This window comes from Zingiber officinale, chromosome 1A (assembly GCF_018446385.1).
Source record: "Zingiber officinale cultivar Zhangliang chromosome 1A, Zo_v1.1, whole genome shotgun sequence".
NCBI lineage: Eukaryota > Viridiplantae > Streptophyta > Magnoliopsida > Zingiberales > Zingiberaceae > Zingiber > Zingiber officinale.
Genome location: NC_055987.1, coordinates 142,111,059 through 142,255,237, shown reverse-complemented (window position 1 = coordinate 142,255,237; position 144,179 = coordinate 142,111,059). Strand labels below are relative to the sequence as shown.

Below are 144,179 nucleotides of genomic sequence, written 5' to 3'. Positions count from 1 at the left end.
TAAATTTAAAAATTAATTTCAAAATTAATTTCAAAATTTTAATTTTAAACTTAAAAATTAATTTCAAAATTTTAATTTTAAATTTAAAAATTAATTTCAAAATTTTAATTTTAAACTTAAAAATTAATTTCAAAATTTTAATTTTAAAACTTAAAAATTAATTTCAAAATTTTAATTTTAAACTTAAAAATTAATTTCAAAATTTTAATTTTAAACTTAAAAATTACTTTCAAAATTTTTAATTTAAAAATTAATTTCAAAATTTTAATTTTAAAACTTAAAAATTATTTTCAAAATTTTAATTTTAAACTTAAAAATTACTTTCAAAATTTTTAATTTAAAAATTAATTTCAAAATTTTAATTTTAAAACTTAAAAATTAATTTCAAAATTTTAAACTTAAAAATTAATTTCAAGATTTTAATTTCAAACTTAAAACTTAATTTCAAAATATTCAAAAAAAAAAAAGGCGCCCCTGGTATTCACTTCCGGGGTGCCCGGAAGGGAATCCGGGCGCCCCGCCTAAAATCAACTCCAGGCGCCTGGAATGGCTCTAGGCGCCCGGAATGGCTCCAGGCGCCCGGAGCTCCCTATAAATAAGGGGCAGCAGGCGCCCCCAACCCTTGCCCCACAAAAACTTCACTTTTGCCAAGGTTCACTCCGAACCTTAATGCGAGAGTATTTTAAATCAAATTTTTCTTACGATGAAGACGCTGCTGCGATTCAACCGAGGTCGTCAGATCTATATTTATCGATGGCTCCTCGGTAAAACTTCTTCCCCTCTCTAAAAATTTATTAGAATTTGTCCTCTCATTTTTTCTTAGAATATTTTCTTATATATACAGTAAGAAACGAACAAATATTGGTGCTGGACCCTCTAATGCTAGCACTGACCCTAGGTTTCCCACAGATGAACTAAGGATTAAGTTTGAGTCAACTGTTTATAAGGCCATTAGGACTACCTGCACAGATAGATCGTTCTTTCTAGGTTCATGTCCCTCCGTTATAGAGGTTATAAACCACTGTAACTTAAAGAACCTTGTCGAATGTACCAGTCCAGTAAACATAAGTCTGTGTGCTGAATTTTGCAATAACCTAGTGAAAGTAGATGATCTCACCTATACCACTAGGGCAGCGGGTACTGATATCACATTTTCCCCTACGACTATCCGAGAGTTTTTAGAGTTACGTCCATCTACTTGTTCTTTTTTGTGCTATCCTCCCAGGGATCTACCATTCGGAGATCCCTACTCACATATTACTCTCGATACGATTTATTCGTATTTTTTGGGGGAGAGCGAGATCTCACTGTGACCCAGTTTAGGTCGGTAGAACTTCGAGTCCAGGACTACGCTCTTTATAGGGTCTTAGTCCTTTGCATTTTACCACTGACTACTCGGGACATCGCTGTGATGCGCCTATTCCATTCATTTTTACTCTATGCCCTGAGTCATAGGTTAGATATTGACATCAACTTACATATCTTCTCCACCATTATCTACTCGGCTGGATACGTGACTGATAGACGAGTCCACATGCCATTCTGTCACATTCTGACAGCCTATATGTCCTCGTTGCACATTGATGTCACTAGAGGAGACATTGCCTATATGACCGAGTTCGATGTTATAGCAGCTCGGAACTTCTCCCTAGCTGGTATCCACGTAGATAGGGATGACGGGACTATGTCTTGGCGGAGGGGGGCACAGCACCAGCCCGATCCAGACACACAGGTGGACGAGTTCATGCTTGCACTGTTTCTAGAGGAAGCCGCACAGGCTCCACCACCGCCCCCAGCTCGAGCACCACGTCACGTTCCCCGTACTCTAGCCGACCGTATGACCGGACTAGAGAGAGCTATGGCGAGTCTCCAGCAGGAGAACTCTGATTTTCATCGGGACATACGGCGAGAGGTTGCCGAGTTACGAGCTGCTGGGGAGACCCGACACACTGAGCTGATGGCGCTTCTCCGATCCTTGGGATCTGGACCACCCCCTTCATCATCTCAGTAGCTCTAGTTATGACTCACTTCTGTAGCTACACTACCTGTAAAATACCTTGGATCTATCTAGTGATATTTCAGACTTGCATTGATTATGTTCTATCTTGGTAGCCTAGGAATTTTGAATTTCAAAAATATTTTCAAAAATGGTTCTCTCAAATTATAAGTTAAACTTGTGTGTTTTCAAAACTTTCCATTTTTAGATTTCAAAAACAGTTTTGGCCTTAAACTAGTTTTGAATCCTTAGAAAGTATGTACCCATAGGACTAGTTTTTGAGCATCTCACCAACACCTTAGGTTTACCTTGCTTGTGTTTGACAAACATAGAAAGGGGTGAGATGCATAGGCCAACTGTCTGAACTTAAGATACTTATTTTAGTGCATCGGCATAAGTCTGGACGATAAATACAAATCAGACATTAATCAGATTAAGTTCATCAGTCAAGTTAAACACTGACTGCTTATAATCAACTTAATCTGACTAACCAAGTGAAAGTCACTATCTTCTGATAGTTAGTTAGTACCTAATTGGTTAGACAGCTGTTTAATTTTAAGTGTCAAGTTCAGGGGGAGAAATTAATTAAAATTTTGTATATTTTTATACATCTATTTTTAAAACTAACTTATTTTTTGAACACTAGTTTTCAAAAAGTTAAAATTAACTGAGTGTTTGAAAAGTTAGAAGTTCAAAAATCTCACCAAATTTTTAAACTTGATTTTAAAGTTGAGACTCATTACAAACTTAAACTTATTCAGTTTTGTAACATATGCTTGAAAATTAAATTTTCCAAAACTTAGCTTTTTAGCCTTAACAAATTTATTTTGGCTAAAACTTTACTTGTTTTTGAAAATTTTTTTTGCTTTGTTTTGAAAATATTTTTTGCTTTGTTTTGAAAAATCAAATTTGAAAACTAGATTAACGTTAAACTTGATTAACTTTAAACGTATACTTTTTTAATTCAACTTAAATTCCCCAAGTCAACTTGACTATCTTTTTAACTTGGTTTTAAAATTGTACTTTTATCAGTATCTTTGAATTTTGAATCAAACTTAAATTAGCTGTTTCTTAACAGTAACTCTACACTATGCTTGTTTACCCTTGCCTATTTTTGCTGAATGCCAAAGGGGGAGGGTTAGGTGGTTAAGTTAGCTAAACCAAATTCGCTAAACAAAATTGAAAACACTAAAACTAACTTTAAAAACCATGTACCTGTTTTATTTATTTTTTTGCGTCTTTTCACTAACTTAACCAGGTTGTCATTCCATCAAAAAGGGGGAGATTGTTGGTGCGGGTAGCACTAACGGTCTAACCTAGGTTTTGATGAATGACAAATAGGTCAAGTTAGTTTTGTTGTTGTATGACACTTTGATCGAGTGTGCAGGAGAAGTCCAGACAGGTCGACGGGCTGACCGGATGTCTGGCACGAAGTCCAGCTAGGTCGACGGGCTGACCGGATAGCTGGTGAGAAGTCCAAGCGGGTCGATGGGCTGACCGGACGCTTGGCAAGAAGTCCAGCTAGGTCGACGGGCTGACCGGATAGCTGGCGAAAGGTCCAGACGGGTCGAAGGGCTGACCGGACGTCTGGCAGGTAAGTAAGGTAAGTCCAGGGGAGTGACTGCGAGGACGCATTCCCGGGAAGGGAACATTAGGCGTCGATCCGGCTTAGATCCATTTCGGAAATCTAAGTCGAGATCGTGACTAGATTCCGGTCTCGGAAGTCATACTTTTTCTGTTAATTCATACTTTATAAATTGTGCTAACAATCTGTGTTGCAGGGTATATTTTGCCTCGGACTAACCTTGTTTTGCAGGAGAAGGAATCTCTGGAAAAAGGTGGTTCGGGCGCCCGGAGGCAACTTTTATCCTCTGCGTCGCCTCACCACGTGGAGCATCCTGACTGAACTTGCCACGTCGCACCAGGGCGCCCGGAAGGGATCCAGGCGCCCGGAGTAGCATATAAAAGAAGCCCCAGGGGTGGAGCTTCAAACACAACTGAGAACTCTTCGACTGCTTGCCCTGCTGCTCTACGCTCCTGCGACGCTAACAAAGCTCCGACAAAGTGCTCCTTCTTCTTTGGTTAATTTCCTTGTCGGTATCACTTTGTTTCATTAGCATTTCTTGTACTCTTTCTGTAATCATATTCGAATTGCTAGTGATTGCCCAATGAAAGTGGTCAAGGACCACGGGCCTTCGAGTAGGAGTCGTCACAGGCTCCGAACGAAGTAAAATCAATTGTGTTCATTTACTTTTCCGCTGTGTACTTTACACTCGAGTTTTCGAATCGATATTCACCCCCCCTCTATCGAACGATCACGGTCCTACAATTTGTAGTAATCTATAATGGTTAAAAGAGAGATTTTATTTTGTTAAAATCTTTCCTTTTTTGTAGTTATCTACAATGATTAAAATAAATATTTTAATTTTGTTAAAAACTTTCCTTTTATAGCCATCCTCATGGTTTTGAAAGAGAGTTTTAAAATTTTAAAATCTTTCCTTTTATAGCTATCTACAAAGGATTAAAGAGAGATTTTAATTTTGTTAAAATCTTTCCTTATTTGTAGTTATCTATAATGTTTAAAAGAGAGATTTTAATTTTTGATAAAACTTTCCTTTTTTGTAACCATGATTTAAAAAGAGAAGTTTTAATTAATCTTTTTTTTTTTGTAGTTGTCTACATGTTTTAAAAGAGAGAGATTAATTTCAAAACTTTCCTTTATTGTCATGTACAATAGGAAATTTAGAAAAACTTTCATTTTTTACCTTGACCAAGGATTATAAAAGAGAAGGAGAGGGCGCCTCATGAAAGAACGCAACCCTATTCTCTCCTCTCTTTTCCTTGGTGTGGCCGACCCCTTCCTCCCTCTCTCTTCCTTAGGCTGGCGGCACACCTTCCTTCTTCTCTTGTTTTCTTCTTTCTAAAGTCGGCATCCATATTCCTTGGTGGCCGAAACATGAAGGAAAATGGAGAAGACTCTATATAGGTGGCCAGTTACTAGAAGGAGAAGAAGAAGAAGAAGAAAGAAAGAAAGTTTCCTATTTTGGCATCCCTTGGTGGCTCAAGAGTCTTGGAGGAAAAGGAGCTTGGGTGGATTTCATCTTGGTAGATCGTCGCCCACACGACGTCCAAGAGGAGGAGAGGAATACAACAGAAGATCAAGAGGTCTATAAGCTACAAAGAAATGTATAACTAGTTATTTGTTTCCGTATCATAACTAGTTCATGTTCTTTGTATAGATCTTAAAAAACCAAACACAAGAGGCTATCAACTTTATGCTATCATTTTTGTTATCGATTTTGTGTTTCGATTTCATGTTTCGATATTGTGCTTCTATTGAGGTCTCTGTAGTTAAACCTAGTTTACTGTAATAAGTTAAATATCTGATTTTTTTGAAAGACTTTATCTAGGAAATGGTGGATGATCTCATATCCAAGACGACCTAGTGCCTCGCCATGTTTAACCTGGAAGCCGATTTTTGAAATAGATATTTGATTAACTTCTGTAATATGGTTTAACTTAGAAAGATCACATCGGTAAAACTTGGAGTAAAAATGTTAAGTATCTTTTCCAATCCAAGTTTAACTTATAAAGGACAATTTGGATTAATAATGTTAAGCATTGTTTGCAATCCAAATTGAACTTCAGTAGAGCACATGAGTAGTTAGGAAAAATTTTATGCTTGTATAAAATTTTTGTACAGGGGAACTAGAGCGGTATTCTGAGTAGCAACCAACAGGGGGAGTCGAGCCCTAGCATCGATTTTCGCTTGCAATCAACCCACTACCGGATAAGCCTCCTCCCCGATTTCGCCGAACCCCCCTCCTCCTCTTCTTTGTGATTCGTCACCGCCCTCTTGCCGTCTCGATCCATCGTCGATCGCCATCGTGCTTCGCCTCTCCATCACCCTCTGTGGATTTTCTCTGATCTTGCCGCACCGCCTGACCGTGGGTTGTCGCTACCCGATCGTCGGAGTCCGAAGCCTTAGCCGTTCTTACGTCATCTCTGCCCAACACCGATAGACATCGCTTGATGTCGTGCCACTGTTGATCAGTGTCGCTGTTGTCGGGAGAAGGAGCATTGACAACGGGTTTAGGCCAACCTTTTCCCTTTGCTTGTGGAGTCGAACAGAGTGGTGGATCTTGCATCAGAGGGGTCCATGATCTCTTCCTCTTCATTGATCAGGATAGGGGTAAGTCATGATTCGATCTCATCTTTTGTTATGATGTGATGAATGGTTGTTGACTGAATATTTCGAACAATATCCTTTCCGGCTTGACTAGTACTGTTTTAACGATAAGAAACCTAAAGATCAATGGAAGGTAGGGTTCTTGTTTAAGGTTTGTGGGTTTGGATTTGGAGCTAATACTTAGATGTGGATGTGTTGATTTTGATGTAAGATGCTTGATTTGGGGATGATGAATGTAAAAGGCAGCGACTTCACTTGGTCTCGGTCACCGTCTTCGACAGTGAGTTGCTTCGATCGTGAGTAGTGCATTGGATTTGAAGGTAAGATCTGATTAGTGTGTAATTATCACAGTGTTATTCCATTTTTGTTTCAGATTGGTTATTTGATTACAGAGTTGGTTAGGTTGTGCCTAGTGTTTAATTTATGATGGATTAATGGATTAGCAAAAGTAGGTGATTGTGGTTTGATATCGTTATGTAGTGGATTGGTAATTAAGAGATGGATTTGTTATTAGATTAAATGATGTGTTGATTTGGGGGGGTTTTAGAGATGTATCATGCATAAACCTAATCTAATTAGGTTGTAGTGTGGTAATGGTTAGTTGGGGGATTAATCCATAACTATGTTTGATTTGAGTTACTCTAATTAGGAGGGAGAGTTATTTAGTTATTTACTTCCTATGCAATTAGTTAAATACACTATATGATCGCAGGACTTAGGTTCGGGACGAGCCTCTTGACGTGGGATTACTTGACACGATCTAGGTATAAAGGCAGGTATTTCTTTCTTGGCTTCTATTAGTTCTTTTGAACTTAGAGCATGGTTATTACTGAATGATTAGGTTGTTTTACCTTAGATTGTTTACGATTGCTGCTTTCCTGCTTGATACTTATGCTTGATCTTTGAGGTAAAATAGTTATATTCTATACAATCTTGTTTCTTGATACCTGAACTCTGTTGTATATACACATATAGAGTATGTATCATAGGGATGTCTGGCTAATTTGGGTTAATATGCTGATTATGCATATCTTTATTGATTGTACACATGATTGGTATGTGTTGTAGGAGTCGTATGATTGACTGTCCATTTGCATATAGTGTGTGTACACCTATCCAATGTAGTTGTGATGAGTTTCTTATGGATTATACATTTGTGGTTATGGGCATATGTGTTTTGTATGACTATCGGAGGATTCTGGTTGATTATATCTATGTGGTTATGTGTATGTGTCTGATTGTGATATTGGAGGTATTATGTTGATTATACCTACGTTATAGAGTGCGTACGTGTATGGTTGGTATGAGCCTGGTGTGCTACTTGATGTACTTTGTTGTTTAGTAGACACCAGTTGAATTTACCTATACATATAGGTGTTAGATGGATTTTTATACTATAGGTGTTTATATGGATTGGGGCTGTAGCATTGATGATGATCGTGTCAATATCATGATTATTTATCATATTCATCATTCATTGTATGCTGACGACTATTATCTCCCTTGTGGTGTGAGACAGTCGTCAATCATTTATAGCTGCCCATTCGACCACTGTGGGAGAGTGGTAGCTAGGAGTGGAGCTAGTCCTATTCTACTCACTAGGTCGCTTAGTGTTCTGTCAGCCTCGACCACTCTAGAGTAGTGGGTCTGGAGGGTTCAGTAGTTAGAGGGCTAGTGAGGTGAGTAGTCAGGGACCCTGATGCTATGCAGTTAGATAACTACTTAGCGAACTGTTCGCCTCGGCCGCTCTATAGCGGTGCATGTACTGGAGGCTTGTATGGTTTGTCATGGACCCAAGCCTTTCGGCCATACAGGGGTCGTGGTGTCTGGAGAGGTGGCGAGGGTGACCATGCGACATGCATGTGCATTTGCATACGATGCGCGGTGCATCTGTGAAGTTATATTTGCATACATGTCTAGTAGATACTAGTTGCATGTGATTGTGATGTGTTGCACTTGTTTGAGATATGATTGTTGCATATGGTTGTCATGCTTCAAACATGTCATTTATTATACATGTATATGCTGTTGTATATATTGCACAGGTGTTACGAGCAGATCTATTACTGAACCAATGAGTTTATTGATCATTGTACCATGTGTCAGTTACAGATTGGGTATGTGTTTATCATTATGTCAGTTGAGGTTTGTGCAGTTGGTATGTCAGTTATGATTATGTATGGTTATTATGTCGATTATGTTAGATGGATTGATTATGTCAGTATGATCATGTTCATTATTCTCTATTGAGACTGTATACTTTGATTTCCATGTTTATTTTATATACACCATGCACTATCTTGTCTATTACCCGCTGAGTGGCCCATACTCACCACCCCATTTGTATCTTTATGTTTTCAGGTAGCAGATAGATGATTGTGGAGTTGCTTGGAGTATCCTATCTACCGGTCCTACGTCACATCAGAAGATAATTTTGTCTCACTCTTGTTTATCTTATATATATATTCGTTATTATATTGGTGTTTAGCCATGTGGCTATTTTATCATTTTTGGTGTTGTATTTGTGTTTAAGTCGTGTCGGCATGCATTGTATCTATTTGGTTTATGTGGACTTTTCTTTTATTTTTCACTGTGTTTTTAGTGTAGTCGTGTGGGTTGTTTAATAGATATAATTGCGTGGTTGTGATTGTTTTGTTCCAGCCGAGTGAGCTGAGTATATAACTGCGTGGTTGTGTATATTCCAACTGTGTGGGCTGATGTATATATTTTGTGTATGTATTTATGATTCATATTGTCATAGTTACAGGGGAGATGCTGTCCGTTTGTTGGGCAGGGACTCTTTTGGGGCGTGACACACTTGACTCTTCATTGTAACCTTGACCTCTTGCCTTTAAGCCTACTTCCTTTGGCTCTCGCCTCTCGAATGCATTCAAGCTCGCGGCTCGTCCCCAATGTCATCCTTTGCGTATGCCTCGAAGTTGCTTTCCTCAACCTTTGTCCTTGCTGCCTTGTCCACGCTCCCTCAGATGCTCTATCCTTCACCGGACCTGAAGCCATCAAGCTGAGTCATATGTGTATCCTGCAAACCTGCACCACTCAAATACACATATCAAATACAAGGGTGAACCTAACATAAACCCTTTGTCCAAACACCAAAACACATGGTTGCACAGACCATTAGAATTACTTCAACATTTTCCACTTGCCTAACCGCAGCTAGGACTTTCCATCATCTAGGGTTACCGCCCCTAGGACCTATGGTGATCACCTCCTAGTGTTTTCCACCTGCCTAGAATCCACTAGGATTTTTGCCTAAGACAACTTAGGATTTTCCTGCAAGCTCAGTCAACCTTATTAGATCATAAGACAATTTAACTTTGGACCTTTTGATATAATCAAAATTCAGATTCAATCATCTAATACTTTCTGTATTAACAAAAATGATATCATTTAAGTTGTTTGTCCGTCTGCCCCACAGTTGTTTGTCCTAAGAGGGGACTTCAATAAATGCACTAATACATAAATATGAGATAGAAATAACACTACACTATTTTAACCCATATACTAAAGTCCTAGACCAGATGATGTGGGAATAGTGCAACACCATTTTTCTATTTTTTTTTAAAACGATTATATTATATAATTAATAAAATTAAATATAATATATATTATTAAATATCATAAATAAAAATTAATTTATAATTATTATTTTCTCAATCTCATTACTTATAGTAATATTAATGATTTATTATAAATTTAAATTAAATATATTTAATGACATATTTTAATTTTATTAGGCATATTTATAAAGATTTAATTTATTAAAAAATTTATTTTTAATTTATTTAATATATTTTAATTATAATTATAGTTATAAATTATATTACTAATTTCATAAAAAATATAATGAAATATTAAAAATTTTGATATGCATAAATGTAAAATATATAACCCATTACACCGACATATAAAATAAAAATAGTAATGATACTAAATCAAAATATTACTAATAAAAACTTAAAAAACATGAATAACATTAAACCTAATAAAAAACTACAAATAAAGATAATACTAAAAAAACACACATAACTTAAAATTACTTCAATAATATTATAGCATATTAAGGAAAATCACTCCCCATTCTGTTAAAATAATTATGAAGTTGGCCGAAAACATTCACAAGATTCTAATATTCTTGATCTTTACCTTGATATTGATTGAGTTGTGATCCTTCTCCTTGTATTGAAGATGATTGAGATCCTTCTCCTTGATATGTAACCGGATGAAATCCTTGGACTTGTGTTCTCTTTTGTATAATTCTAATTTACTCATTACAAATATATTCATGCATCATCAGTTCAATTTAAATTTTTGAACAAAATTTTAATTTCTTCCTTTTAAATTATAGTATATCATTTTTGTAGCAGCAATAACACTTGCATTCATTGCCTCTACCAGTTAAACATTAATATTAATTACCTTTGCGATTTGTTCATTATTTTTTTTCTTTATTTTTGCTTTCTTCACCCTAGGAGGTCATTTATTAGAAGTAGTACCGCTATCTAAATTAGTGATATTAAGATCAAAAGCAGACACAAGAAGATGAAGGCGTATAAAATTCTTCCTCTAAGAATTGTTGTTCAGATGAACCAACATTAGCATTTTGTCGTCACGATTTCATGCATGTAGTATTCATATTGTTAGTGCCAAATTTTTTAATATCTTTAAGAATATTTCAGACATGGTCAAATTTGAAACCCTTTGTATATTTCGGGTCTTCTGCTAACAATATACTTACTCGAGTTAACTGCAAGAAAACAATTGAATATCAGTTATGAAGTCAATGCTATTAACGAACTTAGACTTTGATTATAAAATTTAGATAGTCTAAAATAAATATGAGTATAGAAACTTATAATATCTTGTTTACATGCTCCACTAGGATTCAAATGTTTGATTTGTCGTATGCAACCTTTCATTTTGGATACTACACTAAGCATTCTTTTTTGCAAAGATCTTGGTGGTCAACTATAATGCATAAAATTCGGATCTGCATGATACTCTTTCTCAATTCTTGCCTAGAATTGATCCTTTGATTGGTTGATTCCTATGATTAGATTTTGTGAAATATGAAGATAAACATGACATAAGTGTTTATCTTCTTCAAATGAGTCTAAAGTTTGTTGGGAACTTGAACTCATTTTATTAGAAGAGAATACTCTCACAAAAATTGTTGACATAAAATGTGTCATACCAATATCTGGTAAGTCATTATATAGGGAAAAAATGTGAATATAAAATTATATAAATTTTGATCTAACGGTAGATATAAGAATAAAAATCATTTAACGATTTAGATTTGTGCATTATAATGTCACGTTAGCTACATAACATTGCCCATATGTTATAATCACCACATCATGTCACCTTCTCAACTTGTCCTGATGTTGTCATTGTTGTTTCATGTTATCTGTGTAATTTTATCAAAATGTGTTCATTGTAGGTCATGTTATCTACATATAAAAAAATGTGTGTTCAGTGCCAGATCATGTCACCTGCCCAACTTGTCCCGATGCCATCATTGTCGTGTCACGTTATCTGTGTAATTTTGTTCAAATGTGTTCATTATTAGGTCATATCATCTATATAAAAAAAATATGTATTTAGTGTCATGTCACGTCACCTGCCCAACTTGCCTGGACACATCACCTACCCAACTTACCCCGATGTTGTCATTATTGTGTCACATCATTTGTGTAATTTTATTTAAATGTATTCATTGTTAGGTCGCGCCATCTATGTTAGGACTAAATAATTTAGATATCTCCACAATAGTATGTTATTATCCACATTGGGCCTAAGCCCTCATACTTTTATTTTTAGGCTCTACCCAAAAGGCATCATACCAATGGAGATATCTTTCCCTTATAAGTTCATGATCTTTTTCATGTATTTTCAATGTGGGATTTTGTTTGCAATCATTGCAACCCAAACCCCCTCAAACATATTCACTTGATGTTATCTGATCCTTTATCCACCAGGACTTTTCTGCCCCTTGATCTAACTGACTTACCCACTCTGTCCAACCCAAACCCCCTCAAACCTATTCACTTGATGTTATCTGATCCTTTATCCACCAGGACTTTTCTGCCCCTTGATCTAACTGACTTACCCACTCTGTCCACCCGACATACTAGGACTTTCTTACCTAAACAGCAACTAGGATTTCCTTACCTAGCCGCAATTAGGATTTCTCTGCTTGGTGTCTAGTCATCTTGACTCAGACATGGAAGCCTACATTTCCTTCGTTATATGTCAATATTCCACCCACATAGCTCAATTAGACTATGACTCCTGTACACAGTCAGCGATTAGTCCTTCTGGCAGTCTGGGTTCTGATACCAATTGTTATGACCAAAAGAATTTAGATATATCTATAATGGTATGATATTGTCGACTTTGGGCGTAAGCCCTCATGATTTTATTTTTAAGCTCCACCCAAAAGGTCTCATACTAATAGAGATATCTTTCCATTATAAGTTCATGATCATTTTCATGTATTTTTAATGTGGGACTTTATTTACAACCATTGCAACCCAATAATCTACATATAAAAAAATGTGTGTTTAGTGTCAGGTCACGTCATATGCCCAACTTACCATGATGTTATCATTGTTGTATCATGTCATCTGTATAATTTTATCTAAATGTGTTCATTGTTAAGTCACATCATTTGTAAAAAAAAGTGTATTCAGTATCTGGTCACGTTTGAAGAATCGAAAAGAATTTAGATATCTCCATAATGATATGATATTGTCCATTTTAGGCCTAAGCTCTCATGGTTTTGCTCTTGGACATTACCCAAAAGGTCTCATGCCAATGAAGATATTTTTTTCTTATAAACTCATGATCTTTTCCATGTGTTTTCAATATGAGACTATGTTTGCAACCTTGCAACCCCAACAATCTCCCCTCAAACAAAGGACCACAGGATCCCCCTCAAGCATCAGGTTACTCTTGACCTGGTCAAGGCCTCCCCTCGAGCATCGGGTCACTCTTGACCTGCTCAGGGTCTCCCCTCAAGCATCAGGTCACTAACCTACTTAGGGCCTCCCCTTCTTTGTTCAAGGTTTCACCCACATGGTTTGATCTTGGATCATGGCTCTGGCTCGTGCTTCTTCCGGTGGTTAGTCTAATGAAGAGTGACTCACTCTGATACCAATTGAAGAATAAAAAAGAATTTAGATATCTCTATAATGGTATGATATTATCCACTTTGGGCCTAAGCTCTCATAGTTTTTCTCTTGGGCTTTACCCAAAAGACCCCATGTCAATGGAGATATCTTTTTCTTATAAACCCATGATCTTTCCTATGTATTTTCAATGTGGGACTATATTTGCAACCTTCCAACCCCAACAATGACACTTGTCCAACTTGCCTCGATGTTGTCATTATTGTGTCACGTCATCTGTGTAATTTTATCCAAATGTGTTTGTTAAATCATGTCATCTGCACACAAAAAAATATGTGTTCAATGTCAGGTCACATCATTTGCCCAACTTGCCTCGATGTTGTCATTATTGTGTCATGTGTGGAATTTTATCCAAATGTGTTTGTTAAATCATATCATCTATACATAAAAAAATATGTGTTCAGTGTTAAGTCATGTCACCTGCCCAACTTGCCCCAATCTTATCATTATTGTGTCACGTTATCGGTATAATTTTGTCCAAATATATTCATTGTTAGGTCTCGTCATATGTATAAAATGAAAAAGTATAGATATAACACACATTATAAATACATACCCCATAAACAATATATACCTCATTCATTCAATTATCTTAGAAAATGGATAACAACAATGAAGGTTCATCAAATTTGTCATCTTCAAGCTCTGATGATGATTATTGGACCGCGTTGGCCGGCTAGAAGGGGGGTTGAATAGCCCTACAAATACAAAAAGAGATCCTTCTAAAACTTTCAACAAAACACTTGCATAAATAAAGTAAACAAATAAAACAGGAAAGAAGAGGCAAAGGGGTTTTACTTGGTTACGACCGGGGAGATTGTTAATCTAAGGAAGTTGAAGCGCACTAACTATCTCCTTCAGGTGGAGAAACCTCTTACAACATTTAAGTACAGAAAATAAAGAAGTTAAACTACAAATGAAGCGCACAAGTGTTGGAAATGCTAATTGCTTGTCTGATTTGAGCTTCTTGGACCAAGGCTATATTTATAGCATTGGTCAGGGCGCCTGGAAGGGTTCCAGGGGCCTAGGAGGGGATAAAACTTTATCCCTACTTGTGTAGATCACGTTGACTGCGATCTAGATAATCATCCAGGTCCGGGCGCCCCGAACAAGGAAAGTCAACAAAGTTTACTTTTTCTGGTTCGGGCCCTCTACTCCGGTTCAGCTCGCCTTGGTTCAGGTCTTCCGCTCCGGCTCCGCTTGCTTGGGTGATCTCGGCCATCCGGAATAGGGCTCACCTAAACCCAACTTCCGGCCTTCTCGAGCAGCCTTCTGCTATGGCTTCTCGTCCCTCGGAAACGTCGCGTGCTTCCTTCTCGTCCGCCAGCGTACTCATCTGCAGCTCTTTGTCCCTCGAACACACTGAGCCCATCGGCTCTCTCTCGTGCCGACCTTCTCGCTAGTTGCCTCTCTTGCTCCCTGAGCAATCTTCCATTCCGGCTTCTCGTCCCTCAGAACCAGCGCACGCTTCCTTCTCGTCTGTTGGGGTACTCTTCCGCGGCACCTCGTCCCTCGAACACACCGAGTCCGTCGGCTCTCTCCCCATGCATCCTTCTCGCTAGTCACGTCTTCCGCTCGACTTCCTGTACTCCTAAGTTCCTGCACACTTAAACACAGGGTTAAAACACCACAAGACCTAACTTAACTTGTTGATCATATCAAAATAACCTTGGGGATCTAACAATCTCTCCCTTTTTTATGTGAACAATCCAAGTTAAGCTAGGGTAACTAGCATAAATTAAAAGTAATTAAATTTTGCAATGAAAGTGCAAAAAGATAACAATTTTAATTTTGATACTACTTCCCCCTAGACTTAATATTACCTTCTGCCCCTTTGATCACATAAAAAATGGGGTTCCAAGAAAAAATCTAAGGGTTAATCCTTTGAAATAAGCAAAGTATATTTATATGAAATATTTTGAAAGATAGAAACCAAAAGAATTTTTCGATAGCTTAAATAAAAGAGCATGCATTTTCAAGATTTATCACAAATTACATTTTAGATAAGCAAATAAAAAAAATAAATTTTAAAAAATCCTTCGTAAGGATAACTCAAATGAAATTTTCATGGTTTAACAATTTGCAAAAAGAATAATAGGTTATTATTATTATTATTATTATTATTATTATTATTATTATTATTAAGTTATTACCATTTTTTAAATATCATTATGATATCTAAATTTCCATTTTAGTCTATCATAATTTCTCAAATAACAAATTTTCAAATTTGAAGCAGAAAATATTAAGCATGCAGAAAATTATATTCTTTCCTTTATCATGTTATTTTCTATTGTTAGTTTATCGAGATTCTTTAATTGACAAGTTATTGCTTGAGTTTCTTTTAACTCACTATTCTTAGTAAATAATTTTTTTAGATTTTAATTCGTAAAATTCTTTCGACAAGATAATTTCTAATTTACAAAAATCTTTCGACAATGTTTCTAACTTGTAAAAATCTTCCAACAATGTTTTGATTGACTTAATTAATTGGTCAGGAGGTGAAGACCATACCTGACTTACCTTGTCGGCTTTTGATTCTTCCCCTGTAGAGTTGTTTTCTTCTGAAGACTCTCCCCCTTCATTGATGCTCATCTGGGATGAGCTTTCAGTGTCCTCGGGATGGAGTTCGGCTGTTAGGGTTGTTCCGATAGTTTCCTCGATCTCGGACTCTTCAGACGGTGACTTGGTGTCCATCAAGGAGTTGGATTTGACCTCAACTGGTTCTTCGTAGAGCTTTAAGAACTTTTCCCAAAGTTTTTTACACTTTTGTATTTTCCGACCCTGTCAAGATCCTTGGCAGGTAGTGCGCTCAAAAGACTGGACTTGGCCTTACCATTTGCCATAACCTCATTACTTGCTCGTCAGTCTACTGATGCTCCTCAAGTTCTTCTCCTTCTTTGCTTATGGGCATTTCAAAACCATATTTCATTGTTAGTAACATATTAAAATCGGTTTTAAAATAAACCTGCATTCGTCGCTTCCAAAACGCGAACTCCCCCTCGAACGTTGGTGGGTAGATGTTCATTCTGGCCATCTCATTGTTTCAGTCGGCGGTTAGTCCTTCTGAGGCATCCTCACTCTGATATCACTTGTTGGACCACGTTGGCTGGCTAGAAGGGGGGTTGAATAGCCCTACAAATACAAAAATAGACCATTCTCGAACTTTCAATAGAACACTTGCATAAATAAAGTAAACAAATAAAACAGGAAAAAAGAGGCAAAGGGGGTTTACTTGGTTACAACCGGGGAGGTTGTTAATCCAAGAAAGTTGAAGCACACTAACTATCTCCTTCAGACAGAGAAGCCTCTTACAATATTTAAGCACATAAAATAAAGAAGCTAAACTACAAATGAAGTGCACAAGTGTTGGAAATGCTAATTTCTTGTCTGATTTGAGCTTCTTAGACCAAGGCTATATTTATAGCCTTGGTCGGGGCTCCTGGAAGGATTCCAGGCGCCTGGGAGGGTTCTAGGTACCTGGAAGGGGATAAAACTTTATCCCTACTCGCGTAGATCGCGTTGACAGCGATCTGGATAATCATCAAGGTCTGAGCCCCCGAAATGATTCCGGACGCCCGGACCAGGAAAGTCAATAGAGTTGACCTTTTCTGGTCTGGGCCCTCTGCTCCGGTTCAGCTCACCTCGGTCCGGATCTTCCGCTCCAGCTCCACTTGCTTGGGTGATCTCGGCCATCTGGAATAGGGCTCACCCGAACCCAACTTCCGGCCTTTTCGAGCAGCCTTCTGCTCTGGCTTCTCGTCCCTCGAAAACGTCGTGTGCTTCCTTCTCGTCCGCCAGTGTACTCATCAGCAGTTCTTCGTCCCTCGGACGCACAGAGCCCGTCGGCTCTCTCCCGTGTCGACCTTCTCGCTAGTTGTGTCTCTTGCTCCCCGAGTAATCTTCCGCTCTAGCTTCTCGTCCCTCGGAACCAGCGCACGCTTCCTTCTCATCCGCTGGGTACTCTTCCATGGCACCTCGTCCCTCGGATGCACCAAGGTCGTCAGCTCTCTCCCCGTGCCGTCCTTCTCACTAGTCATATTTTCCGCTCGACTTCCTATGCTCCTAAGTTCTTACACACTTAGACACAGAGTTAAAACACTACAAGACCTAACTTAACTTGTTGATCACATCAAAACAACCTTGGGAATCCAACAATGATAACTATGCGGAAATGTTTAGTGCAAGGCAATAACTGGTCGCTCAAGTGATTTCTACCAACAATCAAATTATCTTGAATTATATCAATGAAGAAAATGTAACGACCACCCTTCTTACTATACTATACTACTCTCTAAGATGACCGTTACTTAACTATTAACTCTACTTAACCGGTGTGATCGAAACCACGAGTAATCCCTACCGAAAATTTTTGACAGAGTCTCCCCTGTATCGGTGACCATAAACATCAATACATACACAGTATACACAACCACAGGCGGCTGAAACATATATCAAACAACTCACACAGTAAATAATCCAAAATAAAAGATAACTATACCAGAAATCATCACATAAGATCACAATTCATCTACTATGTCCTAATAACATCAAGATAACATATACCATCCCGAATACTTCTAACATAGCAAAAGGAAAAGAAAACTAAAAGAAACTCCTTTCTAGTCCCAAGGCTTCCATAGTTCAGGCATCGCACATCCACCACACATCTCCTTGTCGCTTTCCTTCTGACTATAGCTTCCCTTTACCTTTATCTGCAGTAGGAGGAAAATAAATCTATAAGCGAAACGCTTAGTAAGTACTAATCTATCTCACAAAAACTCGAAAGTGCATACGATGCAAAGGATGCTAAAACTGAAGTGCTAAAAAGAAAAGGCTAAACATGCTCATCTAATAGCAAAGCACTAAAATAAACTGCATACTCATGATATACAAGAATAAATCTGCATGCTGGAAATAAAGCTAATCATGCTCAAATAATTCATAAGGAAAGCATATGAAAACTAATACTGTATGCTTAGCATTATAAGAGCTAAACTTTACTGGTTCTAAACATAGGTGACACTTGTTTCATTTACTTATAGCTTTATACTTGAAATTAAGATTTAACTTTCTTTTTCTCTTTCTTGGGCCCAGGCTTAGTACCATCTTATGCGCACTCTCTAATAGAGACTGAGGTAGCGAGCCTCCAGTCCTATGAGGGTAAAGACCTCGGTCTTACCAGGGCCAAGACCTCGGAATTTGTCACCTGGATTTGTTTAACGACAACCTCGGAAGTCGGGTACTAGCCTCTTACTTTAATTTACTTGTTATCTTTTCTAACTAAACCTTGGTCTTTTTTCTTACTTGTAGTTACCCATAATCCTCAAAAGGTTTAATAGGGCACATAATTATTCCACTAAAATACATGGCTATTCATCTTATTAAAATAGCAAAAACAGCTAACTATATGCTTCAGATTAAAGAGCTATTAAAAGCTAACTAGCACATATATGTATATGTATCAAAACAAGAAACTAAATTATAATTCAATACTGCTCATGCTATTCGAATACTGCAAGTGTATCTAACAAGTAGAAAATTACAACTGACTGAGCATGCTATAAAAATAAAGCAAGCAAATCAAACTACAAGATAAGCTTAATAGCTGTTCATGTTTAAGAAATTTAAGAAACTAACACTACATACTTTAAATGAAGGTTGTTCTTGCCTTTCTGAGTAGCAAGGAAAATGCTAAACCCATTCTAACTAAATAAAGAGCTGTTTTTGCCCTTCTGAGTAGCAAGGAAAATGCTAAACTCTTTCTAACTAAATAAAATGGTTGTGCTTGCCCTTTGAGTAGCAAGAAAAATGCTAAACTCATTCTAACTAAACAAAAGGAAAACAAGTCTGAACTCTCTAAGCATGCTGCAATAAACATAAATCAAGGAAAGCAAATCTGAACTCTCTAAGCATGCTATAAAATAGAGCAAAGCTGTGAAATTCTAAAACTGAATTACATGTTGAAATGCAAAGGAAACTAAGCAACTGAAATACAAGGAAAAAGCAACTGAAATGCAAGGAAACCAAACACTGGAATGCTAGATAACATAGCAAAATAAGCTAACTCCGAATCCTTATAACAAGGCTGTTCTTGTTCATGGAGGTAGCAAGCAAAAACCAGAACTGCATACTAATAATCAAGGGTTGTTTATGCCCATTTGCACGGCCCAAAGGAAGACAAACTTGCTGAAATTTATGGGCAGCAGATAGACATACAAGAATACAACATTTAAGTGCTAAAGGCATGCTTAAAACATAACTACGTGCTAGAATTAGGGGGTTGTTCGGATTATCACAATTGAAGCATGTCAATAACAAAACTCGAAATTCTCAAATCAATAGGTAGGGTTGTTCGGCTTAACAATCAGAGCAAGGAAAGAAAACTCGCATGCTTGAACCTTACCATTCATGTTCTTCTTTGAAACTCACAGCAGCAAAGAATGTACAGGTTAATTCGAATCAAAGAAGGAAACTAAAACCTAAATCAAATATGTCCTTCATGCCTAAAATGAACTAATTCTTCTCTTCTTTCTTTAGGGTTCACGGCAGCAAACAAAAAAAAAAAAGGATTCTTCACAGCAAAACTCAAGAAAACAAGATTCGGAGCAACTCCTACCACAGGTGAGTAGTACTTACCTACTGTTCTTGGACTTACAACCGAAGGAAGGGCTGCTAGGGTTCGGAGGGATGAAGATCTCGGCCCCTTCTTGTGCTCGTGCGCTCACCTTGCCGAGAGGAGCTCGGATATGTGAAGAATCCGCGGAGGAGGGAGCTCGCCGGCCGCCGGAGTGAAACCCTAAGCATGCTTCTTCGTTTCCGCCGCGAGAGGAGAAGAATCATGTGGCGTCGCGTGTGAGGAGAAGAAAGGATCGGGGAATTAGGTTTTTGGAGAAAACCTTTCCTTCTTTTTATAACTAGTGGCTATTTTCGGTTCCTAAGACCCCTTATAATATTTCACTCCTCTATTTGTTCACAAAAGACCCGCGGCTCACTTGGTTGCCTCACTTTGCTTAAGGCTTATGACTTGTCTGAGTTCAACAGGTCGAACCTTGGCTGGAGCTCTTTATTTTTGCAACTTCTTTCTCTTGGTAAAAATACCAAACGACTTTCAAAAATTACGTAAAAATACTTTAAAAATTTCTAAAAATCTCTAGAATATTTTAAAAGCATTTCTAAATATTTTAAAGGACTTTTAGAACTTGAAATAGGGAAAGTTGGGTCGTTACAGAAAATAACCAAAGCATGCATCAAGACTCAATTCCTAGTCATAACGTGATCAATCGTAATCGTGAAGCTGCTGATCGTAATCTATTCAATGATTATTTCACCGAAAATGCAATGTATAATGATGTAATGTTTTAAATAAAATTTTGAATGGGATGGAATTTGTTTATGAGTATTTGTGATGATGTTAGTAATCATGACAACTATTTTATATAGAGAAGAGATAGGCTTGGAAGACTTGGTTTGTCAGGCTTACAAAAAATAACAGTTGCATTTCAAATATTGATGTATAGTGACTATCAGATGCTACTGATGAGTACATTAAAATAGGGGAATTGACTTCCATTAAAAGTGTTAGACGATTTTGTCGTGCTATTATTAAAGTTTAGAGGGCAATACCTTCGATCTCCAAATGCTCACAACGCTACTAGGCGACTCCAGATTGGTGAGCAACAAGGTTTTCTAGGTATGTTAGGTAGCCCAAATTGCATGCACTAGAGATGGAAAAACTATCCAATAACATGGGCAGGGCAATATTCTGGTCATAGTGAAAAGCCAATAATTATTCTCAAAACTATAGTTGATTATGATCTGTGGATTTGCATGCGTATTTTAGGTTGGCCGGATCGAACAATGATATTAATGTACTTGACTGGTCTCATGTTTTTTCAAATCTTACTGAAGGTATTACTATTTTTGCTCATTATGTCATTTAAGTAAAAGAGTACAATATGAGTTATTATTTTACTGATGGTATATACCCAAAATAGTTAACACTTGTTCAAATGATTTATGATTCATGAGGTTGAAAGAATAAATTATTTGCAATGAAGTAAGAAGTGTGTAGAAAGGATGTTGTGCGAGCATTTGGCGTGCTCGAATCATGCTTTGAAATTATTGCAGGACCTACATGTTTTTGGCAGAAAAATAATTTATATGATATAATGACATTATATATTATTATGCATAATATGATAATTGAAAATGAATGTGATTTAAATACACCAATCGTGAACACTTCAAGGTGAGGTGCCAACTCTGGATGTTGAGCCAGTAGTAGATGATAGTACTCGATGTGAAGAGTTTCTAGCTCGATATAGATAAATCAAAGACAAAGAAGCTCATATTGCCCTTTAAAATGCATTAATCGAGCATTTATGGGAACAATATAGTAATTCTGAAAGTTAAAGTCCCATAATATTATATTTTCAATTAAGTGTCATTGTTTATTTTAAATAAAAATTAGTAAAATATTTTATCCTAATTGTGTGTGATTTTATAATATTTTTAAAATATATTTATGCCTGAACAATTATGTAATAAAAATTATATTTTTATAGATATTAGTTGGATGCATAATTTTTTTTAAAAATAAACCTATCAAATATCAATGAAGTATTAATTTTAAATATAATAATTATCATATAGAAATACTAATAAATTAAAATATATATTGATAACTAAATTATGAATAAGAAAAAAATAGAATATTCTAATGAATATTTCTTTTTGGTGTGAGTGGATTGAAGCTGAAATAGTATTTGGTGCTAAAATTACACTATTTTAGTATAAAAACTACACCAAATATGGTATTTCTGGTTGAAGATAATCTAAGTCTTTTGTTTCGCTTGCCTTGAATTGTTTATCTAGCATGATGGTGTTAGAATTTGAGGGATGTCCTAAGACAATCGTCTTATGATTTTTTCTATTTATTTGATAAGTATATATTTATTATTTGAGTGTATATTATATGTTTGATTCTTTTAAACTCATTTACTGAATGTCCATAATATAATTCATAGCATAAGAGAATTTGTGATTGGATCACAACTAGTGATTATCTCTACATGTTCAATTATGAATATATTAAAATTTCCCTAATCGTCAAATTGATGCATTCGGACATCATCAATTCTGTAAGACTAGCACGGATTATACTCTTTGGTTCGGTCAAACAACTGCTTTCTCACTAGCTGGAGACATTGGGATGCCAAGAGTTAAACATGGATGCTGGTTATGGTAACTAGTTCATTGGAATGACTCACCATAAGACTTCATATGGTTCTCTACATATATATAGATATGCCTGTGAAGTTCTTATTATAGCACGAGTGCAAGTTTCCTTCGACTTGAGGTATACAAGTCATCTTGGTTATGGAGACTTATACTTTGACATCTTAAGTAAGCATTTCATTGAGGTGTAGACCCGGGATAATTGGATATAAGTTGAAGTGCCCAAAGGTGTTTGGATAGCCCACAGAGGATTCACCACTCCTCGCGAGGAGACGTATACCCTATGGCCACTCGTTAGGATTATTACTCAAAGTCTTTGGCTAAAACATCACATGTTAAGAGTGTGAGACTCTTATACACATGTACGAGTAATTTTAATCCGTAAAACGAGAAAGTATTATTTGGGCTAGGTGTGACATAGTCAACCTAGTGGGGTCAAGACACATAGATCATATCCTGAACCAAGTGGGTATAAGACGAGTGAAAGGAATGAGGTATGCCTCATTGTAGTTGCTGAAGGGTTTAGAATTAATTCTAAGATCAACTATGATTTTTCGACTAATTGGGGATCATGATGTACTACTAGGTGTCACTCATGATCATTCTATAATTAAGTAGTTAATTATGGATGATAAAGATAAACCGGGAACCTATTGGGTCACACGCACTAACGAGTCTCTAAAAGACGTAAAACAAGTTAAAGAATATGATTCTTAGATCAAGAGATAAATATTTGGTTGGACCATACATAAGACAAATATGAAAATATTTGTCGCAATGGAAGCGTGGATGAGCCACATCTCTTATAGAAGAGTTAGACCATATTTGGTTTAATCATGAATTAGTTATGAACCAACTTGGTTTAATTGTGAACCAAACCAAGGGGTTAATGAGCTAATTTTTGGTTAAGGGATAATGACTTGGATTTGGGTTTTCTATTTCAACTTATTAATGAGGACTATATATTGATATGGTTGAGAGAAGATTATACACATAAGATCATTAATTGGCTTGTAAGGTTTTTAGAAAACTTTAACCTAATTTCTCTTCTCCTCTCCCTCTCCCCTCTCTCTTTGCCGCCGCCAACAAGGGGAAGCCCTTCCCCATGTTGTTGTGACCACCACAAGGAAGAAATCTCTTCCTTGTGTGCTTCTCTTCCTCTTCCTCTTCCTCTTAATCCCTCTTCTTCGCTCGTGGCTAGTAATTTCCGAAGGAGAGGCTTGTACTTAAGGAGTTGTTATGAGGAGCTCGGCGTGGATACGAATATAGGCGAGATTCAACAATGTCGCTACGGTTGATGCCCTTCTCATTACAGGTCATATGTAAAGTACACCTAGCGTAAATTTACTTTCCGTAAACATTTAATTATGCGAGCATGTTTGACATGTTATATCCTTGTATGCGTGTGGTGTGTGTGATATAATAATTTAGGAATTATTTTTGTTTTATTTTCCACTACGCATGTTTATGAAATATGTTTTAGCACACACCTCATCAGGCATATCCCAACAGGTGGCACCAGTGAGACTCCTCAAGCCACATGCTAGGCCTCTTCAGGCTTTGGAGTTCTATAAATTACCCACAGAAGTCGCACCTAAACAATTGAAATATAATAAATAAATGAATCAAAAAAACTTGCTTGCTTGCTTGCAGAACCAGCATGAGAACTTGCCAGATTATAGAAATTTAAGCATGTCATCTTTTCTTAATTTTGATTACTGCAAGTACCCTGGGTTAATTTTGATATGGTCAATTGAGTTAGGTTTAGCGGTTTTGATGTCTTGTGTTTGAGTGTGCAGGAACTTAGGAACACAAGAAGTTAAGCGAAAGATGCAATGGATGAGAATGATGGCACGAGAAGCGAGTCAACAGACTTCATGCATCCAAGGAATGAGTAACTGTGGAAGAGTAAACTAGTGGATAAGAAGGACTTGGATGACACTTTCGAGGGAAGAGAAGCCAGGAGGAAGCTTACTATCGAAGTTGAGTTTGGGTGAGCTCAACTCCAGATGAATGGAGCATCACCCAAGCAGTTAGAGCTGTTCATTCTCGAATGAATATTGCTCGAGGAGCCTCGGATGAACAATTTCTGAGGTGTCTCAAGCTGTGGAAGAGGATAAGTTGCGGAGCCAATCCGAGGCACCTCAGATGAATAGTGTTGAGGTGCCTCTGATCAACCGAGGTGCCTCTGATCAACCGAGGTGCCTCCAATGAAGCAAAGTCATTGTTTGTCTGTTGTAACGTGGATAAAACTTTATCCACTTAGAGGTACCCTGGATGGCTTTAGAGGCCCCTCCAAGTCACATCAGCATAGTGATAGCTTTTCCCAGGAGGCTATAAATAACCCCTAAAGCTAAGAATTATAAAAACAATCACTGTAACAACTTTTTTGTTCTTCTTGAGCTTTTAAAGTCTGTAAGAGTCTACTCTACTTTCAACAAAGGAGTATTTTTAGTGGATCGTTAAATTGTCTTGGATTAATAACTATCTAGATTGTAATCAAGTAAATCTTTAAGTCTCTTAATTAGTTGTATATGTTTTTATTTGTGTTTAATTAATATTGTGTATTGCTAAGTTCAAAATTAAAAGAATTTCTCTAACATTTTTACAGGGATATTCACCCTCCTCTAGTGACCGCCAATGATCTTACAATTGGTATCAAAGTCAGCCCACTTTAGAAGGACTAATCGCCAGCTAAAGCAAGAAGACGATGGCCGGATCGGGCATTCATCCGCCAAAGTTTGAGGGGGAGTTCACACTATAGAAGCGCCAAATGGAGGTATACTTTAAAATCAATTTTTACATTTTACTAATAATAAAATATTATTTTAAAGTACCCATAAAAAGGAGTAAAATGACTTCATAGCTAACAATAAAGTAGAGTTTTATCTGCTCAGCATACTACCACCCCAAGAAGTCAACCATATCGGCGCTTACGACTCCGCTAAAGAGCTATTGGAGAAATTCATGGAACTACATGAAGGAACCTTCGATGCAAAACTCGCAAGACGGGACCTACTCATGATCCAACTCAGTAACCTCCAGATGAAAAAGGAAGAAATTGTAGCCCATTTACATGCAAGGATTAAGAGTCAATCACCCGACTCACGAACCTCAGAGAAACGATAACGAATCAGGATTCGCAAAGATATGCTTTAAATGTTTTTCCAAGAACACCCGAATGGACGTCTATAGTAGACTCCTACTACATCTCCAAGGACCTCAAGGTAAGTAGTTTAGAAATTTTATTTTCCACTTTTGAATTACACCAGATGAGATGTGCAGGTTTAAGAAATAAAGAATAGAAGTCAATTCAAAACCTAGCACTTAAAGCCAAGAAGATCAAGTCAGAGTCAGAATTATTACTCAACGAAAACGAAGAAAGTTATATGGTAAGAAAATTTTTAAAGTTCTTTAAGTCTGACAATTTTGATAAGAAACATACCAATAACATTCTTCGAGGAAAGAGGAAAATCATATGCTACAACTGCCAAAAAGAAGGGTGCATCAAGAACAATTGTCCAAAATTGAAAAGAAAGGAGAAAGAAAAGGACAAATGGCCAAGACGATCAAAGCACAATAATCTAAAAGCTACGTGGAATAAGTCATCATCAAAACCCAAGATTGAGGCATATGCTAGACTTGCACTAATGACAAGTCATTAATAAGAAGACAAGGAAAGCTCATCCGAGATGAGCAACGATAAAGGAGGAGCGTCAAACTATGAGTTCGACACGATAAGTGAGGTATGTAACCCTCCCTCTGATCAATTATACGAAGGTATTAAAATGCTATCTAGATCACTTTGCAAAACTAGGACTAAATATATAAATGAAAAGAAGAAATTTGCATGTCTATTAGAAAATTTCAATAAACTAAAGATTGAAAATATAAAATTAAAAGATTAGGTAGAAATAATAAAAAAAGAGTTCTGCAGGCAGAAATTCAAACTTTATTTATAATTTAAATTTTAAAAATAATAAAGGGCTTAATTGCTATTTTAAAAAATTATAGTGGATAAATTACAAAAGTACTAAAAAATAATATTTTTAGAAAATAGATAAATCTAGTAGGTAGAAAGTTATTTTAGATTCTAAAATTCATCTTGACATGTTAAAATTTTTTTATCTAGTTTACTAGAAATTTAAATTGTTTTATTTTTTAATTAATTATTTCATAAACTTTTTATTCAAATTTTTGTTTAATTTTTTTATGAAAAATAAAGATATTATCGGTTAATAAAAAAATTTAATTTTTTTTATCATTATATTATTTTTATGATTCTTTAACAAAATAAATTTTTAAATCTAAAAATATTTTAAAATTTGATTTTTTTTTAAAATTTAATTTTTCTATGGATAAATTGTATATTTTATATGTTCAAAAAAATTAGCAAGATTTTTTGAAATCAAATATATTTTTAATCGTTAAATTTTCACAATACATATTTTTGTTCCAAAATATTTATTTTGGTTATGAAAGAAAATAATATTTTCGTGATTTTTTTTCTAATCCGAATGTTTACGTGTAACATTGATAAAAAATTTCAAAATTTTTCACAATTTAAAAAAAATAAATTATTTTTTTGGTAAAAAAGAATATTTATTTCTTTAAAATATTTTCTGTGAAAATTTATTTTGGTAAAATACAAAAATTTAGATACTTTGCATAAAAACCCTAAAAAACTTTCTCATAATTTCTACTACTTCTTTTTATTTTTTTTCTTTTTATTTGATCAAAGAGAGAAACAGTAGAGGTTAAGTTAAGGGGTAGGGATCGTCTGATTCGCAAATTGCGGACCAAGGGATGATCCATTGCATAAGGACCATTGATTTGGATGAACCCCACCTTTAAATAGGTGGGGTCCATCTAAATCAATGGTCTAAAAAAGTGGACCATCCCTTGGTCCGCAATTGGCGGACCAGAAGATCCGTGCTCTAAGTTAAGGGGGAAATTACAAATTTTGTGTTGTATATTTTATTACAAATCTATTTCTTGTATTATATTACAATATTTATGTTCAATTTTTAAACATAACTTATTTTATTATTTATTTAACCCTAATCTTAATTTGAGTTGATGTACATCAAAAAAGGAGAGATTGTAAATATCCCAGGTTAGTTTTGATGTGGTTAACCGAGTTAAGTTAGGTTCTGCGGTTTTGATACTTGTGTATGAGTGTGCAAAAACTTAGGAAGACAAGAAGTCAAGCGGAAGATGTAACGAACGAGAAGGATGATACAGGAAACGAGTCGATGTGCTCAGTGCATCTGAGGGACGAAAAGCTGCAGAAGAATATACCGATGGACGAGAAGAACGCACTCAGTGCTTCTTAGGGACAAGAAGACGAGAGGAAGCTTGTTCAAGTAAAAGATCGAAGTTGGGTTAGGATGATCTCAACTCTGAACGAATAGAATATCACACAAGCAGTCAAAGTTGTTCATTCTCGAATAAACAGTGCTCGAGGTGTTGGTGTAGGGAGCACCAGACTATCAAACCTGAGTTTTAATAATGGCAAAGGGTTCAAAAGTTAAATGTTTTGTGATCTAACAAATGTGACAGAACTTACAGGAAAGTTCTAAGTGTTCTTAGGTAAAAATCTTAGTGGATTCTAGACAGGTGGAATCCCTAAGGGAAGGTAACCCTAGGTCGTAGGAGGTGGTAATCCTAGATTATGAAAAGTCCTAGCTGCGGTTAGGCAACGAAGTCCTGGTCCGAGGGACTGGACGAAGTCTTGGCGAATCGAGGACTTTGGGCAAAATCTTAGAACCGAGGACTCTAGGTGAAAATCCTAGGGGTCGCGGATACCAGGTGGAGCGGACGTTCGGTATGAAGTCCTAAAGTCTCGGATGCTAAGCAAGAGTCCAGATGGTCTGGAGGACTGGTATGGCAAAAGATAAACTCTCTTGAAAGGAGTATATGAGGATGCATTCCCCAAAAAGAGAACAGCAGGCATCGGTCCGACCTAGAGTTTCAGCGAAACTCAAAGTCAGGATTGAACAGTTCGAAGGCTGTCAAAACTTATCTTTACATGTTATTTGCTTATTATTCTAACTCTGTTTTGCAAGAAACTAACAATTTTGCAGGTTTGGATTTTGTCCTATTTGGTCGATTGAACGTCCGGATCGATCAATCGAACCCTAGAGATCAGATCATCTTGCGGCTAAGTTTTGACCAAGGATTGGTCGACCGAACCTTGGGTTCAGTTGACCGAACAGTGGATAAGCAGTGATTTGATAGGACCAGGTAAGTCGACCGAACGATGAGATTGGTCGACCGAACGAAGGTTTTATCCGAAGCGGCACCATCTAGATGGGAAGCTGGGCAGATGCAGAAGATTCGATCGACTGATCAGGGTGGATCAGTCGACTGACCAGTGTCAAGTCAGAGACTGATCCCGAGATCAGTGGATTTGGATCAGGTCTAGCTCGGCTATAAAATGGGGTTCGACTAGCAGCTTCGGGTACAGAGATTCACACTTCATTCTTCGTAATCTTTCTCCTGCATGCTGCTCTAACGACGATCCTACGACTCCGACAACCGAGAGCACAACCCTCAAGATCCTTAAAGTTGTCGGTATAACTTTCAATTGTAGTACTTAAATTATAAATCTATTACACTCTTCTTTGTAAAGAATTTTCGATACTATAGTGATTGCCCAACGTAAGCGATCAATGATCGCAGGACTTGGAGAAAGAGTCGTCACAGGCTCCGAATCAAGTAAACCAAAAGTGTTAGCATTGCTTTCTCTTTTCTTCTACTTATTTTCCATTGTGTTTTACTCTAAAGTTCTTAAACGAACGAGAAATAGCATGAGTGTTATTCACCCCCCTCTAGCATGTCTCGATCCTACAATTAGTATCAGAGTTAGGTTGCTCTGAATTGGTGAAACCACCAATCGAACATGAGGTTCCTTTTTGAAATAAAAAAAAATTGTATATCATTTTTATCTAAAAGACATCTTTACGTCTTTCATTTTTCCCCTCCAAATTTTTTAAAAGAATTCATTTTCATTTTTTCACTATTAGTCAGAATTGGTGAAATATCACATTTAACAAAATTTGTGATAATATTTTATTATTATTATTTTATATTTTTTTAAAATTAGTGAAACATTCTTATTTTATTTTTCTCCAGCACTACTAATCTAAAATCAAGTCTTGGGACATTTGTCATTTTTTATTGTATGTACGATTTTTCTAAATGGCCCACTAAGAAGGCTACAACACTGCTCGTCCACCTCTCTTCTCCGGCGAGGATTTCGGCTACTAAAAGAGCCGAATGGCTTACCACCTCAAAACACAGGTGGAAATGTGGATAATTATCTAGATGAGATTCACATTTCCCACAGAAAACGGAGTACTCATCCCCTATGACAAGTGGGATGCACAAACAAAAAGGAAGATCAAGGCTGATGCAAAAGCGACATGTATCGTCCAATGTGGCCTAACCAAAGAAGAGTTGAACCGGGTTGCCCCCTTTAACAGCGCCAAGGAGTTATGGGAGAAATTGATCAAACTACAAGAGATCACCTCTGATGCAAAAGTAAGTATACGTGACTTAATATTGAATAAGTTATATAACATTAAAATGTAGGAAGGTGAGTCGGTGAGCCAGTTACACGCTCGCATCCAAGATCTTCTAAACGACCTCCACGCGATTAGATAAAAAGTAGAGAGTCATGACGTCATCAGGTACGCACTAAATGTTTTTCCAAGGAATACCTTGTGGACATTGATGGTAGATGCTTATAAAGTATCCAAGGATCTTTCTGTTTGTGCGGTTAGCACTAATGGTTTAACTTAGTTTTGATGAATGACAAAGTAGGTTAAGTTAGTTTCATATTGATCTAACACTTATATGAAGTGTCTAGGAGAAGCCCAGACGGATTGATGGGCTGACCTGACGTCTGGCACGAAGTCCAGCTAGGTCGACGAGCCGATCGGATAGCTGGTATAAAGTCCAGACGGGTCGACGGGTTGACCAGACATTTGACACGAAGTCCAGCTAGGTTAAAGGATCGATCGGATAGCTGGCACGAAGTCTAGACGGGTCGAAGAGCTGACCGGTCATCTGGCAGGTAAATTGAGGTAAGTCACTAGAGGGGAGTGACTGTGAGGATGCATTCCCGGGAAGGGAACTTAGGCGCCGATCCAACTTAGAACCATTTCAGAACTCTAAGTTGAGATCTTGACTAGATTCTGGTCTCGAGGAGACGAAATCTAATTACTATTCTGTTTGATTATAAACTGTGCTAACACTCTGTTTTACAGGATATATAGTTTACATTTGCCTCGGACTAACGTTTTCTTGCAGGAAGGATATTGCTGGAAAACAAGGGTCCTGGCGCCAGGAGGCAAATTTTATCTTCAAAAGTGAGTCACCACGTGGAGCTTCAAGGTTGGCTGGGCTACGTCACACTCCAGGCGCCCGAAAGGGATCCGGGCATCCCGAGCCTCCTATATAAGGAGGGTGAAGCCTTGGAGCAAAGAACAACGAACAACAAGATTTTCCAACAATTGCTCTGTCGTGCTACGCTCCTGCAATGCTACGAAGCTCCTCCGACAACACACATCTTTCTTTTTTTATTCCTTATTGTTGTCAGTAAATTTTTTATGCAATTGTACTTTCATCTGTAATATTTTGAATTGCTAGTGGATTATCCAACGAAAGCACTCAACGAGTGCGGGCCTTGGAGTAGGAGTCGATCAAGGCTCTGAACCAAGTACATTGCTTTTGTGTTAGCATTGTTGTTTTCGTGTTTATTCCGCTGCGCACTCTCGATAAATTTTTTTAATCGCTATTCACCCCCCTCGCCCTTTAGCGAATTCACTATCTAACAAGTGGTATCAGAGCATGTACCGCTCTGAATTGGTGCAAACACCAATCAAGAAAGAGGTCCTTTTTAAAATTAAAATATATATCATTTGGGTTTAAAAAAATATCCTTACGCCTTTCATTTTTTCCTTCCAAAATCGTTTTTGAAAACTTCATTGTCATCTTTTCACCATTGGTTGATATTAGCAAAATATCGCATTTTCAAAAAAAAATTGTAATAATATTTTTTAATATTTTATTATTAAAAAAAATATTATTTTTTCCTTTCCACGCATATTTCATTATCTCCCACTCTGTTTACTCCAAGACAAAGTCTTGGAAATTGTCTCTTGTCTATTTTTTTACATATACCAATGTCTATTCAAGAAGGGCAGAGCATCTACGAACCACCACCATACAATCAAGAATATTTCAACTACTGGAGGGAAAGAATGGAATGTTTCTTAGGAAGTCAAGATTTTGATTATTGGCTGATATTGAGAAAACCTTCTCGGGACTCAGAACTAAACAAAAATATAAGTAAAATTATTTGTGATATTTTACCTAACAATGTTTTATACAAACTAGAAAAGTACAAGAATGCACATGAGCTTTGGATCCAATTGATCAAGCTTCACGAGGAGCTGATGGAACTAGAAGATCAAGTCAAAATCAAATCTGGACTCGAATCAAATCTAATCGAAAAGCCTACTGAATTAGGGGTTGCGCTTGATGTTAGTAATATTTACCAAAATACCCCTGCTAGTAGTAGTTCAAAAAATGTGCATGTTAATATTTCTAAAAATATACGTGAAAATAGTATATTTGATAATACATGCAAAAATACCCCTAGAATATTATCTGATAAAACAAATATAATTAGTTTAGAAAATTCAGAAAATCTAAAAATAATTAATAGCCCTAAAAATTCAAATGATAACCAAATCAATTTGAATGACTCGATATCTAAGAAAAATTCAATTAATAATATTAAAAATATTATTGTATACAAAAATTTAAATAAATTAACAAATTCAGAAAAGTTAAATATTAAAAATTCAAATTTAAACTTAAATAAATCTGAAAATTCAAATGATAATGATGACAAGGTGATCTAGATAAAATTAATAAATTTCTTAATAAATTATTTAATAATCTAGACAATATCAATCTAGAAAATTCTATCCAAACCCAAGATAATTTAATTAACAAAAAACAAATTTTAAAGACAAGACTAATCTAATAAATTCAATTAATCATATCAACTTAAAATGTAAAGAAAATATAAGCATAAAATTAAACACTTTAATAAAATCAAAACTAAATTTAACAAACTTAAATGTTAAAGATAACATGTTAAACAAAGATAGTCTAGAAAATTCAAAATTAACAATTAATAAAAGGTTAAAAAATAAACCTTTAAAGAAATATAATTCAAACAATTCAATTAATTCAAAATTTAAAATCAATAAAAACGTAAACATTAAATATACTCTTTTAAAGAATGACAATTTGACCAATTCAATTAATTCAAAATTAAAAACTTAAATTTAAAGCTACAAATTAAACGTTAAATCTTAACCAAAACTAAAACCTAAATCGGATCAATAATTTAGGAGAGGCTCCAGAATAACTGACACCTCCAAAACAAACCTACCCGATAGGGTAACCAAAACCAACCTACTCGGCAGGGTAATAAAGACTAGTTCAAAGGGATAATTGTTTAACTTGACCTTCGGTACTGGTGAAGTTTTGGATGATAGTAGGTTAGGGAAGCTTAGTCTATGCATGTTTAGGAAGATATGACTATAACCTGGTGCATTTGACTAAGTGGAACTAACTGAAGCTACCCCTTATGGATCCTAACTAGTTAGACCAAGGTTTTGTACTAAGTTTAGTGGATATGACTATTTGAAAAACCTCGAAGGCATGGTTACACTAATGATGTCCAAGTGATTCACCATAGCCCAGAAATTTATCCAAACAATTTCTATTTGTTGAGCACAAAGCTAAACCTGAATCTAACACAAAGTTAAACCCAACCCTAAAATTGAACTTAACTTCATCTCACAAAAATTATAGGTTTCCCTAATTAAAAACATAGATCGGGTGAGATTGTTGGTGCAACCTTAGGTCAAGGTTGACCCGACTCGAGGTGACTTGACTCGAGTTGTATTTTGATGTTTGACTTGGGAAGATTGTCGGTGCAACCTTAGGTCAAGGTTGACCTAGTTGAGTTGCATGTTGATGTTTGACACTCGTGAGAGAGTTCTATTCTTGATACGGGACAAGAATAGATGTTTGGGAGGTTGTTGGTGCAACCGTAGGTCAAGGTTGACCTGGTTGACCTGATTCGGGAAAAGTCCAAGCAGGGAGCTTGGTACTGGAAAAGTCCAAGTATGGAGACTTGGCACTGGAAAAGTCCAAGTAGGGAGCTTGGCACGCGAAAAGTCCAAGTATGGAGACTTGGCACGGGAAAAGTGCACGGAGAAGTCCTGGTGAGTGAAGCCAGGCAGTGGGAAAGTCCTAACTGGGAGATTAGGCAGTTGGAAAGTCCTGGTGAGTGAAGCCAGGCAGTCGGGAAATCCTGGTGAATGAATTCAGGTGAAAATCCTAGTGAGTGAAGCTAGGTGAAGGTGAAAGTCCTGGTGAGTGAAGCCAGGCATTCGGGAAAATCCTGGTGAGTGAAGCCAGGTGAAAATCCTAGTGAGTGAAGCTAGGTGAATGAGAAAGTCCTAACTGGGATGTTAGGCAGTTGGAAAGTCCTGGTGAGTGAAGCCAGGCAGTTGTGGAAATCCTGGTGAGTGAAGCCGGGTGAAAACCCTAGAGAGTGAAGCTAGGTGAAAGTCCTGGTGAGTGAAGCCGGGCAAGGGAAAATCCAGATGGATCAAGGATGATCGGACATCTGGTGTTGAGAGGATCAAGTAGGTCAAGGGAGTGACCGGATACTTGACACGAAAAGGAAGTCCAAGTGGGTCAAAGGGATTGACCGGACACTTGGTGAGGAGTCTTAGCAGGTCAAGGGAGTGACCGGATGCTAAGCATGATGTACCAACAGGTCAAGGTTGACCGGATGTTGGTGTGGAAGCCTTAGGTTTAGGGCTGAAGAGTTTGGATCGGGCTGCAGACCGATCCAATGATACATGGCTCATCTGATCGGTCTGGTGACCGATCAGTGACCGATCAATATGCTATCGATGGTTATCTGATCGGCCGGAGACAGATCAGTGGCAAACTAGCAAGAAGCCTGATCGGTCTACGGACCGATCAGGAAGGTTTCTGATCGGTCCGTGGACCGATCAGAGGTTTCGATTGGTCCATGGACCGATCGGGACGAACAAGCGAGCTTTTTCTGATCGGTCTACGCACCGATCAGGATGTTACTGATCGGTCCACGCATCGATCAGGGTTCTAGCTGCGACGCAACGGCCAGTTTCTTCATTGTTTTTCTTCTTCGCAGTATAAAGGGTCGAGGGCCGCCGAAAATCTCTCTCTTCGCTACGGCGTCATGTGCTTGAGCTTTGTTGAGCTCCTCCTTGTCGAAGCTTCGTGTGAGCTTCATTCCACGACTGGATCAGCTGCTGCTGAGTTGCTTGTTGCATCTGTCCGTGAAGTTGCTACTTCATCCGGGACCCCAGTCGACGAGAAGGCAAGCTACTGTGTTTACATTCCTGTTGTATTTTGTTCTTGCTATTCTCTTGTACTCTTAGCTTGCTGTTGCAAGTGATTGTGGCGAGGTTTCTCCACCCACAAGGAGTTTGATTTAGTCGGTTTTCCGGGGACTCATCCACCGACGGATTGATAGGCTTCGTCCACCTTACGGACACGCCGAGGAGTAGGAGTTTCATCTCCGAACCTCGTTACATCCTTGCGTAGAGGTTTGACTTCTTCTCCTGTTTTCTTTCTGCATTTAGTTTCCGCTGCGCTAACCCTAGTTTGTAGAAAGAAACGCGAGCAATTGGGGTTGGCTATTCACACCCCCCTCTCTAGCCATACGACCGTCGATCCTAACAAGTGGTATCAGAGCCAGGTCGCTCTTCGCCGGATTAACACCCGAGGGAGCACAAGCTAGAGATGGATCAACTCGGAGAAGACATCACCATTCCACCCTTCTACGATCGCGACGACTTCGCGTATTGGAAGGTAAGGATGAAGTATTTCCTTATGACTAACATTGAAAATTGGAGTTGTGTACAATTAGGTTTCACTCCTCCGATGGATAAAGAAGGAAAACCTCTTGAGAAGAAGAAGTGGACGAAGGAGCAAATCCACCAATCCACAATCAACGACGAGGTAATGAAAATATTTGAATTCTCATTACCTAACGATATATTGTGTAGGATAGGTGGATACAACAATGCCAAGGAGTTGTGGAACAACTTGGCTAAGTTCCATAAGGGGAACTCCACTTCAAGCCATGAAGAGGAGTCAAGTGAGCCAAGTAGCTCACATCATGAAGAAGAGGAATTAGAAGTTAAGGGCTACTCAACATCTAAGGAAGAAGAGGAGGAGAGTTCTTCTTCAAGAATGGAGCAAGAGGAAGAAGCTTCTACCTCCAGAAGGGATGAAGAAGAAAGTCTTCATCCATCCTCAACCCTAGGTAACTCAAGCATTTCAATTTCAAATAAATTGCATATATTATGCTTTGAGTGTAGGGAATTTGGACATTACAAGAGTAAATGTCCAAAGAGGGTTAGGAAGACTCCACCGGCGCCAAAGATCAAGGAAGCCGGAGTCCCGATACGCAAGAGCAAGGAGCACGTGATGTGCTTCCAATGCAAGCGAAGGGGACATTATCGGAGCCAATGTCCGAGAGGGAGGCAATCTCACAAGGACAAGAGATCGAGCACATGTATAGGGGGAGCTAGGGCAAACCCTAAGGTAATCTCTAAGGCACACTCTTGTAATTCTAGTAGGATGCATGCTAGTAGCCTTATTGCTATTGTCAAGGATGATAAGCATGTTAATTATAGAAATCGATACACATGCTTAGGTGCCAAACAAGTGAGCCTAGATAAGGATAACACTAGGAAAGCCAACCCTAAAATTAACCCATCTAAGGCTAAGGAAAATCTAGGTAGAAATCCCAAATCATCTAGACATATGCCTAGAAATACCTCAAAGAAAAATGATAAATTAAAGTTTGAGGTATTAGAGAAAGAAAATCAAGTCTTGAGGTCAAGACTTGACTCTCTAGAAAAGGCTCTTAAGGACTTGACTCTAGGGTTTAAGGGTCAAAAACCAATGTCCAAGGACAAGAAAGGTTTGGGTCACAAACCTAAGTCCCAAGTGGTCAAGCCCACTTACCACAATGTTCCATTCGATTATGGAACAAAACCTAGGGCTAGGAAGACCACCACCAAGGTCACAAAGGGAGTCACCCCTAGAGTTGATCTTGATGAGTCTCAAATGACCAAGGCTTCAAAGCCTAAGAGGGTCATTAGGAGGGTTGCTAGGGAAGTTATCCCTAGTGAATATTTAGTGAACCCAATGAGCTCAAATAGGTATTGGGTTCCTAGGAGCATCTTCTCTACCCCATAAATGGGTTAGAGAGTGTCAACTCCAATAAGAAGGGTAGTTAACCCAACTTTGAGGAAATTGACACTCAAGGAGCATTTTCAAGGTTTTGTGAACCTTTGAAAATGAAAAAGAATTATTATTTACTCCTTGAAGAGTAAATTGTGCCATATTTGAAAAATATCGATTTTAATCTTATTTGGCACAATTTAAGAAAACCTAGAGAAATACCATAATTGGGATTTTAGTTTTCTCTTAGGGATATATGGGCAATCTAGGGTTAGATTTTAAGTTAGCTAAGGTTAAGGATACTTAGATAGGGAATTTAGGTATTTTATTTGTGCTAACTTGCCATGATTGGTTGCCATATGCCATGCCATGACATCATATTTATTTTATTATCATTTGAAATGTCATGATAATGCTTAGGCTAGTTTATATGTCATGCTTTATTCAAGTTTTTAAACTTTATGCCATGACATCATGACATTGGCACATGTTTTTACTTATGATATCATTATATGCCATGTCATCATCTCTTGCATTATAATCAATGAAATTGATTTGAGGACAAACATATAATTTGATATTGAGATCAAATTGGTGTTTAGAAAATGCATGAGAACTTAGCCTAAGTTGACCTTAATCCATATCTCACATCAAATTGACTTGAATGTGGTTTGATACACCTTAGATGTGTGTGAGATATTAGGATCATGAGTTAGGATCAAGGTGCATAGTCCTTGTACCTAGATGACCATAATTCAAGAAATTAAGGATCATAGGGAAAGCTTGTGTACAAGTCATGTACATCTAGCCCTAAGATTATGGTCCTAAATTCAAATGGTTTTAAAAGCATTTTAAAATTGATTTGAAAAACCTTGATGAAGCTTTCCTAGTGATAGCATTCATCATTGAACATTGTGATACAAAGTTGAGTTAAACTTGAACTATTTCAAAGTTTTTGAACTTTGTATCAAGATTTGAAAATGGAAGTTATTTTCATAGAAAACTATTTTTCCATGATAGTGTATGATATGAGGAATGTATCATCAAAGTTTCGTAATTTTTGGAATTTTCTGTAATTTTCTGTGAGTTTCTGAACTCCTCCCGGAGAGAAAATCAGAAATCTCTGATTTCAGAGGCTGGATCGGTCACCGGACCGATCCAGGGAAGGATGGATCGGTCTGGGGACCGATCCAGAGGGGTCCTGATCGGTCCGGTGACCGATCAGGGCGTGCCGAATTTCTGATCTTTCAGCTGTTGTCTGAAATTTCAGTTATGGAAGTGGTGTTTTTGGATTTCTAAAGGTTTGGAACTCTCAAAGACATTGTTGGTGCAATGGTCAAGGGGGAGTTGACCTTTAGGGGGAGTCTTAACTAATTGTCAAGGGGGAGTTGACTTTTAGGGAGAGTTTTTACTCCTTAAGACTTTTGAGGATTAGTGATATGGGATTATCACTAAGTTGATTGTTAAGTTTAGTATCAAGGGGGAAAGTAAGAGTTTCAATGAAAGGTATGGGACTTTCATTAGGAAGAAACTCTTGACCTTGATACTCTCCTTTTTCTTTTTGATGTGTGTCAAAAAGGGAAGAAACTCTTGACCTTAAGACTTGATTGTTAAGTTTAGTATCAAGGGGGAAAGTAAGAGTTTCAATGAAAGGTATGGGACTTTCATTAGGAAGAAACTCTTGACCTTGATACTCTCCTTTTTCTTTTTGATGTGTTTCAATGAAAGCTAGGGGAAGAATGTCAAGGAATGTTCGAGGAAGAACATTGGAATTCTTTTTGATGTATGTCAAAAAGGGGGAGAATTATTGGAGAACCCAAGTTAGGTTATCGGGTTAACCTAAGGGGAGAATGTCCAGAGAATGTTCAAGGAAAGAACATTGGACATTGGAAGATGGTTGGAAAACCTAAGTTAGGTTATCGGGTTAACCTAACTTGATTATGGGTTTTGTCAAACATCAAAAAGGGGGAGATTGTTGGTGCAACCTTAGGTCAAGGTTGACCTGGTTGACCCGACTCGAGGTGACTTGACTCGAGTTGTATTTTGATGTTTGACTTGGGAAGATTGTCGGTGCAACCTTAGGTCAAGGTTGACCTAGTTGAGTTGCATGTTGATGTTTGACACTCGTGAGAGAGTTCTATTCTTGATATGGGACAAGAATAGATGTTTGGGAGGTTGTTGGTGCAACCGTAGGTCAAGGTTGACCTGGTTGACCTGATTCGGGAAAAGTCCAAGCAGGGAGCTTGGTACTGGAAAAGTCCAAGTATGGAGACTTGGCACTGGAAAAGTCCAAGCAGGGAGCTTGGCACGCGAAAAGTCCAAGTATGGAGACTTGGCACGGGAAAAGTGCACGGAGAAGTCCTGGTGAGTGAAGCCAGGCAGTGGGAAAGTCCTAACAGGGAGATTAGGCAGTTGGAAAGTCCTGGTGAGTGAAGGCAGGCAGTCGGGAAATCCTGGTGAATGAATCCAGGTGAAAATCCTAGTGAGTGAAGCTAGGTGAAGGTGAAAGTCCTGGTGAGTGAAGCCAGGTGAAGCCAGGTGAAAATCCTAGTGAGTGAAGCTAGGTGAATGAGAAAGTCCTAACTGGGATGTTAGGCAGTTGGAAAGTCCTGGTGAGTGAAGCCAGGCAGTTGTGGAAATCCTGGTGAGTGAAGCCAGGTGAAAACCCTAGAGTGTGAAGCTAGGTGAAAGTCCTGGTGAGTGAAGCCGGGCAAGGGAAAATCCAGATGGATCAAGGATGATCGGACATCTGGTGTTGAGAGGATCAAGTAGGTCAAGGGAGTGACCGGATACTTGACACGAAAAGGAAGTCCAAGTGGGTCAAAGGGATTGACCGGACACTTGGTGAGGAGTCTTAGCAGGTCAAGGGAGTGACCGGATGCTAAGCATGATGTACCAATAGGTCAAGGTTGACCGGATGTTGGTGTGGAAGCCTTAGGTTTAGGGCTGAAGAGTTTGGATCGGGCTGCAGACCGATCCAATGATACATGGCTCATCTGATCGGTCTGGTGACCGATCAGTGACCGATCAGTATGCTACTGATGGTTATCTGATCGGTCTGGAGACCGATCAGAAGAAGATCAGTGGCAAACTAGCAAGAAGCCTGATCGGTCTACGGACCGATCAGAAGGTTTCCTGATCGGTCTGTGGACCGATCAGGGATGGAAAAGAAGCGAAGGCTTCTTTCCTGATCGGTCTGCAGACCGATCAGGATGTTGCCTGATCGGTCCACAGACCGATCAGGGTTCTAGCCGTTGCGACGCAACGGCTAGTTTCTTCGCTGTTTCGCTGTTTCTTCTTCGCAGGTATAAAGGGGTCGAGGGCTGCTGCTGAAAATCTCTCTCTTCTTCTGCTACGAAGTGCTGTTGTGCTTGAGCTTTGTTGAGCTCCTCCTTGTCGAAGCTTCGTGTGAGCTTCATTCCACGACTGGATCAGCTGCTGCTGAGTTGCTTGTTGCATCTGTCCGTGAAGTTGCTACTTCATCCGGGACCCCAGTCGACGAGAAGGCAAGCTACTGTGTTTACATTCCTGTTGTATTTTGTTCTTGCTATTCTCTTGTACTCTTAGCTTGCTGTTGCAAGTGATTGTGGCGAGGTTTCTCCACCCACAAGGAGTTTGATTTAGCCGGTTTTTCGGGGACTCATCCACCGACGGATTAATAGGCTTCGTCCACCTTACGGACACGCCGAGGAGTAGGAGTTTCATCTCCGAATCTCGTTACATCCTTGCGTAGAGGTTTGACTTCTTCTCCTGTTTTCTTTCTGCATTTAGTTTCCGCTGCGCTAACCCTAGTTTGTAGAAAGAAACGCGAGCAATTGGGGTCGGCTATTCACACCCCCCTCTCTAGCCGTACGACCGTCGATCCTAACAGAGATGACTAAAGTCTTCCCATCAAAACGAATCAAACTAAATCTAACTAAAATTAAGTTAAATCTAATTAAAGTTAAAGTAAATTTAATTAAAATTAAATTAAATTAAAATTAAAATTAAAATTAAAATTAAATTAAAATAAATTAAATTAAAATCAAATCAAATTAAAATTAAATTTTAAAAAACAATTTAAGTTAAAAATATGTTTTTTAAATATATATATAAAATAAAAAACTTTTTAAAAAACATTTTAAAAATTCTTTTAAAAATTATTTAATATTTTAAAAATTCTTTTAAAAATCATTTAAAAATATTTTAAAAATCCTTTTAATTTTTTTAAAAAAGTTATTTTAAAATCATTTAAAAATATTTTAAAAATCCTTTTAAAAATTCTTTTAAAAATTATTTAAAAATCATTTTAAATTTTTTTAAATTATTATTTAAAAATATTTTAAAAATCATTTAAAAATTCTTTAAAAATATTTTTAAAATACTTTTAAAAATTCTTTAAAATATTTTAAAAATTATTTAAAAATATTTTAAAAATCCTTTTAAAAAATTCTTTTAAAAATATTTTTAAAATCATTTTAAAAATTCTTTTAAAAATCATTTAAAAATATTTTAAAATCCTTTTAAAAATTATTTAAAAATTTTTTAAAAATCATTTTAAAAATTCTTTTAAAAATTATTTAAAATATTTTAAAAATCATTTTAAGAATTCTTTTAAAAATGATTTAAAAAATTCTTTTATAAATTATTTAAAAATAATTTAAAAATCCTTTTAAAAATATTTAAAAATATTTTTGAAATCCTTTTTTAAAAAATATATTTTTTAAAAAATTTATTTTAAAAATTTTTTAAAAAAAATTAAAAAAAAACTTTTAAAAAACTTTAAAATTGTTTTAAAAATTATTTTAAAAACCTTTAAAAATTGTTTTAAAAACTTTGAAAAATTATTTCCATTTTTTTTAAAAATGCTTTTAAAAAAAACTTTTAAAAATAATTTTAAAATACTTTAAAAAAACCTTAAAAAAAAACTTTCTTAAAAACTTTAAAAAAAAAAAAGTAAATTAAAATTTAAAATTTAAATCCTAAATTAACTTAAAAATGAAACATGAAACTTAAATTAACTTAAAATAAATATTTAAAACTTAAATTTGAATTTAAAATTAAGGCTTAATTTATAATTTAAAATTGAACTTGAAACTTGAACTTTATCTTGAAATTTAAAACTCCATTTAAAATTAAACTAGATTAAACTAATTTAATACTTAAATTTTAACAAATAATTAAAATGTGATTAAATAATTAATAAGTAAATAATTAAAATAAGAACTTCAAAGATTAACTGTACTATGATGTATGATGTAGTTAATTAGCCTTACATTAAAAAGTTAATTAAAAGTTAATTTAACTCAATCAATCTTAATTTCAACATTAATCAACATCTTAACTTTACTCTAATTAAATCATATTTAAAGATTAACTTAAATTAAACCTTAATATTATTTAACTTTGTTTAATAACTTTAATAAATTAATATTAATTCTAAACTTAGCTAATCCTAATTCAACGTAACTTAAGTAAATAACAACAAATAATAAATAAATAAATTGCAACTAATATTTTCAATCAATTAATATAAAATAAATTAATACCAAATTCAATCAAATAAGTCAAGTAAAATAAAAGTTAATTCATAAACCATTGAAAAAGATTAACTATTATTGAGTTAGTAACAAATTACTTACTTAGAATAATTAATTATTGATTAATTTCAATAATCTTATTTTAATCAACCAATTATACCAAATATAGAAATACTTATGTAAAAAATATACTTTATAAATATAAGTGTTACTAACCTTAAATCCCCTAAACACTTAGGTAGAAAAATGTGTTAAGATTTTGAACGTTAACATACCCAAACCTTAGTGTTAACTTAAGGGAGAGAGATAAATTAAGGGAGAGTAATAAATTATGGGAGTATCAAGTTCAGGGGCAGGATTAACTACTTTTATACTTATTTTGAAATTAGCTTTTGAAAAATATTTCCTTAAAAATATTTTAAAAACTAGGTTTTTTTGGAAATAGATTTTACTTAGTTTTGAAAATTGAATTTTACAAACTTAATGTTGAAAATTAATTTTATCCACTAAGTTAAAATTTGGATTTTTGCAAACTTAGCTTTATTAATCTCACTTTTGCGAAGATGATATATTTGAAAATTATGTTTAAAAGGTGTTTTAAATTTGTAAAGCTTATTTCAAAAATTAGGTTAATTTTGCAAATTGTATCTTTAAAAAATTATTCTAAAATTTACAAAGTTATCTTTCTAAAGGTATCTTTCTAAGTTAACTACGTTTTAAAACTTATTTGAAAATTATGTTTAAAAGGTGTTTTAAATTTGAAAAGCTTATTTAGAAAATTAGGTTAATTTTGCAAATTGTATCTTTAAAAAATTACTCTAAAATTTACAAAGTTACCTTTCTAAAAGTATCTGTCTAAGTTAACTACGTTTTAAAACTTAGCTATTTTTTGAAAAGCTAAAAGCTAAAGTAAAATGCTTTATGTTTTCTACCTTAGACTCCCCCAAGTCAATCTGACTTTAATTCTTTGACTTTTTTTACTTCCCTTATTTTTTTGTATTAATTTTTTTATGAATGTCAAAGGGAGAGGGTTAGGTGACTTAAGTTAGTTAAAAACAAATAAAAAGAATCAACGAAATATCAAACAAGACTAACTTAAAAACCTTATCATTGCTTGTTCACTTGCATATTTTTACTTACTTAATCCGAGTTGTCATTATATCAAAAAAGTGAAGATTGTTGGTGCGGTTAGCACTAACGGTTTAACTCAGTTTTGATGAATGACAAAATAGGTTAAGTTAGTTTCATATTGATCTAACACTTCTACGAAGTGTCTAGTAGAAGACCAGACAGGTTGACGGGCTGGCCTGACGTCTGATATGAAGTCCAGTTAGGTCGATGGGTCGACCGAATAGCTGACATGAAGTTCAGATGGGTTGACGGGCTGACCAGACGTTGGGCATAAAGTCCAGCTAGGTCAAAGGGCCGACCGGATAGTTGGCATGAAGTCCAGACGGATCGAAGGACTGACCGGACGTCTGGCAGGTAAGTTGAGGTAAGTCACTAGAGGGGAGTGACTGTGAGGACGCGTTCTCGGGAAGGGAACTTAAGTGTCGATCCAACTTAGAACCATTTCGGAACTCTAAGTTGAAATCTTGACTAGATTCCGGTCTCGAGGAGACGGAATCTAATTACTATTCTGTTTGATTATAAATTGTGCTAACACTCTATTTTGTAGGATATATAGTTTACATTTGCCTCAGACTAACGTTTTCTTGCAGGAAGGAGATTGCTGTAAAACAAGGGTCTGGGAGCCCGGAGGTAAATTTTATCTTCAAACGTGTGTCACCACGTGGAGCTTCAAGGTTGGCTGGGCTACGTCATACTCCAGGCGCCTAGAAGGGATCCGGGTGCCCCGAGCCTCCTATATAAGGAGGGTGAAACCTTGGAGCAAAGAACAACGAACAATAAGATCTTCCAACGATTGCTTTGCCGTGCTACGCTCCTGCGACGCTGCGAAACTCCTCCGACAACGCGCATCTTTCTTTTTTTTTATTTCTTATTGTGTCGGTAAATTTTTTATGCAATTGTACTTTCATCTGTAATATTTCAAATTGCTAGTGGATTACCCAACGAAAGCACTCAACGAGTGCGGGCCTTGGAGTAGGAGTCGACCAAGGCTCCGAACCAAGTAAAGTGCTTTTGTGTTAGCATTGTTGTTTTCGTGTTTATTCCACTGCGCACTCTCAATAAATTTTTTTAATCACTATTCACCCCCCTCTAGCGAATTCATGATCCAACAGTTTCTTCAATTAGACTAGACAAGCTATTTTCAGAATTTGAATTGCACGAACATACTAATGCACATTCGGTCAAAAAAGGTATTGCTTTGGTTACAGGTACGAGCAGAACATGAAAACAAAAAATCAAGCGCTAAACTGAACCTGAGCCTGAAGATGAATCAAACTCAGAAGACGACGATAAAATTACCGTCGAGCTCATGAACTGGTATGAAAAATGTACAAAAAAAGGTGACTCAATCAAACACGAAGGCCAAGTCCGAAGTTAATTGCTATGGCTCAAACAAGAAAGCACATATCAAGCCTGAATGTCCAAACCAGAAGCAAAGAAGAAGGAAGATCTTAAAAGACACGTGGTTTGAATCCTTAGAAGACTCCGACAAAGAACACGAGGAAGCAAGCTTCCTTGCTCTACCTGTACAAGCTTACATTGCCGAAACCATCCGAGTCTGAAACTAGAGTTGAATCAGAAACCGAGTCCATTTATGAAGGACCAAACAATACTATAGGTTCCCCGATTACTGGTGCTCAAGTAGATGATCTACATAATTTAATTTCATATTTATTAAGGAAGTTGGTCAAATCCAATATCAAGTTACTCTAAAAGAAGATAACAACCCTTAAGGAAGTGATTAACTTAAGTTCTTTGACTGAGCAAGCTCAAGATGGAACCTCAACACAAGTCTAACAACTTGAGGAAGAGAATTCTAATTTAAAAACTTAAGTCAAAGAACTCAAGGACACGTTGGAATGATTCTCCTTCGGTTCCAAGAATCTTGATATGATTCTTGGAAAACAAAAGCTATATACAACCGAATCGAACTTGGGTACAAGGCTAGACATCGATTCAAATCTTACTTGTCTTTAGTGAATCGATCAACTAACAACCTAGTCCAAGCATAGGTCCCCAAGTCTAACCTGACTAATCAAGTTGGACTTGATCAATATTGGAACCCCAGGAATCAAATTCACTACCTTAATAGACCTTATCGAGACTACGATCCATGGGAGCCAATAGAATGAACATAGTCTCGATCCATGGGAGCCAATAGAATGAACATCTTTATAAATAAACTTGATTGATGCTTAATTTACTATTTTTTTTCCTAATGCATGTTTAGATTAGGATAAATAAGGATTTATGCTTGATCAACACTTGTTTAGTTAGACCAAGGATTCTCAGAAAGAAAATTAAATATTTAATTTCTTTAAAAATTTTTGTTTAGAAGTAGTTGTTGTTCCAATATCCAAGAAGTTCTAGTGTCCCGCCATAACCTATAAGTCAATTATTAAAATGAATATTTAAGACTAACTGTTAAACTTTAATTTAACTCATATGTACATCAATCCTTAGATTTGAATCTAAATTGAAGATAAAATTAATCATCTTACAAAATAGATAAGATTACTTGATTGACAATCTAGAAAATTGTGAGATGAATTTAGGTTTTAATTAGTTAATTAAACCTTAAACCTAACTTAATATTTAAATCAAAGCAAATATAAATCTCAAAATTCAAATTCAAATTCAAATTTAATTATTTAAAATTTTAAATTTAAATTTTCTCATTCAAACTTAAATTATTAAATTTAAATTTAATTATTCAAAATTAAAATTTTAAATTAAAATTTTATTATTCAAACTTAAATTATCAAAATTAAATTTAAATATTTAAACTTAAAATTTTAAATTTAAATTTAATTATTTAAACTTAAATCATTAAAGTCAAATTTAATTTCACAAGCGATGGCACGTATTTCAAATCTCACTAAAGGACGACGTCATGCTTCCGGGTGGTTGTAGAAAGGACATAGAAATCACAAGCGATGGCACGCATTTCAAATCTCACTAAAGAAAAAGCTATCCAATAAATATCTAATTCATTTTTTAATTATTATTATTATTAATCATACATGATGCCATTGAACAAGACCGCGTTGGACTGGTGGAAAGTCCTTGGGTTGCCTGCTGATTATTCTTTTTCGTTTAGTGGTTAATGATTAAAGTAAAAGAAAGTCGAGATTGGAGATTTGGAATTGGGGGAAAGAGGAAGGCGACGATGGCATCCGAAGCAGCACCGGGGCAGCTTCCTAAGATCGATTTGTCCGGGATTGGCCTGGCGGATAGAGGATCACCCTCCTGGACCGCCGTCCGGAACCAGGTGATGCACGCCATGGTCACCGTTGGCTGCTTTGAGGCCGTGTACGACCGCGTCTCTCCTCATCTCCGCGACTCCCTCCTCCGCATGGTCTCCCAGGAGCTGTTCCCGCTGCCTCGCGAGGTCAAAATCAAGAATAGCTCTGCCAGGGTCTACGGCGGTTACATAGGTCAGATCCCGGGGCACGCCTACGAGAGCCTGGCCATCACGTTCACGTGCGCCAACGACGCCGCCAGCGTCGACAACTTCTTCAGCCTACTCTGGCCCGATGGCAACCCTCGTTTCAGGTATGTAATCTACTAACTCCTTTGATGTCTCCGATCGACCGATTAGTTTGGTAAATTGTTGCTTGCCTCGCAGCGAGACGACCCTCTCATTCGTGACTAAGCTGGTGGAACTGGAGGAGATGGTGAGGGGGATGGTGTGGGAGGGCTTGGGAGTGGCGAAGTACCAAGTGGAGCCATCGGAGTCCACTTTGTATTATATGATTCGTTTCGCCAAGTACGGGGAGGAAAAGGAAGGGGCGGAGGAAAATGGGGAGGAGGTTAAGCTGGCGGGATATGAGTCTCACCGGGACACGAACGCGTTCTCGGTGGTGTGTCAGTTGAACGAGGTGGATGCATTGGAGGTGGAGATTGGAGACAACGAAGAGGAATGGGTCTCAGCGAAGCCTACCTCACCGGCTTCCTTTTTCGTCTTAGCTGGCAATGCCATCCGGGTATCTTCTTCCTCTTCTCTGTTTTTCTTTTTTTCCTTTGGTTTCTTTGTTTAATTATTTCGTTGAAAAACTCAATCATGGAAAAATTGAAATGTTGTTGTTTACATTCACTTGAGCAATTTTATTTTAGAATTTGCTGCCACCCAAAGTCCATGAACGAGCATAATCTTCCTCATGTCTTGGCCATTTGCACTAATAGCTAGTAGCCATCTGTAATTTATCTCCTCTGTGTTGACCTAGGGACGGGTTGGCGGGGGCGCTGGGGGCGAGCGAATCGCCTTTTGCCACATGAATGAGCATGTCCTCCCGTACCTTGACCATTTGTACTAATAGCTAGTAGTCATTCATAATTTGTCTCTTCCGTATTAGTCTAGAGACGGATTGACAGAGACGCTGAGGGCGAGCAAATCATCTTTTACCATATGAATAAGAGAAGACTGTCCTGGGTACTTTTTAATTTATCCATACAAAATTTTTATGAAACTAGATTCGTCATCTTAAGATTAATTAGTTTGAAAGACTAAATACTTGTACCAACAACAAATTATCAGAGAAATCAAGGCGGAATTGGATTATACAGGTGCTCTGTTCATTCTATTCCCGGAGCTGCTTCTTTTCCATATGTTTGATTGTCTGTATTTGAAATAAATAATATCTCTAGCTCCGTAATTGTTCATCATTAAATTACACTCTAAACTACCACCACTATGTTGTGCACATTGAGTTGGCAATGAGCATTATCTCTGATCATGCCTGAGATTGTTGACGAACAAACTACCGGTGAATTGACATTGAGGTTCACCAAGTCGTCAATCTCTAAGGATAGTAAGGACTTGTGACGAGATCTGCTAGAGCTTGGAAAGAAGACATAAGGAGAGAATGACAGCCAAGGATGTTCCGTATCGGCCTCTTCACCACTTAAGTAAGTCTATGATAAGGAAAAATGGAAAAAAAAGATAGAGATGGGTACCTCCCTCTTGAGCTAGCAAGAGTGAGCGACCTTTTATAGAGTTGTAGTTGTACTTTCACAGTCTTCACGTGTTCTATGATTCATGCTTATGTTACCCATATTTTTTTAAATAAATAGCTACACTTCCAAGTCTTCCGGGCTAAATGCTATGTTTCACATGTTCTTCGAAGAAAAATAATTACGTTGTTCGTATCTTTAGTGAGGAATGACTCAATACCTTACCTGTCAGAAGTTGGATATTCGAGTCAGGTATGCGTTGGCAGTATGTTTTTGAGGTCACGTCTATTAATGTGATGTGGTCGAATCGTTATCCCAATTGTAATGATTACTGAGATTTGATTTATGAGCTTGATCGAACGGTTGAAAATCCATCCCATCATTTTGATTGCAGAGATTCAATGGTCAGAGTCGGGAGAGTGAAGGTATATTAGGTCCAAAAGAGATTTCGTTGCTTTCATCGAGTAATCCTTGCTTATGCGGCCGCCGCTTTTGTCTTCTTCGTCTTTGAGTGCTTCACGTCTAACCTTTCGATAAGTGACTATTCTTTGCCTTCACCCTCCACTTTGATCAACTATTGATTTCTAGCCCTAGGTTTCAACTTCTATTGCTCTGTATCGTACCTTTCGATGACTACAGAGTCATCTTCCATTACTTAGTATAGATCCATTAGATCTAATAAGGATGTTTTATAAGATGTCTGCCAACCACTGCATAGTCATTCCAAACAATAATGACGCTCTCGCTCACCCTTCACTCGGTTTTGTGACATTCTTTTGGGGTTACTTATTAAACGGGCTTCTCTTCTACATCTTAATTTTTTTTTTCTGCAGGGTCGTAGTATTTTCATATTCTTTTATCTCAACTTGGTCCAAACTCTTTTCGAATCCACACTAACATAGCCACCCTCTTTCGACTATACTGAATCCCCTTAACTTCCCGAGTCTTTCATTATTTTTTCTACCTAAAAAAAATAGAAGACGAAGTATTCTTCTTTTCCTCTAGAACTACGTTCAACTAAAGAAACTCCCTTCCTCTCACAAGGGATGGAAACTTGATTTTTCTTCATGAAGCCTCCAAGTCCCATGTCTTGGCCTACTCGATAGCAACTTAAGTTACCTACAACTCCTTCCTTGAAGAATTACCATTTAGAGTCGAGTGATTTTGTTCCATCCCAGAAATTCGATAGTAATTTGCTACTCGAGTAGGAGTTACTTCACAAATTTGGGTTGAACCTTATCCTGATTCCTCTCAAAGCTCTATTCGGTAAGACTTTTCACCTTCATAGGTTTTAATATCTAACTGAAGACTTGTCGACTCATGCAGTTGATGCCATGCTGAAGGCCTTTGTTAACAAAGTGGTGAAGATGACAGAAGTTGAATTAGAGGCGAGGGTTGTGACGATCATCAATTTGATCGTGGATGCAATTATGCCCGAGGAGAGGACATTACCTGCCCCTACCTTGGCTCCAACAAAGATCTTCCAAATGATAGCTACAAAATCGGTCCCTTTGGGCAAGTGGAGGATGCCCTTAAGAATAAGGAGGAAGAGGCGTTGTTCACTAATGACTCAAACTAGCCCGACCTCCCCATTGGTGGTCCTGACCCGAATTTCACCTATTGAGTCGGGAGGCTTCCAGTTCAGGCCAGTTCTTCACATCCACATTCGGGCTAAATTTCCCAGTTCGTCAAAATGATACTCCGGCATAGTCCCCTTACCTCAATGCAGGCAAAGACCCTGTCCTGACTACTTCATAGGCGCCCCAGGGATAAAAGGTTCCTAAAGAGTGCAAGATTGAGCTCACTCTCTTCAATCCTATAACAGGGGCATGGTCTGAAGCGAAGGAGGCAGTTGATAACCTATCCATTAAGGCCTTGGCTGATGCAATCGTGCTGGATGGAACCATGCATTTAGCTAAACTGGTATCATCGACCAATGATTTCCAGAGTTCTAGCAAAATCATCGAGCCATGCATGTCAAACTCAGTATGCAGAAACTTAGGAGAACATACAAGTAATGGCTAAGGATCATCAGAGACGGCAGAAGACACAAGCGAGCAAGAAGAATCACCGACTGACTTGGTGCATCCGAGGTATGAGAAGCTACAGAAGAGTACTCCGACGGAGTGCGAAGGACGTAAGGACGCAAGGGACAAGAAATCGGGAGGAATACTATTTGAGAAGAACAAAATCAAGTTGGGAACAACTAGAGAAGAAAATGGTCAACCCTTGACTATTCTAGGCACCTGGAACATTTTTAGGCGCTTGGACTCTAGGTACCTGGATATATTTCAGGAGCTTGGATTTAGTAGCCACGTCAGGACAGTATCCACGCCAACAGAATCTAAGCGCTTGGATCCATTTTAGGTGCTCAGAATGCCCAAAGTCATCTAGAGCCGTTGAGCAAACCTTTGCCTAGTGGATTGAGTTCAACGAGTCCAAGCGCCTAGAGTCCATCCATAAAGTGTCATGTCACCAAACATCACATCGACCACAAAGGCTATAAAAGGAGGATTGATATTTGAAGTTTATAACAACACACTTATTTAACTCTCTATATTCAGTTATTTACTTTTGTCAAGTGCTCAATTACTGTAAGGGGTTCCTCCACCTCCGACTTATGTTAGAATAAGGATATTTTCGTAGTGCTCTTCATAGTTTTGGACTAAAAACCTGAAGGTTGTAACCAAGTAATTTTTCGTGCCACTTTCTTTTATGTTGTGTTTATTTTACCATTAATGTGTGTGTCCTTGATGAATCATTAGCAAGAGAAAAAGATCAGTTTTAATTTAAAGGTCGCAATTTACCCCTCCCCTCTAGTGATCCAAACTGCTTTTGCCACACCAACAATTGATATCAAATTCAGACCGCTCAGAAGGACTAATTGCTGACTAAGCAACTAGATTGGGAGGAATGATTGGATCAAACATCCATCCATCTAAGTTCGAAGGAGAGTTCACAATATGGAAAAAGAAAATGAAGGGATTTTTTAAAACATATTTTGATATTATGCTTTGAATAAAATTTGGTTTTGAAGTACCTAGGAACAATGATGGTGAAGAAATTGAGGAACAAAGATGGATCAAAAAGCAACGAGACGAGTTCACAGGAATTGGTAAGTCTAAATCTCACCCGCTGAGCAAATTATCTGCATAGGAACTCAATCTGATTGGCGCCTACAACTCTGCCAAAGATCTTTGGGAGAAGTTCATGGAACTCTATGAAGAAACCTTGGAAGAAAAATTGGCAAAGCAAGATTTGCTTAGAAATCAAGTCAACAACCTTCGACTAGAAAAGAATGAGAAGGTAGCGTAATTACATGCAAAGTTAAAAGAGATCCTCACCTACATCAGCAACTTTGGAGAAGTAAATACAAATCGAGACATGCTCAGATCTGCACTCAATGCATTTCCAAAAACTCAAGAATGGGTATCAATAGTAGACTCCTACTATATTTCAAAAAATCTCTAGGTATGTAGTTTAGAAGAATTCTTTTCAACTATGGAATTACACGAATCTAGATGTGTAGCTATGAAAGAAACAGGAACGGCGAACCACGACATCGCTCTACAAGCCAAGAAGGGCAACTCGGAATCAGTCACATCTTTGGGCATCAATGAAGAAGCTTATCTGGTAAGGAAGATGAAGAAGATTTTTAAATATAACAAATTTGATTAGAAACAATCTTCAAGATTGTCAAGAAGGAAAGAGAAAAGGAAGGTAAGATGCTTCAATTGTGATGAATAAGATCACATCAAAGACAATTGCTCCAAACTCAAGAAGAACAAAGGAAAAGGTAAGGAAAAGAAGCCTACACAAGACAAATACAAGAATCTAAAAGCAACTTGGAATAACTCCTTAGAAGATTCGGAGTTAGAATAAATAGCGGGGCTTGCAATGATGGTGACTCATCAGAATGAAGGGTACAACTCATTTGGAGAGAGCAATAGTGTAGGGGGAACCTCAACCGACAAATTTAGAATGATAAGTGAGGTACGTAATCTATTCTCAGATCAACTTTTATGAGACAATAAAAATATTTTTTAGTTCCTTATGCAAAGTTAGAAATAAGTGCATAAAATTGAAAAATGTCAAATTAGACATAGAAAATAAGTTGGACAATTCTTGCACAAAAGGAGATTTTAAAAACCTTAAAAATAAAAATACAAAATTAAGGAAACAAGTAGAAACCCTTAAAACAAATTTAGAAAAGAACCAAAAGAATAAAATTTGAAAAAGAGGGACTAAAACTTAATTTTCAAATGCTAGTTGCCAATAAGAAAAGTATCAAAATATTGGATCTTGCAGAAATATTTGATAAATCTAGTAGGTAAGAGTTTATTATACGTACCTAAAACTATTTTAATCATTTAGGAAATTTTTTGATCAACTAAGGAAATTTTAATTCTTAAATATGGCTGATTTGATATACACGAATTAATTAATTTTTTTAGATAAATTGTACGAAATTTTTTATGACAATTATTTTTCTATAAAAATATGACATGTTTCCTAACATTATTTAAAATTTTAGAATTTTTGGACATGTTAATTTTTTTTAATAATTGTTCAAAGAAAATATTAAAAATTGAGAAAAAAATCAATTAAAATAAATTTTTAGTGAAAAGTATTTTTCTATGATAGAAAATATTTTGGACTACAACTGGTAAAAAATTTAGATTTTTTTTGACAATTAAATATTTTTTAATATGATCGGAGGTATAAAAAGTTAGAAGGAAAAATACATAACTCTAGGGAGAGTTTTTAATATTTATTGACTTGCTACTTTGAAAATATATATTGTATTTTATTTATTTTTTTCTCTAAGCTAATCTATGTTGATTTACAATAAAAATAGAGAGATTGTAAGCCCCAAGTAGTTTAGCCATATTTCTAATGCGAGTTTAAACACATATTAAGTTTAAGTTCGACCTTATGGATATAATATGTATGTCTAAGTGTGCAGAGAGTTAGGAGGACATATAAGGACCCAATGACTAAGGATCATCGAAGATGGCAGAAGATGCATGCAAGCAAGAAGGAAAATACTGGAAAGGAGCCGACAGACTTGATGCATCTGAGATATGAGGAGTTACAAAAGTGTACTTCAGTGGAGCATGTAGGACATAAGGTTGCATCCGTGGGACGAGAAGCTGGGAAGAAGACTATTCGAGAAGAATGGAATCAAGTTGGAGACGACTAGATAAGAAAATGGTCAACTCTACAAGTTGACCATTCTAGCACCTAGAGCGTTTCCAAGCGCTCGGACTCTAGGCGTCTAAATCTATTCTAAGCGCTTGGATTGAGTGGTCACATCAACAGGCGTCGTTACCAAAATAGATTAGGACGATGTCTACCTTAGCAGAATTTAAGCGTCGGGATCCCTTCTAGACACCTGGTATGCCTGAAGTTATCCAGATCCATTGAGCGGTCCGTTGCTAAGTGGATTGAGTTCGACAAGTCTAGATGCCTGGAAAGTTCCACGTCAGCAAACACTCACATCGGTCATGAAGGTTATAAAAGGAGGGTTGATGTTCAAAGTTTATAATCAGCACACTCATTTAACTTTGTATTTAGTTCTTTACTTTCGCTAGTGCTCAATTGCTGTAAGGGATTTCTCCGCCTTCGACTTGTGTTCAAAGAAGGAGATTTTCGTAGTGCTCTTCATAGTCTCGGACTATCAACCTGAGAGTTGTAACCAAGTAATTCTTCGTGCTTCTTCTCTTTTATGTTGTGCTTATTTTACTATTAATATGTGTGTCCTAGTTGAATCATTAGCAAGAGAAAAAAATCAGTTTTAATTTGCAGGTCACAATTCACTCCTCTTCTTTAATGAGACAAGCAGCTTCCGCCACACCAACACTCTCCTCAGCGCAAATGGAGATTGATCAAGGATATCAGTAGCCACCCTGACAGCAGAGAAACGCATGGCGCATTTTGACTTGGACAAGGTGAAGAGGGAGGTAGAGGCTTTGGAAGTCCAAAATAAAAAACTGAAGTTAGGGAGGAGGAAATGGAGAAAGGCTCTGGACAAGTTAAAGGTTGAGTTTGAAGCACACAAAATTGAGTTGGATGCAGCTAAGGCTGAGTTGAAGGTGAGCAAAACCAAATTTAGGCTTCTAAAGGTGGAACTGGGAGCCACGAGCCGAAACAGAGGCAAACAAACTTGTGGTTGAGGCTTGGTAGACTGAGTTACAGTCCACCCGAGCTGAGGTGGAGGCGACTAAAGCTGAATTGGAGGCCTTGGGATCCTCAAAGTTGGAGGCTCAAAGGGGTAGTTAAAGAATAAAGAGGTGGAACTTTAGGAGAATCAAGCCGGGGAGGGTGAGTGCTAAGAGATCAAGAAGAAGGCTTTCCTTCGCTCGTCAAAATTTTACGATTTGCTTGACACTCGGATGGTCAAAATGGTCCAGTATGGCATGGAGGGTACAATGAATCAACTGAGAGAGACGGGGAGCCTTCCAGTTGATGTGCCTCCTCCCATCATCAGTTTGGCTAGAGTCTCAGAAGGCATCCGAGAAGAAGACATGGCGGACTTTGCGTAATATCTTCTTTTTATTTTGGTGATTCCAAATGGTTATAATTAATTTCTTGAGGTGCAATGAAAAGCCATGGAAATTTTTGTTGTCCATCCTTTGACTTCTTGATATCATAATGAAAAGATCCGTTTGGCGCCAATGGAGGAGTCAAAGTAACATTTCCGTTTAAGTTCATAAGAAATCCGGTTGAGGAATTGACAAGGAGAATCCAAGCCTTACGTGCTCAATCATGATTGAGGGGGAGAGGTTGTTGCTACCGAGCCTTTGACCTCTCCGCTGATTAGGTTCGAGTCGGGTGAGTTTGGGCCTAAAAATGGACATTCGCAGATGGAGATATAACACACGCTCGACCCTTATACGAATGGTAAGTTAATATCGTCGCCTTTGATCTTGACCCTAACTATATCCAAGTCGAGGGAGTTTGTGCCCAGAAATAGACATTTGCCGATGGAGATATAATATGCACTCGACGTTTATACGAAGGGGAGGTTAATATCGTTGCATTTGATATCAATCTCGATTATATCTGTTGGAGTGTATACTAAAAGTCTAGCTTTTGTAAATATTTATTTTTGAAATAAGAGAATCACATTGGTCAATATCTACATTTATTTGTTAAATGTAATTGTTCAATTAATTTATATAGTAGATAACATGGAGTGCGGTGTCACACTCAGAAGATCATGTTGTCGGTTCTCTATAAATTATAAACAGTTGCTCACGACTAAGATGGAAAGGAACAAACCATCAGAATAGTCGTAGTGTAATTAAGTATTAGTTTATCTTGATTAATAAATTACACTGGTACACTTTAAGTGTATTGAATAGGACCATTTTACATAAGTTCTTTTTGTACTGACTTAATAAAAGAACTAGACCTTAGTTATTATGGAAGTGTATGCTCTTCATCCTAATATAATAACAAGCACATATATTTAATGTTTATTTCTTTGACTTATCAAATGGTGAGGTTTAGCTTCATAAATCAATATGCCCGATAAATTGGGAAATGATATTACGTATAATGTGTGTTGTTGATTATAGAAGGAATATGTGTCCTAGTTATCTAGGTTGAAAATGTCCCCAAGAGGAGCTCATAAGGATTGCCATGTTAAACCTTGCAGGTGGACTTAGTCCGACATGACAATGAAGTTGAGTGGTACTACTCTTGGAGCTAGATATTAATTAAGTGAGTTGTCAGTAACTTATTTAATTAGTGGACATTTGTTATCTTAAACACAGGGAGATTAACACACTCATGATAAGAAGGAGCCCATAATGTAATTTGGGATTGGTGCGGTAGTACGATAATAACTCTCTAGTGGAATGAGTTATTATCGATGAACTTGAGTTGTGTGTTCGGGGCGAACACGGGATACTCAAGCTCATCGGAAGGCCAAAACAAATTTCTCCTCTAGGTCCCTATCGTAGTCTCATTATAACCTCAAGTCCATCCAAATGTAAGGCTCTTCTTGGTGTCCAAGAAGTGGGCCGTCCCAATGCTTGGTGACCAAGCAAGGGCCGACCACATCCTCTTCTATAGGGGTCGACCCTTTGCTTGGTGACCAAGCATGAAGGGGCCGACCACAATAAATCAAAAAGAGAGGGTTGTTTTGAATTTTTAAAATCTTTTCTTTGTAGAAAACTATAAGTTTTAAAAGAGAGATTTTAATTTTTAAAACTTTCCTTATTTGAATTAGGCCACATGTATTAATAGAGAGTTTTAAAAGTTTTAAAACTTTCCTTTTTTAACCATCCTCATGGTTTAAGAAAAAAAGGAAGATAAGTTTTAAAATTAAAATTTTCTATCATCATGTTAAAAAAGGAAATTTTATAAGAGAAGTTTTAAATTTTAAAACATGATTTTAATTTTTAGAACTTTCCTTTTTTAACTCCTACTTTAGGAAAGAGAGCTTGTAAATTTTATAAGAGGATTTCTTCTTGTAAAATTTTAAAAAATATATTTCCTTTTTCCTTGATGAGGTGGCCGACCACCTTGCTTGGTGCCCAAGCAAGGGGCCGACCATAATTAAAAATAAAAAATCATCACAAAAATTAATGTTGGTGATTGATTCAATCAAGAGGAAAGAAAAGGAAAAATAAAAAGGGAAAAGGAAAAATTAGAGGATGATTTTATTTTTTGTAAAAAGTTTTTCCTTATTTACCTTGGGCAAGTAATATAAAAGAAGGGGTAAGGGGGCTTCATGAGACACAAGTCACACAAATCTTATTCTTTTGCTTGGAGATCTCAAGTAGTCGACCCCTCTCTCCCTTCTCTTTTCCCTTTTGCTCTGTTCTCTTTGGTGGTGGTGGTGGCCGGATTTTAGAAGAAGAGGAGGAAACTTTTGGGTGGTGTTCATCTTAGAGGATCGTCGCCCACACGACGTCCAAGGCGATGTGAGGAATACGGCAGAAGATCTTGAGGTCATTAGCTTACAAAGAGAAGGTATAACTAGTAGTTTTCTTTCGCATCATACTAGTTATTTTTCTTTGTATGAATTCTAAATACAAGAGGCAATTAGATCTAGTATTTTGAATTTATTTTTCGAGTTTGTGTTTTCTTCTTTTTCGAATTTGTGATTCGATTGTTCTTTTTGGTTAACCTAGAGTTATTTAAGAAAATTAAATATTAGCTTTCCTTAAAAGGCTTTGCCTAGGCGGTGGTGGTTACTCCCATATCCAAGAAGGTTATGTGCCTCGCCATGCAGTCCTGGAAGCTAATTTAGGAAATTAATATTTAATGGAATTAATAACTTAGGTAGATTTGAATCAATAGTGTTAAATTCCGCTTGCGATTCAAATCTAAACCATTAAGAACAGATAGTTAAATTTGGAATGAATGATGTTAAGTTCCGTCTGCGATTCCTAATTTAACTTCTAAAGAACACAATAGGTTATTTAAGGAAAGGTTCGACACTTGTACAAAAAATTTTTATGTACGTTTTCCTAGGACTATTTGAGTCGGGGAAGTTTGGACCCCAAAATAGATATTTACTGATAGATATACGATATGCGCTCGACCCTTGTACAAAGGGAATGTTGATATTGTCGTCTTTGATATACCCCGACTATGTTAAAGTCGGGGGAGTTTGTGCTGAGAAACAGATATTTACTGATGGGGATACGATATGCATTCGACCCTTGTACGAAGGGGAGGTTGGTATCATCGCCTTTGATCTCGACTCTGACTATGTTCGAGTCGAGGGAGTTTCAACCTAAAAAAAATATTTGTCAATGGAGATACAATATACGCTTGACCCTTATGTGAAGGGGTGGTTGATATTGTCACCTTTGTTCTCAACTCCGACTATGTCTGAGTTGGGAGAGTTTTGACCCAGAAACAAACATTGCCGATGGAGATACAATATGCATTTGACCCTTGTACGAAGGGAAGATTGATATTGTTGCTTTTGATCTCAACCCTGGCTATGTCTAAGTCGGGCGATTGGGAGAAAGACCATGAATATACCAGGAGTTCTTTTTCATTGATAAATAAGAAAGATACAAAACTTTGATAGTGTGTGAAGGATAAATGAGGGATACGTGAACTTTTTAGGAACAATATGGGTTCAAGTGTGTGCTCTATGGTTGATCGAGCTCCTTGTTGTTCAAATCTTACAGTTAGAATGCCCCTGAACTTAGCTTGTAGATGACCTAAAACGGTCCTCTCCATTGTGGATCTAGCTTGTTGGCATCTCCAACAGACTTGACATTCTTCCAAACCAAGTCCCCCACTTGGAAAGTGCGAGGAATGACTCGCATGTTATAGTTTTGGCACATCCTCTATCGAGCAACTGCTTTTTCCCAAGTCTTAGTGATCAAGTCGAGGTCAAGGATCGCTGGTCGGAGTTGTTTTGACCATAGGTGCTTCTCCGAGTAAACTGTTCACTAATTTCCACAAGGATAATCGCTTCTCTATCGTAAATAAGGTGAAAGGGAGTCCTCCCCGTGCTTTCCTGATGAGTGGTTCGGTAAGCGCAGAGGATGTTCGTCAATTCATCCATCCAGCTACCTTTAACATGATCTAGTTTAATTTTAGGCACTCAGACTATCTCTCAATTAATAATGTCCGTCTACTCATTGCTTTGTATGCAGGCCATCGAGGTAAAAGTTTGTTGAATACTGAAGCCTTCACATCATTCCCTAAGTTTGCAGTCCTAAAATTGTCAATCGTTGATAGAGATGATCCTGTGAGGCAGACCTTGTCGGTAGACAATATTCTGCCATAGGAATTTCTTGACGACATCTTCTGTTATCCGGGCTAAGGCTTTGACCTCAACCCATTTGGAGAAGTAGCCCACTACATAAAAAGAAATTTCTTCTGTTGAGGCCTAATTGGGAAGAAACTTACAATATTCATACCCTACTAATCGAAAGGGTAGGAGACAGTGGAGGTCTTCAGGAACTCAGTCGGGTGATAATAGAGGTGCTGATGTTTCTGACAATGAATACAAGCGGCGATAAATCAGGTTGTCTCCTCTTGCATAGTCGGTCAAAAATACTCCGCCAACCATGCCTTTTGAGCGAGTGTCCACCCCCAATATAGTTTCCATAAATACCCTCATGAATTTTTCTCATGACATGATCTGCTTCATCAGAACCAAGACATTTGAGGAGGGGGCGTGAGAAGGCTCACCGATATAACTGATCCCCGATTAGAGTGAATTCAGGAGCTCTGCTCTTGAGTAGTTAGGCTTGCTCCGGATCAGTAGGCAAAGTTTCCTGCTAGAGGAAAGTAGTGAGAGGGGTCCTCCAATCAGTAGACTTATTTTTGCTTGGTACTTGATCGATTTGAAGAATCCGTTGATTATTATTGATTTGAAAGCTTCCTTTTAGCTGATGAACATCCAATTGAGAGTCTGAGTGGATGACAACACGGGAAGCCTTGACTCACTTTGCTGCTTGGAGTCCTATGAGTAAAGCCTTATACTCAGTTTCATTATTGGGTGCTCGGACAAAGAGTTATGGCATGTCTTCCCAAGAGGATATTAATAATATTTTGACATTGTTGTCTTACAGAGTAGCCGATCCATTCATATAAAATTTCCATGTTCCTTCAACTTCCTAGTCGAGAACTTTAGTTAGGAAATCATTAGGGCTTGGGCTTTGATAGCAGTTCACGACTGATACTTAATATCATATTCGTTCAGTTCGATGATCCATTTGATCAATCTCCCTGAGGATTTTAGGTTTATTAGCACTTGGTCCATGGTGCAGACTATGATTAGGTGAGACGAAAGATACGACCTCAGTCGTCGAGTGGTGAAGGCCAATCTCAGAGCCAATATCTCCAAAGTGGTGTACTTGCTCTGGGCATCTTTCAACAAGTGACTTGAAAAATAGATGGGGGTGTTCTAGATTATCCTCATGGCATAGCAAAGTCGTGGTGACCGCTCCCTCGGTTGTCGACATGTACATCCATAACCTTTTGCCTGCTATTGGCTTGGAGAGGAGCGGTAAATGGGATAGATATTCCTGTTGGGGCAATTTCCTTATGTCAAGGTTGATCAGTTTGACTAAGCTTGAGTTGAGTCAAGCTTGAGTCAGGATTTGAGTTTTGATGTTTGACAATATAAGGAGATTGCTGGAGTAATCGTTCGGTTATGGAGATGGTCAAAGGGTTGACCAGGTTGATGAGAATACAAGTCAAGTAGGTCAAGGTTGACAGGAGACTTGACTGGGAAAGTCCTAACTGGATGTTAGGTATTTGGAAAGTCCTGGTGAGGAGCCAAGAAACGGGAAAGTCCTAGTGAGGAGCTAGGCAAGAGAAAGTCCTGGTGAGGAGTTATGCAAGTAGAAAGTCCTGGTGAGGAGCCATGCAGTTGGAAAGTCCAAGTGTGATCTTGGCAAAGGGTGTAAGTCCAAGCATGTGGTCTTGGCAAGGTAAGTCCTGGTATGACTTGGCAAGGAAGACCCGACAACTAGGATGAGGCCGAAGGAAGCTCCTGAAGGCAAGGTGTGAAGAATGGGGAGATATCTGAGAGACGCAAGGCTGATGGAGGAGGCTAGAAGGCTAGTTCGAGGTTGGTCGGGTGTGGGTCCAAATGTTAGGCATGGAGACCCAACAGGTCACGGTTGATCGGAAGTTGGGTTTGAGACTTTAGACTTGAGTTTGAGTCAAGTTCAGAGTGTTCAATCGACCGGGCGATCGATTGAATAGGGTCAAAATCGATCGGTCGATCGATTTGGGCTGTGCTGTGATTGTGGGAAGGCCCAATCGATCGGCCGATCAATTGAGATATGAAATCGCGAGCACAGAGGCTTTCTCAATCGATCGGGCGATCGAGGCAGCAGAAGCTCTCACGCGGATGCGAGAGCACAAAAAGGTTCTGAATCGATCGGGCGATCGATTCAGGAAGTCCTAATCGATCGGTCGATCGATTGGGAAGTGACTGTTGTGCAAGATGCAGGTGATGGACGGCTGCGATGGAGCGGTATTGACGTGACAATCGATTGAGGATGAATTCGATCGATTGGGAGCACTGTTTAAAGCCTAGGCGGAGCATTTTCTTCGCTAGAACTTTGCGTTCTTTCCTGCGATTCCTCTCCGATTCTCACAGCGATTTCTCCAGATTCTCATAGCTAGTTCTTGAAGGCTCTTGGGTTGCATTCCCAAGGTTCAAGAGGCTACTACAAGCAACAAGTAAGCTAGAGGAAGAGTGTATTCTTTTGTATTTGCCTTTCTTCTTCTTGTGGAAGTGTTGTGTTGTAGTGTGAGTTTGTACGAGGTTTCTCCGCCTTCGGCTGCGACCGAGAAGGAGTTGTTCTTAGTGGAGATAGCGTGTCGTGTGTGGATCCTTGGATTAGTCACCTCTTCTTGAGGTGGATACTAAGTAAACCCTAGGTGTTAACATTATGAGTGTTTGTCTTCGAGTATTTCGCTGCACAACAACAAGACAAAGCAAACCGACGTAAGCGCGACGAAACGCTATTCACCCTCCCTCTAGCGGGCACATCAGTCCTAACAATTGGTATCAGAGCAAGGTCGTTCTTCTACGGACTAATCGTCAAGAGAGCAAGAAGCTAGAGGAAGAAGAAGATGGAGATTGAAGGATGACTCGGATGGGATATTCGAATTCCATCTCCGTACGACAAAGAAGACTTCAATTATTAGAGGACGAGGTTGGAAACTTGGTTCCAAATGGATTGAAATCAATGGATTGCTTTGGAAGATCCATTTGAGCCTCCAAAGGACAAAAAGGGGAAGTGCCTCCAACCTCGACATTGGATCGAGGAACAACGGAAGCAAGCGGAGGCGGATAAGGAGGTAACAAAAATCTTGTTAAATTTATTACTTTCTAATATCATTGTGAGTGTAGGTGAATGCACAAGTGCATGTGATCTTTGGAAGAATATCATTGCCTATCATGAAGATCCGTCACAATTCCAAGGAGTAGAGGAGTCCAAGGAGAAGGACTCATTGATCCAAGAAGAGAAAGACCAATCCGATGTTGACATAAGGTCAACATTCGAGGAGAAGAAGGAAGAGGAGGAGAAGGAAGAAGATGAGAGATCTTCTACATCTTCAAGAGAGGAAGAGGTGGAAGTATCCACATCCTCAAGAGTTGAAGAGGTGGAAGCACCCACACCCTCAAGAGGAGAAGAAGAAGAAGAAGAAGATGATGCAACCTCCACAATGCAAGATAAATCAAATGGAAGATCAAGTGTCACCCCTACAAGCAAAGGTATAGAAATTTTGATTGTAAATAATAAAAATCATATCATTTGCTTTGAGTGTAGGGAACATAGACACTATAAGAGCAAGTGTCCAAAATTGACCAAGAAGAAGAGCCAAGTAGTACCCAAGGGCAAGGAGAAGCCCAAGGAGACAATCCCCACAATAAAGAAGAGTAAAGAACACATTGTATGTTTCTTGTGCAACCAAAATGGACATTATCGAAGCCAATGTCCAAAGGGGAAGATGTTGGTGCGGGAAGCATCCGACGATCGAACCTGAGTTTTGATAATGACAAAGGATTCAAAGTTAAGGGTTGTTATTATCTAACATATTGAATGAGTGTTTCAGGAAAGTCCTAATTGCGGTTAGGCAGGTGAAAACCCTAGGGGTGGTAACCCTAGGTCCTAGGGGGCGGTAACCCTAGGTGGAGAAAAATCCTAGCTACGGTTAGGCAAAGGGAAAACCCTAGGGGGCGGTAACCCTAGGTCATAGGGGGTGGTAACCCTATGCGGAAAGTCTTGGCAGGTCGATGACTTTAGGCAAAAGTCCTAAGGGGTGGTAACCCTAGGTGGAAATTCCTGGTGTTGCGAACCAGGTGAAAGACTGGACTAGCCGGAAAGCGGATGTCTAGTAGAAAGTCCGGAAGCGTCGAGTGCTGAGCAAAAGTCCAGTCGATCTGGAGGATCACACTAGCAACAGGTAAATCTCCTGAGTGGAGTAGGTGAGGACGCGTTCTCCGTAGAGGGAACAGTAGGCGTCGGGTCGACCTAGGGTTTTCGGACGAAAATCCGAAGTCAGACCCGGACAGTCCGGAGACTGTCATAATATTCTTTATCATATTCATACTGTTGCTTTATGCTAACTTTGTGTTGCAGGATATTGTTTGGGACTAACATGCCTTGCAGGTACAAAATAATGATGTTTTCCATCAGATGAACAGTGTCCGAGGCGCCTCCATGGAGCTTGGAGGCGCCTCGGGTGCAAAAGCTGACCTGGCCACGAAACAGGCCTGAAGGCGCCTCGGTTGGCTATGGAGGCGCCTTGGAAGGCACCTTGGAAGGCGCCTTGAAGACCTATGAAGGCGCCTTCAAGGTGATAAGCGCAGAATGATCAGCGCTCATCTACACGTGTTGGAGTGTATACTGAAAGCCTAAGCTTTGTAAACATTCATTATGAATAAAGAATCACATTTGGTCAAATTGTCTACATTTAGTTGTAGTTGTTCAATTAATTTATACGGTAGATAACATAGTATGTGGTGTCACATGCAGAAGATGATGTTATCGGTACCTTATAAATTATAAATAGTAGCTCACGACTAAAATGGAAAGGAACAAACCATTAGAAGGTCGTAGTGTAATTAGGTATCAGTTTATCTTGACTGTATAATTACACTAGTACACTTAGAGTGTATTGAGTAGGACCATTTGAGGTCGTTTCTTTTATACTGACTTTATAAAGAAACAAAGACCTCGTTTATTATGGAAGTGTGTGCTCTTAATCCTGATATAATAACAAGCACATATATTTGATATTTATTTCTTTAATTTATCAATGGGTGAGATTTAGTTCGATGAATCAATAAGCCCGATAAGTTGGGAAATGGTATCACTTATAGTGTGTGTTGTTGATTATAGAAGGAAACTGTGTCCTAGAGATACTAGTTTGATAATGTCCCCAAGAGGAGCTCATAAGGATTGTCATGTTAAACCCTGCAGGTGGATTTAGTCCGACATGACGATAAGGTTGAGTGGTACTACTCTTGGACTTAGATATTAATTAAATGAGTTGTCAGTAACTCACTTAATTAGTGGACATTCGATATCTTAAACACAGGGAGACTAACACACTCATAATAAGAAGGAGCCCAAAAATGTAATTTGGGATTGGTGCGGTAGTTCAATGATAGTTCTCTAGTGGAATGAATTATCATTGATAAAATTAAGTTGTGTGTTCGGGGCGAACACGGGATTATTAATTTTATCGGGAGACCAAAGCCAATTCCTCCTCTCGGTCCCTATCATAGCCTCTTAGTTATAGAGTTCTATACCCACCTATACCCACCTTCTATACCCACCCAATAGGGGCCGGCCAAGCTAGCTTGGGAAATAAGCTAGGGCCGGCCTAGGTATAAGATTGGGTGGCCGGCCCTAGCTTGAACCCAAGCTAGTAGGGCCGGCCAAAATAAATTAAAAAGAATTTTAATTTTAATTTTTATTATGTGGAAGAAATAATTTATTAAAGAGAATTTAAATTAAATTATCTCTCTTGTAAAATTTACAAAAGATTAAAGAAAGAGATTAGATCTCTTTCCTTATTTATAGATTGGTGAGATATTTTATTTTCTCTTTAAAAATTATTCACATGTTGTAAAATTAAAATTATAGAAATTTCTTTTATTAACCATGTAGAGATTTTTAAAGAGAAATTTTAATTTTAAAATTTCGGAAACAAATTAGGAAGTTTTAATTGTTGGAAACTTGTCCAATTTGTTCTCCAATGATGTGGTCGGCAATGTAGATTTAATTGGGAAATTTTATTTTATTTTTCTCAATTAAATCATGTCGAAATTGAGGAAATTTTATTGTAATTAAATTTCCTAATTTACTAGGCTAAGGAATATAAAAGAAGGGTGAGGTGCCTTCATAAAACACAACATCTATTATTTCTCTCCTCTTTTGTTCCTTGGTGTGGCCCATCCTCTCCTCTCTTCCTCTTGTGGTGGAACCTCTCTCTCTCCCTTGGAGCTCTTGTGGTGGCGGATACTACTTAGAGAAGAAGAAGAAGGAGAAAACTAGCATCTCTTGGAGCTTGGTTAGTATTTTGGTTTTCTTCTTGGTGAAGTTTTCCTTTGTGGCGAACTTTGCTTGGAGGAGAAGAAGGTGGTTGGTGGTTTCTCATCTCGGTGATCGTTGCCCACACAACGTCCAGGGTTAGAAGAGGAATACTAGAAGATCAAGAGGTTTTTCTACAAGGTATAACTAGTAATTTTATTTCCGCATCATGCTAGTTATTTATGGAAATAATACCAAATACAAGAGGCTTACGTTCTAGAATTTCGAATATGTTTTTCGACATCTTGTGTTCTTTTGTTTTCTTTTCTTTGTGATTTGATTGTTCTCTTTGGTTAACCTAAAGTTATTTTAGGAAATTAAATATTAGCTTTCTATAAAGGTTTTGTCTAGTCGGTGGTGGTTGCTCCCGTATCCAAGAAGGCCATGTGCCTCGCCACGTCGATCGGAACCAATTATGGAAATTAATATTTAATGGAATTAATAACCTAAGGAGACTTGGGTCGAGCGTGTAAAGTTCCGTAGGAGATCCAAGTCAAAACCTAAAGAAAAATAGATTAAGTTTTGGATCAAGCGTGTTCAGCATGCGATCCAAATTTAATTTAAAAGAACACATGGTAGCTAGGAAAGGTTCGGATCTTGTACAAAAATTTTTATGCAGTGGAACCTATAGGTTTTGAGTAGCAACCAACAATTGGTATCGAGCTATGGTTTTGCCTCTGTGTATTTGGTATTTCGTTTAATTATGCACATATAATACATAATTTAGGCAGTTAATAGTAGGATGTGCTAACTTTGTGGATGCGGGATCCAATTATTATGGCTTTTAGTTATTATGTGTGTGATTGGACCCTTGGACATGTCAAGAGCATTTATCTGTGTGTGCATTATAACAGGAGCTGTATTTAGCTTTATTAGGATTTTATTTTGATCTAGATACATATATTCCTTTTATGAAATATAGGATCAAAATGTAAAATTCTATTTATGTCATGGATCGAATCTTGCAAGCGTGGAACCTTCTAAGGACGAGAGCAGTGGAACTAGGAGCAAGATGGATCGACAGCAGATCGATGGCGGTGGCCAAATATGGCAGGCAACTTGGGATGACAACACACGGAGGACAATTAGTGATAAAAGGCATAATAGTTAAAATTAAAATTTCTATTTATTGCTTTTATATTATCTTGTGTGTGCATGTTAGTTTACAAGTTTTAGTAGGTTAGCATAGTTAAAATTCCTCGTTTATAAATAACTAAGTGGGAGAGGATTTTTAAATAAATCCCATGGTCTCCATTCTTGGTTTGTAAGTGATGCAAACAAGCTTGCGCGTTGGCTCGAGTGCCTTCCTCCATGCGGATGAGCTTGTTTGTGGATCACTAGAGCAGGACTTCCATTTTGGATGACTATAGGAAGTTAATTAAGAGTGTGATCTTCCCCAACGGAAGGAGCATAATCTTATTAATGAACTTAGTGTCAAGTAATGGTTTACACTTAGACACATCTAATAGAATCCTCCCCATCGGTGCTATTATTTGTGTGACCAAAAGACACCAACTATTAATTTTATTTGTCAAAAGTTAGGTTGACAAGATAATAAAATTAATGGGATAAAACCCTCCTTTTACAAATGTTGAATTTGTATCGTCCACACTAACGTGGCATATAAAATTCACGGTGTTTTGAGGTGTTGGTTAATTTAAAATAGTATTGTTTGAGGAATCAATATTATTCTAAATTTAGAGTTCGACCAAAAGTTATTTGTGATTCTTAGGATGTCTTTCAACCCATTGTCCATCATACTGAAAAACTTACTGGACCAAACTACATGATTGGAAAAGAAACACGGACATTGTTCTTATTCTTAAGCTATAAATTTCAACCTAATGCCCATATGCACCTATTGGTGAATCTACCCAAGAGGAGATTGAATATCATAGGAAATTGGTAAAGCGGATGAGATGGCGCGGTGTTACATTTGGCTTCAATGTCAAATGTATTGCAACATCGACATCAAGATTTACCAACGACTATGATATTATGAACAATTTTAAGGAACTCTTTGGTCATCAGGATAGGGCTAGGCAAGAAGCCATGAGAAAAATAATGGCAGCCACCATGCAGGGTACTCGTGAGGGATCATATCCTAAAGATGATGACTTATCTGAACGAGATACAGATCCTTGGAGAAATTGATGGGGAAACCCGGATCGATATGATCCTCCAAACGCTACAAGTTTTGAGCGGTTCCGTTTGAACTATAATATGAATAAGAGGGTTTATTCATTAACGGAACTACTGACAAGCAGCCGAAGGATTATTTCGTCACAATGCTCAAATTCACTATCTTGAAAATGGTTCTACTTCTAAACCAAAGGAAAGAAGAAGAAGAAACAAATGGATCAAAGAAAGTGAATAAATCTCAGTGTACGGGATTTAAAGTCTGGAATGAAGAGGTAGAAGGGCAAGTGCTTCATCTGTAAGCAGGAGAAGGCGGAATGTCCTCGTAGGAACCAAAACAAAGGTATATCTCATACTCTAGTTGTTGAAACATGTTTAGCGGTGTTATCTACCGGTGTGTGATACAGGAGCCATGATCATGTCTGCATTCCTGCGGGGTTCGGAAACTCGGCGACTATCGAAGGAGAAATTCACATCTACATGGGCAATGCTACTAAGGTGGCAGTTTTTGCAGTGGGAGGCGTCTACTTATCTTTTAGTAGAAATAGAATTTGATTTTAAGAAATTGTCTTTATGTACCGGTTTTAGAAAGAATTTAATTTGGTTTCTAAACTGTTTTTAGATGGATATTCGGTTTCTTTCAATAACGATGTAGTTATTAAAAGAAATAAAGTGATTATCTATTACGGTGCATTAGTTGGCAATTTGTATACTTTAAATCAATTTCTTGCCAAAGCAAAACATGGAAATTTATAACTCATCTTCTAACTCTAATAAGAGAAAAGATGAACCAAGCATATCTTTGGCATCTAAGGCTTGGTCATATTAACTTAAGTAGGATTGAGGCTTATAGCAGATGGACTTTTGAGTTCATTTGAGTTGAAAAATTTTCCAACTTGTGAATCTTGCTTGGAAGGTAAAATGACCAAAAGGCCTCGAAGGGGTATAGAGCCGAAGAAGTGTTAGAATTGGTTTACTCTTATTTGTGTAGTCCTATGCTGTCCAGGGAAGAGGAGGTTTTGAATATTTTGTCTCTTTCGTGACGATTATTCAAGATATGGATACATTTACCTTATGCGCAGTCCGAGTGCTTTGATAAGTTCGAAGAATACAGGGTGATGTGGAGAAGCGATTAGGTAAAGTATCAAGACACTACTGATCGGATCGTGGTGGCGAATACCTCTTAGGAGAGTTTAGGAATTACTTATCAAAGTGGGATTCAATCCCAATTGTACCCAGCAGAATGGTGTGGCAGAGCGAAGGAATAGGACTCTTATGGAGATAGTTAGATCAATGATGAGTTATTGAGTTCAAATTCGTTTTGGGGATATGCTGTGGAAAGATATCGTTACGAACCTTCAAATCGTTTCTTCTACTCCCATAGAGTTGTGGAATGGGCGAAGCCCGTCTAAGACATATTCGGTTGGGGTAGTCCAGCACATGTCTTGAAACCAGATGTTGATAAGTTAGAATCCCGTCAGAGTTCGCGTGTTTGTAGGATATCCAAAGGAACGAAAGGTGGTTTATTTTATAGTCCTAAAGACCGGAAGGTCATTGTTAGCACCAATGCCCGGTTTTTAGAAGAGACTATATAATGGATCACAAGCCCGAGTAAAGTTGTTTTAGAAAAACTTAGAGGACATGTCTACTTCAGTACCAACAGTACAAGATGAAGTACCACAAGAGGCTGCAACACGTGTCACACATGATACACAACTAGACGATGCCTCGTCGTAGTGGGAGGTTGTAAGGCATCCTGAAGATTCGTGTTTTGAGAGTCTTCGGACTTGATCCGGGTAAACATGAACCCGATCCACGAACATATGACGAAGAACTCCAAGATATAGATGGCGTCTTGGCAAAAGGCAATGAATTACGAAATAGAGTCTATGTACTCTAATAAGGTGTGGGAACTTGTAGAACCACCGATGGTGTAAAAGCGTTGGATGCAGTGGATCTACAAAGGAAAAGAGGAGATGACGGGAAGATAGAAACCTTCAAAGCTAGGCATTGCGAAGGTACACTCGGAAAGAGGAGACCTTTTCACGGTGGCCATGCTTAAGTCTATCTGGATACTCTTATCCATTCTTCTCGTATGGATTATGAGATTTGGCAAATGGATGTCAAGACTTTCTTAATGGAAGTCTTGAATAGAACATCCATATGAAGCAACGGAAGGGTTCATTGAAAAGGCAAAGAGCATCTAGTGTGCAAACTCAATCGGTCCATTTATGGACTAAAGCAACTTCAAGATGTTGGAACATCCGGTTTAATGAAATAATCCAGTCGTATGGATTTATTCAAAGTCCGGATGAGTCTTGTGTATATAAAAAGTATGAAAGCGTGGTGGTATTTCTTGTACTATACGTAGATGATATTTTGTTAATTGACAACAATGTCAAGGTATTATCAGACGTAAGGGTATGGTTGTCCAAACAATTTGATATGAAGGACTTAGGAGATTGTACACACATTCTTGGGATCAAAGTTATAAGGGATCGTAAGAAAAGAATGTTGTGTCTGTCCCAAGCTTCATATATAGATACAATCCTTGCTCGTTTTAGCATGCAGGATTCCAAGAAAGGTTTCTTACCTTTTAGACATGGAGTAGCTCTATCTAAAGAGATGTCTCCAAAGACGTCAAAAGAGATAGAGGACATGAAAGCAGTTCCTTATGCTTCGGCTGTAGGAAGCCTAATGTATGCAATGCTATGTACGAGACCTGATATCTGTTTTGCCGTGGGCATGGTCAGAAGATATCAGAGTAACCCTGGACAAGGACATTGGACTACGGTAAAACATATATTAAAGTACCTAAGAAGGACAAGAGATTATATGCTAGTTTACCAAGCCAGATCATTCCCTGTGGGTTACAGGATTTATTTCCAATCGATAGGGATAACAATAAGTCTACATCGGGCTATGTGTTTACTTTGGGAGGTGGAGCCATTTAATGGAGGTGTTAGCGAAATCGTTTGGACTCAACCATGGGCGAGTATGTAGCGACACGGCGCTAAAGAAGCGGTATGGCTCGGGAACTTTCTAATGGACTTAGATGTGATTCTGGTTTGCCCAAAATCATCACAATTTATTGTGATAATAGCGATGCAGCTTGAAACTCGAAGGAACCACGAGCTCATAAGGCAAGTAAACATATAGGGTGCTACCTGATACGAGATATCGTGAGCGAGGAGAAGTTGTCATCGCCAAGATTACATCATCAGATAACTGGCGGATCCTTTCACTAAGGCCCTTAAGTAAGCTTTTGATCGGCATGTGGAGGAATGTGAATCGGATGTATGGTAGAAGATATGGCGACTAGTCATTAGTATAAGTGGGAGATTGTTGGGTGTATACTTGAAAGCTAAGCTTTGTAAACATTCATTATGAATAAAGAATCACATTTGGTCAATTGTCTACATTTAGTTGTAGTTGTTCAATTAATTTATCTTGTAGATAATATAGTATGTGGTGTCACATGCGGAAGATGATGTTATCGGTACCTTATAAATTATAAGCGGTAGCTCACGACCAAAATGGAAAGGAACAAACCATTAGAAGGTCGTAGTGTAATTAGGTATCGGTTTATCTTGTTGTATAATTACACTAGTACACTTAGAGTGTATTGAGTAGGACCATTTGAGGTCGTTTCTTTTATCTGACTTTATAAAGAAACAAAGACCTCGGTTATTATAAGTGTGTGCTCTTAATCACGATATAATAACAAGCACGTATATTTGATATTTATTTCTTTAATTTATCGATGGGTGAGATTTAGTTCGATGAATTAATAAGTCCGATAAGTTGGGAAATGGTATCACTTATAGTGTGTGTTGTTGATTATAGAAGGAAGCTGTCTAGAGATACTAGGTTGATAATGTCCCAAGAGGAGCTCATAAGGATTGTCGTGTTAAACCCTGCAGGTGGATTTAGTCCAACGTGGCGATAAGGTTGAGTGGTACTACTCTTAGACTTAGATATTAATTAAATGAGTTGTCGAACTCACTTAATTAGTGGACATTCGATATCTTAAACACGGGAGACTAACACACTCATAATAAGAAGGAGCCCAAAATGTAATTTGGGATTGGTGCGGTAGTTGATGATAGTTCTCTAGTGGAATGAATTATCATTGATAAAATTAAGTTGTGTGTTAGGGCGAACACGAGATGATTAATTTTATCGGGAGACCAAATCAATTCCTCCTCTCGGTCCCTATCGTAGCCTCTTAGTTATAGAGTTATACCCACCTATACCCACCTACATACCCACGATAAAGGCCGGCCAAGCTAGCTTGGGAAATAAGCTAGGTGGCCTAGGTATAAGATTGGGTGGTAGGCCCTAGCTGAACCCAAGCTGGTCGGCCAAAATAAATTAAAAAGAATTTTAATTTTAATTTTTATTATGTGGAAGAAATAATTTATTAAAGAGAATTTAAATTAAATTATCTCTCTTGTAAAATTTACAAAAGATTAAAGAAAGAGATTAGATCTCTTTCCTTATTTGTAGATTGGTGAGATATTTTATTTTCTCTTTAAAATTATTCACATGTTGTAAAATTAAAATTATAGAAATTTCTTTTATTAACCATGTAGAGATTTTTAAAGAGAAATTTTAATTTTAAAATTTCCGGAAACAAATTAGGAAGTTTTAATTGTTGATTGAAACTTGTCCAATTTGTTCTCCAATGATGTGGCCGGCCAATGTAGATTTAATTGGGAAATTTTATTTTATTTTTCTCAATTAAATCATGTCCAGGAAATTGAGGAAATTTTATTGTAATTAAATTTCCTAATTTTCCTAGGCCAAGGAATATAAAAGAAGGGGAGAGGGTGCCTTCATGTGACACAACATCTATTATTTCTCTCCCTCTTTTGTTCCTTGATGTGGCCGGCCATCCTCTCCCTCTCTTCCTCTTGTGGTGGCCGAACCTCTCTCTCTCTCTTGGAGCTCTTGTGGTGGCCGGATACTACTTAGAGAAGAAGAAGAAGAAGGAGAGAAAACTAGCATCTCTTGGAGCTTGGTTAGTATTTTGGTTTTTCTTCTTGGTGAAGTTTTCCTTTGTGGCCGAACTTTGCTTGGAGGAGAAGAAGGTGGTTGGTGGTTTCTCATCTCGGTAGATCGTTGCCCACACAACGTCCGAGGTTAGAAGAGGAATACGGTAGAAGATCAAGAGGTTTTTCTACAAGGTATAACTAGTAATTTTTATTTCCGCATCATGCTAGTTATTTATGGAAATAATACCAAATACAAGAGGCTTACGTTCTAGAATTTCGAATTTGTGATTCGAGTTTTGTGTTCTTTTCTTTTCTTTTTCAATCTTGTGATTTGATTGTTCTCTTTGGTTAACCTAAAGTTATTTTAGGAAATTAAATATTAGCTTTCTATAAAAGGTTTTGTCTAGTCGGTGGTGGTTGCTCCCATATCCAAGAAGGCCATGTGCCTCGCCACGTCAGTACTGGGAACCAATTATGGAAATTAATATTTAATGGAATTAATAACCTAAGGAGACTTGGGTCGAACGTGTAAAGTTCCGTAGGAGATCCAAGTCAAAACCTAAAAGAACAAATAGATTAAGTTTTGGATCAAACGTGTTAAGTTCCGCAGGCGATCCAAAATTTAATTTAAAAGAACACATGGTAGCTAGGAAAATGTTCAGATCTTTGTACAAAATTTTTGTACAGTGGAACCTATAGGTTTTCCGAGTAGCAACCAACAGCACGGTGGACTCGGAGCTATGGAGGCACCTTCGGAGGCTTTCAAGGCGCCTTAGATGCCCTTTATAAGGGGACTTCGAGCAGCATTGAGATACATCTGATTACAAGTGATTGTGCTTCAATTGGCTGCTAAACGCGACATCCCGAGAAAGCTTCAACTCGACTCGACGACCTGACATTTCGATTTCCTTAGATTCTGTCGTCGGTATTGTATTTCTTTTGTTAGCAAATTGTTCTAAATTTGTAATATTTTTCGAGCTTATAGTTGTTACCCACGGAAAGCGATCAAGGATCGTGGGCCTTCGAGTAGGAGTCGTCACAGGCTCCGAACGAAGTAATTCCTTGTGTCTCTGTGGTTGATTGTTCTCTTTTATTCTGCTGCATGTGTTAACTCTGATAGTTTTTCGATAATCGAACACAATAGCCGCGAGCGCTATTCACCCCCCTCTAGCACGTCTCGATCTAACAGAAGAAAACAACCAAGGTCAAAGGAGGAAGCACAAATCTAGGGGGAGCTTCCAAGGTAAAAATCAAGGTATCATTTAATGAATCCATTCATTTGACACATGATAAAAAGCATGCTAGAAATAATTTTTATCATCTTAATGCTATTTATCATGAGAATAGGAAGTATGATGGTACTAAGGATAAATATATTCCTCCTCATGCTAGATCTATCATACCTAAGTTTAGGAAGGTAAATAGTTACTTGGGTAATAATTCTAAGGATTATAGATATATGCCTAAATAAAGGAATGCTCATAGGGGTCAAGAAAAATCCAAATCTATGGATTTAATGATGGAGAACCAAGTCTTGAGGTCAAAACTTGATAATTTAGAAAGGACTCTAGCAAGAATGGAAAACATGCTTAGGGGTCAAAATGAGCATAACCTAGGAAAAGCTAGACAAGAGTTCCAATGGCTATAAAGGTTTGAGATACAAATCTAAAGTCAAGAAGGATGTGACTTCTTTTCATAGGGTTCTATATAGCTATGAGACCAACCCTAGGTGTAAAGGTCAAGTCAAGGATACTAGGGAAGGAATCTCTAAAGGGTCTTTTGGCAAGACCAATGTGACTAAGACTTCTAAGAAGTCTAACAAAGTCACAAAGAAGGTTACAAGGGAAGTTATCCCTATGAGTGACTTAGTAGAAGTGACCAAGGCTTCTAAGAAGCCTAGAAAGGTCCTTAGGAAGGTGACTAGGGAAGTTATCCCTAGTGAGTACCTAAAGCATTCAAGGAACACCAATAGGTTTTGGCTTCTTAGGAGCATATTCTCTACACCCTTGATGGGTTTAGAGAGTGTCAACTCTAATTGGAAGGGTAGACATAGTAACCTTGATGAAGTTGACACTTGGAGAGCATTTTCAAGGTTATTGTTAACCTTTGAAAATGAAAAGGATTATTGGGTTACTCTTTGAAAGAGTGATATATGTGCCAAAATTTGAAGAGTTGAACTTAATCTAAATTGGCATACTTAAGAAAAGTATAAGAAAAATTGAGTTAGAATTTTGATACTTTCTTAAGAAATTAAGAGAAAACTCATGCTTTAATCAAATGTGATTAAGCCTTGAAGATCAAAAAAGTGTCAAGTTTTGAGGATTTGAAATTAGGTTAAATTGACACACTTGGGAAAGAAAAAGAAATGTCAAGTTAGGACTTAGATAACTTCTTTAAGAGTTAAGAGCAAACATAAGTCTTAAATCTAAGAAGATTACTCCTTGAGAGAGTAACATGTGCCGAACAAAATGTGAGGATTTAATTTTTAATTTCAATTGGCACAAATAAAAAGGGTAGAAGAAATGTCAAGTTGGGTTTTGACATTTCCTTAAGAAATAGACAATCTAGGTTAATTTTAAGGTTTAGCTAAGAATTAAGGATACTTAGATAGATTAGCTAGGTATATTTTACTTATGCTAAAAATGTCATGATTGATTGCCTATCATATGTCATGATATCATTTGTCACATTCATTTCTATTATGAAAAACATAAAAATACCATGTCATGCCATATATACATCATATAGCTATAGCTTGCTTTTCGTTTTGAAAATTACTTATTTTGATGTATGTCATGTAACATTATGTATTATGTTAATTTCCTTGTAATTAAGGACAAAAAGCATTTATCATGAATGGTAAATATCTCAACAAGTGGGATGACACCAAGTGATATCCTAGGTGGATGATCATAAGTGTCATAATGCCTAGATAGTTATGCATGATCCCTTAGTTTAGGGCAAAATCAAATATACATCTCACAAAGAATCATAAGGTGACTTGTATATGTTTAGTACGCATTAAACACTAGTGAGATGTTAGGATGGTGAACAAAATTCAAGATGTTGATTTAGTGCATCTTGTTGAGTTTTAGGTTCATCAAAACACATAGTTATGTGCTTTCCAATCAGTAGGAAAGTTAATATACAAGTCATGTGCATTGAGCCTAAAGAACATGGTTGGATATTGGTTTTGAAAATGTTTTTAAAATGCTTTTGGAAAACCTTGGTGAAGACTATCTTTTGATAGTAATCATGATTGAATAGTTAGACACAAACTTGGAAGAAAACACTAAAGTTTTTACAAGGTCTCAAGTTTGTGTCAATCATTGAAAATAGGAAATATTTTCATAGAAAACTATTTTTCCTTGATAGAATAAACCCTAAATAATGTCTACATGAATTTTCACGATTTTTGTAATTTTGTATAATTTTTGGGGATTTTCTGAATTTCGCTGAAATTAAATTTCAGAAAATCAGAAACCCAATCGATCAGCCGATCGATTGGGATAGTTTTAATTGATCAGTCGATCGATTGAGAAGACAATTCCCTCCCCTTGGAGAAAGCCGTAGAGCTTCATCCACCGCCATCCCTTCACGATCCGTCCATCTCCAGAGAAAGGAAGCATCCCCAAGACATCGGAATCATCAAGCATCTCTTCTTCCTTTTCTTCTAGGGTTGTAAGTATGTTTGTCTTTATATTCTGGGGTTGTTCTTCTCCCACAATGGAGTAGACACCCTCTTTTAGGATTAGGGAGTATTTGTAATGCAATGGAGATATAGAACTATGTAGATTCACCTTGTTTCTATTCGATGACTTGTCAATGTCTTGTTCATGCTTGTGTGACATGTTTATATTTCTATGCTTTGATTTATTGATGTGGAGGATTGTTGATCCCGCAAAGGGAATACCTTAGAGCGTATTGACCAAGGTACCCTAGTGACAGGGGTAACCCTTTTCGGACGTCTAAGACGTTCCCTCAAAAAGAGAAACAATCCCTTAGGAACTACTGCTCTCGTAAAGAGAGTGCTCTAGATCATATACCCGAGGGGCCCTAGTGACAAGGGTAACCCGTTCACGGACGTCTAGGACATTCTCTTGAAAGGAGAGACGATTCCTCCATAAGGAAGTAGGTAACCGTACCGAACCTCTACCCTTATCCTTATTGTTCTTTACTAGATATGTATCCAGCGATCTACCAAGGCGCCCTCGTGACAGGGGGTTAACCGTTACAGAATTTCACAGGGAACGTCTATACGGGATACTTAGGGATACTGGCCAATCTAACTTCCTACAAGAACATTGACATAGAGGATGGAAACTAAGCAATCTATGTAGTATCTCCTAGTATTATAATGAAATCAAAATCCTAGAATCCATCTCCTGAAGCTCATTCCCTCGAAGATCGGTTCTCTCTTCTCACTTTCCTCTTCTCTCTCTCTTATTCTCTTTTCTCACCAATCTTAGGTTTGTCTAGATAACGTACTTTGCAATATCTCTAGTGCTTAATCAATAACCCATGTGGTTCGACAATCTTTTATATTACCGACGACCAATCCGTATACTTGCGGAAACATAATAAGTTTTTGGCACCGTTGCCAGGGACTGTTCGCATTAACATTAGTAGATTAACAATTTAGTTAATTTAGACTTGTGAATAGTTTTGTTTTTCCATTTTTATATTTCAAAAAAAATCTACATTTTCTTTCTTGTCTTTAAATTCTGCATTTATTTTTTTTACAATTTAAATTCTACATTTTGTCTCTTATTTTTCATATAGCATTTTATTTCTCATATATTGTTTTTAGATATCTTGAGCACTAACATATCAAGTAGGGCTTTAAGAGAATTTTTCACACCTGAGTGTAAGACCCATATCTCCCATTGATAAAGACAATGATCCAGAAGAGCAACTTGAGTTTCTTTGTGGAGAATGTGGTAGCACGTCTCATCCAGCTGCTTTATGCCGCTTCTTCCAAAATACTGCTAACTCCTTCACGGAACTTCAGCACTTATTCCAACCTCAACATCAAGATACGTATGAGCAGGTTCCTGATACTTACGACTATGACTGGGGAGATTATCAAATTCAGGACTTTCAACCTCAGTTAATTCTGGAGCAGAGTGAGCAGTCATTTGCCCAGCAGCAGAACTCTGACCCACCTCAGCACTATAATCAGGATTGGAGGGATTATCAAAATTTTGATTATAGAAGTGTGCAAGGTGTTGATCATTCTTTTCAAGCATCTCAGAGTTTCTCAGAGTTTCAGAATGATTTTTCACTGGACAGACCACATCATTCACAACCAGATGAGCAGATTGACTTGGAGGACTCCCAACGCACAAATATCCTTGCTCCAAGTCAGATGGAGGCCACAACACAAGTTTTTGAAGAGCTAATGGTGCAACGGGGGATCTCAGCTTTACGAATATTATTTCAAATTTCTAATAATATTGTTGATCCCTCTATTGATGACATTAGTGTTGGTGGACTCTTCCCCACTTATGATGATGATGTGGTAGATAAAAGTGTAGGGACATGTATTAAGGAGGATATGTCCCAAGGATCACCTCTCTTGGTTGTACAACCAATCGATACACTATGGAATTTGCAAGAATGGAGTTGGTTGATGATAATTGTGTAGAGACTTGTGCAATAGAAGCAAAGCCCCAAGAATCACTACTTTTAGAGCTACTTCCACCTGAGCCAGAACCAGAACCAATTCTTAATTCTGAAGAAGTCACATCCCATTGTTTAAAACTTTCAGGTACATCTCGACAATACAAGGTTAGTATTTCTAGTGATCTTTTAGAAAATTTTATAGAAGTGCCTATAATTGATTTTGTTGGATGTGATTCAATTTTTGATGCATATTCAGTTCATACTAATACGGTTCTAGTTCCTTCTAATATTACATGCTTGTGGGAGGTTAGCCTTTCTTTTGGGTGTGCAGATTTTCATGGGACCTATAATTGGAAGCTCGATCTGAACCGTCTACGACCTCCTGAAAGAATTCCAAGAAGATGAAGATGGAGAGAGTGATTCTTCGTCTTTTGATGAAAGCTCCCTCCATAATAAGAGCTCTTGGTAAGAGGGTGATGAAATATCTTACCCCTCAAAGAGCGAGATTTCGATGAATCTAATGAGGTGGTCGAGTTAATGACCTTAAACAAGCGCTTCTTGAGAGGCAACCCAAGTTCTTTCTTATTTTATTTATGTCTTTAGTTCTTTCTTTATAATAAACATGTATCCTCTACTTAATTTTTGTTGTCAATCTTCTTCCATAGGATTCAAAGATTAGGAGGAGGACAACTACATGATGGAGAAGTTCATGACATGGATATTTGGCACATATCATTTGATAACTTCTCTTACTTTAAATCTCCTCCACATTGTTTTTAGTTTTCATTGGAACAATGAAAAGTTTAAGTCTGGGGGGATGCGTTAGATGCATTCGGTTCGGTTTAGTTTTTGCTTATTTCTTTTTACATCTTACATCACATCATGATTGTTTGTTCCTTATTGCAAAATATAGCATGTTTATTCTAGATTTTATGTATTACTTATGGTGCTAGTATGTTTAGTGATATATCTTTTTCTATCTTTGATAGCATGAAGTGAGCAATGCATTTACTATAAGAGTTTAAGTATTGACCTTGTTTTAGGATCTCTATACACTGCCTATTTTTGATGGTTGATAACTCTAAAATAGTCATGATTCATAGAATTGGACTAGTACTTGTGTTTCTATGGTGACCTCTCAACTACATTTTGGTTACTGGATAACTCAGATCATGTAAGCTCATTTGAAAAAAAAAATTAATCTCCAAAAAAAAAGAAAGTTTGTTCAAGTTTGGTACTTTGCAAATATTAAAAAAGAAAATAAAATTTATTGAAAAAAAATAAGGGATAAAAAAATTATTGTCGTGAGTGAAAACTAGCAATTCACCTATTTGAGACCGAGTTAGGTTATTGGGGAAATGAATGCTATATTTCTCTTGATACTGAGTATTCCTTTGAGAACTTGTATAGATGATGCATAGCATTTTTTTAAGGGGAACGAACCTTGCGTGTGACAGGTAAGTGCCTATCGCTAGAAGCATAAGGAACACAACTCTATGACGACTTGACTAGACTAGGGATTGAAACTTGATAAATTTAGGCCACTTTCACACTGAACACGGAGGACTACTACTTAGGTCATACTTAAACTACTTTTGTATCTTGCTCACCAATGAAATCATTTGATAAAATTAGATTGACTTGCTAGAGATTATGATGCACTATTTAGCTACATGAATCTAGATTGTGGGTTTTGTTTGAGGACAAACAAAAGTTTAAGTCTGGGGGTGTGATGTGCATATATCTTATGATCATTTATACATATTTTAACGCATATTCACTTACTTTATTCACGAATATTCCTGTGTTGTTAAAGGCGCGCCTCGGCGCAAGGCGCGAGGGAAAACACTTCTTCCCACGCGAAGTGGGTGTTGTTCGCCAGGCGTGCGCCTAGGTGCACCTCGTGCGCCTTTGCACCTCAATGAAGGCGTGATCGAGGCGCGATCGAGGCGTGATCGAGGCGCTGCGATCGATCGTGACCAAATTTGGATTTTAAACAAAAAAAACATTCCAAATCAATGTTGTTTGGAATTAGGGCACGGGAAACAGGAGCAGAAAACGCAACAGAAAACGCAGGAAGAGAGGAAGAGAACGCAGGAAGGGAGGAAGAAACCTAAACCCATTTCCGTCCGTCGCCGCCATCGCTAAGTTGCGTCGTCGCCAAGTATGTTTTCCTTCTTTTTTTCTATTTTTTCTGTTCTTCACTTCTTCTTCTCTTCTTCGTTTTCGTTTGTTATCATCTTCTTCTTCTCTTCTTCTCTTCGCTTCTTCTCTTCGTTTCTTTTTCTTCTTCTTTTTTGTATCTTCTTTTCTTCTGCAGTTCTATTTCTTTTCTTGGTTGTGCTGCTGTCCGGTTCGTGTTCTGTGCTGCTGCCCGTCTCTTCGTTTCTTTTTCTTCTTCTTCTTTTCTGTATCTTCTTTTCTTCTGTAGTTATGTATTTTCTTTTCTTTGTTGTGCTGTTGTCCGGTTTGTGTTCTTGTTGTGCTGCTCTCCAGTTTTGTTTGTTTTGGTTTCCTTTTTTTAATTTTTACAGGTTGTGTTTTTGCTTCCTACTGCTGTCCGATTTTGGATTTTTTGGTACTGTTGTTTTGTTTTTATTGGTTCGTATTGGTGCTGTATTGGTGCTGGCGTGCTGCTGTCCAATATTTCAGTTTTTTACTGTTTTTTCATTTTTGTTTGTCTTTACTGCTTTTTGTTTTGCTTTGAAATGAACATTTATGTTTTTTCATTTTTGTTTGTCTTTACTACTTTTTGTCTTTACTATTGTGAGCTGTCCAATTTTGGTGCTGGCGTGCTAGTAGGTTTTTGTTTTTTCTGGCTGTAGGTACAATGCCTGAATTGGTCAAGTTTTGCTTTTAAATTGTTAGTACAGATTGTACAGTGCTTTTTTTATTGCTGGTACCGTATTGATTTAATTTTTATTTTTAATTTTTCAGACTATTTTCTTGTTCAATTATCATGGAAGGTAGTAGTGATATTCCAACATATATATAAAAAGATCCGGGATGGAATTATTTTCAAAGAGTTAATCTGGATAATAAAAATGATTTAATTTGTAACTTTTGTCAAAAAGTTACAAAAGGGGATATCTATCGTGCAAAATAACATCTTGTTGGGGGTTTCGAAATACTATGACTTGCAAAAAATGTCCACCTTATGTACGTGAAGAAATTAAAAATTTTATGGAGAAAAAGACGGAAAAAAGTAATCTTTCAAAACTTGCGACATTGGACTTTGAGGATGTAGACCCTCTTGGTGATGATATTGATATGGATGATATTGGAGCTAAAGTTATGCCGCCGCCTACAAGTACAAGTACAAGTTCTAAATCAGTGAATATGCAAAAAAAGACCCAGACAAATAGGTCCAATGGATACGTATTTTGCTCCTAATATACAAAAAAATGTTGAAAGTAGAAAGGGTAAAGAAAGACAAACTACGATAAATGAGGCATACAAGAAAGAATTGAGGGAAAAAGCTTGTATGACCATAATTGAGTGGATGTATGATGCGACAATTCTTTTTAATGTCGTTAACTATTCAAGGTTCAAAAGAATGTTGGACTTGGTTGGCCAATATAGTATAGGTCTAAAAGAACCTAGTTATCATGAGGTGCGGGTTCCTTTTCTAAAAAAGACTATTGATAGTGTGACAAATGATTACATTAAGTCATGTGAAATAGAATGGGCCAAGTATGGTTGTAGTTTGATGGCAGATGGGTGGACAGACAAAAGGCAGAGAACATTGATTAATTTTTTTGTAACGACCCGGCCCTTTGGCCTCTTGGACGGCCCTTGCGACGGCCCAACTGGCGGCCCTTATGTCGTCGGCCCATTTGGCGACCTCTCATGTCGTCGACCGACGACCCTTTGGCCGTGTCGTTACTCACTAGGACTTTCCACCCCTGGCAGTGGATTTTTGCCTCCCCCGGGATTCGAACTCTAGACCTCCAGGCTTAAGTACTAGAGTTTATGAATCCTGGTAACCAAGTGAGATGAACTCACTTGGTTAGGCTTAAGTACTAGAGTTTATGAATCCTGGTAACCAAGTGAGATGAACTCACTTGGTTACCACTCATCTCACTTGGTTACCAAGATTCATAAACTCTAATACTTAGAGTTCGAATCCTGGGGAAGGCAAAAATCCACTGCCAGGGGTGGAAATTCCTAGTGAGTAACGACACGGCCAAAGGGTCGTCGGTCGACGACATGAGAGGTCGCCAAATGGGCCGACGACATAAGGGCCGCCAGTTGGGCCGCCACCGTCGGCCCTTATGTCGTCGGCCCATTTGACGACCTCTCATGTCGTCGGCCCATTTGGCGACCTCTCATGTCGTCGACCGACGACTCTTTGGCCGTGCCGTTACTCACTAGGACTTTCCACCCCTGGCAGTGGATTTTTGCCTCCCCTAGGATTCGAACTCTAAACCTCCAGGCTTAAGTATATTGCATACCAGGATTCATAAACTCTAATACTTAAGTCTGGAGGTTTAGAGTTCGAATCCTGGGGGAGGCAAAAATCCACTGCCAGAAGTGAGATCGACATGAGAGGTCGCCAAACGGGCCGACGATCGGCGACGATGAGAGGTCGCGAATGGGCGAGAGGGTCGGTCGTTCAAAAAGGCGGTTTTATCGACCCTACCCTCTCGCGACAACCGGCGGCCCTTATGTCGTCGGTCCATTTGGTGACCTCTCATGTCGTCCGACGAGCGTTTGGCGGTGTCGTTACTCACTAGGACTTTCCACCCCTGGCGGTGGATTTTCCCAGGATTCGAACTCTAAGTATTAGAGTTTATAAATCCCGTAACCATGAGATCATCTCATTGGTTGCGAGATCATAAACTCTAGTATTAAGCGAGGTCTAGAGTTCGAATCCGGGAGGCAAAACCGAAATCTAACGAGTAACGACGGCCGCCGATTGAGGGCCGCCAAGAGGCGGGTCGGCTGATAAAGGCGCCTTTTGTAACGACCCGCCTTTGGCCCTTTGGGCGGCCCAACTGGCGGCCCTTATGTCGTCGGCCCATTTGGCGACCTCTCATGTCGTCGACCGACGACCCTTTGGCTGTGCCGTTACTCACTAGGACTTTCCACCCCTGGCAGTGGATTTTTGCCTCCCCCAGGATTCGAACTCTAAACCTCCAGGTTTAAGTATTAGAGTTTATGAATCCTGGTAACCAAGTGAGATGATCTCTTGGGTGATCTCTGCCATCCGGAAAAGCGCTCACTCGAACCACATAATTTAAGCAAAGGAAATTTAATCAAGAATTAAAACCTTCCTAATTTGTTTCCAAAAATTTAAAAAAAATTTCTCCAATAATTTTTCCCTTCATGGTGAATTAAAAAAGAAATTAAAATCTTTCTTTTAAACATGTGGATAAAAAGAAAGTTATTTCTAAAAAATTAAAATATCTTTTAATTTACAAATAAGGAAAGATATCAAATTTTTTCTTAATCTTTTGTAGAAACTTATAAAAGAGAATATTTAATTTTTTAAACTCTCTTTTAAACTATGAACACGATTAAAAGGAAAGTTTTCTTAAAATTTAAAATCCACATTTTAATCAACAAATAAGGAAGATTTCAAATTTTAAACTCTCTTTTAAACATGTGGATGATTTACAAATAAGGAAAATTTTTACCAAAAATTAAAACCATCATTTTAATCTACAAATAAGGAAAGAGATTAATCTCTTCTCTTAATCTTTTGTAGAAAGCTATAAAAGGAAATTTTTAATTTTTTTAAACTCTCTTTTATGATATCCACATAAAAAATAATTTTAATAAAAAACCTTTTTAATATTCTAGTGGCCGGCCACCTAAGCTTGGGACCTAAGCTTTGGCCGGCCACCAACTTGGCTCATCCACTTGGCCTTGACCGGTCCTAGCTTGGGTTCCAAGCTAGCTTAGCCGCCCCCATTGGATGGGTAAGAAGGTGTGTATGTGGTGGGTATAAATCTCTATATACAAGAGGCTACGATAGGGACCGAGAGGAGGAATTGATTTTGGTCTCCCGATAAAATTAAGCATCCCGTGTTCGCCCCGAATACACAACTTAATTTCATCAATAATAATTCATTCCACTAAAGAACTATTATTGAACTACCGCACCAATCCCAAATTACATTTTGGGCTCCTTCTTATTATGAGTGTGTCAGTCTCCCTGTGTTTAAGATAACAAATGTCCATTAATTAAGTTACTGACAACTCACTTAATTAATATTTAGCTCCAAGAGTAGTACCACTCAACTTCATCGTCATGTCGGACTAAGCCCACCTGCAGGGTTTAACATGACAATCCTTATGAGCTCCTCTTGGGGACATTCTCAACCTAGATCACTAGGACACAGTTTCCTTCTATAATCAACAACACACACTATAAGTGATATCATTTTCCAACTTATCGGACTTATTGATTTATCGAACTAAATCTCACCCATTGATAAATTAAAGAAATAAATATCAAATATATGTGCTTGTTATTATATTATGATTAAGAGCACACACTTCCATAATAACTGAGGTCTTTGTTCCTTTATAAAGTCAGTATAAAAGAAACGACCTCTAATGGTCCTACTCAATACACTCTAAGTGTACTAGTGTAATTATATAGTTAAGATAAACTAATATCTAATTACACTACGACCTTCCAATGATTTGTTCCTTTTCATCATGGTCGTGAGCTACTGTTTATAATTTATAAGGTTCTGATAACATGATCCTCTGTGTGTGACACCACACACCATGTTATCTACAATATAAATTAATTGAACAACTATATTTATCATAAATGTAGACATTTGACCAATGTGATTCTTATTTCTAGATAAATGTTTATACCAAAAGCTAGACTTTTAGTATACATCCTAACAATCTCCCACTTATACTAAAAGACTAAGCTGCTATATCTACTGCCACACATCTGACTCTCATCTCTTCAACATGCCCATCAAAAGCTCTTGCCTTAAGGGCCTTAGTGAAAGGATCTATAGGTCATCATCTGATGCAATCTAGGCAGCAACAACTTCTCCTCGTTATACGATTTCTCGTATTGGGTAGTACTTGCGTTCTATTGTGTTTTGCTTGCCTTATGGACTCATGGTTTTTTCGAGTTTGCAACTGCACCACTATTATTACAATAAATTGTAATAATCTACGGACAAACCAGAAATCATATCTAAGTCCATCTTGAGGTTATTGAGTCATTCAGCTTTTATGACTACTTCAGAGGATTGCCATATACTCAGCTTCTATGGTGGAGTCCAGAAAAATACCTATACTTATCACTCTTCCATAGTTATGACTTTACCTCCTAAAGTAAACACAAAACCCCGAGGTTGACTTACTATTGTCCCTATCTGATTGGAAGTCAAAATCCGTGCAACCCACAGGGACCAAATTAACTGCCTTGTAAGCTAGCATATAATCCCTAGTGCCTCTAAGGTACTTCAATATATACTTTACTGCAGTCCAATGTCCTTGTCTAGGGTTACTTTGATATCCGCTTAACTATGCACTAGGCAAAATAGATGTCTAATCTCGTACATAGCATACATTAGGCTGTCCAACTGCCGAAGCATAAAGAACTGCCTACATGTCCTCAATCTTCTTTGATGTCATCGAAGACATCTCTTTAGATAAAGACACTCCATGCTTAAAAGTTAGAAAACCTTTCTTGGAGTTTGCATGCTAAAATGAGCTTGTTATATAAAGTTTGGGATAAGCACAACATTCTTTTCTTGTGAATCTTGTTCCCAAGAATATGTGCTCATTTTCCTAAGTCCTTTATAATGAATTGCTTGGACAACCATACCCTTACTTCCGATAACCCCTTGATATTGTTTCCAACTATTAAAAATGTAATCTACGTATAGTACAAGAAATACCACCACGTTTCCATCACACTTTTTGTATACACAAGACTTATCTGGTTACTAAATAAATCCAAAGGTCTGGATTACTTTGATAAACCGGATGTTTCAAGATCTTGAAGCTTTGCCTCAGTCCATAGACTGATTGAGCTTGCACACAAGATGCTCTTAGCCCTTTGCAATGAACCATTCTGGTTGCTTTATATGGATGCTTTCTTCAAGACTTCCTTTAAGGAATGTTGTCTTGACATCCACTTGCCAAATAGATAAAAGAATCCGGATAGACTTAAGCATGACTACTAGTGAAAAAGTTTCCTTTTTATCAAGCCTTGCTTTGAAAGTTTCTACCTTCCTGTCTATCCCTCTTTTCCTATTATAGACCTTTTACCACCCAAAGGCTTTTACACCATTTGGTGGTTCTACAAGCTTCCAGATTTTATTAGAATACATATATTCTAATTCTGTTATTCATTACTCTTTGCCAAGATGCTGCATTTTTATCTTGGAGTGCTTCGTCATATGTCTGGAGATCAGGTTCATGTCCTCCAGGGATCGAGTCCAAAAACTCTCCCAAAACATGAATCTTTTTAGGTTGCCTAACAACACTCCCACTATGACGAGACACTTTCTGTAATTGTGTATCATTTGTGATACGTGTTGCAGTTTCTTGTGATATTTCATCTTGTACAGTTGGTACTAGGTTAGACATGTCCTTTATTATTTCTTTAAGAACAAATTTACTTATGGGCACGTGGTTTATTATATAGTCCTTTTTTCTAAAAATCGGTCATTGATGCTAACTATGACTTTCTGATTTTTAAGACTATAAACCTAATTTCATTTCTCTAGGATAACCCACAAACAAGTGAATTCCTGTCCAACTTATCATTGTCTCTCTTCAGCATATGTGCTGGACTACCCGAATCCGAATATGCTTCAAAATATACTTACGCCTATTCAACAATTCTATATGAGTAGAGAGTTTTGTCTTTGGAAGGTACTATGTTCACTTCTCTTTCCAGAGTATATCCTTAAAATGAATTTGGTAATTTTCTAAATAACTCATCATCAATCTACTTATTTCCATAAGAGTCCTATACCTTCCTTTTTCTACATCATTTTGTTGGGGTGTACCAGGTGCAGTTAGTTGGGATTAAATCCCTACTTCTGATAAGTGACTCCTAAATTCTCCCAAGAGGTACTTGCCACTATGATCTCACCGTAGTGTCTTGATAATTTTACTTTGACGTTTCTCCACATCAGCTTCGTACTCTTTAAACTAATCAAAGCACTTAGACTTACGGCACATCAAGTAAATATATCCGTATCTCAAATAGTTTGTCTATAAAATAGATGAAAATTTGAAACAACCTCTTACTTGGATAGTCAAAGGTCTTCACAAATCAGAATGAACATATTCCTATATATCTTTGGCTCCAAACCCCTTAGACTTAAAAGCTTCTTGGTTATTTTTCCTTCCAAGTAAGACTCGTAGGTTGGAAAATTTTCCTCTACCAATGAACCCAAGAGTTCATTGATTATTATCCTTTGAATCCTACTCAAGTTAATATAACTTAGCCTTAGATGCCAAAGATATAATTGGTTTATTTCCGAAGGTTGCTTTCTCTTAAAGTTAGAAGATGTGTTATTAATTTCCATTTGTTGTATCGTGGGAGTTATTGGATTTATAAATTGCTAACCAACATACCAGAACAGATAACTTCCCTCTTTTTCTTAATAACAACTTTGTTATTAAAAGAGGCAGAATATCAAGTTCTTTGAATAGTTTAGAAACTGAAAACTAGTTCTTTCTAAACTTGGTACGTAAAGATAATTATTTAAAATCCATATTTTATTCTTATCAAAGGATAAACATCTCCCACTGTAACAGCTTCCATTTTTACAGCAGTGCCCATGTGGATGATGTTTTAATTTTCATCTAGTTGTCGGGTTTCCTGGAACCTTGCAATGAATTACAGACATGATTAATGACATCTGTATCTACACTCCAGGTTCTGGTAGATAACACCACTAGACATGTTTCAACTAATGAATTAAATACACCTATATTGTTCTTAGTTCTAAGAAGACAGTCTACCTTAATGTCCAAGTCCTATTTCCAATCATTTCAATTGGGACTACTAAGTCTTTTCTATAGTATAACAACTAGGGGATTGACAAACATTTTAAATCTAAATAATCATAAAAATATTTGGTCAAGATCAACTCCTTAAAATCCCCATGAATTTTGTATGCCACGATAGTGTGGACGTATACAAAATCAAAGAGGAGATTTTATCCATTAATTTTATTATCTCGTCAACTTTACTTTATAACGAATAAAATTAATAGTTGATCTGTCTTTGATCAAATATTTGGTCAAAACTTTTGAATTTAAAATAACATTGATTCCTCAAACAATATTATTTAAATTCACCAACACCTCAAACACCGTGAATTTTGCATGCCACGATAGTGTGGACGTATACAAAATTAAACATTTGTAAGAGGAGGAGTTTACCCATTAATTATCTTGTCAATAAATCTTTATGACAAATAAAATTATCTCAAACACCGTGAATTTTGTATGCCACGATAGTGTGGACGTATACAAAATCAAACATATGTAAGAGGGGTTTTTAATTTTATTATCTTGTCAACCTATTTATTTGACAAATTAATAGTTGGTTTTCTTCGGTCACACAAATAATAGCAGTGACTCCGATGGGGAGGATACTATTAGACGTGCCTAAGTGTATACCATTACTTGACACTAAGTCCATTAATAAGATTGTGCCCCTTCCGATGGGGAAGATCACACGCTCTTAATTAACTTCCTATAGTCATCCAAAATGGAAGTTTAATCTAGTGATCCGCAAACAAGCTCATCCGATATGGAGGAAGGCACTCAGAGCCAACGCGCAAGCTTGTTGCATCACTTATAAACCAGTAATGGAGACTGTGGAATTTATTTAAAATAAATCTCTCTCCCACTTAGTTATTTAAAGTGAGGAATTTTGACTATGCTAGTCTACCTAACATGCATAATAACAAGCACACACAATATAGCATAAAAAGTAATAAATAGAAAAACTAATTTTCAACTATTATGTCTTTTATCTATTGCTGTCCTCTGTGTGTCACCAAACCTAGCTGCTGCCATTTTTGGCCACCGCCACCGGGTCTAGTTGTCACATCCATCTTGCTCCTTGTTCCGCTGCGCCTCTGGTCCTCAAAAGGTTTCACGCCTTGCAAGACTCGATCCGCGACATAAATAGAATTTTACATTTTTCGATCCTATATTCCTCGAAGGAATGTACATGTATCTAGATCAAAAATAAAATCCTAATAAAACTAAATATAGCTCCTGCTGTATTTTATAATACAATCATGCACACACAATAAAATGCCCTTGACATGTCCAAGGGTCCAATCACACACATAGTATCTATAAGCCATAATAGTTGGATCCTGCATCCACAAAGTTAGCACATCCTACTATTAACCTGTCTAAATTATGTATGACATGTGCATAATTAAACTAATACCAAATATACAGAGGCAAAATCCTAGTTCTGATATCAATTGTTGGTTGCCACTCGGAAAACCTAATGGTTCCACTGTACAAAAATTTTGTACAAAGGTCTAAACCTTTTCCTAGCTACCATATGTTCTTTTAAATTAAACTCGGATCGCCTGCGGAACTTAACACGTTTGATCCCAAGTTTAATTTATTTGTTCTTTTAGGTTTAGACTTGGATCTCCTACGGAACTTAACACGTTCGATCCAAATCACCTAAGTTATTAATTTCATTAAATATTAGTTTCCTAAATTGGCTTCCAAGACTGCATGGCGAGACACATGACCTTCTTGGATATGAGAACAACCACTACCGCCTAGACAAAGTCTTTTAAGGAAAGTTAATATTTAATTTCCTTAAATAACTTTAGGTCAACCGAAAAGAACAATCAAATCACAAGGAAAAGAAAAACAAAAGAACACTACATCAAAAATAAATTCGAAATACTAGAATCGTATGCCTCTTGTATTTGGTATTTTTTACAAAGAAATAAAACTAGTATGATGCGGAAAATAATTACTAGTTATACCTTTCTTTGTAGACTTTAACGACCTCTTGATCTTCTATTGTATTCCTCTTTTAACCTCGGACGTTGTGTGGGCAACGATCTTTCGAGATGAGAACCACCAAGCACCTTCTTCTTCCTTGCAAGTTTCGTCCATCAAAACTTCTCCTAGGATGAAGAGGTTCGACCACCACCATCATGCTCCAGAGGATGCTAGAAACAAAGCTTTCTTTCTCTCCTTCTTCTTCTTTTTCTCTAAACCTGATCCGGCCATCATATGAATATCCACAAGAAGGATGAGGTTCGGCCATCAAAGAGAATAGAGGAGGAGAGGATGACCGGCCACACCAAGGAAGAAAAAGAGAGAGAAAATAGAATAGAGTTCTTGTGTTGAAGGCACCTCTGCCCCCTCTTTTATAATCCTTGGTCTTGGCAAATAAGGAAATTTTAATAAAAACTTCCTTAATTCCTTTGCCATGAAAAATAAATTTAATTGATATAAAATCAATTTCTCTTTTATTAATCAACATGGCCGATCACAATAATTTAAGCAAAGGAAATTTAATCAAGAATTAAAACCTTCCTAATTTGTTTCCGAAAATTTTAAAAAAATTTCTCCAATAATTTTTCCCTTCATGGTGAATTAAAAAAGAAATTAAAATCTTTCTTTTAAACATGTGGATAAAAAGAAAGTTATTTCTAAAAACTTAAAATATCTTTTAATCTACAAATAAGGAAAGATATCAAATTTTTTCTTAATCTTTTGTAGAAACTTATAAAAGAGAATATTTAATTTTTTTAATTCTCTTTTAAATCATGAACACGATTAAAAGGAAAGTTTTCTTAAAATTTAAAATCCACCTTTTAATCAACAAATAAGGAAAGATTTCAAATTTTAAACTCTCTTTTAAACATGTGGATGATTTACAAATAAGGAAAATTTTTACCAAAAATTTAAACCATCCTTTTAATCTACAAATAAGTAAAGAGATTAATATCTTTTCTTAATCTTTTGTAGAAAACTATAAAAGGAAATTTTTAATTTTTTTAAACTCTCTTTTATGATATCCACATAAGAAATAATTTTAATAAAAAACCTTTTTAATATTCTAGTGGTCGGCCACCTAAGCTTGGGACCCAAGCTTTGGCCGACCACCAACTTGGCTCATCCACTTGGCCTTGGCCGGCTCTAGCTTGGGTTCCAAGCTAGCTTAGCCGACCCCATTGGATGGGTAAGAAGGTGGGTATGTGGTGGGTATAAATCTCTATATACAAGAGGCTACGATAGGGACCGAGAGGAGGAATTGGTTTTGGTCTCCCGATGAAATTAAGCATCCCGTGTTCGCCCCGAACACACAACTTAATTTCATCAATAATAATTCATTCCACTAAAGAACTATTATTGAACTACCGCACCAATCCCAAATTACATTTTGGGCTCCTTCTTATTATGAGTGTGTCAGTCTCCCTGTGTTTAAGATAACAAATGTCCACTAATTAAGTAAGTTACTGACAACTCACTTAATTAATATCTAGCTCCAAGAGTAGTACCACTCAACTTCATCGTCATGTCGGACTAAGCCCACCTGCAGGGTTTAACATGACAATCCTTATGAGCTCCTCTTGGGGACATTCTCAACCTAGATCACTAGGACACAGTTTCCTTCTATAATTAACAACACACACTATAAGTGATATCATTTTCCAACTTATCGGGCTTATTGATTTATCGAACTAAATCTCACCCATTGATAAATTAAAGAAATAAATATCAAATATATGTGCTTGTTATTATATTAGGATTAAGAGCACACACTTCCATAATAACTGAGGTCTTTGTTCCTTTATAAAGTCAGTATAAAAGAAACGACCTCTAATGGTCCTACTCAATACACTCTAAGTGTACTAGTGTAATTATATAGTTAAGATAAACTAATATCTAATTACACTACGACCTTCCAATGATTTGTTCCTTTTCATCATGGTCGTGAGCTACTGTTTATAATTTATAAGGTTCTGATAACATGGTCCTCTGTGTGTGACACCACACACCATGTTATCTACAATATAAATTAATTGAACAACTACATTTATCATAAATGTAGACATTTGACCAATGTGATTCTTATTTCTAGATAAATGTTTATACCAAAAGCTAGACTTTTAGTATATATCCTAACACCTATAGAAGCAAAATTTAAGAAAAATGTTCATTTCAAAGGATTGGACAGAGAGTAAATGGGCAAAAGAACCGGCGGGGAAGAAGGTAGCTAAAATCATCATGACACTTAAATTTTGGAGCAGTATTGTGCATATTTTAAAGATATATAGCCCTTTAGTCCGTGTTCTGAGACTGGTTGATGGTGAAAGAAAACCTGCAATGGACTATATTTATGAGGCTATGGATAGGGCAAAAGAAACAATTATGAAGGCCTTTAAGTTGAAAGAAGAGAAATATAAAGAAGTGTTTGAGATCATTGATGCGAGATGGGAATGTCAACTTCATCGGCCTCTGCATGCTGCAGGACATTATTTGAATCCAGAATATTTTTATTCATACACAGATTCAAATATTTGTGGAGAAGTGGTGAATGGTTTGTTTGAAACTATGGAGAGATTGGTTTCAAGCGCTGCCGAGCAAGATAAAATCACTACCCAGCTTTCTATATGTCGAAAGGCAGAAGGGCTATTTGGGAGGAATGTGGCAATTAGACATAGAAAAGCATTATCTCCAGTAGAATGGTGGGAATGCTATGGAGCAAATACCCTAGAATTACAAAAGTTTGCTATTAAAGTGCTTAGCCTCACTTGTAGTGCTTCTAGTTGTGAGCGCAATTGGAGTGTATTTGAGCAGGTATGTAATAAATATAAATGTTTAATACTATTAGTATGTTACTTTTATAAGTAGAAAATATTCTTTGCTATTTTATTATATTTATTATGATTTTTAACATTTTGTAGATTCACAGTAAAAAAAAGAATAGGCTAGCTCAACAACGCTTAAATGATTTGGTATTTGTGAAATATAATCGTGCCTTAAAATTTCGGTATTATGCATGTGATAAGATTGATCTCATCTCTCTGGCAGATATTGATGATAGTAATGAATGGTTGATGGGTAGAATGGATGGAGAAAGTGATAATGAAGAAGATGAGTTGGTTTTTGAAGGTGATGACCTAACATGGGATGTCGTTGTTAGGGCTAGTGGAGCTGAAGAGCCTGAATATTGTACTAGAGGAAAAAATATTGCATCCATGACCTCCAATTCACATGTTAGGCCTAAACAAGTTGAGAAGAGAAATGCATCTTCCTCTATGAGACACTCATCTCTAAGACTTAGAGATGAAGAAGAAGAAAAAGAAATTGAATTTGAAGAAGATGAAGATAAAGAAGAAGAAGAATACAATGAGGATGCTCTTGAGCTTGATGATTAATTTGACTTATTACGCTTGTTTTGATGAACTTTGTTAGTTTAAATTAGAAAGTCGAAACTTGAAAGTTTGAAACTTTTATTAATTTTATTATGGTGTTGCTTTGCTTGTTATATTTGATATTGATGTGTGTGGAATATTAATAGTTATCATATTTGACATATTATATGAGTGTGTCAATAGTTTAGTAGTCATCAACCTCATGTTCAAGAGGCGCGCGCCTCGGGCGCGCTCGCGCCTCGCGCCTCGGGCGCGCTCGCGCCTCGCGCCTCGGGCTCTAGTGGCCCCTTTGCGCCTCGGTGCGCCTCGCGCCTCTAACAACACAGGTATATTCTATGCATGTTCACCTCTTTTATTCATCATAAATACTCTTTTGTTCGGAGATATGCTCTTTTGTATGTTTTCTAATTGATAGGACGTGATTTGGAGTAAAAACGAAGCCTACATGAAATCTAGAGCTTCCAAAATGTCACGGGCGGGCGAAGACTAAATTTTCTTCATGTTCTGGCCGTGTAGAACCCACCCGGCCGTGTGGAGGCCGTGTGGGGGGCGTGTGAGGTTGTGTGGAATTTCTAGCACTACAGACCAAAAGTAAAATGACCATAACTTTCGGCTCGGTTGGAGTTATGAGCCATTCCAAATATCAAAATGTAGATAACTTCAAGATCTACAATTCTTATGAAGACTTTAACTAGAGAAAACCAAGTCTTGAAGGTATAAAGTTCGTTTCTATGAGACACGGCCTTGGCACATGGCCATGTCAAATCCTGCACATGAAGAGTAAAATAGCCATAACTTTGTGGTTTGTTGGAGTTTTGGGCTGTTCTTTATACCAAATTGTAGCTAACTTCAAGATCTACAACTTTCATGAAGACCACATCTCAATGATACCACGCTAAGAGACACTAAAATGGCTTACAAGAAGAGGCACGACCTTGATACATAACCAGAGCAGCGGAAGAGCATGGTTGTGCGGAATCGCACGACCGTGCCATTTGACCAGTGCAACGGAAGAGCATGGCCGTGCGGAATCGCACAAGCGTGCCACTTGACCAGTGCAGAAGGAAGACACGGTTGTGCGTCTTCGCATGGCCGTATGGCTTCGCCAGAAGAGAGGATGGGCGTGGCTGTAACAACCCACCCTTCCTACTACTACTCTGAGGGTGACTGTTACTTACTTAAACTCTACTTAACCGAAGTTACTTACTCTAATATCATAAATATTTAAAATTCTACGGAGAAATAATCTGAGCATAAAACTCCATCATTCATTTGAATTCTTACTACACTTTATAGCAAGCATACATGCAAGAAGGTAGTAATTATGCTGCCACCAATTAAAACATCTCACTGCAATTTCGTAACAGCTAAATAAACAACTAAGAGGCATTTGCAGATACTTTGGCAGGTAACAAAAAAACCACAAAGGCATTTTCAAATAAACACCTCCAGCCGAATTCCAAGATTTCCAGCAAGCAACATAATTTTCAAAGGCAGGTAAACACTTCGGCAGTGCTACAAGACGTTTCAGCATTACAAGGTAACCAAAACAGGTGCTGGTCCCCAAAACTCAACTCAGCATAATAAAGCAATTAAAGCATACTCATTTAGAAGAGTGACCTACGGTTTATCATGGATTTCCCAGCTGTACAGCAACTAAAACTGCTGTTAACACACACCACCAAAAGTGAGGTACACATCTAAACTACAGCCACCCTTAAACTCATTAACAGAAGATCTATTTCAATAACAGGACTAGCATATCAAATAAACGAATTATACATCCAAGTGTTATGAGTTCATAATTATTGTATGTATATCAAGTTGACTACAGAATCGTATATGTCAGCAATGCCATATATTGCAATTAAATCAGTGGATAGTATTGACCTCTTAGCAGTGTCAAAACTAAAACAGGTAGCATGCAAATCAAAACTCCAGATTTAACATTAACCTACTGTATACTGCATCAAAACAACTCTAGAAATTCATTAGAACTAAAGCATTTAAGCAACTTTGAAACAGCAAAACCAATAACGTTCCCAGTACTGGCAATACAATCAAACAAATACTTCTTAACAATTGAATAAAGGTTCCAAATAAATTCTTTCTTAGTCCCGTGGCTTCCATAGTTCAACATCACAAAAGTATTTGACCAACTTCAAAACAGTAAAACAGGGAGAGCATAAAGAGTCTGAATTTTTTATTAATTCTCCTAGTTATTTAAGAAGAAACCTAAATAATTTAACTTGCAGAAATTTAAAAGCAAGGTCCCCAAATCTTCCATCTCCGCCATCCACACACACATCACCAGTGTCTCCTTGTCGCCTTCTTCTATGCCATTTTAGCCTTTCCTTTATTTTTATCTATATCTGCAGTAGGAGGAAAGGTAGTATCTATAAGCTAAAAGCTTAGTAAGTGCTTTCTACTCACAAAATCCGATACGGAATGCATAAGCATAAAAGAAAGCAGGGAAATACATGCTCAACATGAAAATAGCAAATGGAACTACATCATGCATCTCTAAAGGAAACAACAATTTAATTTGCTAAAATTGGCAACTTTGATAAAAGAACTTGTTCTGTTTGTTTCCAAATTAATACTTTTATACTTTAAAAATAATATTCAACTTTACTTGGGCCCGGCATTGTACCACTTTGCGCGCCTTTCTTAATGAGAATTGAGGTAGCTAATCCCAAAACCATTAAGACACTTCTAGACCTTATGTCTAGGGCAACTTGGAGCCCATCCCTTGGACCTTGTGTCCGGTACATGCCCTTTTAAAAGTAAAATACTTTTCTTTATATCCTTCTTTAAATACTTCTTGTAATAAAATGCCTTGGCATTTATTTAAGCACTTAGTGTGCTTTGATTCTAAATTCTGGAATTCAAGATCAATTTGTGACCATAGTCTTACTTTGCTTGTATTTCTCACATATATACATTATGCACAGGATTCTAAAACCATATGCCACTAATAAGTATCTGGATATATCCAAAACAAACTCAATCAGAATTAGCAACCCACATGGTCTTAGGAAGCTCACGGCAGTAACAGGTTTCAAATGACAAACTTGTGAAACTAAGCATTTTTGAATCTTAACCATTCTTTAATCATGCCATGATTGGAAAGAAGCATAGCTACTTAGACATGCTTGAAATGTAAGGTAAAAACATCCAAAAAGCATGCTGTGACAATCAAGGAAAACATCAAAACTCTGTCCGTGCATTAAAATGGCCAAAAGAACTTAACCCAAAAACTTAAACCGAATTGTTAAAGCAAGGGTTGCAATCTAATCCATATGCTAGGATGAAAAGGATGCTATTGTTCATTTCACAACAAAAATGCAAAACAAAACCCCGAGAGCTACTCCTACCGCAGGTGAGAAGCACTTACAGCGGTGGTTCTTGGACTTACAACACGAGGAGTGCCCTAGGTTTTCGGTAGAGCTTCGGTTTCTCCCTTTTCCCTGTGTTCCCCAAGCTTTCCTTGCCGGAAAGGTCACCCACGGGTGGAGACCGGCCGGAAAACGCCTCGCCGACGTCGAGAGGAGGAAACCCTCGCCTTGGCTGCGGTTTCGCCCGAGAGGAGAATCGCGCCGTCGAGGAAAGAAAAAGAGAGGAAAAGGCTTAGGTTTAGGTCACGGAAAAATCACTTAACCCTTTATAACTTAGTTTTAATTCGATTTCCAACTATGCTTAAATCTATTTCTCTCCATGCTAGGTTAATAAAACACGCGCAGCCCAGCTGGTTAGTCGGCTCTCAACCAACCCAAGGGGTCTAGGCTTCGAATCCTTATCCGCGCACCTCTTTATTTACAAAGTTTATTTTCGGTTTCTAAAATATCGCTTAACTATGCTATAAATTTAATTCTTTCCTTATAAGGTTAACAAAAACCTTGTAGCTCAGCTGGTTGGGCTGGGTTCGACTGAGATTCGGTTCGGGTCAAGGTCTTGGGTTCGAGTCTCCCCTTCAACGTTTTTTTTTTTAACTTCTTTCTTTTTGTGACCCTACTAAACGACCTCCAAAATTTGCATAAAATGCTCTAAAAATTCCTAAAAATCTCTAGAATATTTTAAAAGTATTTCCAAATATTTTTATGGACTTTTAGAACTTAAAATAAGGAAAATTGGGTCGTTACAATTCCCATACCTTATAAAAGTTCGTCCTCGAACTTAGAATAGCTCTGGATACTTCTGTCTCATACTGTCCTCCCGCTCCCAAGTGACTTCCTCGTGCTTCTGGTTCTGCCAGACGACCTTCACTAGTGGTACTTTCTTGCTTCTTAGTCTCTTGACTGCTCTGTCCACTATCTGTGTAGGTCTACTCTCAAAACTAAGATCCTCTTGGATCTGCACTGACTGAGGCTCAATCACTTGGCTAGGGTCATGGAGGCACTTCTTTAACATGGAGACATGAAACACATTGTGTATTGCTGACATGTCTTGTGGTAATTCCAGCTTGTAAGCTACCTTCCCAATCCTGTCTGTAATCAGGTAAGGTCCTACATAGCGAGGACTCAATTTGCCCTTCTTGCCAAATCTCATCACTCCCTTCATAGGAGCCACTTTGAGAAAAACTGATTCTCCTACTTGAAATTCCAATGGCCTACGGCGTGTGTCAGCATAGCTTTTCTGTCTACTCTGGGCAGTCTCAATCCTCTGTCTGATTTTCTGAATAGCCTGAGTGGTTTCTTCTATCAGCTCTGTCTGAATGCCCAGCTCTACTTCCATTTCTCTCCTTTCTCCAGCTTCTTGCCAGCATATAGGTGATCTGCACTTTCTACCATACAATGCTTCATATGGTGCCATCCTGATGGTGGCTTGGTAGCTGTTGTTGTAGGCAAATTCAGCTAAGCACAGATACTTGCACCAACTGCCTTTAAAATCTAGTGCACAAGCCCTGAGCATATCTTCTAAGATCTGATTTACTCGCTCTGCCTGACCATCTGTGGAAGGCTGTGTTGAACTTGAGCTTGGTGCCTAGTGCGATCACACTCCCAAAAGTGAGAGGTGAAGCGCCCATCTCTATCGAAATAATAGATTTGGGAACTCCGTGAAGTCCGATCACCTCTTTAACATACAACTGTGCTAACTGCTCTATAGAGTGAGACACTTTGATGGCTAGAAAATGAGCGACTTGGTCAATCTGTCCACTATCACCCATATCGCATCATATCCATTTGTGGTTCTTGGGAGACCATATGAAATCCATGGATATGTCTTCCCACTTCCACTCGGGTGGAAGAGGTTGTAAAACTCCTCGGTCTCCGTGTTCGCTTTGACTCTCGACATATGTCGTGTGCGACATATTTAACTACATCTCTTTTGAGTCCAGTCCACCAATTACATTTCACGCCCCGTACATCTTGGTAGAACCGGGATGCATAGAATATGGCGTACTATGGGCCTCTTCTAAAATTCTCTTTCGCTCTTCATCATTGGGAACACAAAGGTGATTTCCCGATAAAGAATTCCACCGTCTGATAGAAATTCGAATTTCCTTCTTCTTGTATTCCTTGCTTGATCTTTTGGATATCCGGATCCTCACTTTGCTTTTTCTGTATATCCTCGCGGGGTTGACTCTAGGGTCAATGCAGAGTTGCCCATAAATATTTCAAGTCCAACGACAACTCCTTCTGTAGTGGCGGGGCTAATGATGATAAGGGCATCAAGGATGCACTGGACTTCAGCTTAATGCATCCGCCACTTTATTAGCTTTACTGGTGGTAGAGGATTTCACAATCATAATCCAACTCTAGCCACCTATGTTGTCTCATGTTTAAGTCCTTCTGAGTGAAGAAGTACTTAAGACTCTGATGATCTGTGAAGATTCTACACTGGACTCCATACAAATAGTGTCGCCAGAGTTTCAGTGCAAAGACCACAGCTGCTAGCTCAAGATCATGAGTGGGGTAGTTCTTCTCGTAGTCTTTGAGTTGTCTGGAAGCATAAGCTATAACTTTTCCTTCCTGCATGAGTACAGCTCCTAAGCCCATCTTGGAAGCATCACTGTAGATGTCAAAACTCTTGTCATCCTCTGGAACAGCCAATATAGGTCAGTCTCCTCTTGAGTTCTTGAAAGCTCTGCTACATTTATCGACCATTCAAACTTCTTGTCCTTCCCGGTGAGGGATGTAAGTGGAGAGGTTATCTGGAAAAGTCCTCCACAAATTTCCGGTAGTACCCTACAAACCCAAGAAAGCTTCGATCTCCCCGGCATTCTTGGGTCTCTTCCGAATTACTTCTACTTTGGCTGGATCTACTAATACCTTCTTTGAAACAATGTGACCTAAAAATGCCACTTGCTCCAACCAGAACTCGCACTTTGAGAATTTAGCATAGAGTTGCTTTTGTTGAAGGGTCTGCAGAACTATTCTCAAGTGCGTGTCACTCTGAAGTTCGGAATAGACTAGAATGTCATCTATGAACACAATGACGAACTTGTCGAGGTATTCTCTGAACACTCTATTCATCAAGTCCATGAAGATCGCAGTGCATTAGTCACACCAAAAGGCATGACTACGAATTCATAGTGTCCATATCTGGGTCCCGAAAGTCGCTCGGGTATGTCACTCTCCTTCACTTTCAACTGATGGTACCCAGAGCGCAGATCTATCTTGGAGAACACTGTTGCACCTTTCAATTGATCAAATAAATCATCGATCCTGGGCAGTGGATACTTGTTCTTAATGGTCACCTGATTCAGAGCCCTATAATCTATGCACATCCGCATAGATCCATCCTTCTTCTTGACAAACAACACAGGAGCTCCCCATGGTGAGTGACTAGGGCGTATGAAACCCTTGTCAAGTAGCTCCTGTTGTTCTTGTAGCTCTTTCAACTCTGCTGGGGACATGCGGTATGGAGCTTTTGAAATTGGACCGGTACCAGGAACCAGTTCAATCTCAAACTCCACCTCTCTATTGGGAGGTAGTCCAGTAGCTCTTCCGGGAACACCTCGGATACTCACAGACTATTCGAACTTCCTCCTGCTTAGGTCTTTCTTCTTCCTCTGTACTCACAATGAATGCAAGAAAACCAAGACACCCTTTAGCTAACATCCGGTGAGTTGTGAGAGAAGAGAGGAATTTCAGGGTCTTCCTCTACTCCCGTGAATTCAAAGGATGGTTCACCTTCCGACTAAAGATCACTTTTCTTCTGCGGCAATCCATTGAAGCACTGTACTTGCCGAGGAAATCCATACCCAAATGATATCGAAATCCTGCATAGCGAGGACTACCAGATTAACACATAGCTCTCGGTCTGAAATTCTGACTGGTACAGACTGAAGCCATGATTCCCAGAAGGTAGGGTTGTCAGGAACTTGGAATTCATGCTTTCTGTAGGTACCTGTAATTCCTTGGCAAAAGGTATGGATACAAAAGAATGGGTCGCCCCAGTATCAAATAGTGCAGTAGCTATATGTTGAAAAATAACTACTTGACCTGTTACGACCGTGGAGGCACTAGCAGCTTCCTCTTTGGTAAGGGAGAATACTCTGGCATTGTCAAAGGCTGGAACCGGTGGAGCTTCCAACCTTTCTTGACTGATCCGAGGTCCTTCCAGAGTTGCAGGCATATAATGTAGTTGAGGTTGGCCTCCATATTGTATTGGCTATGGCTGAGGTGCTTTGAACTTGTTAGGACATTCTTTGGCCATGTGTCCTTCTTACCCACAAGAATAACATCCAGTCTTACCCAAGAGGCAAGCTCCTGGATGTGTTCTCCCATTTTTAGGACAGAGAAGGAGCTTAGTCTGTTTGTTTACTGGTCCTCCTTTCTGGTTACTTCCTGAATCCCACTGCTTTCTTTTAGTGCCCTTGCCTTTCCAGTTCGATTATTTGACTGGGTTCGATTTCCCCAGTCTTGGTCTCCATCTTGATTGGCTTGTCGCTCTCTTGTGCCTTCATGCTATCTGTAGTGCTCACTACTAAGGCTCTCCGACCAACTCTTCTCCGGGGTTGATGAGTTCCACCGCTCACATTGAGTGATATCACAGCCCTCAAGATTCGAGCATTAGTCCGACTCGCTCCTTCTCCGTACTCACTAGTTCTGGGCAGAGAGGCTAGCCTGTTGAATCTTTTAACCGCTTCCTCCACCGGCACCCTGTCTGAACTCCATAAACTCCTCGTAGTGCTTATTGGTGATCCTTTGGCGGAAGAACTCGTCGTAGAACTCTGTCTCAAAATCAATCCATCTCATCCGATTGACCGCCCTCTTGCTCTTGACTCTCTCCCACCACATGCGTGCTTCTCCAATCAGGCAAAGGAGGCACACTTGACCTTCTCGACTTCGGCCACTCAAGAAGCTCCATGGTGCTCTCTAGTGTTTTCAACCAAGCCTGGCATCCCGTGGCTCGCTCGAGAAACTCTCGGTTTCGATTTGCCACCACCGTATGAGGTAGGCTTCTTGTCTCGGGTCTTTGCCGGACGACTCAGTGGAACCTCGCCACTTCGGAGTCTCCACGCCATCGCTTGAGGAGTAGGAGGGATCAGGTCGATTTGCCATCGATTGGCAATTACTTGTCACTACTTGTTTCAAGTTGGGCAACAACTTCAGAAAGATTGGGCTCAGTTGAGCCTGGCACCTCATTCTCCTGAACATGGTCCTCAACACGAGCGGTACGGGGACGTCCTCTTCTCGACATCTAGTTAAACAAATAAGAAAATTTGATGATTTCTCTACCCTTTCTAAACATACCCATTTATATATTAAGAAAGGAAATAGCTAAAAAAAAAATAAAAAAAAATAAAACTCTTATCTTACTCATTCTCTTATAACTATCCATCCATACTGCAGATAATAATGTAAATAAAGGAAAGCAATAAAGAAAGAACTTAAATACTTTCTTACTTGAAAGCGGCAAGGATGATGCTGATGTGTGTGTGTTGCGGGAATATGGACCTGCTCTGATACCAACTGTAACAACCCACATGGTCTTAGGAAGCTCACGGCAGTAACAGGTTTCAAATGACAAACTTGTGAAACTAAGCATTTTTGAATCTTAACCATTCTTTAATCATGCCATGATTGGAAAGAAGCATAGCTACTTAGACATGCTTGAAATGTAAGGTAAAAACATCCAAAAAGCATGCTGTGACAATCAAGGAAAACATCAAAACTCTGTCCGTGCATTAAAATGGCCAAAAGAACTTAACCCAAAAACTTAAACCGAATTGTTAAAGCAAGGGTTGCAATCTAATCCATATGCTAGGATGAAAAGGATGCTATTGTTCATTTCACAACAAAAATGCAAAACAAAACCCCGAGAGCTACTCCTACCGCAGGTGAGAAGCACTTACAGCGGTGGTTCTTGGACTTACAACACGAGGAGCGCCCTAGGTTTTCGGTAGAGCTTCGGTTTCTCCCTTTTCCTTGTGTTCCCCAAGCTTTCCTTGCCGGAAAGGTCACCCACGGGTGGAGACCGGCCGGAAAACGCCTCGCCGACGTCGAGAGGAGGAAACCCTCGCCTTGGCTGCGGTTTCGCCCGAGAGGAGAATCGCGCCGTCGAGGAAAGAAAAAGAGAGGAAAAGGCTTAGGTTTAGGTCACGGAAAAATCACTTAACCCTTTATAACTTAGTTTTAATTCGATTTCCAACTATGCTTAAATCTATTTCTCTCCATGCTAGGTTAATAAAACACGCGCAGCCCAGCTGGTTAGTCGGCTCTCAACCAACCCAAGGGGTCTAGGCTTCGAATCCTTATCCGCGCACCTCTTTATTTACAAAGTTTATTTTCGGTTTCTAAAATATCGCTTAACTATGCTATAAATTTAATTCTTTCCTTATAAGGTTAACAAAAACCTTGTAGCTCAGCTGGTTGGGCTGGGTTCGACTGAGATTCGGTTCGGGTCAAGGTCTTGGGTTCGAGTCTCCCCTTCAACGTTTTTTTTTTAAAACTTCTTTCTTTTTGTGACCCTACTAAACGACCTCCAAAATTTGCATAAAAATGCTCTAAAAATTCCTAAAAATCTCTAGAATATTTTAAAAGTATTTCCAAATATTTTTATGGACTTTTAGAACTTAAAATAAGGAAAATTGGGTTGTTACAGTGGCCGTGCCAACCTTGCATGACCGTGCCACGGGCCGTGCGGCGCCCATACCCTAGCTTATAAAAGGGTCAAGAAACCTATTTTTGGGAAGGATCTTTGGTTCGGGACCTCGTCCCTCGCTCGGGGAAAGCCGTAGAGCTTCATCCACCGCCATCCCTTCACGATCCGTCCATCTCCAGAGCAAGGAAGCATCCCCAAGACATCGGAATCATCAAGCATCTCTTCTTCCTTTTCTTCTAGGGTTGTAAGTATGTTTGTCTTTATGTTATGGGGTTGTTCTTCCCCCACAATGGAGTAGACACCATCTTCTAGGATTAGGGAGTATTTGTAATGCGATGGAGATGTAGAACTATGTAGATTCACCTTGTTTCTATTCGATGACTTGTCAATGTCTTGTTCATGCTTGTGTAACATGTTTATATTTCTATGCTTTGATTTATTGATGTGGAGGATTGTTGATCCCACAAAGGGGATACCTTAGAGCGTATTGACTAAGGTACCCTAGTGATAGGGGTAACCCTTTCCGGACGTTTAAGACGTTCCCTCAAAAGGAGAAACAATCCCTTAGGAACTGTTGCTCTCGTAAAGAGAGTGCTCTAGATCATATACCCGAGGGGCCCTAGTGACAAGGGGAACCCGTTCACGGACGTCTAGGACATTCTCTTGAAAGGAGAGGCGATTCCTCCATAAGGAAGTAGGTAACTGTGTTGGATCATGAAACGTCAATAGAGGGGGGGGGGGGGTGAATATCGATTCGAAAAGACAGCGTTAAAAAGAGTTAAGCGGAGCGGAAATAAAAAGCTTAGACAAATGAACACGGTGTTTTTTACTTCATTCGGAGCCTGTGACGACTCCTACTCGAAGGCACGTACTCCTTGAGTACTTTCGTTGGGCAATCACTAGCAGTTCGAAAATTATTACAATTTAAAGTACAGAAATGTTAATGAAAATAAAACAAATACCTACAAGAATTAAAGAAGAGGAAAAGAGCGTATTGTCGAATCTTCGCTAGCGTCGCAGGAGCGCAGAGTAGTAGAGCAAGCAGTGGAAGGCTTTCTTTTCGTTGTTGTTCTGAAGCTCCCCTCTGACCCTCCTTTTATATGAGGCTCGGGGCGCCTTGGATCCCTTCTGGGCGCCCTGGTGGGACGTGGCAGGTCCAACCAGCAAGCTCCACGTGGCGACGCGTGAGTTTGGATAAAACTTACCTCCGGGCGCCCGGACCTCCTATTTCCAGGAACTCCTTCTCCTGCAAAATAGAGTTAGTCCGAGGCAAATATATATCCTGTAAAACAGATTGTTAGTACAATTAAAGTTCAACAAAATAATCGAAAAGAATATGACTTAGATTCCTTCTTTCCGAGACCGGAATCTAGTCACGATCTCGACTCAGATATCCGAAATGGATCTAAGCCGGATCGACGCCTAATGTTCCCTTCCTGGGAACGTGTCCTTGCAGTCACTCCCTCCAGTGACTTACCTTACTTACCTGCCAGACGTCCGGTCAGCCCTTCGACCCGTCTGGACTTCTCGCTAGCTATCCGGTCGGCCCATTGACCTAGCTGGACTTCTCGCCAGCTATCCGGTCAGCCCGTCGACCTAGCTGGGCTTCGTGCCAGACATCCGGTCAGCCCGTCGACCTGTCTGGACTTCTCCTACACAATTGATCAAAGTGTTTAGACAACAACAGACTAACTTAACCTGATTTGTCATTCATCAAAACCTAGGTTAAATCGTTAGTGCTAACCGCACTAACAATCTCCCCCTTTTTGATGGAATGACAACCTGGTTAAGTTAGTAAAAACATATGCCAGAAAAACCAAGTTTTTAAAGGGTTTTTAGGTTAGTTTGTATTTTCAATTGGTTTAGCTAACTTAACCGTCTAACCGTCCCCCTTTGTCATTCATCAACAGTACTAAAGTTAAGTATAAATAGCACAGACGTCAGACAGAATACGAAATTGTAAGAACTGATGTCAAGTTAACTTAGGGGATTTTAAACTGTTAAAAAAAACTAAGTTTAGATAGTCAAATTTCAAATATAAGTGTATAAATTCTAAATTTCAAGATCAAGTTTTAACTTTGAAACACTTTCCAAACAAGTTTTTAAAATCAAAATTTCAAGACTAAGTTTGAAAACAAATTTATTTTTCAAAAATTGACTGAAATTTTCAACACTAAGTTTGTAAAGATTCAATTTTCAACAAAAGTGAAACCCAATCCTTGAAACTAGCTTTTTATAAGAGTTAGTTTTCAAAAATAGGTTTAAGAAAATACCTCCCCCTGAACCTAACATAGAATGTTGAAAGTATTCAAAATAATTTTGTAAAATTCTTTTTCTAGAATCAAATTTTCAAAGTTCAAAAATTTAAAAAAAACATGGTTTAAAATATTTGAAAAGTTCGGTTTTCAAAGACAAAAAAATTTTCACACATTTAATCAAGTTGATTTTAAACTTTGATTTTCAAAATTAAGTTTAAAATTCAATTTGTAAAACTGAAGTAGTTTTATTTCTCCCCCTGAACTTGACATTAGAACAAATGTCTAACCAGTTTGTTACTGGCCGACTTATCAGAAGATAGCAGCTTTCACTTGGTTAGTCAAGTTAATGTCAACCTTAGCTTGATTAATATATATTTTGTATTTAACGCTCAGACTTATGTCGATGCACTGAAATAAGCATCTTAAGTCTTAGGCAAGTGACCTATACATCTCACCCCTTTCTATGTTTATCAAACACAAGCAAGGTAAGCCTAGGGTTTTGGTGAGATGCTCAAAACTAGTCCTATGGGCACATGCTTTCTATGGATTTTGAACTAGGCTAAGGCAAAAAACATTTTGAACAAAAAGGCTAAAAATAGGAAGGTTTTAAAAACGAAACATGTTTGAGCCTATGAGTTGAAAGCAATCATTTTTGAAAATATTTTTGAAATTCGAAACTCCTAGTCTATTAAGATAGAACATAATCAATCCATATCAGAAATAACACTAGATAAAAAGTATTCTACAAGTGATGTAGATAACAGAAGTGTGTCATAAGCAGAGCTACTGAGATGAGGAAGATGGTGGTCCAGATCCCAAGGAGCGGAGTAGTGTCATCAGCTCAGTGTGTCGGGTCTGTCCATCAGCTCGCAACTCGGAGACCTCTCGCCGCATGTCACGCTGAAAGTCAGAGTTCTCCTGCTGGAGACTCGCCATAGCTCTCTCTAGTTCGGTCATACGGTCGGCTAGAGTGCGCGGAGCGTGACGGGGTGCTCGAACTGGGGGTGGTGGTGGAGCCGGAGCGGTCTCCTCCGGAAATAGTGCAAGCATGAACTCATCCTGCTCGGCCTCACCCTGTGCGTCTAGATCGGGCTGGTGCTGTGCCCCCCTCCGCCAATACATAGTACCATCATCCTCATTTACGTGAATACCGGCTAGGGAGAAGTTCCTAGCTGCTATAACGTCAAACTCGGTCATATAGCGAACGTCTCCTCTAGTGGTATTAATGCGTAAAGAGGACATATATGCTGTCAGAATGTGACAGTAAGGCATGTGGATTCGTCTATTGGTCACGAATCCAGCAGAGTAGATAATGGTGGAGAAGATGTGTAGACTGATGTCAATATCTAACCTATGACTCAGGGCATAAAGTAAAAATGAGTGGAATGGGCGCATCACGGCGATGTCACGTGTGTTCAATGGTAGAATACAGAAGACTAAGACCCTATAAAGAGTGTAGTCCTGGACTCGAAGGTCTACAGACCTAAACTGGGTCACAGTGGGTTCTCGCTCTCCCCCAAAAAAATACGAATGAATCGTATCAAGAGTGATATGCGAGTAGGGATCTCCGAATGGTAGATCCCTGGGAGGATAGCACAAGAAAGAGCTAGTGGATGGAAGCAACTCTAAGAACTCTCGGATAGTCGTAGGGGATAGTGTGATATCAGTGTCCGCTGCCCTAGTGGTGTAGGTAAAGTCATCTACTTTCACTAAGTTGTTGTAAAATTCAGCACACAGACTTATGTTTACCGAATTCGTACATTCAACAAGATTCTGTAAGTTATAGTGGTTTATAACCTCTATAACGGGAGCATAGGAAACTAGAAAGAATGATCTATCTATACATTTTGTCCTAATGGCCATATAGATCGTTGACTCAAATTTGATTTTAAGTTCATCCGTGGGAAACCTAGGGTCCGTACTAGCATTAGAGGGCCCAACACCAGTATTTGTTCGTTTCCTACTGTATATAAAAAAAGATATTCTAAGTGAAAATGTTAAAAGAAAATTTTAGACAAGGAAAAAGGATTTACCGAGGAGCCATCGTAAAATATAGAACTGATGACCTCGGTTGAGTCGTAGCAGCGTCTTCACCGCAAGAAAATTTAATTTTAGAATACTCTCACACTGAGGTTCGAATAGAACCTTGGTAAGAGTGAAAGGTTGTGGGGCAATTGTTGGGGGCGTCTACTGCCCCCTATTTATAGGGAGCTCCGGGCGCTTAAATTTGATTTTTAGGATCATTTTTGAAGGAAATTTTAAAATAGTTTTTTAAATTTAGTTTTTTTTTTTTAAGTAAATTTAATAAATTTTAAAATAGTTTTTAAATTTAATTTTTAAAATAATTTTTAAAGTTAATTTAATAAAATTTAAAATAGTTTTTAAATTTAATTTTTAAGATAATTTTTAAAGTAAATTTTAAAATAGTTTTTTAAATTTAATTTTTAAAATAATTTTTAAAGTTAATTTAATAAATTTTAAAATAGTTTTTAAATTTAAAAATAATTTTTAAAGTTAATTTAATAAAATTTAAAATAGTTTTTAAATTTAATTTTTAAAATAATTTTTAAAGTTAATTTAATAAAATTTAAAATAGTTTTTAAATTTAATTTTTAAAATAATTTTTAAAGTTAATTTAATAAAATTTAAAATAGTTTTTAAAAATAATTTTAAAGTTAATTTAATAAAATTTAAAATAGTTTTTAAATTTAATTTTTAAAATAATTTTTAAAGTTAATTTAATAAAATTTAAAATAGTTTTTAAATTTTATTTTTAAAATAATTTTTAAAGTTAATTTAATAAAATTTAAAATAGTTTTTAAAAATAATTTTTAAAGTTAATTTAATAAAATTTAAAGTAGTTTTTAAAAATAATTTTTAAAGTTAATTTAATAAAATTTAAAGTAGTTTTTAAATTTAATTTTTAAAATAATTTTTAAAGTTAATTTAATTCGAAATAATTTTTAAAGTTAATTTAAATTTAAAGTTAATTTAATAAATTTTGAAATAGTTTAATTCGAAATTTAATTTAATTAACTTCATTTGAAATTTAATTTAATTAATTTAATTTGAAATTTAATTTAATTAATTTAATTTGAAATTTAATTTAATTAATTTAATTTGAATTTTAATTTGAATTTTAATTTAATTAATTTAATTTGAATTTTAATTTAATTAATTTAATTTAATTTAATTTAATTTAATTTAATTAATTTAATTTGAATTTTAATTTTGATCCTTAGTCATCTCACCCGATCTAAGTTTTCAATCAGGGATTCCTATAATTTTGTGAGATGAATTGGATTTTTAATTATGGAGTTTTGGTTTAACTTGTGTTAGATTCAGGTTTAGCTTTGGTCTCAACAAATAGACATTCTTCGGATAAACTTCTAAGCTTGGTGAGTCATTTGGACGTCATTAGAAGTAACCAACCTTTCGAGGTTTTCCGAATAGTCCTATTCACGGAGTTTAGTACTAAACCTTGGTCTAACTAGTTATGATCCATTTAAGGGTAGCTTCGGTCAGTTCCACTTAGCCAAATGCACTAGATCGAAGCCACATCTTTCTAGACATGCGATGCTCAAGCTTCCCTAACGTACTATCATCCAAAAAACTTCACCAGTACCAGGATTCAAGTTAAACTTGGTCCCTTTTTAACTAATCTTAATCACCCTGCCGGGTTAGTTTGTTTAAGTTACCCTGTCGGGTAAGTTAGTTTTAGAGGTGCCAGCTATTCTGGAGTCTCCCCCTGAATTATTGACTTTTAATTTAAATTTTCATTTTAGGTTTGTGTCGACTTCTTTTATAGTTATAATTAACTTGGTGATAATTTATATTTTGTTTAATATGTTTAAATTTTGATTTCTTTGATTCGTATTTTGATTTTTGATTTGGTTTATTCGAGTTTATATAATATACTTTTTCTTTAGGTATGTAATATTGATTAGTTCCTACTTGCGTGGTCAAACACGCTTTCGGAACCCAAGCTTGATTAGTTGATTTGTATTGAGTTATTAATGATTTAAAGGTTTTATTTGAGTTCGACTTGTATCCAAGTCCTGTTTTATTATAACATGCTTTTTGATTGTTCAGGATTAAGTCTAGATTTTTCGATCTTGTGGTGAATTTTTCTAGTATTTCTTTTAAGTTATTAATTTCTGATTTTAATGATGAATTCTTTTCAAGTATTAGATCTTGAGTTGGATTTGAATTTCTTATTTGTTCCTTGAGGTCATGATTTTCCTCAAGGAGTGATTTGTTTTCATTTTCTATTTTAATTAACTTACTATTTAAGTAGAAAATAATTCTAAAATTTTTTTTGTTTAAATTAAAATATACCTCATCCGGGCCTTCGGAAACGAGTACGGACTCGTGGCTTGATTCAGGTTCGGACCCGTCTTCATCTCCCGACTCGTCTTCCGTTTCAGCTTCGTGGGCCATCAGCGCGAGGTGGCTCTGGTGTTTCTACTCTTCTTCCTCCGATTCGTCCGAGGAGTCATCCCACGTTGCTTTGAGGGCCTTCTTTTTGGTTGGCTTCGGTTTGTCGAACTTCAGTCTTGGGCATTCGTTCTTGTAGTGCCCCTTTTTATTGCATCCGAAGCACGTCACGTTCTTTTGTTCCGAGGGAGAACTGATCTTTTGAAGGTCCTTCTTGCTGAAGCTCCTTTTTCTCCTGGTGAACATTTTTCTTACCAGATTCACCAGGTGTTCTTCGTCTTCGGAATCTTGATCGGAATCTTCTTCAGATTCAGGCTTGCTCTTCTTTTCTTTGGATGAGCCTGCAACTAAAGCAATACCTTTCTTGGCTCCAGCATTAGTTTATTCATGTAATTCTAACTCACAGAAAAGCTCGTCTAATTTTAACTTAGATAGATTTTTCGAAATTTTGTAGGCATCTACGATTGATGCCCACAAGCTATTACGAGGAAAGACATTTAGTGCGTACCTTATTAAATCTCTGTTTTCCATCTGGTGGCCGATCGCGTGGAGTCCGTTGAGGACGTCCTTGATTCTCGCATGCAGTTGATTTGCCGTTTCCCCTTCCTGCATTTTTATATTAAATATTTTATTTAAAAGTAAATCTCTCTTCGTTACCTTTGCGTCGCTCGTTCCTTCGTGCAGCTCGATCAATTTGTCCCATAATTCTTTAGCATTCTGATGCGGTCCGACCCGGTTTAATTCTTCTCGTGTTAGGCCGCAGTGTAGCGTATTGATTGCTTTATTTTCTGTCGACGCCTTTTTCCTCATGTCCGGAGTCCACTGTTCCGGGTCTAGTGGATTTTCGGAGTTGTCGACTGGAGTTCGGTATGCCTTTATGACGCTGAACCACTAATCGTAGCCTGTCTTTAGGTATACCTCCATTCTTTTCTTCCAGTACGAGAAGTCATCCCCGTTGAATAGGGGAGGACGTACTGTGCTAAAGCCTTCTAGTTGTGACATCCTGCACACAAGTAAACAACAAAAAAAAAATCCCAAGACTTGGTCTTGGATTAGCAGTGTGGGAAAAAATTGGAGTATCTAAATTAGTGTTGCACCAATATAGATTTAATTGTAACGAAGAAAAATTTCCAGATTAATAATAATATCAGATTAGAATTAAGCGTAAAACAAAAAAAAATATTTTCACCCCCTGTCTGATTGGTGGTTGCACCAAATCAGAGCGGTACCTGCTCTGATACCACTTGTTGGATCGTGAAACGTCGATAGAGGGGGGGGTGAATATCGATTCGAAAAGACAGCATTAAAAAGAGTTAAGCGCAGCGGAAATAAAAAGCTTAGACAAATGAACACGGTGTTTTTTACTTCGTTCGGAGCCTGTGACGACTCCTACTCGAAGGCCCATACTCCTTGAGTACTTTCGTTGGGCAATCACTAGCAGTTCGAAAATTATTATAATTTAAAGTACAGAAATGCTAATGAAAATAAAACAAATACCGACAAGAATTAAAGAAGAGGAAAAGAGTGTATTGTCGGATCTTCACTAGCGTCGCAGGAGTGCAGAGCAATAGAGCAAGCAGTGGAAGGCTTTCTTTTCGTTGTTGTTCTGAAGCTCCCCTCTGACCCTCCTTTTATATGAGGCTCGGGGCGCCTTGGATCCCTTCCGGGCGCCCTGGTGGGACGTGGCAGGTCCAACCAGCAAGCTCCACGTGGCGACGCGCGAATTTGGATAAAACTTACCTCCGGGCGCTCGGACCTCCTATTTCCAGGAACTCCTTCTCCTGCAAAATAGAGTTAGTCCGAGGCAAATATATATCCTATAAAACAGATTATTAGTACAATTAAAGTTCAACAAAATAATCGAAAAGAATATGACTTAGATTCCGTCTTTCCGAGACCGGAATCTAGTCACGATCTCGACTCAGATATCCGAAATGGATTTAAGCCGGATCAACGCCTAATGTTCCCTTCCTGGGAACGCGTCCTTGCAGTCACTCCCTCCAGTGACTTACCTTACTTACCTGTCAGACGTCCGGTCAGCCCTTCGACCCATCTGGACTTCTCGCCAGCTATCCGGTCGGCCCATTGACCTAGCTGGACTTCTCGCCAGCTATCCGGTCAGCCCGTCGACCTAGCTAGGCTTCGTGCCAGACATCCGGTCAGCCCGTCGACCTGTCTGGACTTCTCCTGCACACTTGATCAAAGTGTTTAGACAACAACAGACTAACTTAACCAGATTTGTCATTCATCAAAACCTGGGTTAAATCGTTAGTGCTAACCGCACCAACAAACTGTACCGAACCTCTACCCTTATCCTTATTATTCTTTACTAGATATGTCTCCCAGTGATCTACCGAGGCGCCCTCGTGACAGGGGGTTAACCGTTACATGATTTCACAAGGAACGTCTCTACGTGATACTGGCCAATCTAACTTCCTATAAGAACATTGACATAGAGGATGGAAACTAAGCAATTTATGTAGTATCTCTTAGTATTATAATGAAACTGAAATCTTAGAATCCATCTCCCGAAGCTCATTCCTTCAAAGATCGGTTCTCTCTTCTCACTTTCCTCTTCTCTCTCTCTTATTCTCTTTTCTCACCAATCTTAGGTTTGTCTAGATAACGTACTTTGCAATATCTCTAGTACTTAATCAACATCCCCTGTGGTTCGACAATCTTTTATATTACTGACGACGAATCTGTACACTTGCGGAAACGTAACAATTGGGAAGTCTGATTATGGTTGGAAAAACCTGATTTCAGCACATTAAGTCACTTCAAGTTCCAATAACCATTCCAAATCCCTTGGAATATATTTGTTTGCATTTAGGGGGAGTTTTCTTGATGAAAACAGGTATGGATTGGTTAAGATAAATCAAAGTGAAGTTTATGATGAGGTTTAGTTTTAATTTCAAATTTTCGAACCTTAAAACTTCAAGCTTTGGTTTTCAAGGGTCATTAACCATTCCTAACCTTTTGGAATATACTTGTATACATTCAGGGGGAGTTTTCATGATGAAAGCAAGTATGGATTGGTTAAGGTAGAATTAGGTGAAGTTTAGGTTGGGGTTTAGCTTTATTATTGAATTTTGAACCTCAAAACTTCAAGTTTTGGCTTTCCTAACTGTTTAGAAACTTCAAGTTATTGTCGGTGCAATGACAGAAGTTTGACTATGTTTTTAGGGGGAGTTATTCCTTGAATGTATGAAAATTTATCTTCAAGGACCTTGGAAGGGGGTTAAACCTTCGTGATGGATAATACTCAGGGTCGAGTATTGGGGAACAATGGAATATTGGTTATCTTCATTGCTAGGATGATAAATGCTCTCGGATGAGCATTGTGGAGTAGGTTACTGCTCAAGGGGGAGCATTGGATTAATGAAGGGGATCGGACCTTCATTGGTAAAGTGAAAATGCTCTTGGATGAGCATTGAGAAGAAGATTACTGCTCAAGGGGGACATTGAATACAATGAATGGGAGTTTCATTGGGAAGTTGATGCATACTCTAGGATGAGCACAGTGAAGTGAAGTAGAGCTCAAGGGGGAGCTTAGGCGGCAATGAAGAATATGAGATCTTCATTGTGGTGTTGTTAACAACATATGAGGTTGTAAACAACGTAGAGTTAACTCTTATGGAGAAGAGTTTGTTTTCAGTTTTTGATGTGTGACAAAGGGGGAGAATGGAAGGTTAAGCTAGAATTTCATCCAAGCAGGGGGAGTTTACCCTCTAGGAAAGGGAGAGAATGAAGAAAATCTTCATTCATGCCTTGTCATGAAAAGGTTAAGGCTATGAGTGTAACGCCCCGCCCCTCCTGCTAAGGCGACGGGGGTTACTTTAACATACATACCTACTTACTACAGCGGAATTCTTATTTATAGAAATTAAAAACTTTTCTTTTCTTTAAAATCACCATGACTAATCACCTGGACATATAAAACCATATAGCATACTTAACATGATTTTTAAGTAATAATACCCAAACACATAATTAAATGTCATGGAGTCATAAAGTAGTAACATAAACTAGGCATAGTTCTTATTAAACAAAAGCAGGTCTTTCTCCTTTAGCCAAGCCACTACCACACACATCCTTCTAGCCCCTCCTGCTGCTCCCCTAGTTCATCCATTCCTTGCATTTATCTGTGGTACAAGAAAGTAAGCTGTGAGCACTCATGGCTCAGTAAGTTCCTTTCCTACTCACAAAAACCGTATAGCATATCAAAATCACAAGACATAACGCATGGAGACAAATTCATCATATCATGCAGCATATCATGGCATATCGTAACATAATCGTAAGGTATCATGGCATAACATAACATGATCATCAAATGCACCCTGACATATCATAACATCATCATAAATATCATCGCATATCGTAACATAATCGTAAGGTATCATGGCATAACATAACATGATTATCAAATGCACCCTGACATATCATAACATCATCATAAATATCATGGCATAATCATAAAGTATATGCAAGGTGAATTTCAAAACATGTATCATGAAAACATATGCAACATGTCTTTTGAAAACTTATAATATACACACTTAAACATAATCTCAACATAAGGGGGGCCCCAACTTATACCACATACATAAATGCGCGCGTCCTATGTAGGTCCAAGGTAGCAAGTCTTGAACCCTACAAGGCATACATACTAGGCCCGTTTCTTAGTCCATCGACCTAGGGGCACTTAGGAGCCCATCCCTAACGAGGTCCGTTTCTTAGTCCATCAACCCCGGGGCGCTTATGAAGTCCACCCTTGGTACAAGCCTTAAAAGTAAAGTAGCATGTCATACATATCATAATTCTTAACCTATCATTCATGTCATATTCATATCATGAAGAGTGCTCCTAGTCCCAACTGATAGGGAAGCAACTCTTAGGCATAACATAAAGCATGTATAATTGGGCACACAGCACATCATGATCACATGCATAATTGGGCACATAGCACATCATGAACTTGGGCATATATCATATCATAAATTTGGGCACATAGCATATCATAAATTTAGGCACATAGCACATCATCATGCATAGGTCATAAGCATATATAAATGAGTATAGCAGCATGGCATATTCTTATCATATCATAAAGCATTGCATGAGAGGCACATGGGAAATCATAATTAGGTCTCTAACCCTAATATCATGTAGTGGCCGAAACATGTAGTTGTAGCCTAGGTTAGCAAGCAACATAAAAGCATGTGAACCCTAAACCATTATCATATCCTATATCATAAGGAACACCTTGAACATGCTTAGTTTGAGTTCTAAGCTTCCTAGGTCTTTACTTATATCATGGCCGAAACTCATCAAGCCTCAAATTAGGTTATAAGCAACATGCAAACATGTAAACCCTAAACTAATGTCATATCATATATCATAAGGAACAACTTGAGCATGTATAGTTTGGGTTCTAAGTTCTCTAAGCTTTTAACCTTATCATGGCCGAACCCTAGCAAGCATGATTCTAGGTTACAAGTAGCATGAAAGTGTTGAACCTTAAACCAATATCATAACACATATCATGAGGAACATCATAAGCACATTTAGTTTAAGTTCCAAACTTCCTAAGCTCTTTAATCTAAGGTGGCCGAAACTTGTTAAGCATGGAAACTAGGTTTCTAGTGGCATAAGAGCATGGAAACCATAAACAAATTTTATAGCATTTATTACAAGAACATCATGAGCATATCTAAGTTGGGTTCTAAGTTTCCTAGGCCCTTAAACTAATGGTGGCCGAAACATGTAAGACATAGACTAGTTTTCATGTGACATAAAAGCATGGAAACCCTACACAAATTTCATGGCATTTATTACAAGGAACAACATGAGCAAACTTAGTTTAAGTTCTAAGCATCCTAGGTCTTAAAACCTTGTGTGGCCGAAAGTTATAGAGCATGTAACCAAATTTCTATGCAACAAACAAGCATAAGAACATCAAGTTAGTTTCATATCATTTCATCAAGAAGGTCATGAGCATCTTAGACTTGTTTTAAACTTTCCTAGGCCTCAAATCTTAACATGGCCGAATCTTCATAAGCATGAAATAGAGTTCAAATCAACATATAATCATGGACATATCATATTAGCTTCATATCTTATCTTAGGGAAATCATGACATGCTTAGTTTTAGGTTTAAAGCTCTCCTAGGTCCTTAGTTCTACCATGGCCGAATGTTCATGAGCATGAAAATGAGGTTCCAATCAACATACAAGTAGAAGAAAATGTTAACAACACCATTATCATAGGACACATATCATAAGAAAAAAGGGGAGCATGTTTATTTTGAGTCTTAAGTTTACCTAGTTCTTTTGTTCATGCTTGGCCGAGAGTCTAGGATCATGAATCTAAGTTCTAACTAAACATTCTAGCATAGAAACATTAGGTTAACCTTCTACCATAAGATACATGTCACAAGAAATATAATGAGCATATCTAGTAAGGTCTTAAAATTCCTTAGATCCTTCTTTTTGTCTTGACCGAAATTTCCATGAAGCAACCCTAGGTTTTTAAGCAATCTATCTTCATGAAAACCACATGAGCTATTGTACCACAGGTGAGGGGAAACTTACATAGTTTTCGCTTGTTGATCCTTAAGGAAGTGATACCCTTGTGAGGAGGGAGGAGAAGTTTCTCTTCCTAGTTTCCCTTTTTGTTTTTTCTTCTTCTTGTATGAGGTAGACCTTGAGACTCCTTGCTAGTATTTGTTTTCCCTTAGAGAGAAAACCTAAACTTGGCTTTTGGAGATGAGGGAGGAGAGCTCTAGTTCTCGATGGAGAAGGGAAAGAGGATGAAGAAGAAGAAGATTTAGAATTTCCCTTTCTCTTTTCTCCTCTAATCCTTTTTATTCATCATGGGAAGGATTCTTGTCCCCATTCATCCCCCCCTTTAACTTCTCTTTAATTCCCACGAAAATGAGAAGGGAGAGAGGAGAGGAAGGCAATTCACCTTTTGCTTGCTTCTTCTCTTAACCAAGAGGAAGAGGAGGTAAGCCACTTGGTTTTCTCTTGCTCTTTTTCTTAGTTTTCTTTTATTTTCTCCTCACCTTTAACTAAATTTTTCATTCCTTCCTATCCAAATATTATTCATTATTCTAGTGGTTACTTCACACTAATTTAACTCTATCATTTGTGGGAGGTTCAAGGTTCAAACCTCAACCTCTCCTTCTTTTTATTTCTATTATTTCTTTTTGATTCCTCTTACTTTCATGCTCTAAAGAAAATAATATCCATATACCTATCTTATAATTTCGTGGGTGTTACAGTACCTCATACCTCATAGAAAGTTCGTCCTCGAACTTAGAATAGCGACGGATACTTCTGTCTCATATCATCTTCCCATTCCCACGTGGCTTCTTCGTATCGTTGATTTTGCTACAGAACCTTTACTAATGGTACTTCTTTGTTCCTTAGTCTTTTGACGTCTCGATCCAATATCTGAATTGGTCGGCTCTCGTAGGTTAGGTCCTCTTGCACTGTTACTGCCCGTGGTTCGATCACTTGATCCGTGCTCGGAATGCATTTCTTTAGCATCGAAACGTGGAACACGTTATGAATGGCTGACATCTCTTGAGGCAGCTCTATTTCATAAGCTACTTTGCCGATTCTTTTCAGAACTCGGTATGGTCCCATATAACGCGGGCTTAGCTTTCCCTTCTTACCAAACCTCATTACTCCTTTCATAGGAGCTACTTTGAGAAATACTGAGTCTCTGACACCGAATTCCAATGGCCTTCGTCGCTTATCCGCATAATTCTTTTGTCGACTCTGAGCAGTTTCTATTCGTTGGCGGATGTTCTGTATAGCCCGAGTGGTGTTATCGATAAACTCGGTTTGGAATCCCATCCCTTTCTTTTCACCGCCTTCGTACCAACATATAGGGGATCTACATTTCCTCCCGTACAGAGCTTCGTAAGGTGTCATCCCAATAGTAGCCTGGTAACTATTGTTGTAGGCGAATTCCGTCAGGCATAAATATCGGCTCCAGCTCCCCTTGAAGTCTAATGTGCATGCCCGTAACATATCTTCTAACACTTGATTAACCCTTTCTGTTTGTCCGTCGGTCTGAGGGTGAAAGGCAGTACTAAATAATAGTTTTGTACCAAGAGCCTTCTGGATACATTCCCAGAAATGTGAAACGAAACGACCATCTCTGTCTGAAATGATGGTCTTAGGAATCCCATGTAGCCTAACAATTTCCTTGACATATAGTTGAGCCAGTTGCTCAATCGAATAAGTCATTTTGATTGCTAGAAAATGGGCAGATTTGGTTAATCTATCCACAATTACCCATATGGCGTCATAGCCATTTGTTGTCTTGGGTAATCCTGCTATAAAGTCCATAGAGATATCTTCCCATTTCTATTCTGGAACTTGGACAGGCTGCAATAATCCTCCTAGTCTCTGATGTTCTGCTTTAACCCTCTGACACGTCAAGCAGGTACCGACATACTGAGCCACATCTCTTTTCATACCGGACCACCAAAATTTCTTTTTCAAATCTTGGTACATTTTGGTGGATCCTGGGTGCATTGCATAGGGCGCTGAATGAGCTTCCTCTAGTATCCTTCTTCGCAACTCTGGATCCCCGGGAATACATAATCGATCCCTGAGGTATAATATTCCATTGTCCGCGATCCGGAATCCGTCATTCTTTCCTTCTAGGGTTTCTTGTTTAATCCTTTAGAGACTTTGGTCACTGGTTTGTTTCTTTAATAGATTATCGAATAATGTGGTTGCTATGGTCATGGTAGAGAGCTGCCCGGACATATTTTCGATCCATTGACTCGTAATATCTCTCGGTTTCCCAATAATTTCGAACACTGGTTCGCCTTTTGCATCAGATATAGCTTTGGCATATTGACTAAAAGTAGGTGACTGACCTGTGACGACAGTAGAGGCGTTCGCCACATCTTCTTTATTAAGCGAGAAAACCCTGGCGTTCGTCATCGCTGGCGGGGCTTCCAATCTCCCTTGGCTGATCGAAGTCCCTTCTATAGCAGTTTGCATCTGATGTAGCTGTGAAGGGCCCCTCCTGTTCTGGTTATTCTGCTGGGGTGGTGTCTGAAACTGAGTAGGACAGTCTCTGGCCAAATGTCCTTCCCGTCCGCAATTATAGCATTTTCTTGTACCTTTGTGACATAATCCGGAATGCAGCTTCCCACAAATAGTACACTGAGGGTACTTCGGTTGCTTATTCACTGGACCACCTTTAGCATTGTCCCATTGCTTCCTTTTCTCGGTAGGGGTTCCTTTCCAGCCTGTTTTGGTACTCTGAGGTCTCTGTCCTTCTACTCGTGCCTGATTCTTATTCTCGTTCATCGCTTTCTGATAGTGTTCTGTAATTAGGGCACTGCTGACCAGTTCCTCTGTAGTCTGCGGCCTATTAATTCCGCCGGCCACATTCAGTGCTATCTCAGGTCGGAGCATTTTCAGCATCAGTCTGACCCTTTCTCTTTCTGTGCTGATCAATTCTGGACAAAGGCATGCTAGACGGTTGAAGCGCTTTACTGCTTCGTTCACTGATAAGTCACCTTGCCGGAACTCGGTGAACTCGTCGTAATGCCGGTTCGTCACTTGCATATGGAAGAACTCTTTGAAGAACTCTGTCTCGAAGTCCATCCAATTCATCAGATTAATTTGTCTCTTAGCTTTAACTCTTTCCCACCACATTCTCGCGTCTCCGGAAAAGCAGAAAGATACGCATTTGATCTTCTCCGATTTGGGCCAGTCCAGTAGTTCCACTATGCTTTCTACTGTCTTGAACCAGGCCTGGGCGTCCCATGGCTCGCAAGTACCCGAGAAGTTCTCCGGCTTCAGCCTCAGCCACTGTATCAAGTAGGTCTCCTGTTGAACCATTGGGGCAGGGGCTCCCGGTGGTACTGGTGCAACTATTGGCACGACGGGCACTGCATTCTGATTTACTGGCGAGGTGGCAGGAGTTCCTTGTTGACCCATTAACGTAGTGATCAGCTGTTGTTGTTCCGTGATCTGACGTTGGAGGTCGGTAACTACCTGAGTCAGATCTGGTGGAGTTACTGTCTCGTCTGCTCGAGTAGTACGTCTCCTAGCCATGCTTATCTTCATTGAATAACAATAAATTATCGTTATTCCTATTCGGCTGTCATAAGGTTATTACTATTCCTATCCTACCATCATGCATACCTAAACTAAATCAAAAGAATAAGTAAACATGCATAATATTAAAGCATCATAAAAAAAAATTAAATTAAGCATATAGATTCTTACTTGGAGCGGCAGGATGGAGACTTGACATGTGTGTAGTGAAAAGGCTAACCTGACTCTGATACCAACCTGTAACGCCTCGCCCCTTCTACTAAGGCGACGGGGGTTACTTTAACATACATACCTACTTACTACAGCGGAAGTTTTATTTATAGAAATTAAAAACTTTTCTTTTCTTTAAAATCACCATGATTAATCACCTGGACATATAAAACCACATAGCATACTTAACATGATTTTTAAGTCATAATACCCAAATAATTAAATGTCATGGAGTCATAAAGTAGTAACATAAACTAGGCATAGTTCTTATTAAACAAAAGCAGGTCTTTCTCCTTTAGCCAAGCCACTACCACACACATCCTTCTAGCCCCTCCTACTGCTCCCCTAGTTCATCCATTCCTTGCCTTTATCTGTGGTACAAGAAAGTAAGCTGTGAGCACTCATGGCTCAGTAAGTTCCTTTCCTACTCACAAAAACCGTATAGCATATCAAAATCACAAGACATAACTCATGGAGACAAATTCATCATATCATGCAGCATATCATGTCATATCGTAACATAATCGTAAGGTATCATGGAATAACATAACATGATCATCAAATGCACCCTGACATATCATAACATCATCATAAATATCATGGCATATCGTAACATAATCGTAAGGTATCATGGCATAACATAACATGATCATCAAATGCACCCTGACATATCATGACATCATCATAAATATCATGACATAATCATAAAGTATATGCAAGGTGAATTTCAAAACATGTATCATGAAAACATATGCAACATGTCTTTTGAAAACTTATAATATACATACTTAAACATAATCTCAACATAAGGGGGGCCCCGGCTTGTACCACATACATAAATGCACGCGTCCTATGTAGGTCCAAGGTAGCAAGTCTTGAATCCTACAAGGCATACATACTAGGCCCGTTTCTTAGTCCATCGACCTAGGGGCACTTAGGAGCCCATCCCTAACGAGGCCCATTTCTTAGTCCATCGACCCCGGGGCGCTTATGGAGTCCACCCTTGGTACAAGCCTTAAAAGTAAAGTAGCATGTCATACATATCATAATTCTTAACCTATCATTCATGTCATATTCATATCATGAAGAGTGCTCCTAGTCCCAACTGATAGGGAAGCAACTCTTAGGCATAACATAAAGCATGTATAATTGGGCACACAGCACATCATGAATTTGGGCACACAGCACATCATGATCACATGCATAATTGGGCACACAGCACATCATGAACTTGGGCATATATCATATCATAAATTTGGGCACATAACATATCATAAATTTGGGCACAAAGCACATCATCATGCATAGGTCATAAGCATACATAAATGAGTATAGCAGCATGACATATTCTTATCATATCATAAAGCATTGCATGAGAGGCACATGAGAAATCATAATTAGGTCTCTAACCCTAATATCATGTAGTGGCCGAAACATGTAGTTGTAGCCTAGGTTAGCAAGCAACATAAAAGCATGTGAACCCTAAACCATTATCATATCCTATATCATAAGGAACACCTTGAGCATGCTTAGTTTGGGTTCTAAGCTTCCTAGGTCTTTACTTATATCATGGCCGAAACTCATCAAGCCTCAAATTAGGTTATAAGCAACATGCAAACATGTAAACCCTAAACTAATGTCATATCATATATCATAAGGAACAACTTGAGCATGTATAGTTTGGGTTCTAAGTTCTCTAAGCTTTTAACCTTATCATGGCCGAACCCTAGCAAGCATGATTCTAGGTTACAAGTAGCATGAAAGTGTTGAACCTTAAACCAATATCATAACACATATCATGAGGAACATCATAAGCACATTTAGTTTAGGTTCCAAACTTCCTAAGCTCTTTAATCTAAGGTGGCCGAAACTTGTTAAGCATGGAAACTAGGTTTCTAGTGGCATAAGAGCATGGAAACCATAAACAAATTTCATAGCATTTATTACAAGAACATCATGAGCATATCTAAGTTGAGTTCTAAGTTTCCTAGGTCCTTAAACTAATGGTGGCCGAAACATGTAAGACATAGACTAGTTTTCATGTGACATAAAAGCATGGAAACCCTACACAAATTTCATGGCATTTATTACAAGGAACAACATGAGCAAACTTAGTTTAAGTTCTAAGCATCCTAGGTCTTAAAACCTTGTGTGGCCGAAAGTTATAGAGCATGTAACCAAATTTCTATGCAACAAACAAGCATAAGAACATCAAGTTAGTTTCATATCATTTCATCAAGAAGGTCATGAGCATCTTAGACTTGTTTTAAACTTTCCTAGGCCTCAAATCTTAACATGGCCGAATCTTCATAAGCATGAAATAGAGTTGAAATCAACATATAATCATGGGCATATCATATTAGCTTCATATCTTATCTTAGGGAAATCATGGCATGCTTAGTTTTAGGTTTAAAGCTCTCCTAGGTCCTTAGTTCTACCATGGCCGAATGTTCATGAGCATGAAAATGAGGTTCCAATCAACATACAAGTAGGAGAAAATGTTAACAACACCATTATCATAGGGCACATATCATAAGAACATAGGGGAGCATGTTTAGTTTGAGTCTTAAGCTTACCTAGTTCTTTTGTTCATGCTTGGCCGAGAGTCTAGGATTATGAATCTAAGTTCTAACTAAACATTCTAGCATAGAAACATTAGGTTAACCTCCTACCATAAGATACATGTCACAAGAAATATAATGAGCATATCTAGTTAGGTCTTAAAATTCCTTAGATCCTTCTTTTTGTCTTGGCCGAAATTTCCATGAAGCAACCCTAGGTTTTTAAGCAATCTATCTTCATGAAAACCACATGAGCTATTGTACCACAGGTGAGGGGAAACTTACATAGTTTTCGCTTGTTGATCCTTAAGAAAGTGGTACCCTTGTGAGGAGGGAGGAGAAGTTTCTCTTCCTTGTTTCCCTTTTTGTTTTTTCTTCTTCTTGTATGAGGTAGACCTTGAGACTCCTTGCTAGTATTTGTTTTCCCTTAGAGAGAAAACCTAAACTTGACTTTTGGAGATGAGGGAGGAGAGCTCTAGTTCTCGGTGGAGAAGGGAAAGAGGATGAAGAAGAAGAAGATTTAGAATTTCCCTTTCTCTTTTCTCCTCTAATCCTTTTTATTCATCATGGGAAGGATTCTTGTCCCCATTCATCCCCCCCCCCCCCTTAACTTCTCTTTAATTCCCACAAAAATGAGAAGGGAGAGAAGAGAGGAAGGCAATTCACCTTTTGCTTGCTTCTTCTCTTAACCAAGAGGAAGAGGAGGTAAGCCACTTGGTTTTCTCTTGCTCTTTTTCTTAGTTTTCTTTTATTTTCTCCTCACCTTTAACTAAATTTTTCATTCCTTCCTATCCAAATATTATTCATTATTCTAGTGGTTACTTCACACTAATTTAACTCTATCATTTGTGGGAGGTTCAAGGTTCAAACCTCAACCTCTCCTTCTTTTTATTTCTATTATTTCTTTTTGATTCCTCTTACTTTCATGCTCTAAAGAAAATAATATCCATATACCTATCTTATAATTTCGTGGGTGTTACAATGAGATTTAGCCTTGTGATAAAGAATAGGTTAAGGCTATGGGATTTAGCCTTGGTATAAAGAAGAGGTTAAGGCTATAGGATTTAGCCTAACTTAGAGGTATTGTCAAACATCAAAAAAGGGGAGATTGTTGGGGCAATTTTCCTAGGTCAAGATTGACCAGTTTGACTAAGCTTGAGTTGAGTCAAGCTTGAGTCAGGATTTGAGTTTTGATGTTTGACAATATAAGGAGATTGCTGGAGCAATCGTTCGATTATAGAGATGGTCAAAGAGTTGATCAGGTTGATGAGAATACAAGTCAAGTAGGTCAAGGTTGACAGGAGACTTGACTAGGAAAGTCCTAACTGGATGTTAGGCATTTGGAAAGTCCTGGTGAGGAGCCAGACAATGGGAAAGTCCTAGTGAGGAGCTAGGCAGGAGAAAGTCCTGGTGAGGAGCCAGACAATTGGAAAGTCCTGGTGAGGAGCCAGGCAAGTGGAAAGTCCCGGTGAGGAGCCAGGTAGTTGGAAAGTCCAGGTGTGATCTTGGCAAAGGGTGTAAGTCTAAGTATGTGGTCTTGACAAGGTAAGTCCTGGTATGACTTGGCAAGGAAGACCCGACAACTAGGATGAGGCCGAAGGAAGCTCCTGAAGGCAAGGCGTGAAGGATGGGGAGATATCCGAGGGACGCAAGGCTGGTGGAGGAGGCTAGAAGGCTAGTTCGAGGTTGGTCGGGTGTGGGGCCAAATGCTAGGCATGGAGACCCAACAGGTCACGGTTGATCGGAAGTTGAGTTTGGGACTTTGGACTTGAGTTTGAGTCAAGTTCAGAGTGTTCAATCGATCGGGCGATCGATTGAACAGGGTCAAAATCGATCGGTCAATCGATTTGGACTGTGTTGCGATTGTGGGAAGGCCCAATCGATCGATCGATCGATTGGGATATGAAATGGCGAGCATAGGGGCTTTCCCAATTGATCGGGTGATCAATTGGGAGCTGTCAATCGATCGGTCGATCGATTGGGCAGCAGAAGCTCTTACGCCGATGCGAGAGCACAGAAAGGTTCTGAATTGATCGGGTGATCGATTCAGGAAGTCCCAATCGATCGGTCGATTGATTGGGAATTGATCGTTGCGTAGGATGCAGGTGATGGGCGACTGCGATGGAGCGGTGCTGACATGACAATCGATTGGGGATGAATTCGATCGATTAGGAGCACTGTTTAAAGCCTGGGCGGAGCGTTTTCTTCGCCAGAACTTTACGTTCTTTCCTGCGATTTCTCTCCGATTCGCACAGCGATTTCTCCAGATCTTCACAGCTAGTTCTTGAAGGCTCTTGCGTTGTATTCCCAAGGTTCAAGAGGCTACTACAAGCAACAAGTAAGCTAGAGGAAGAGTGTATTCATTTGTATTTGCCTTTCTTCTTCTTGTGGAACTGTTGTGTTGTAGTGTAAGTTTGTACGAGACTTCTCCACCTCCGGCTGCGACTGAGAAGGAGTTGTTCTTAGTAGAGATAGCGTGTCGTGTGTGGATCCTTGGATTAGTCACCTCTTCTTGAGGTGGATACCAAATAAACCCTAGGTGTTAGCATTGTGAGTGTTTGTCTTCGAGTATTCTGCTGCACAACAACAAGACGAAGCAAACCGACGAAAGCGCGACGAAATACTATTCACCCCCCCTCTAGCGGGCACATCGGTCCCAATAATTCCTTCAGTTTAACGAAGGTCTTGTCACAGTTTGTATTCTGCTGTGCCCAAAGGATGTCCACATTTCTCCACAATGACATGATATTGTCCACTTTGGAATTAGGCCCCCATGACTTTGCTCTTGGACTCTCCTTAAAAGGTCTCATATCAATGAAGATATCTTATATCCTTTTAAATCCATGATTTTTACCAAATCTTTACAATGTGGGACTTTGATTGAACCCCAACAATTCTCCCTTCAAATGAAGGACTACAATTACTCTCATGGTCCGGGCCACTCCACGAGCATCTGGTCACCTTAACATGCTCTGGGCCTCCCCGTAAGCATTCGCATTCGGTGACCTTAAATTGCATCGGGCCTCCACACGAGCATTCGATCACCTTGACCTACTTTGGGCCTCCTTGCGAATATCCGGTCACCCTGACCTACTCTCCTCCTCGCAAGTATCCGATCACCTTGACTTAATCCAGGCCTCCCCACAAGCATCCAGTCATCCTGACCTACTTCGGACCTCCTCGCGAGTATCCGATCACCATGACCTGCTTCAGGGCCTTCCCGCAAGCATCCACATCCGGTCACTTTGACCTGCTTTGGGCCTCCCTGCGAGCATCCGGTCAACTTGACCTACCCCAGACCCACCCTCAACTTCACTTAAGGCTATCTCACATGACATCTGGTCTGGATCATGACTCTGATATCATTTGATGGGACTGAAAGATGTCCACATATCTCCATAATGACATAATATTGTCCACTTTGAGTCCAAGCCCTCATGACTTTGCTCTTGGGTTCTCTCCAAAGGGTCTCATGCCAATGGAGATATCATGCATCCTTTTAAACCCATGATTTTTCTCAAATCTTTCTAATGTGAGACTTTGATTGAACTCCAACACATTCTATTCAAACTTAGAAGCCTTCTTTAGCACCTTAAAGAAGGGATTTCGGTCAACGGAGTGAGAGATTAATCGAGAAAGCACTGTGATGCTAGTGATCAGTCGTTGTGCTTCTCTGAGATTGTGGGGAGGCATATTTTGGAGTGCTTGGATCTTCTTGCGGTTAGCTTTAATTCCCCGCTCATTACGATGTATCCGAGAAATCTCTCGCTCTTGACTCTGAATAGACATGTATTGGGATTAAGTTTGAGTATGTACTATCTCAAAGTACGACATGTTTCTTCAATGTTTGAGATTAAATTCTTAGATTAAGCACTTTTGATTAGCATGTCATCCACATACATCTCAATGTTCCTCCCGATTTAAAGCCTAAAGACTCGATCCATAAGCCGTTAATAAGTTGTTCTTGTATTCTTTAAGGTGAACGACATAACAGTATAACAAAAGGTCCTGTCAGACATGATGAAATTAATCGTTTTTTGGTCTTCAGTGTTGGTGCAGAAAACACCAGACAATCGAACCTAAGTTTCGATTATGGTAAATGGTCCAAAGTTAAGCTGTCTTGTTGTCTAACAAATTGAACTGAGTGTGCAGGAAAGTCCTAAGTGATCTTAGACAAAGGAAAGTCCTAGCCGCGATTAGTTAGGTGGAAAGTCCTGGCTGTGGTTAGGCAACAAAGTTATGGTCCGGAGGACTGGGCGAAGTCTTGACTGGTCGAGGACTTTGGGTGAAATCCTAGAGTCGAGGACTTTAGGTGAAAATCATGGGGGTTGTAGACACCATGTGAAAGATTGGATGAGTCGTGGATCAGACGTTCAACATGAAGTCCTGAAATTTCGTATGCTGAGCAAAAATCCATATGGTCTAGATAACTGGTCTGACAAAAGGTAATTTCTCTTGAGAGAAGTATGTGAGGACGCATTTCCCGAAGAGGGAACAGTAGGTGTTGGTCCGACTTAGAGTTTCAGTGAAACTCAAAGTCAGGACCAGACAGTCCGGAGGTTGTCAAAAGTTAATTTTTATATATATTGTTTGCCTATTATTCTAACTTTATTTTGTAAGAAGACTAACATTTTGCAGGTTAAGATTTTACCTTGATCGGTCGACCGAACATTAGGATCAGTCGATCGAACCCTGGAGATCAGATCAGCGTACGACCAAGCTTTGACCAAGGGATTAGTCGACCGAACGTCGGGTTCAGTCGATCGAACAGTGGATAAGTAGCGATTTGATCGGGCTGGGTTGATCGGACCAGATAAGTCGGGGGATGGATCAATCTACCGAACGGCGGGATCGGTTGATTGAACGAAGACTCTTATCCAAGTAGTCGCATCTGGATGAAAAGCTAGGCAGATTCCGGCAGGATCAGTTGACCGATCAACATCGAGTCAAACAGTGGTCCAGAGATCAATGGATCTGGATCAGGTTAAAATCGGCTATAAAAGGGGGTTCGACCAACAACTTCGAGTATAACAATTCAAATATCTTCTGCTCTAGTGTGCTGCTCCAAAAATAAGTCCACAAAGTCATAATGTTGTTCCGACGATTGAAAACTCGCATCTCCAACTCTCCAAGTCGTCAGTATAATTTCATTTATAGTACTTAATCTTTAATCACATTGTAATTGTACTTGTCTTTGTAATTTTACGAACTGATAGTATATTACCTAAAGTAAACATTCAACGAATGTGGGTCTTGGAGTAGAAGTCGTCACATGCTCCGAACCAAGTAAAATCAACTTGTGTCGTTATTTTTGTTTATTCCTTTATTTTCGTTGCATGAATTCTTATGCGAGTGTTTTCAGAAAAACGAACGTGAAAATCATCAGTGTTATTCACCCCCGATTATTTCCCATATCAATCTCTATTGTAGCCACCGTGTTGGGATGCAAATTCTGTGAAGGCATGAAGGCCAAATGGATTTCTCTTGCTTCTCATTTTACGTACAATTCCTTGGTGAATGTTCACAAAAGATTCACACAATTAAATGCTATAGCAATTATGTATTTGATCTCATCATTCATGACAGTTGGTCTTATTGGATTGAATAGCCTAGGTATGGTGGATAAAACTTGTGGCATAATCCTAGCAATCCATGAATCTTCTATCGGTGCCCTACACATCACCGAAACGAAATGATCAGACTCAAATTCAAAGCTTAATACATCACTACTGTCTGTTGAGGGCTTGACTGTCGAAATAATTTATTTGTATTATTGCCAATTCCATGTCCAAACACTTATAGTTGGTTGGAACATGTCTTGTTTAATATTAACTAGTTTATTGATAGTTTGTAATTGAAACTGGGTATGACTTGCCATTCTTTATTTCTGTGATAGGCATGGACTAATGGCAGGGTCCGCGCAGCACCGCACCGGATAACTGTGGGTGACCAGAACTTGATTAGATACGCTGCGATCCTGTTCTCAGTTCCCCAGGACGACTATGTAATTCAAGCCCCGGCAGAGCTGGTGGACAATGCCCACCCTTCCCTCTTCAATCCTTATAAGTATGGTGATTTCTTGGGGTTTCTGCTCACAGAGGAGGGCGTCAAGGCTGAGGACAAACTCACCCCTTACCGTAGGGTTGTTACCTAAAGTTACTATAAGCTGTATTTTACTTATTAGGCGTTATGTTTTCTCTGTTTTTTTACCATATTAAAACTTGTAATGATGTACGATATATAAATAAATCTTTAGTATATTAAGTAAATAATCATATACCTATTGATCAAAATAAATACATAAATATGTTTTTTCCCCAAAGATAAATGATTAGCTAATTAATTTTAACGCTATTTTGAATGGACATTGGTTTGCTTACAATAAATTTATTTTATCAATTTACGGTTTGAGTATCCGTTTGGTAGTCCTTTCTTAAAGTTAAACTTGTTTAGGGTGGCATAAATAGTTGAAGTGAGAGAGATAAATTTACAAAAAAAAAAAAATTACAAGATAATCCGAGGGACTTCCGTATCCTTTGACAATCAATCCATTGTTCATATATTATAATACCATGGGAAGTCAAAAGTCGGCGTAACCGAGCATAACTTCCTCCATGTCTTGGCCATTTACATTAATGGCTAGTAGTCATCCGTGATTTACTTCCTCCGTGTTGGTCTAGGGATGAGTTGGCGGGGGCGCTGGGGGCGAGCGAATCGTCTTTTGCCACATATATTATAATACCATGGGGGAATATCAAAAAAATCTTGGGATACTAAGGAGAGTATATTTATCTTTTGTCATCATATAATTTAAAGCATGGGCAGAATAACATGATGTCTTGAGCACGGCTCGTACCATGGAACAAGACCGCGTGGGACTGGTGTCACATCCTTGGGTGGATCGCTTACAGTAGGTTGAAGAGGGGAGGGGAGGGTAAATAATAATGATGCAGACAGTAGAGATGAGGATAGGCGAGTATGAGGGGTATTGGGGTCATTTTGTTATTAGGGTTTTTGAAGGGTTTAGGTACGAGTAGTCCGGTTTTTTTTCCCCTCATCTCTCGGCCACGCACGTCACACCCTCACACCGTCTCCTTGCTCCCTCGCACGTGAGAACACCGCCGACTCTCTTTTCTCCGACGTTGGCTGCCCCTCTCATTGTCAGTTGCGAGCAGCCTTGGTCGACCCGGGTCACCTCTCCCCTTCTCTTCTTTCTTCACGTGTCGCCTCATTGCCTCCGACCATCGCCGCCTCGCAACCCTAACAACAGGCCGTTGCTGCCTCAGGGCCACCGCCGCCAAGCACACACGCCGCTGCCTCCGGCGTCCCCTCCAGTAGCAACCGCCTCTCTCCCTCTCCACGCCGATGCCACCGCCCCGCCTCTCCCTCTCCCCGCCGAGGCCACGTCGTCGAGTTCCTCCCTCTCATGCCCCACCGTCCGATGCCGCCACTACGCATGCTTCCTCCCCTCACATCAGCAGCTTCATCGCCTCAGGCCACCGCCGCTGCCAACGCCGACCACACCTTCGTCGCCGGCCACGAGCAGCAACGGTGGACTCGTGCTGCCGCTCTCCTCTATTTCCCTTTGCACACCTGCCACCTCTTGCGGCTCCAGCAGTAGCTGCCAGTGTCGCTCCATGGCCCTCGGCGAGCAGTCCCTAGTCGTCGGTGCTGCTGTTGGCACCCCCAGCACATATCCAACACAATTTCTACCACTGGAGCAATCTCCTCACCCCCTCTTTGTTGCTGTCCTTGTGCCACAACCGGTCAATGCTGCCCTCACGCCTTGCGGGGTCGGCTCCGCCATCTCTCTCGAGCCGGCGACCCTCCACTGGTTGACTCCGTGACCCCGTACCACCTACTCTGTTCGACTCCTTGTGGTTTACTATGTTCGGCCTTTGACCCATTCGGTTGTAAGCTGGTGTTACATCTCAGCCTACGAGTCACTCTCATGTTTTGGCTTTTGAGCCATTGTTATATTTCGGTCTGTGAGCCACTGCTGTGTTCCAACCTTTGAGTTGTCGTTGTATTCCAGCTTGTGTGTCGCTATCATATTTCGACTTGCTTGCAGCTGTTATATTTCGACCTATGTGCTGCTATCATATTCCATCTTGCATACCGCTGTCGTATTACGGTTGCGTGTCATCTTTTAGATCTATATCGCATTCGACTCCGTGTCGTCGACTTTGGATCCATGTCGCATCCGGCTCCTTGCCGTCATCTTCGTCTCCACATTATCGCCTTCAGTTCTGTGCCTCTTCCGGTTTGCTCTTGCAAACCTAGTATACTTTACATTCAATCATTTCATTACAATACTATTGATCTTCTTCATTTCTATCATTGAATATTGATTTGAGCGTTGGAGGGTCAGATCGGGTTAGCTCTCAATTTGGTTTTTAACAACCTTGCAGACACTATTGACTGAAGACTTTTGGACACATTCAGTACTTCTCTTTTATGGGGGGTCTAGCAACTCGATCAACATAGAAGAAAGTTCATCATCCCTACTTCCTCCGGGTTATGTCGACTTGGTCCACATTCCAACCACATCATCGGTGGTCCACCCTTATTAACTATTATGAACTGTAAGTGTACGACTATGTTGTCACTAATAAAAATATTGATTCCACAATAATTGTTGATCAAGCACTAAGTGATTTCACACAGTGAATTCCCTAGATAAACAAAAGGTTAGTTGAAAAAGAGAGAGTAAGAGAAAGATTAAGGAGAAGGAGAGAGAAAAGGAATAAGAGATGATCTTGGAGAGGGATGGATGATAGTGTTGGAGCAATCTCAATGGTCCGTGCGACCATGTGTTTTGGTGTTTGGGCAAAGGGTTTAAGTTAGGTTCACCCTTGTATTTGATATGTGTATTTGAGTTGTGTAGGTTTACAAGATACACATATGACTCAGGTTGATGGCTTCGGGTCCGATGAAGGATGAAACATCCGAGGGACCGTGGACAAGGCAGCAAAGACAAGGGCCGATGGAAGTGACTTCAAGGCATACGCAAAGGATGTCATTAGGACGAGTCGCAGGCTTGGGTGCATCCGAGGGACGAGAGCCAAAGGAAGTAGACTTGAAAGTAAGAGGTTAAAGTTGTAATGAAAAGTCAAGTGAGCTGTAAGGGTGAGGGTCCGAGTGTTGAGAGATTGTACTCGAGTATCAGTCGACTGGTGGTTTCATCAGTTGACTGGTGTAGTCGACTGGGCAGTCGACTAGTACTTTTACCAGTCGACTGGTATCGATACTTTGGGATATAACGGTCGAATCTCTATAAAGGACAGTTGACTGATGGTTTTTGTAGTCGACCGGTAGGTGGAGTTTTCCAACCTGCGGCCTTTTCCAAGCCTTGGGAGGTTGGTTGAAGTTGACAAAGTTAGACTTGGTTAAAGTCTAATTAGTAGTCTATTAGTTCTCAAGTGTTTGTGAGTGTTGTGGTGAAATTTCTCCACCTACAAGGAGGTTTGAGATAGTCGGAGTTTATCGGGGGCTAATCCACCAATAGATAGGGATCGTTCACCTCAAGAACAAGCCGTGGAGTAGGAGCCCTAATCTCCGAACCATGTTACATCGACATGTATTGGTTTTCTTTTTTATTTCCTTTAGTCTTTAGCTTACATATTTGTATTTTGTATTATTCCGCTGCGCAAGCTAACTAGTGTAGAAAGCGATCGATTTAGGGGCAACGTCTATTCAACCCCCTTCTAGCTAGCCTCAAAATTCCTAACAAGTGGTATCAGAGCAAGGACACTCTCCATTGGACTAACCGCCAAGGAAGCAAAGATGACTGAATTGATAGATTCGCCAAAGTTTAATGGAGGAAGTTTATGCGATATCACCTTTTGGATGGTGAAAATGAATAACTTTCTCGAGACGGATTGAGACACAATGATGGTCGTCGAGGAACCATTTGAAGTCCCAAGAGACAAGAAAGGAAAGAGACTCCAACCATGACATTGGATGGAACAGCAAACCACATGATTGGAGGCAACTTCAAAGGTAATATCAATTTTGATTGAACTTTTGCCTTCTAATATGATAAGTCGTGTAGGTGAATATAAGAATGCCCACGAGTTGTGGAGCAAGGTAAAGATAGTTCTAGGAGAAGAACTCATGCCTACACAAGAAAAAAGAAAAGGAAGAAGAAAAGGAAGAAGTGGCTCAAGTAGAAGAGGAGCAACTGGAAGTCGATTCATGCTCAACTTCCGAGGAGGAGAAGGATGAAGGAAGGTCATCCACAAATGTGGGATGAGGAAGATGAGACATCATCTATATCTTCAAGGATTGAAAAAGAATCCAAGACAAGTGAAAAGGATGAAGAAGAGGTTTTGAAAGTGGTCAACCTAGTAGGCACATCCACCGAAGTGAAGTCAAAGGACCACATAATTTGCTTCGGGTGTAATGAGAAGGGACACTACAAGAGTAGGTGTCCAATGGGTAAGAAGAAGGTAAATCTTAAACTCATTCAAATTAATTTAAAAACTAACAAGGGTTGTAAGAATGAAGAAGCCCAAAGGAGGAGATTGTGCATCATATGCTTCATGTGTGGGGAGAAGGAACACTATCATACAAAATGCCCCAAGAAGAGGGAGATCAAGAAGCTAGCGCAATTGAAGAAATGGGAGAAGAAAAAGATAAACTCAAGTCAAGGGGAAGCTTCAAGGGTAAGGGAGGTATACCTTAATTTGAATTGTAATTCAAATGTTTATTCTATCATGCATGCTAGAAATAATTTCTATTATTTACCCATGCATAATTTCAATTTTAGATATCATGATAGGAATAGGGTTAATGTAGATCAAAACCCTAGGAAACCCATGCATAATAAACCTAGAAATGGTAGACCTAAGGAGAACCTTGGCATGAATCCCAAGAAGGGGAGACACATGCCTGGAAAGGGTAGGTCTAGGAATGTCCATGGTGGACATGTTGACTCTAGGTTTAGGAACCTAGAAAGGGAAAAATCAAGCTTTGAAGGCAAAGCTTGATAAGTTAGAGAAAATCCTAGAAAGATTCAATGTTGGATCTAAGGGTTTATGTATGGTGTTGGATAGCCAAAGACCCAACAATGATAGATCGAGTTTAGGATACCGATCTAATGTGTCCAATGCTAAGGAAAAGTCTTATGCTAGGGTTGCATATGACTATAGTAAGGAGAAGTCAATAAATGACAAGGAAAGTCATTTAATGGGAAGAAGAAGTTAACCAAGGATAAGGTGTCCAAGGTTAAAATGATTAGGTTTGTAGGCCAAGTGTCACCGGAGGTGCACCGATACGGCCTAACAATTGTGGATGGGCCACTGAGGGAGGTGACTAAGGTTAAGAGTTCTAGGGGGAGCTCAAAGAGTTAAATTAGGGCCCATGTCCAATGGATCTCAAGTGGATTTTACTTGAGAGTTTAGGTTGGGTCATAGAATGTGCTAAGTGGTTTGGAGACGGACTTAAGTCTCAAACCTAGGGATTTGACACGATTGAGTTGTGTTTCATGCTTAGAAATATGACATTGGGGTCATATAGCATGATAATTGGTTTTGGATGTATGGATGCCATATAAACCAATGCTAGGGATGCATTATGGGTTAGTATGAGTAAATACATCAAGAGGAAGCTAAAACTAGGACTTTAGGTCAAGATTCAATTGAACCATTTAGCTAGTTTTGAGTTTTGTATCAATCTTGGGATTGGCGATATATACATTTTTGAATGTATTTTTTCCAAGTATACATGGGAAAAACTGACCTCTCCACAAAATTTAGAAATTTTTGGATGTCTATGGAATTATTGGTGGATTTCTTAAATCGAGTCAGAAATGTACGATAGGCTGGAATTTGGATGTCAATCGACTGGTATAATTACCAGTCGACTGGTAATAGTATTTATCGAATATAGAATAGTTATGTGTGTTGAATTCGATTGGAGCAGTCGACTGATATTTTTGGCAGTTGACTGATACTAGCCTGAAACTCTTTTCAACAGTGATTTTGACCAGGTTAGTTCGTATAGGTATATGAGATCCATGGGGGATAGATACACGAGTTTAGGATCAGTTTGGTGATCAAGTTTCTGGCAATTGGGATATTATTAGAACTTTTTGATATTAGACAAAGGGGGAGAAGTAAGGTTTAGTTGGGAAAGTCTGAAAATACCTTTGCGATGGTAAAAATGCTAGCTCGGGAGTATAGGTGTAGGGGGAGCATTGTGATAAGTTCTTAAATAACCCTGTGGTAAAATTTCTAGCTCAATGGGGAGCTTAGGTGTAGGGGGAGCCTTGGGATAGGTTCCAATGCATGTTGCATTATTTTTTTTCGGTGGTGTAAGTCTAAGTGTGTAGCCTTGACAACGTAAGTTTATTCGGCGGTGTAAGTCCAAGTGTGTAGCCTTGGCAATGTAAATTCATTCGGCGGTGTAAATCCATGTGTGTAGCCTTAATATCGTAAGTCCATTATTTTTAGCATATTGTTTTGCCATTATATTTTTAACCTAAATGTATTGCCAAACATCAAAAAGGGGGGAGATTGTTGGAATAATCTCAATGGCCTGTACGACCATGTGTTTTGGTGTTTGGGCAAAGGGTTTAAGTTAGGTTCACCCTTGTATTTGATATGTGTATTTGAGTTATGCAGGTTTACAGGATACATATACGACTTAGGTTGATGGCTTCGGGTATGGTGAAGGATGGAGCATCCGAGGGACCGTGGACAAGGCAGCAAGGACAAGGGTCAAGGAAAGCGGCTTCGAGGCATTCGCGAAGGATGACATTGGGATGAGCCGCAGGCTTGGTTGCATCCGAGGGATGCGAGTCAAAGGAAGTAGGCTTGAAGATAAGAGGTTAAAGCTGCAACGAAGAGTCAAGTGGGTCATAAGGGTGAGGGTCTGAGTGTTGAGAGATTGTACTCGGATATCAGTCGATTGGTAGTTTCATCAGTCGATTGGTGTAGTCGACTGGGAGTGAATAGAATGCTTCTGTTTGCTTAATCAATATGGAGCAATCGACTGGTACTTTTATCAGTCGACTGATATCGAGCCGTTGGGATGTAATGGTCGAATCTCTACAAAGAGCAGTCGATTGATGGTTTTTGTAGTTGATTGTGTTGGTACAGCGGGGCCGGTAAGAGGGGAGGGGTGAATTGCCTGCAAAATAAGAACTACCCTCCTCATACTTTCAACTCTAAAATAGCAACAATAAAATAAAAACAAAATAACAGAAAGGAAAAAAAGAAGACTCAAGGATTTGACTTGGTTACAACCTAGGTGGTTGTTAATCCAAGGCGGTTAAACAGCTCTACTAGAAACATCTCCTTCACTGTAGGCGGAAAAGCCTTTTTACATACTAAGAAAGCTCAGATGTTACTAGGAATTGAATACAGAGTTGAATGAGTAGTTCCTAGCTCCAGGGACCTTTATATAGCTCCTGGAAATCCTATCTCGAGTCTTGAGGGCACCTCCAAAGGGGTTGAGGTTGCCTCCAAGTGGATAAGCGGATAAGGTTTTATCAGCTCGATAACGACCAGTTTGACCGAGCTGAGGGTGCCCTCAATGCGGGCGCCCTCAATGCTGTTGAGGGCGCCCTCACTCTGGTGAGGGTGGAGGCGCCTCCAGTGATTGTTGAGGGCGCCTCCAGCTGATTTTATAGCATTTATTCATCTTCTTTTCAGCTTTCGAAGTTCTGTTTGATTGGGTGATTGTGACCAACCGAAATAGGACTCACCTGAATCTAATTTCCGACCTTCTCCTTGAGCAGGCTTCCGCCCTGGCTTCTCGTCCCTCGAATGTCGCGCACGTTCTTCTCATCTACCGGTGTACTCTTCCGCAGCTCTTTCATCCTTCGGACGCAACGAGCCCATCATCTCCCTTCTCGTGTCGTCCTTCTCGCTAGCTGCGTCTTCCGCTCGACTTCCTACGCTTCTAAGCTCCTGCACACTTAGACACAGGGATCAAAACCAAACAAGACATAACCTAACTTAGTTGATCACATCAAAACAATCATAGGGACCAACAATCTCCTCCTTTTTGATGTGCATCAACGCAAGTTCAAGTTAGGGAAAAAACAGACAAGTAGTAATTTAAAGAAATTACTAAACTAACATTTTCAGCATAAAGATTGCAATAATAGAATTTGTAATTTTCTAAGAAAAAATATTAACTTGTTCTTATCTCTCCCCCTTTGATCACAGCAAAAATGGGGTAGGAATTTTTCAAAATAAATTCTAAGTTAACAAAAAACTCTAACTTTTAGGCAATTTAAACAAAATATTTTTGAGAAATTTTAAAAAAAAAACTTGTTAAAGCATTATCTAATTTTTATTTTCATACTTTATCAGTAAGTTAATTAAACATTTTATTTCAATATTTTGGCTTCCAAGCAATGGCGAGGCACTAGACCTTCTTGGTTATTAGATCAACAATCACTTTCTTAGACAAACCCTCATAAAGAAATTAACTGTTTAATTTTTCTTACTGAAAGCGCTAACTTACAAAAAATTTTAATCTATAAAAGATTTTGGAACCCCGTATAAGTTCCTTCCTACTAAATTAATAAAAAACTTAAGGGGTACATAAATTCTAGAATCTTTTTAAAGTTGTCCTTGATATTTTTTAATATACTAATTTAATTTACCATAAATTCTAAGTTTTGATTTTTGAAATTTATTTAAGTATGCATGATCATTTTTTAATTTTTTAATTTCTAATTTTAACTTTTCATTTTCTGAGTTCAAATTATCTAATAGTATTTTTAAATTAGTAATTTCTTTTTCTGATTTGACTAAGTCTTTAATAAGTACTTTGATAAAGCGAAAAGACTGTTTAAGGGTTAGCGCACGTACCTAACTTACCTCTATTTCTGATGCTCCCCATTTATCGTAGCTTTCTTCTTTTGATCATCCCCCTTCATCTATGCTCATTTTTGAGCTAGTCTCATCTTCTTCGTGATGAATTGCCATTAGAGCTAGTCTGGCGTATGCTTCGACTTCAGATTCGGAGGATGACCACTCGTCCCACGTTGCTTTGAGGCTATGTTTGGATCGAGTTGGCTTCTTATTCTTTTCTTTACCTTTGTTCTTCAGTTTCGGGCAGTCATCTTTGATGTGCCTTTCTTCATTGTAGTTGTAGCATTGGACCGTTCTTTTATTACGTTGATGCTTTCTCATCTTTGATCTAAATTTATTAGTCTTAATAAACTTATTTAACTTTCTTACCAATAGCGCCGCTTCAGTTTCGTCGATTGATGCTTCAGAGTCGGAATCGTCTATCTCGGCTTGTAGGGCAACATTATGATTTAACTTCTCTATTTGTTTAGGTTCTGCAATTCGAGATTCATGAAGTTCAAATGTAAAAAATAAATTTTCTAGCGTATTTACCTCAAAGTCCTTAGAGATGTAGTATGCATCTACTAAAGACGCTCATTCTGGAGTGCTTGGGAAGGCGTTGAGCGCATACCGTATCGAGTCTTGGTTTGTTACCGTTTCTTCGAGATTTCTTAGTTGAGTTATCAGCTCATTAGTTCTTGCTTGGAGTTCCACTACCTTTTCCCGGTTGTTCATCCAGAGATTTGTTAACTGAGTTTGGAGGATGTTACGCCTTGCTAACTTTGCTTCTGAGGTGTCTTCGTGGAGCTCCAAGAATTTTTCCCAGAAGTCTTTGGCGGAGTCGTAGCTTCCGATCCGACTTACCTCCTAGGGTGGCAGGATGCTGAGTAGGGATGTAAATGAACTAAACGGTTCGCGAGCTATTCGGAGCTTGATTCGGTAAAAAGCTCGTTCGAGTTCGTTCGTTTATCTTATCGAGTCGAGCTCGAGCTCGATTTCGAGCTCGACAGTTTTATCGAGTCAAGCTCGAGCTTAAGGATATTCGGCTCATGAGCTCACGAACATGTTCGTTTATAGGCTCGCAAGCCAAACAAATGAGCCTTAAACCGAGCAAAAAAAGAGCTCTAAAACGAGTAAAAAAAATGAGCTCTAAAACGAGTAAAAAAAATGAGCTCTAAAATGAGCCTTAAAATGAGCTTTAAAATGAGCCAAAAAATGAGCTCTAAAATGAGCCAAAAATGAGCTCTAAATGAGCCCGAAAATGAGCCCGAAAATGAGCCCGAGCTTGTTAAACGAGTTAGGCTCGTTAACTTTAATAATCGAGCTAATAACGAACCGAACTCGAACTGTTTGCGAGTTTGATAATTCTAAAACGAGCCAAGCTCGAGCCTTGTGATAAAAGCTCGATTCGAGCTCGAGCCCGAATATAACTTAAGCGAGCCGAGCTCGAGCCTAATACTATTCGGCTCGTTTACATCCCTAACGTTGAGCAGATGGAACTCTGCCTTGGCCAAATCAGCCTGATCCTTTTTCGTCCAGTTGTATTCTTCCTTGTCTTTTGGGGCTGCAAAATCGTATTTCATAATTAAAAGAATATCAATTTTTGTTTTGAAGAATACCTCCATTCGGCGTTTCCATGTTGCGAAGTCTCCATCGAATTCGGGGGATGAATGCTTGCGTCGGCCATCGTCTTGATCTTGATGCTTCAGTTGGTGGTCAGTCCTTCTGAGGTGGTCTAGCTCTGATACCACTTGTTGGTGCAGTGGGGCCGGCAAGAGAGGAGGGGTGAATTGCCTGCAAAATAAGAACTACCCTCCTCGTACTTTCAACTCTAAAATAGCAACAATAAAATAAAAACAAAATAACAAAAAGGAAAGAAAGAAGACTCAGGGATTTGACTTGGTTATAACCTAGGTGGTTGTTAATCCAAGACGGTTGAATAGCTCTACTAGAAACTTCTCCTTCACTATAGGCAGAGAAGCCTTTTTATACACTAAGAAAGCTCAGATGTTGCTAGGAATTAAATACAGAGTTGAATGAATATTTTCTAGATCTAGGGGCCTTTATATAGCTCCTGAAAATCCTATCTCGAGTCTTGAGGGTGCCTCTAAAGGGGTTGAGGGCGCCTCCAAGTGGATAAGCGGATAAGGTTTTATCCGCTCGATAACGGGCAGTTTGACCCAGCTGAGGGCGCCCTCACTCTGGTGAGGGCGGAGGCGCCTCCAACGATCGTTGAGGGTGCCTCCAGATGATTTTATAACATTTATTCATCTTCTTTTAAGCTTCTAAAGTTCCGTTTGATTAGGTGATTACGACCAACCGAAATAGGTCTCACCCGAACCCAATTTTCGACTTTCTCCTCGAGCAGGCTTCCGCCCCGGCTTCTTGTCCCTCAAACGTCATGCACGTTCTTCTCGTCCACCGGTGTACTCTTCCACAGTTCTTTCATCCTTCAGACACACCGAGCCCGTCGGCTCCCTTCCTGTGCCGTCATTCTCGCTAACTGCGTCTTCTGATCGACTTCCTGCGCTCCTAAGCCTATGCACACTTAAACACAGGGATCAAAACCAAACATGACCTAACCTAACTTGGTTGATCACATCAAAATAACCACGAGGACCAACAGACTGGTAGGCGAGGTTTTCCAACCCGCGGCCTATATAACTAAGTCTTGGGAGATTGGTTGAAGTTGATGAAATTGGGCTTGGTTAAAGTCTAATTAGTAGTCTACTAGTTCTCAAGTGCTTGTGAGTGTTGTGGTGAGGTTTCTCCACCCACAAGAAAGTTTGAGATAGTCGGAGTTTGTCGGGGGCTAATCCATCGACGGATAGGGATTGCCCCCCTCAAGGACAAGTCGTGGAGTAGAAGCCCTAATCTCCAAACCACGTTACATCAATGTGTATTGGTTTGCTTTTTATTTCCTTTAGTCTTTAGCTTTCGTATTTGTATTTTGTATTATTCCGCTGCGCAAGCTAATTAGTGTAGGAAGTGATCAATTTGGAGGCAACGTCTATTCAACCCCCCTTCTAGCCGGCCGCAAGATCCCTTACAGATAGATGCTAGGATTTTGATTTTGTTACGATGCTAGTTAATGTTCTTATGTATTGTTCATTTGCCTAATTCTATGCGTACACTCATGTAGGGATTCTAACTAAAGCCTAGCACAACCCCCACATAGGTTACACCAGAGAGTCTACCCAAGTTCTAACGTCATTAAGTAGGGAAGTAACCTAGGAAGTCCAGTTAAGAGGGAATTCCTGTCACTAGGACCCCCCCTGGTTATACGCTCCTATATTACACAGTTACTTCCTAACGGTAGCACTACAATATCCACTTCAATTAGATTGTCCTAACAAAAATTAGTCTTTATGTTACGATCTTTTGACTCTAGAAAGTCGGTAAATATTGATATCTTCTGTCACTAAGGATATAATATATCCGATTAAATAAGTATCCTCTGTTACTAAGAATCCTCCAGTTATCAAGTCTAGTAGTAACCTTAATATAGAGACAAATCTCTCATATCTACATGAATTGACCTCACACACATTTCATCAAACACATATAAAACACGATACACATAGAACATGATATAAAACTTCATAGCAGAAGAAAATGTCCAAATACATAGTTCATACATCATAACTACTTCTTACATCGTAGATCTAGAGATCTACTTTATTGTAAGGGAGATACAACCAAGTGATGATAAATATAACATCTACAACTTAAAATATGGATTGAGAGAGAAGAGGATACTTATCCTTGAAACGTGGTGTCCTTGGAGGTATTTCCTTGCTCTGGAGGTGGATGGATCGATGAAGATCAGCGAGGATGAAACCTAGGGCTCCCCAAGGGGGAGAACTCTTTCCTAAGATCTAAGATTTGTGCAAAGAGAGAGAAATCTCCTTTTATAACAGGGGGCACGTGCCCCCTTCAGGTAGTCCTCCACGACCATGCCTTTTGGCATGGCCTAGGTCTAGTTGGACATGACCACAAAGGTATGGTCGTGCCAAAAGGCATGCTCCCTCTTTGATTAGGCTCTAGTAAGTTGACACGGTCGTGCCATTTTAGCACAACCATGCCTTGATGCAGCTCTAGAAAAAGCACATGTCCATGTGAAAAAATTTGACCTTGGCATGGCTCTAGCATGACCCTAACATGGTTGTGTCCCATGAAAATATCTTTTAGACCATCTAGATGTAGTTTTCTCTGGTTACAGTCTTCATCAAAGTTGTAGATCTTGAAGTTATCAACATTTTGGTATCGGAACAGCTTAAAATTCCAACAGGACAAAAGGTAATGGCCATTACAAAATTAGTTTGTAGTGTAGAAAATTTTGCGTGACTGAGACACAGCTATGACACGACCGTGTGAATTCCACATGGCCGAAGCATTGGAAAGTCTTGATCTTCACATGGCCATGCCTCCTAGGCATGACCTGAACCTTTGGAGGCTCTAGACTCTAGTTAAGCTCTGTTTTTGCTCTAAATCACGTCCTATCAATAAGAAAATACACAAAGAACAGATCTCGAAATAAAAAGAGTAGAAATATGACATTATAATAAAATAGGGTACAATAAACATAGATTATGCTTATAAAATACAAGTAGATATATGTCAAAATAGGCATACAAGTGTATATAATCTACGCATATCACACCTGCAAATTTAAACATTTACTTATCCTCAAGTAAAAACTGTATCTAAACTCATGTAGTTAAATAGTACATCATAATCTTTAGTAAGTCAATCTAATCCTATCAAATGATTTCATTGGTGAGCAAGATACAAAAGTTATTTGAATATGACCTAAGAAATAGTTCTCTATGTTCAGTGTAATAGTGGCCTAAGTTTTTTAAGTTTCAATCTCTAAGCCTAGTCAAGTCGCCATAGAACTGTATTCCTTATGCTTTTGGCGATAGACACTTACCTGCCACACGCATGGTTCATATCTCTAAAACTACACAAGGTCTCAAAGGACTACTCGGAATCAAGAGAAACATAACATTGATTTCTCCCGTAATCTAACTGAGTCTCAAAGGGGTAAATTGTTAGTTTCTACTCACGACAACTATTTTTTTATTCTTTATTCATATGATTTTCTTTCGTTTTTATTTTTTTAAAATTTTTTTAGTGCTTTAAAAGTGTAGCATTAACACAAATGTAAATATATAAATTCAAGTTTAGGGATTTTGATTTTTCCAAGTGAGTTGTCATGATTTGAGATTATTCAGTAATCAAAATATAATTAAGAGGTTACCTTAAAAACACAAGTACTAGTCCAGTTCTATGAATCATCACTATTTTAAAAGTTATCTACCTTCAAAACTAGGTAAAGTGTAAAGATATCCTAAAATAAGGCCAAGACTTAAACTCTTATAGTAAAAACATTATTCACTTCATACTATTATAGATAGGAAACAAAATATATCACTAAACATACAATCACCATAAGTAACCAATAAACCATATGAAATCTAGAACAAGCGTGCTAGTATTTTGTATTAAGGAACAGACAATCATGATATGATGAATGATGCAACTAGTAAAAATTTTATTATGCAAAAAAGTGCAAAAACTAAGGAATATAATAAAAACTAAATTAAACTCAACACATTTCTTCAGACTTAAACTTTTCATTGTCTTAATGAAAACTAGAAATAATGCGGAGAAGATTTAAAGTAAGAGAAGTTATCAAATGATGCGTGTCAAATGTCACGTCATTAACTTCTCCATCTGATAGTCGCACGTTTTCTAATCTTTGAATCCTATAAAAGAAGATAGGCAAGAAAAATTTAGAGGATTTAGATTTATTATGAAGAAAGAAATGAAACTAGAAAGAACTAAAAATATAAATGAAAACAAAAGAGAACTTAGGTTGTCTCCCAAGAAGCGCTTATTTAAAGTCATTAGCTTGACCCCTTATTTAGATCACTTAAATTGTGATCTTGTTAAGTGAGATAT

At 38.4% G+C, this 144,179-nt stretch overlaps 1 protein-coding gene across 2 annotated transcripts; it reads left to right on the top strand.

Annotated features, from left to right (window-relative positions):
* Positions 1 to 46,684: 46,684 nt before the first annotated feature.
* Positions 46,685 to 129,671, top strand: LOC122036659 (2-oxoglutarate-dependent dioxygenase AOP2-like). Of its 2 annotated transcripts, none has more exons than XM_042596067.1 (3): positions 46,685 to 47,187; positions 47,261 to 47,618; positions 54,394 to 54,531. In XM_042596067.1, exons 1-3 carry the CDS (start codon positions 46,739 to 46,741, stop codon positions 54,487 to 54,489), a joined length of 903 nt encoding a protein of 300 aa, XP_042452001.1. In that variant the 5' UTR covers positions 46,685 to 46,738; the 3' UTR covers positions 54,490 to 54,531. The 2 variants fall into 2 exon arrangements, with proteins under 2 accessions (XP_042452001.1, XP_042451995.1); XM_042596061.1 differs by lacking the exon at positions 54,394 to 54,531 and adding an exon at positions 129,299 to 129,671 and having other exon boundaries at positions 46,691 to 47,187.
* The last annotated feature ends 14,508 nt before the right edge of the window (positions 129,672 to 144,179 follow it).

Bases quoted from the DNA above. Each gene is read 5' to 3' on its own strand.
- LOC122036659 (XM_042596061.1), top strand. From the start codon at position 46,739: ATGATTAAAGTAAAAGAAAGTCGAGATTGGAGATTTGGAATTGGGGGA. The intron at 47,188-47,260 runs GTATGTAATCTA...CTTGCCTCGCAG, and splicing joins GATGGCAACCCTCGTTTCAG to CGAGACGACCCTCTCATTCG. The intron at 47,619-129,298 runs GTATCTTCTTCC...TTTCTGTGATAG, and splicing joins TAGCTGGCAATGCCATCCGG to GCATGGACTAATGGCAGGGT.